Below are 144179 nucleotides of genomic sequence, written 5' to 3'. Positions count from 1 at the left end.
GCCAATCAGCAGTTCATTTTTGCCACCTCCAGACTAATGTGACGCAACGGGACTTTTGAGATGGCCATGCCCAAAATAGGTTGCCTTATTCGGATACATGCGTGTCACTGCCCGCCCCTGCCGGTTGTCTGAATTTTTGTTTTTAAATAGGCTCTGTCATGATTAATTGACCACATATATGAAGTTAAACAACTAAATTCTATCCAAACGATATCTTAAAAGTAAATTCTGTGCCTCAAAAAAGAAGTTTGAGAGCGTTTTAAAACCGAAAATAAAAAGTAGAAACTGCCCACAGAAACAATGGCTGCCGTTCGTGTTTTGTCGGCTGCACTCAGGCTGCACTCGGGTCCATTCGGGCTCACTCGAACTCGCCACCTGATTGGCCAACTTTCGCTGTCATTCACAGAACGATGAGCGACGACGCTGATAGGCTTGGTTTTTTGGTAATGCACTAGAAACGCCTATACAAGCCTTCATGCCAGACTCACTCCTGGAATCAAATGGAAATGAGATTTCCGGAGGGAGGGTTTACCAGGCTAGCAGTTAACCGCAGTTTGGGTGGATTTGGGTCAATCAAATATAATAATGAATTAATATTGGATAAACCGCGGGTGAAATAATGCGGGAATTAAATTAATTATATCAATCTATAGGCCTATTATAGCTTTTAAAAAGCACAACATCTCGCCGTGCGTGTGTTTGTAGTATCTTAATATTTCGTAATTTTACATCAGGCACAAATTAGCCGCCTACTGCACGTTGATTTGCCGGCAAGAGGTCTTTGCAGGCAGTGTTGCCAGATTTCGCGAGAGAAATAAGCAGTCAGGTCTATGAAAACAAGCCCAAAACAAGTGCCAAATTAGCCCAAAAGTCGCTTATAAACACGGACATGGCAACAAAGTCAAAGCGAAAGTAAAGTGAATGAAACTCTGTCTTGTTGTTACCATAGATATGGATTATATACAGTCACTACATCGTTACAGACAGTGGTGAGTAACATTGTTTATAAGAAAACTAACGTCAGGAAAATAATAATAATTTGATGCGGTTGGTGCAGATCTAGAAATAGGATGGTATAATTAACGCGGTTGGATAGCGGGTGGATAATGAACATGTATATGCGAATTTGGGTGACGATAAACCGTATCCGCGCATCTCTAACGTCCGTTATCACGTCCGTTTTCACGTCGTTATCACGTCTGAGTCACTGAGATTTTCCCCCCATTCTACACCCCATTCACTTCTTCCACATCACATCATATAAGAACTGTGTTCCAAAAATAAAATGAAAATGTCTGTGTTTGGAGAAAATGTAATTAATTCTGTGGCAGTACGCGGAAGTGGCGTTGGAAACTACAGTTGGAAATCACATGACTCATCCAAAACATTCCTGAGATTCCTTAGATTTCGTGACATTAGTTATCAGAGTGTGTTATTATTTAGTTTGTTTGACCAAACAACTGAGAGCTGACAACGCTGCTCTCCTACAGAAATAAATAATCCTTTATGGATGGCCATGCCAACTCTCCATGATGAATTAGGTCTGAACCATTTTGACAAATAATGTAATTGTCATTATTTCTTGAAAATAATGCAAAAAGGCGATTTAAACTGTGAGTCATATCATCTCAAGATTCTCTTGTCAGACATTTTTCAGAACTTTGTTCTTTGCTCAAAGAAAAGTGGTTTCATTAAAATAAATGTCAGTGCGGAAGATTTACCGAGTTTGAGTATGATGAAAGGTTTCACGAATATTGTACTTGATTCATTACCCAAAGCACTAGAATACATTGTCTATAATTTAATGTTGGAGCCCCATCTCTCTTATGCAATTAATTGCCGCCTCTGCGATTTGGAAATTGCAGCAGTTCATATTTAGATTCATTTAATTTTTCTTCCAGGCGTACCATGAACATTACTTTGGCAAGACAGAAGCCACTTGTGAGTAAATAGAAGATACTGAACGTATGCTTTTGGGAAAATCTGCTGCCATGTGCAAAACAACATAAATTTACAGAGGATTTAATCTTTAATGTGATTGCTCCCCCCCTCCCCCCTCAATTGGTTTTAAAGCCTGTTGCACTGGTATTATGCATTATGTAAAGCATATTCGAACTTCTCCACACACGCACGCATTTTGAATTCGTTTTATACAAATCCACCCCTAAGTAACTGCAGAAACAAAGCCAGTCCTTTGCACCCCTCCCCCTCCTTCCTCTGTCATCCTCATCTCTTCTCTCCACTCTATTTCCTCTTTCCTTCCTTCCTTCCTTCTCAATCTCAACCTCTGTCAGCACTCTAGCCTTTCTACCATTCCAACATGGTATCGTCTCTGCTCCCCTCCCCCCCCTCCCTCCCCCCCCTGTCCTCTCTCCCGTCACACACGACACCCATCCCCAAAAAATTCAATTACAATCAAGATGTTTGTCTGGCCTAGAGTGGGCAAGGGCGGGGCATTACTGGGCCTGTCACTGTCTCTATGCGAGGAGCGGGTTCCCCCCCCAAGGGACGCCCTCCCTCCTCCACCAGAAAGCCATTTACACAGCCGTCAGACAGATAAGCATAAATGAGAAGAACTAGTGGATGTTACACCCTCCACCCCCTCACCCCCAGCCACCCGTGCTTCATGACCCTCATTCCTTTTTGTCTCACTTAAGACAACCTGCCTGCCTTTTCCAGTGCACCAGTGAACGCTCATGTTTGCATACCGTGTACGCCACTATAGCCGCGCATTTTCACTTAGCTAAAATGCAGGCGATGTAGCGGGTATATTTGATGGCCATGTCATGTGAAAACGTGCACAGATTTTGTATGGTGGCATATTTGTTGTTGGCAAATTGAGGGGAAAGCTTCGTTTTTTGCAGCCATGTATTGGCGGCAATACATATTCCTCTGCAAACACAGAACATCACTGTACCGGTTAGCGTCATGATGTCGAGAAAGAGACAGAGAGAACGTCGAGCGGGAGAGGTTGAGCGAGCTTTGGTTTTACCAGGAGAGAGACCGTCACTTTGGAGCGAGCGAGCATGCTTTAATAGTGAGTGAGACTGTGTGACAGCAAGCTGCCTGCCCTGTACCTAAAACTATCCAATGACCGAAATGCTTCAGAGCAATGTTGACATAACTAGAGAAAGGTAAAACGTATATATATGTGCATGTCCAACTACGATGTAAGTTAAAGTAGGCCTGTTTACTACATTGTGATGTGTATAGGGAGAGGGTGGGCAAGAGAGAGAAAAGAGAGAAACACGGAGGCTTGCAGCACAGAGTGCAGCACGCACTGCCACGCAGCTGTCTGTAATATGATTTAATAATTGGCCGTTTAAAAAAGAACGAGCGATTAAGGTGACATTTCAAGATACGTCATCTTGGACATGAGGCGATTTTAGGGTATTTTAGAACTGCCAACCCGCCAGGCTGAAGGGAACCCCAAATGCCCAGTCACCTCTCACGCGAGTATTAAGTACTGTCCCGCAAATGGAATAAATGAAAATTGTCCCATACCTGCACTTTTACTGCCAAGGAGGGCATGTGAAAACGACTCTCCCACTGCCTATGCCAGCACGTTATGCTAATTATTTAGCTGGTAATACCAAAGTCTGAAGTCACTCCCCTTGACGTCCCTTACTTCTCATGCAGTTATTTTCCCCATTCTAAATCCCACACACTTTTTTAACATCACTTCATATAAGAACTGTGTTCCAAAAATAAAGAAATTGTTGTTTACTCATAATGGATATAAGCATCAACTGATGGTGAAGACCGCAAGGACTTTCATGAACGACCTGTTAAAAGGAATTATCCTTAAGAGGTACTAATTTATCCGAAGACACTTTTTTATTGCCGCCTACAAACTGACTTCAATTCTCAGGTTCAAAAATGACCTAAAGACAACATCTCACATCTCCTATTATCTAGCGTTCGGATCACGGCAGTACCATCACACATAATCAGCGCCACGTTGTGTTGTACTGGATTATTTCTTTCTTTGAAAATAATGACGTGTCATTGAAGGTCCTCATCTGCATTATTTGTTAAATCTTCTTGTTAAGTCTTCATAAACCAGCACACTAACAAACATACCTTCAGTGAAATCTTGCTTTCAGTTTCTCAAATTAGAATGAATAATGACTATGTTATATAGCGGTTTGAAGATATAAAGGTAACTGTCCCAGAAGGAGAGACAGTAGTTTGAGTCATAAATAAATATAGGCTTTTGTTTATGTAATATGTACATTCTGGGTTAAAAGGTTAATTTCATTATGAATAAATTGTAGTAAAAACAACAATAAACTGTACAAAAGCATTATTCAACCTGTCCTGTTGTATTGTTCCCAATGTTTTTTTTCACTATATTGTCCATGTCTAACAAAAACAAACTTTTCAGTAATACCCGTATTGCTTCCAAGATTATCGGACTTCCCACACCAACACTTTCCGATGAACAATAAGGCCTTCACACGCTTAGTACTTGCAATAACAAATGACACTGATCATCCCCTGTATTACTACTTCGAACTCATGCCATCTGGACGAAGATACAGAACCTTGAAGTGGGAAAAGGCTCGTTTTAGAAGGAGTTTTGTCCACTCAGCCATTGCGGCATTAAACAAACTGCCTCGCAGATAGGATGTTTTTTTGTTTATAGTGGGAACCTCATGTATTGTCTTGGTGTTGTGTTGTGCGCTATGTTGTTTGGTGCTATATGGTTATGTGTTTTTCTGTTGAACAGACGGTGAAGACGAATAGGGGATGGGGACAATAAAGACTATTATTAATAAATATATTAAAAAGGTCTATATTACAAGGTTATATTACACCTCTAAACATGTCCACTGTTGGAGCATCACCAACTGCATTCTGTTTAAAACCGCGGTGATGAATCGCTCATTGCTTAACAAAAAGATGACTGGGATCCACCTCAGTAGGCTACAAAAACAAAATGAGTCACCAAAAAAGTTCTATGTCTCCTAGCATTTGAGAGAGATTGAACTACTTTTAAATTATAGGCATTTTCAAGTGCAAGCCCCATTGTCTCATGATGTTGTGGAGGCCGTGGGCTTTTAGCTGCACATGTTTGAACATAATTTGTGTTGTTAACTTTGTTTACCGTTGTAAAAATGAGTTGTGAACTGATGGGGATTTTCCTGAAACTTGGTAGGCTGCCTCAAAGAGGTCAAGGTCACGGTCAAAATGTTCATTTTTAGACCTTTTACTGTTTTCAAGAAAAAGGATTATGAATCACAACTTATATTGCGTTCTTCTCTCTCTCTCTCTCTGTCATTCTCCACAGGTTTTATTTAGTGAGTGGTGGAGTCCCTCTCATTATCTGTGGAGTCACTGCAGCTGTCAATATAGACAACTATGGCAGTGGGGAGCAAGCGCCATAGTAAGTCCTTACTCTCCTGGTCAAACTACAAGAGCATTGTTGTCACCGCCAGGCCGAAGGCGTGGCCGAGACTACGTTTTCGCCCTGTCCGTCCGTCCGTCCGTCCGTGTGTGTGAGTGTGTGTCTGTGTGTGTCTGTGTGTGTGTGTGTGTGTGTGTGTGTGTGTGTGTGTGTGTGTGTGTGTGTGTGTGTGTGTGTGTGTGTGTGTGTGTGTGTGTGTGTGTGTGTGTGTGTGTGTTTGTGTTTGTGTTCGTCCGTCCGTCCGTCTGTGTACACTGTTCAGCTACTCTCCAGCACCGTTGGACCTACCGGTGTGAAACTGTGCACGCATACTCCCTGGAGGCCAGAGCAGAACCTCTGCCCCAAATCTTTCACATCGGCCTGTTATAGCGCCACCAGGAGGCCGATTTTTGCGAAACACTTTTTGATATTACTCCTACAGATTTTGTCCAAACATCACGCAAATCGATACACAGTATCGATATAGCTATGTGATCAAGAAGAATCTGTCACATTTCTCATATTCCATTCCGATTGGCTATGATTGGCTTCCAAAGTTTGTGGGGGTGGCCGATGTAGTTTTGCTACTACTCCTACAGATTTTGTCCAAAACTCACACAAATCGATATACATTAACTCCGGGGTCATGTGATCAAGATGTATACGTTAGATTTTTCTGATCCCATTCCACGTGGCTATGACCACAGTTTGACCGAGGAGCACACTTTTCTACTTTTACAGTATTATGTTGTTGGGGACTTTGTTAATGACATTCATGTATCTATAATTATATATGTGGATAATGATTGCCAAAAATAAACATTCTTTTTTTAATGAAGGACATTTTGATTGCCTGAGTCAGATTTTCACACACACACACCTCCACCCATTATGATTTTCAAAGGGGGATTAAGTGTTTGATGAACCCTATTGTTTGTTGTTCTGTGTTTACTAAATAGCTTATAGAGGTCATGTCGTAATGATGAAGCTAACATTTTGTGTGTGTGTGTGTGTGCGTGCGCGCGCGTGTGTGTGTGTATGTGCGTGCGTGTGTGCGTGCCTGTGTGTTGCAGCTGCTGGATGGCATGGGAGCCCAGCTTGGGAGCCTTCTTCGGCCCCGTGGCCTTCATCGTGCTGGTGACCTGCGTCTACTTCCTGTGCACCTTCATCCAGCTGCGCCGACACCCCGAGAAGAAGTATGAGCTGAAGCAGCTGAGCGAGGAGCAGCAGAGGCTGGCCGCCGCTGACGTGCCCACCCACTGCAACCAAGGGGCGGAGCCCGGGGCGCTGGTGGCGGCGCCTGGCGGTGGCCAGTGCCCGGCCGGCTGCCCGGGAGTGCCCATCAACCCCGCGCTGCTGGCCAACGAGCACTCCTTCAAGGCCCAGGTGCGCACGGCGGCCTTCACCCTCTTTCTGTTCCTGGCCACCTGGACCTTCGGGGCGCTGGCCGTGACACAGGGCCACTTCCTGGATATGATCTTCAGCTGCCTGTATGGTGCCTTCTCCGTCACACTGGGGCTGTTCGTCCTCATTCACCACTGCGCCAAACGCGACGACGTCTGGCACTGTTGGTGCTCCTGTTGCCCCGGACGGCGCGCCAACGGCGGCGCCCACGGGCCCGGCCCGGTCCGGCCCAAAATCAACGTGAACGGGGACACCCCGGGGCACGGGCACAGCCACTGCCACCACGACTCGCCGTGCCCGGGCAAAGCCCTGATGGGCTGCGGCCACAGCCACTGCAAACACGCTCCCCTGCCGTCGGCGCAGAACCACGTGACGTGCCTGGCCCCCGTGGCGCCGTGCTGCGCCGCCATGCACAGCCAGCAGCTAATGGACGAGGAGCCGGCGCCCACCCACGTGCTGCTCGCCGAGGCGGAGGGCTACCGGCCCGGGATCCACCTGCACCGCTGCCTCAAGGGCAGCACGAGGACTAAGGGCCGGCATTTTGGTCGCCACCGGGCCGGGGGCGGCGCCGGAGGAGGAGCGGGGAACGAGCGGGAGTACGCCTACCACATCCCGTCCAGCGTGGACGGCGGCAGCGTGCACAGCTCGCACACGGATAGCCCGCACAGCACGCACGAGCACCACGCCCACGTCTGCCCGCACCTGGCCCACGAAGGGCACCACGACGGGCATCACACGTGCCACGCTGCCTCGGTCAGCGCCCACGAGCTGGCGTGTCACAATCCCTGCCACAGGCACATCTGCTGCTCCAAGGCGGACCTTTTCCCCACGCTGTGCCAGGCAGAGGCGGGCGACACGGGGACCTTTTTGTGTGGCTGTGGCAAAATGGCGGAGGAGGACCTGGTGGCGCCGCAGCACCACCTGGAAATGCACGCGGCCCCGCGCAGACAATCCTACCCCCAGATCCCGCCCAATCAGAACGGGATCCTGAAGGGGGGCCTTCATGAAGGACTCCTGTACACGTCAGACAGCACGGGGAATATACGCACCGGGCCGTGGAGAAATGAAACTACCGTGTAGTCCACAGACTGGGACCATGGTAAAAAAAAATTACTTCTGCCTCGACCCCCCTTCCAAAAAATAAGCCCTCACCACCCTTTGTAGGATAACAAAAAAAAGAAGAAAAAAAATGGAATAACACATCACATGTCACAATCAGAGTGGGTTTTTATAATTATTGTTTTGTTTTATGTTCTCATATATTCACATGTATGTCCTGTTTCGATGTACAGAAATCTGACATCCATGTTTATGGTCTCCAGGGCATTCGACACAGGACAGAAATTCTTCCGTCAAGAAAGATTTGTAAAATGTGCTTTTATTTTACCACTTCATAATACTACACATGCACACTACAGATATGTGTATATATATGCTTATATATATGTATATGTATATATGCTTATATATATGCTTATATATATTACGTATATATATATATATATATATATATATATATATATATATATATATATATATATATATATATATATATATATATATATATACACGTACATAAATATATGTATATGAGAAAACGGATGGTTGTGTGTATGAAAATGTATTAGTGCTTAAATGCACTTCTACACTTTGAAACTGAATCCATCCAATTAGTCTCTGACGACATACCTCCTGTTCTTCAAGAAACTCTTGACATCCATGTTTTAGACAAACTTAAACCAGCAATTTTAGACTCCATTGGTATTTTTGCCAGTCAAACAAGCAACCTTACTATCAACTGTGAATATCTACTAGAGATTTTATAAATAATATACAAAGATATTGTCCGCTTGCCAGAGATAGCTGTGAAAAATTAAAAAGCAAACCGAAAAGAGCAGTGAAATCCACGTAGAGTATCCTCTTCCGGGTTGATATTGATCGTGCTGTGTGTAAGATGTCTTTACTGTTGTGTTTCTTTTTGGGGGTGGGACTGGGAGACCACACAAACTAGAACATTACCATTGTGAATAGAGAGTTGGCGCCACTATATACCATGAGAGTTCATGTCATTGTATATCATGAGGTTTAACACTGTGCCACATCAACTCCGCTCCCACAAGTGTGTGTTTCACACATAGCCTACCCCTAGACATTCTACAGTCAATATTTGATGAATCGATATTTCATACATTGTCGTGAAGAAGCTATATTTGTAAAAAATTAAGACACTTAACAGCTTTAGGAGAGAAGCGAGTGTTGTGAGCATGAGTGTGCAAGAGACTCAAGCTACTAAGGGCACACCTTGGGAAACCCGCCTTTGACCTGTATCAGTTTTCTGCCCCTTTATAAAATAATGGAAAATAACAATGTAGACCGTTTTAACATTATTGTTAATGACTCACTGAAATCAATGGGAAAAAAATGCAATTGTTCTTTTTTATGCCCCACAGTGTGCATAATTTGTTGTATGTAGCTACTATTTCCTTTTTTGTTAACATTATTATTATTATTATTATTACAGTGCAAGCCAATGCCAATTCCTTAACAATTGCCATTACACTGTCTCTTGTCTCCTGACCAGATTAGACTGCTGCAACATGCCATGTATTGTTTTTTATTTTATTTAATTCTTCCTGTTCTCGGTGCCATTTCACGGTCATGGATTAAGCCCATTTCTCAACTAATATGATTTTCCAATACAGATCTCCATTCCAAAAAGGGGAAAAAATAGCATTTAGTTTTGGACGAGGCCCTATCCGAGAAAACACCATAATATTTCGGTGGCTAGCTTAGCGGCCATCTGGCGTAGAGAGCGAGGCCAAGGCTGAAGTACTGTATGGATCAGTCCATTGTTACCATGAAGGTCACAATCACTTTGAAGCATTGCCACTCAGCCGAGTACATAAAAGAGGCTCTTTATTGATTTAGAACAGCCTTGTTTGTTTTATGAATGGTGATACTGAGAATGACGCTCACCAAGGGAACCACTTATTCACCAGTGACTGTGGCAGGAGGAGGAGGGGAAAAAAACAAACAAACAGATCCATACATTGTGAAGACTAGTATGACACAGCAAACCCTGCCCTTGCAAAACCACCTTGGCATGCACGCCATCTATTTACCCAACTCGTGTGCACTCTTGTCTATGTATATAGAATTGGTTTCTGATTAATTATTTTATAAGAGAAATAAGATATTTAAGAATAAAAGAAATCTATATGTAAAGAAAATTGTATGGTAAAAAAAAAGAAAAAAGACTGACCTCTCTATGTTATTAATACTCAGTATCTGAGTTTAGAAATGAACTTTGTTTTTAAATGCATTTTTTTGTTGCAATTTTGTTTAAATTTATTTCTGTCACATCTGAAATAGAAATGCACTACCCATGTTTGGCCTACCAGAGCTGGTCATGATGTTTGTCAAGGAAATATGTGTTCAGAGAGAGAGAGAAAAAAAGATTTCTACAGAGAGAAAACACAAACATTGATGTGGTATTTCTTCTTCTTTTTTTTCCTTTTTTCCCCAATCCTTTTTGTAATAGCTAAACCAGTGGTTCTCAACCTTTTCTGGATCGGGGCCCACTTCACAAAAGTGTTCGCGGCCCACCCATCTGACCACTTAAAGGGGTCAGATGGGTGGACTGCATTTTTCAGAGCACGTTTATTTGAATGATCAATCAATCGATCGTGTTCCACCTCGGATCAATGGCACTAATGTAGTATATTTTTAAGTTCTTATTTATTGGTATCACTTTTCTAATATTAATGTTATATTATCATTCGAATCCTAGCGTTTTGCCAATTATTTCGAGGCCCACTTGCAATACCCTCGTGGACCCATCAGTGGGCCCCGGCCCACAGGTTGAGAACCAGAGAGCTAAACGACTTCCTGGGAGACATCGATGATGAAGCATGAAGTTCCTAGCTTTGTACAGAGCCACCAGAGGTTATATCCAGGGTCTGGGGCAGAAAGTGATATTGTAGGCCCCCCACTTGTGACTCATAAACCCCATTCTTTTCTGTTTTCACTCTACATTAAATACCTTCACTGAAAATAGCCGATCTACAAGCTTGTAGATCGGCTATTTTAGGTTTTCCCCAGCATACAGATGCCGGGGAACCACATGAACCCCAGTGTCCTTATTCTGGGCATGTCATGTTAGGCAAACATTCATTTATAACTGGCAACCATTTAGTCAAAATAGCAGATCTACAAGCCCACAATGCGTCACGTTGTGAGCCTGTAGATCGGATACTTTCTGCAAAAGAGATTGGTGTATAGGGAAAAAAGGAAAAGTATAGACTCTTTGTTGGACCCTGGTCAACTGAATTATGAAGTGGTTAAGCTCTATATACTTTGTCGTATGACAAATAGTGAAAACAGCCAATCTACCAAAACAGCCAAACACATTGTGGGCGTCTAGAGCGGATATTTTCATTTTTTTTAAAAAGTGTGATGGTTGATGAACTGTCCTATAAAGTGATCACAGTGTATGAGGGCTCCTTTGAGCCATCTTGGACGCTGACAGACTGTGGCCCTGACTTTTAACGGGTGTTCTCAACCGGTTCTAACGCTGGCCGTACGGTTTCTGTGTCAACCTGAAGCCAGCCACGACCCTATATATATATTAAATCACACAATATTCTTCTAATAGAGTTGTTTGTTGTCTGTGAACCCCCCACACTGCGTTGAAATATCTCGCTTGGTTGAGAATCACTGGGAAGGGTCTTTGTGACAGTATCACAATTTCTGAAATCATTTGTGTCTTCAGCTAAAACAAACACAAAAAACTAAAAACGAACACTTCATGAAACAGAGAGATCTTTTATTTGTCAGTGTGAGGCAATGTAGACCTACTCAATAAAGACCTTATAGGTGTTAACCACTTAAACCCTCTAGTCTTAGTAAAACTGACCTGAGTTGCAACCGTACTTAGTACACCGTTTTCACTCTACACCAAATCTCCGGAAAAAAATTGCCGATCTACAAGCGCCACATCGCAACGCGTTGTCAGCTTGTAGATCTGCTATTTTTGGCTAATGTTCTCCCCAGAATGTGGATGCTGGGGTTCAAGTGGTTAATTTATCCATTTGTAACTTTTAGAGAATGTGCAATTGTAACCAAACTGACCCGTCTCGTCGATTTGGTTACATTCTATACACTCCAGGAGTTCAAATGAACACTTGGTGATTTGACTGTGTATTTTGGTACTGTAGGTCTCTCATCTCTGTTGCCATCTGTAGCAGACATTCTGTCCAAAAGGAGCTTGCCGAGTCAGCAATGGCTCACCCAGGCCACTGCTACAGTCCTCACCTGTGGTACTGTAACAAAAACCCAAAGTCACTTTTCACTTTTTTCTACATCAACACGAATTCCAATAAATGTATTTTTTCACCATGCAATGAAAAAAAAATGACATCTTTTGCTCTTGTTTCCGTGTGTATGTGTACAGTTTGTTTGCATGTGAGCGTGCGTGTGTGTGCGTGCGTGCCTAAGAGACCTAGATGTCGACCTAAGAGAATGACTATGAATGTTGGCGTTAGTGGGAGAATGAAAAAGAGATGGGGGAATGTATGAATGCCTGACTTGTGTGTCTCTCCTGCTACTGTATAAATCCCTTCTGACAGTGGTGATGGAGATTGAGATGTTCTCCTTGGGATAAATATTCACCCAAGGGAAGGTTCTGAAATGATAGCAGGCTCGACTTGACTGGCATGTCTGTGCGTGTGCGTGTGTGTGTGTGTGTGTGTGTGTGTGTGTGTGTGTGTGTGTGTGTGTGAGCGCGCGTGCGCACATTCATTGGTACACTGTGCGTTCGTGCTGAGCATGCATGTCCCTGGAAATGAGACAGTGTCATTGTGTGCATCACAAATCAGACCCAGGGCCTGACAGGCCGTGAAACGCATGAGCACATTTAATACTCAGCTGGATATAATATGTACATATTTATTTATTTATTTCATTTATTTTACAAGGTTACATCAGCACCCCCCCCCCCCCCCCCAAATGGTGCCAATGAGTTGTAATAGTGATTAGTGAATAGTGATAATGAGTGTGAAGGCTAATGTGTTTTGATTATGTGGGGTGTTTCCGAGGCAAGGAGGATGTCCCCTGTTGGTGAGAGTCATTTTAACTCGGGCACAAATGTAACCGAATGGACCCCTATGGGTCCATTTGGTTAAAGTTTTGCACTCTTTGAGTAATAAATTGGTAAATTAGCACTGAGACTTTTATTGTGCATGTTTAGAGGATGAAAGAAAGCCACAAAAGGTGGGCGCGACTGTCGCTGAAGAACATAAAAATTGCCCAGGATGGCATCTGTTTCATTAAAAATGGAACCGGGTTTAGCGACACAGCTGTGTGTTTATGATACAATTACCCACGTTTTAATTTCATGCAACTATAAATGCCTTGGTAAACGTGCACGAGTATATGCATGGGTGTATTTGTGTGGGCGCGTGGATAGTGTTTTATATGAGTGTGCCGTATGCACTTTGTTTGCGTTATAAGTTGCAGTATTATAAGTAGCTGCAATGCATTAAAAATGGTGCAATTTGAACCGGTTCTCCTTGAACATCGGTTTGGGGCAAGATTTTGAGTTTCTTTTGTCTAGTATATCCTGACACTTTTGACAATGTGTTTGTCCACCTACAGGAAGGAGACAGAAGGAGCCAGTGTTGCCAGATTCTGTGAGAGAAACAAGCAACCAGGTCGAGGAAAACCAGCCCAAAAGAAGCGACCATGGCCCACATGAGCACTTTAACACGTACATCAGCTATTTGAAAATAGCAGATCTGCAAGCTCACAACGCGTCGCAATGCGATGCGTTGTGAGCTTGTATATCGGCTATTTTCAAATAAAATCTCGCGGGGAAATTATGATAAGCAGATCTGGCACCCTTGCATATGGCATGCAAGGGGATTACATATGTGTTTAATTCAGCCACGTACAGTACATGTATGTTTGGTCTTATGTAATCATAAACTGTCCTGGGATCTACAGATGTTAAAGAACATAATTTCCCACCCCTTTATCTTCCTCTCTCTCTCTCTCTGTCTCTTTGTCTGTTGGTGTCTGTTTTTACTCTCCCCGGCCGTGTTCTTTCGTTCTCTCTCTCTCTCTCTTGTCTCTGATAACAGGGCCTGCTCCGCCAGCCTTGGCAGTGCACACACTGCTGATAGAAGGCTGTGATCGCCATGCTAATGTCGTCCTTGACTTAAATAAAACACCCAAGACTCAAGGGGAGATGGTAGAGAGAGAGAGAGAGGGAGAAAGAGCGAGACAGGGCTGGCAAAAGTAAGTAGAGAGAGATATGGAATACAGATGAAGAATAGTAGTAAGGGGTTGTGAGAGAAAAGAGAAAGAGAGAAAGCCATGTATCAAGATCAAAGAAGGAGAATTGGGAGACGACAGGAGGAGGAACGTAGACCTCCATATATCTAGTGAAGCAGAAAGAGGGAGAATGTTGTCCTCCTATAGACAATGTTCACTTGGCATGCCATAAAATACTCCATGTCTGTTCGTGTCTGGGGGCGTGTGTACATGGGAACATAATTTGTGCATGCATGCAGGCATGCTGGCAGGCAGGCGGGTGTGTGTGTGTGTGTGTGTGTGTGTGTGTGTGTGTGTGTGTGTGTGTGTGTGTGTGTGTGTGTGTGTGTGTGTGTGTGTGTGTGTGTGTGTGTGTGTGTGTGTGTGTGTGAGAGAGAGTCTCACTTGATTGGGTGCCTGCAACGCCAATTGCACGTACTGTACACCATTAGTGTACAGCTATCTAGTGCATACTATATGCTAACTACTGTATGGCTTTGGAGTTGCAGATAACGGCGAGAATGATTAGGTCACAGCGTAAGTGATAGTAATGGGTATGTGCATGAAGCATGTTGCTCTGTCATCCTACATTACACAGTGGTGGCTTCTCATTTGACTTGGGCGAATTGGGTCCTTTTTTTCCCTTGCGCTGAGTTGTTCTGTATAGTAGTTTGCCTGCAGGGCATAGAGGGGGGTGTATGCTAATGCGGCACACTGGGGCTCCAGACATGGGAAAATATGAACAGCTGTATTGGTTTATTTGGTTGTCATTGCTGTGTCTTTACTCCACTTTAGTGTGTGATACTCTCACTCCGCAGCTTGCCTTCGAGCCAAATAAGCCTCATATCTTTCTGCCCCTCCCAGAAAAGAGCAGATGCGTAGACTGCCTCTGTGTGCGTGGAGGTAATGAACAAAAACCCTTCAACTCCAGCCTGCTTCACTAAACTCAACCCTATTCCACCGGTTCTTAGATCTTGTGTACCATCAACCACTACCCACCCTTCTAACCACAAGTGAAGATATGTCTCTGACAGCATAACATGGGTGCTCAGAACACAAGTTTGATATCTCAGTGAGTGACACGGTAGAACGGATCATGCCCCCCCCCCCCCCTTCCTCCCGCTGCTGTTAAATTCCTTTAGCTACGCCCGTCAAATCCACTGTTCACACTGTCATGTGTGCCAAAGACTGAATCTTCGAGGGGAGCGAGAACATTGCTCTGCTCTGCATCTCCAAAGTCGTGACTGCCGAGTGCCATGTGAGCTAGGGTTCGGAGCCATGAGCCAATGGCTGCCAATCTGTTTGACAACCCCCCCTCCCCCTATTCCTCTTCTCCCCCCATCCTTTCTTCGTTATGTTTTTGTTATTTATAGCTCTGTCCGTGGTGATGCAATGCACAGTAGCTACAACTGCAAGGGAGCAGACAATGGTGTTGCTGCGTTTAATACGACAATCCAGTGGATTATGACGACCGTAAGAGGTTGCTGCTGCTGTTTGTAACAGCAGGGCCCCCGAGGGGGGACGGAGGAGCCAGACAGCTCTGAAGATGGGAGAACCCCAAACCCCCCCTGCCCCCCCCCCCCCCATCCCCTCCCATCTCTTCCCTTCAGCAGTGGCTGGACTTCCACCTCACACCTTCCCCATGGCTCCCTCTCTCCTCTCCTCTCCTCCCTGGCTATCCCTCCCACAATGCTTGCCTCACTGCAGAGAGCTGCAGGACAGCTGGGGACGACATGGCGGGCGAACGGCCAGGCGGGGCAAAGCAGGAGGGAGGGAGACAGGGGAGCAGCAGATGATGGAGGGAGCTGGGTGTTGGGGGATGGGGGGACGGGGGGTCAGCTTGGAGGTTATGCCAGTTTATCACTGTGGTCAGGCTCACACATAGCGGACACGAGGCGTTTGTCCGCAACTAGGCGTCTTACTATTTAACATTATCAGACTCTTTCTTTTTCTATTATATACTGTTTGTTTCTTGTGCTGTCCTTGAAACTGTCTCAGTTTCTGTCTGGCCATCTGTCTCTTATTCCCATTGACATTCACACAGACATATGTGCGAGCGCATGCACACACCCAGTCATCCACACGCACATGCACATGCACATGCACATGCACATGCACATGCACATGCACATGCACATGCACATGCACATGCACATGCACATGCACACGCACATGCACACGCACACGCACACGCATGTACGCACACACAAAGAGGTTTTACAGGTTAACTATTTCAACCTGGCTTCCCAATTTTGCCATGTTATTACAAATACATATTTTCATATATTTTCCACAATAGATATTACTAATAATACATAAATGCATTAAAAAAAAATGTAACTTTACATTTGAAAGATTTCAAAAATGTATTTGTTACATCAACCCTCTGATCCCTGTCTGTCAGTTTGTAGCGAAACATCTTTAAGATGTCCTTTTGTTATTTGAGATGGATTCTCATCCCGCCCTCCATTTCATATATGCACTAATAACTCATACAAAAATAAAATGGAAAAGTTGGCAGAACATTGAAGAACATTGTTCTATTTTTAAGTCTGGCTGTACTTTCTTTGTCAGAGACAGGAACATTAAAGCAGTTCCTTATTTAAACAGTCTACCAAAGCATTATTGGCAATCAATTGTTTTTAGACTGTGGAAATGACCACTATAAGGAATGTCATCTGTGGACAGAGGGCACTGAACCTCTGGATGCTGGATGACATCCCGGAACCTGTGCATTCATTTAAGATAAATGAAATTAACCATGACTCACAACCAGCTGATTAATCATATACTTTGGCTCAGGGGCCTAGTTGATGAGACCACAGATTAAAATCTTGGTGCAGTTTTCTGGGAAAAGACAGCTTTCACAAATACTACTACTGGAATGTTCAGGGCCATTGACTTGCCACATGTGAATGCTGAAAATAAAGTCAATTTCAGTTAAATAGAGCATATTAATAACTATACATGTATATACTACAAATACAAGTCACAAGGAATGCACTTGCTCCTTCTCAGACAGTATGGTAGATAAACAGACACTGACAATTAAACATGATGTAACAAAGCCTGCCGAGAGAAATCAAACCAATTTAACCACTTAAACCCCAGCAGCATTGGTATTGTACGTTGCGTCGCGTTGTGAGCTTGTCGATCGGCTATTCACAGCGAAAGCTTTCCCCACAATAACAGAAAACAGAAAGAAACACTAGTATTGAGCCCTGAGGGACTCCACTTACCCATATGGGGTTTAAGTGGTTAAACATTTTACATCAGGCCTGCCTGGTGACTAAAACGGCCTCCGTTCTGATTGCTATACAGTGCTGCCATCTGGTGGTTATAAAGAGTTACTCAGTGAGTTTGACAGACTGTTGGAATGTCATTGAAACCAGAGCATCTGTAGCTTTTCGGGCAGTGGTGGAAAAAGTAGGCTACTCACATTTTTTACTTGAGTAAAAGTATCAATACTGCAAAGTAGAAATACTCTGTTACAAGTAAAAGTCCGGAATTCAAAATCTACTTCAGTAAAAGTACAAAAGTATTGGTATAAACAACAGTAAAAGTATAATATTTGCCTCAGAAATGTAGTGGAGTAGAAGTAAAAGTACTGAAAATTGGTACAGTACTTGAGTAAATGTACTTACTTATATTTAGTTACTTTACACCACTGCTTTCGGGCGAGTCATTAATGGCAGTGTGTTTGGACTAAAGGCAATACATGGGCAGGGTTCCAGTTTGTGGTCAGGAAAAGATTCACTTGGACAGTCACAATAAAGCCTCAAGTACTGTGGCTGTGTTCAATCTTATCTGGGCCACAGTATACTCAAGACCGGAGTCCCTCATACTAGTGAGTCTTTGTTGTGAGCATGCAGATCTGCTATTTTCTGCTAGGGTTTTCCCCAGAATGCCGATGCTGGGGGTTTAAGTGGTTAAAACGTATTCATATTTAAGAACATGCACATTTAATAATGTGTACCATCTACAGTATACAGAGTGGTGGATGCAGCACTGTGCCAAGCATAGCTGAAACACTGCGGTCTTGCTCCAGGCTCTCTAAATTACCACCTGCTTGTGAGCAGACAGGTCTATTTAATAGATTTTTATTAAGTGAAAGATTAGCTGGCTGGAGTAATTAAGTGTTCGGAAGGAAGAGAAAGATGTTGGACCTGCTGAACTCCACACACCCAACCACCACATGCATAGACTCTCACTTTCTGTGTGTGTGTGTGTGTGTGTGTGTGTGTGTGTGCGTGCGTGCGTGCGTGCGTGCGTGTGTGTGTGTGTGCGTGCGTGCGTGCGTGCGTGTGTGTGTGTGTGTGTCGTATCCATTTGAAGCTACGAGAGTATATAGAAATGTAGCCAAATGGACCTGTAACATTTACACTGTACTATATATATTGTATACAGGCCTAATATTTTTGGCTCTTCAACATTACAGAGGTAAGCAAAGTGTGCATAAATATTTTACATTCTTTGAGGTCTATGAATTCCAGTACCACACAGAGTTATCGTGCTGTGAGAGTGTTTTCTCTACTGCTTTGGTAAATCCATAAACCAGCATGTTCTCTCCCTTGTAACAAGTCTTGCAGGCAGACATGCAGGCAGCCATAACTCTCTCTCTCTCTCTCTCTCTCTCTCTCTCTCTCTCTCTCTCTCTGACAAAACACACACACACACACACACACACACACACACACACACACACACACACACACACACACACACACACACACACACACACACCAGTGTGTGCCAGTTTGCTTAAAAAAACACTTAAACCCTCTAGACTCGAAAACTGGATCTGAGTTACTTTGACCTCTTTTTTTACATCTTCACCAAATCTTTTCGCCAAAAATAGCCGATCTTCAAGCTCACACCATGGCGCGTTGTGAGATTATATATCTGCTATTTTTGGTTAATGTTCCCCCCAGAATATGGATGCTGGTGGTCAACTGGTTAAAGACAGGTCAGTTTATAAGTTACACTACTTACAGATCAGAAATGAAAATTCTTCAACTCTATATGCAGACAATATTGGAAAATGACAATACTGGACACAATTGCAAAAGCTTTCAGTCATTCATTCATTCCATTTTAATCAATCCGCTTTCTCAGGCATTCAGGCAATAGTTTTCATGTGATGCAGCATATGTTAATTTCTGAATGTTTAATTTGTTTCTGACGTTTTTGATTATGCAACACCATCTACACACAGTAAGCTGAAATATACAGTAGGAAGCATTAGGCTTCAAGACACGTGTAGCCCATAACAGCCTGTGTGTGTGTGTGTGTGTGTGTGTGTGTGTGTGTGTGTGTGTGTGTGTGTGTGTGTGTGTGTGTGTGTGTGTGTGTGTGTGTGTGTGTGCGTGCGTGCGTGCGTGCGTGCGTGCGTGCGTGTGTGCGTGTCCCCTGTCTGCCTGTTGCAGCAACATGGTTTGTGTATTTCCTCCTCTGGCCAGAGGGACCCACTTCGTGTCTATTGAACTTTCTAACAAGGTGCTGGGAAAACAGATGTTGCGAGTGCTTTTTGTCAGGCATTGTTCATCTCTCTTTGCAGAGCTCTGCACCTCAGCACATATTTCCAAGGCGTGCAGATAATAACATGTCTCTCAGTGCTGTGTAAGGAGCCTGGTGTGGGGGAGGGGGTGCTAAAGCTCCTCCAAGCTCCAGACATTGCTCACCATCACAAATCCAGCCAATGCAGCTATTACATCCACCACTCCAGAGCAGCGGTGTGCTGAGGCACACTGCTGGTGTGCCGTGAGACAAGCGAAGTCCAGGTGTGCCTTGGGATTTTGTGACAACCACACATAATTTTTGCAATTGACACAATTGTTGCAATTAATATCAGTACCGGTATTTCATCATTTATGTGCACTCGTTTTAATTTTAACCACTTTCAACCTGGCGTCCCTATTTTGGGAATGTCATTATAGCCCAAAAAAATCTATTATTATTATTATTAGTTTTAACAAACTTTAACATACTGAAAATAGCAGATTTTCGAGCTTACAATACAATGCACTCCGTTGTGAACTTGTAGATCTGCTATTTTCGCTATGAATACAGCTGTGCCTTGATATTTTGAGTCGCCCATCATGTGCCTTATGCTTATGCACACAAAGTTTGAAAACCACTGCTCCTAGTGTCAGATTTTAAAACTAGACTACATCTTGTGTGAAGGAATATATGCACAAACTATTGACAGTGAATATGAGAATAAATGTATGTAGTTGTCAACAGGCCTTCAGCAGTATTTGATGCATACTGTAGTAGTAGTAGTAGTAGCACTAGTAGTAGTCCATGTACAAGTGTGCCTGAGTTAAAGCCGGAGTCAGTAATAAACCAAAAGAGCAGACAGTGCCAAAATCAAAGCAGGAGTCGGTAATCCACAGTGAACAGAACAGACGGTGTAGGTCTTAAGCTCTCATATGGCGTTCAGGCTTGGTTGTGGAGCCTGATGGCTGCTGGCGCAAAGGACTGTCCAACTCTCTTTGTGGTGTGCTGAGTTGGGATGAGTCTGTGTGGTGTGAATGTGCTCCTCGTCCCCGCTAGCATATAGGGGGGTGGAGAGGTTTATTAGGATGACGTCCAGCTTCCTTCCTTCATCCTTCCCTCTGCAACTACCTCCAGATTGTCCAATTTAACTCTGACTAAAGGGCAGCTTTCCTCACCAGCTTGCTCTCTTTGTTGCCATCCCGTGTGTTGGTATCCCCTCCACCCCCAATATATCATGGCAAAGTAGAGGACACTGGCTAGCACAGGCTCCATCTGCAGCAGACTGTTGCACATATTGAAGCAATTTTTTAAGCATCAAAACATTTTTCTTCTTTCTTCTTTTTCTTCAGGAAGAACAGCTTGCTCTGTCCCTTCCTCTGGGGCCTCAGTGTAGTCAGACCACGCAGCAAATCACTATTCCTGAGGGGGAATGAAAGAAGAATGTTTCAATGCTTAAAAAATTGCTTTGTCGATATCCAATATGATTTCCTTGCTGCCTGTTAAACCGACACAATCTGGACAGTTTTACAGCGTCATGCTTCAATCGTCCAGACTGCCAGCGGGAACCTTTGTCACCTATCTCTCCGCAGGGGCACATCACAGACCTTCCGGTGGCATCACATACTTATTGTGTAACAGATGACACAGGTCAACCAGGCTGGCACATACTGTACATGGAACCAGTTGTGGTGCACATTCTCTCTCTAGTGTGTGTGTGTGTGTGTGTGTGTGTGTGTGTGTGTGTGTGTGCTCAACACGCACACGCGCGCTCACACACACACGCGCGCGTGTGCGTGTTGAGCTTGAGTGCACCGCCATCTACACAGGAAAGTCCTAAGTGTGCATTTAACTCTTAAATTGTAAAAGAATGGACTCGGCTTCATTTTTACATTTTCACTCAGGACTTTGCTGTGTATGAGAAGCACTTTTAACAAGCTGCTAAACAAACTCCTGAGTCAATCTCCCAGCTTGAGTATCTGTTGGCTTCTAGATTTACCAAGTATTCTTTTTATTTGGTCGCCTTGGACAGGGTATGCACCCCTTTTTCAGCAATGACCCAGAATTAGCGATCCATACTTGTCACAACCCAAGCCAAGGTAGTATTTATTAATGTTAATGAATTGGCAATTATTTGACCGCTGACAACAACCATGTTTTTAATAGACAGAGGCTAAAGAAAAGGATGAAGTAATAATAAGAAGATGTGGTGTTCTTCAGGTAAACTGTTTTTTATGATATGTGTTTATGTGAAGGATAAACACAAGCACACATATCACTTAACAACAAATAATTATCAGCAGTTTAAAAACATAACAATTACTCAATGCAGTATGTTTCAAAGTGAACATTTAACCACCCAGGCGTCCATAGTGTAAACAGGAGGGCACTGCTATAGAGTACTGGGGGCTCCAGTCAACTAAGTTACTACTTGAAACCCAGCATCCATATTTAACTTGTAAATCTGCTACTATATGTTTGGCAAAGAGATTTGTTGTACATCAAAAAAGAACAGTACAGTGCAACTCAGGTCTCAGGTTTCACTATGTATAGAGGGTCTAAGTGGTTGACCCATTAAGACCTGAAGCCAAATGTCTTCTAAATCCCGGCAGTTTTCTAAAAAACTTAGGTTGCTATATCAGTGGTTCTCACACCTTTTCATAATTATCAAGGACCCCCGAAATGATATGTATTTGGCCGTGGACCCCCATCTCAAAATATTTTGTTCCAGGGACCCCCAGAAGCAAAGATTGTAGTTATTTTGTTTTGCTTTAAAACATGCTCATATTGTCGAGATTTTTCAAAAATAGAAGATCTACAAGCTCGTAGCACGGCACTCGGTGCCGTGCTATGAGCTTGTATATCTGCTATTTTTGAATAACCAAAGCGTAAAATAATGTTTTTCAGCTCAAATCTAAAGTGACACAGATGCGTTCCAGGTCTTAATGGGTTAAGACTAAAAGTCTTCTTTCATTTCTTGGCTCATTTATCTCCATTGCCATTCCAATGTTTCTATGCATGAATCTGTAATAAATATCTCCTGTGACAAGGTTTGTGCACGTCTGGCCTAGGACATACAGTATGCACAGGCTGCTAATACAGGGATTACAGCTGGTATGGGTGCACACAAAGAAGTCCAATTAGCTTTGCATGGTTTTGCTCTGTGTTGCCGCTATAAATGGAGAAGATGCTGTTACTCCTATCCTTTAAATAGTGGATTCATCTGCACTATATTTTTCCTCAAATCCGTCATGAAGCCATGACCAGGCTAACATTTATTGCCTTTTCTTTCGCGGCTCTTTATTAGATGCCTACATTATACTTACTATTGCATGTGGTAGAGCACCAGAAATAGCAGATGTACAAGGTCACAACACTGCCATATGTCGTCAGCGTGTAGATATGCTATTTCTGGAGCGTGACACGGCGCAACAACAAAGTATAAATCAGGCTTAAGCGAGCGGGAGAGAGAGAGAGAGAGAGTATTCTTCTCGTGACTCGAAATGCAAAAGGTCAGAAAATCACTTTCTCTGTACTTCTGTATCTGATGGCTCCATATGTCATGTCTTTGTAAAGCATGCTGAATACCATTTCTGACATAACTAGCTAATCCTCACGAAGACGGAATACAAATACTCCCTGAATGTGACTATTAGTTTGGTATGGGAGCAGTGCCAAGTAGGATCAAATGGTCTGCGTTGGTGTCATGAATTGACCTGTGCATAAGGCACAGGAAAGTTGTTTTGCTGTGTTTCCACTTACATGTTGTGAACGGTCAAGGAGGGTGGCCTCTGCACATTCCTATGCTGTGTGCCCTGCCGGGTGTCAGGTCAAGGAGGGAGATAGTATGATAGCAAATGTATAGTATAATTGAGATAGTATAGCCTTTAACCTTTGTTAAATGAATGTGCTTAGACTTATGGCGGGGTGACCAGTGCAGCTGATGGGCAGGTTACCTGTTGGTATTTATCTATATATACTGTATATCTATGTGATGTTTCGCCATGCATAGATATGTATATGTGCAGGGTACCGGCGGTTGGCCTGTTCATTAGCTGTATTGGTCACTCATCTATATATACTGTATATCTATGTGATGTTTCGCCATGCATAGATATGTATATATGCATAATAGTTGACCTCTCGATCAATCTGTCATTTTCAATGGTTGCTTTTGACACTTAAGTGTAAGGAAGGAGAGACAGTGACACGCACACACAGTCCATTGCATACACAGATCAAAGACTCACCACCAAACCCCCACCCATTTTTTTGATATCAAGGAGGGTGACTACACAATTAATTTGGCTAGTACCCATATCGCTCTCAGCCAGAATACACATGGCAATTGATAAGAGATCAGATACAGAGGAATCCCAATACACACCACATAAACATTATATTGCCACCTGGGCCCCCATGCTGAACTTGACGAAGAACACCCCTGCACGATATCTACGCCCCGACTTTTGACCTCAAGGAGGGTACGGATCTGACTGGCGCTTGGGGTTTGAGCCCCTGTGTATAATACGGGGGGGGCCTAGTTTTGGACTCTGTCGGAACCTCCTCCTCCGGGCTCGGAAAAGTGACCACCTCAACCGGAGGAATTGGAGAAGAAGAAACCAAAATGCACAATTTTTTTTTTTTTTAAAAATAAGCACTCCCACTGAGGGAACCTAAGTTTAGCTATACACTTGTTGGTATCAAATGATGTACTGTACTTGTCCCCAATAAGAGCTCATGTCCAGATGGTAGGTTTGGGACTGCCCCAGCCTAGTTCAGAGTTTCCCCTTCAAAGAAAAGGGTTTTCCTCGGCTCACATGACTCAAAAAAGAAAAAAAATGGGACCTGATTTTTTAAACATGCCATATGTTATGCTATAAAGTAAGTGCTATAAAATACTGTTCACATTTAGGTGTTGTGGGTACTAAATTCGTACCCAAGGAGGGGTTGATGGTCCATTGTGGAACCTTGGGCCGTCAACCTTTACTTTATAGAGTGTGGAGCACAGAAGCTGTACTCCAATTAGAAGGCTGAACGTGTCATCCACTGTTTTTGATATACTGAATGCTAAAGATAAGAACGGCAGAATTCTCCAGGCGCTCAACCGAGCGCCTGTTTTTGCATGCAGACCTTGATGTGGAGCGAATTACCTTCGTAATATATCAGGTCGTATATTGTTTTATATCATTACATCTGCTGTTCTTGTAATTCACATTTCATAAAGGGAATCTCCCTTGTTTATCAATAAAGATGCCTTGCGCATGTGAACGGTAATTTCTGTGTATGTCGTCTATAAACTGGACTTTAGGGTTTATTGAACCAAGAGTGACAGGTCAGTCACGGCACATCACATGTCAAAGTCATTGTGGGGATATGCAGGATATGTTTCATCCTATTAAAAGTCTGGCAGCTAATATAAATGTATTTCCCCATTATCTCAACATGCCAGAGCGCTGAGTGGTCAACAAATCTAATAGTCTTTCCGCCCCCGTCAGGACACTGAGTCGTCTATATCGCCGCTCAGCAGTCACAGGGCACTGCCAACATAATAGCTATCTCATTCCCTGCCACCCTGAGCTCATCTGGCACCCAGACAAGCTTTACATCATCGGCCAGGGCGAGGCCAGAGGGTATATATTCAGATAGAGTGCACAAATTAAGTGGTCTATCAGGATGTGTACAAAATGGTATTGATCTGGAGAGAATGCACACTCGTGTGACTGAATGAGTGATGTGAGACTGTCTGACGGGGTTAACTTGGGACTGGTGTAGAACTGGTGCTTTTTGTGCCCGGGAAAGGTTTGTTGAGTGCAAACATCAGGTACAGTCCTATACATAAACACAAACATCAAAAAGCAACACTATTGCAAATAAAGTGAACTGCAAGCAAAACTTATGAGTCCTCCGCTCTACAAACGTAACTATCTCTGTTTCAGTCCACAGGTCCTTTGAAAGCCTACACAAACAGAGGTGCAGGTCAGGAGTAATGGGATAATTACGCACAGCTGAGTCTCAAATAACTGCACTGTATGCACTCTCTGATACCTGCTGGTAAGGTACCAGGAGCCACATAGGAGGAACAGTAATCAACAGAAGAGTTTGCCAGTGAACTAGGTCGCCATGTTTGTACCAACGCCAAAGTGGTTGCCTGGCACAAGGCAATGCTGTCCAAGCCTCGACCCATATCTAGGCCTACAGTACTTGCAATGCTGTAAAAAGGGGCTCGCCATTGTTTGCTCTGTGTAAAGCAGGACTTTGTTTGAGGCAGACTCACTGACAGATGGACATAGGAGCTAAAAAGGCTAGAGGACATTATTAAAAAGACAACATTTGAACAGAATGACAAATAGCCTACTGTATTAGAATCACAATGGACACATTTGACTGAGTCACCATGGAACCATTTTAGTTAGTTTATCTTTTTTTTTTAGAAGAGAGAAAGAAAAGAGTTGACTTGCCTAGCAATACAGAAGCAAATTATTTAAAAGGTTGCCTCTGCCCTGCTGTAAATCATATCCTGTGATTTTATAGGCTGCTAAGGCATAATATATGGGCTTAGCAGTCTATGGTAGCCGAATCTATATTACAACCGGTTGCCAATGCATATGACATAACTAGGCTACATCAAAGCAAAGTTCTAGTAGAATGCAGGAGCACTTAATAAGAAAGTGGGCTGGAGGGAGGGAGGCTGCCCCTCCATGAGTCACTGGACGCTGTTCTGTTCCAGAACTGCACTGAGAACGGAGGCGGACGGCAAAAATCTGACAGCAGCCTTCAGCCACACAGTGCATTGCTTCGCAGGCTGTAGAAGGGAATAAGGGACGAGCTGATACAGTGCAAAACTGCAGTTTAATATCGTTACGTTTCTTTGCAAGCGTGTGATAGTCGTTGCCATGACAGCTACTTCCGTAGAAGTCCCTAGTTGTAGCGACTGACGACACGAACTAAAGGCGCGTCGCAGCCGCAGCTGTTTCACCTGTTCTTCGGCAATAATGGTTGTTCTGGACTGAGAGGTCTCTAGGTTTCTATATCTATGGTTCTGGACTGAGGTCTCCCGCAGTAACATGGACTCTTCCTGTGGGCTGTGGGTCTTGGAATGAATGCTGCATCATGTTCTTGTTTGGACAGAGAACAATGTCAAAAGTACTAGTCGACCTCGTCTAAAGCCTGGTTCTATCAGGCATGTATCGACTCGACAGACACGCCGTTGCCAGGACACGGTGAAAAGAAGAGGATCATATTTGACACTGTTTTGTTCGCCACCACAATTATTAGACGTTCAAAGTCGTGATTCGTAACTCGACACAATGGGGACACCCGGTACTGAGGCTGCAGTCACATACCTGCATGGCAGAGAGGATGAAACAGAGGAATGTTATGAACTGGAGCATCTGCCTCCACTGCTTGAAGATGAGGTAACAGTAGCCATGGTGGATCACACGGCGGTCGTCTGTCACGACCGCCATGGCGAAACTTCAACCTGGTGTTTGCACTTTGTCCATTTTTGGCGCGTAAATTTACATAAACCTTCCGATTTCAAATACAAAGTGTTTACCCCATGGCCACGGATGTTACAATTATGTATGGACCCTTAGAAGTACCCATATCTTCCGTATTGTTGAATAAAAAGCATTTTCATCCGATTGGTGGCCATTCCTTTCGTTTTTTCGCCATATGCTTTCAACTACCCCATCGCGTGGGAGGTGTATTGCACTCTAATTCATTATAACTATGAGAAAATGGCCACCGATCGGATTAAAATGCTTTTTTATTAAAGAATACGGAAGATACGGGTGCATATGAGGGCCCGTATATAATTGTAACATCCTTGGCCATGGGGTAAGCACTTTATATTTGAAATCTAAACGTTTATGTAGATGTACGGGCCAAAAAGGGAGAAAGTGCAAACACCAGGTTGAAGTTTCGTCATGACTGTCATGAAATATGACTATTAGTCCGGGAGTCAAAGGGTGATTTTTGGCTGAACGTGGTTTCGTCGGTAAAAGTTTTTTTCTCAACTGATTCTTGCTGCTGGGGGTCCCCTCTTAAGGATTCAAGAGGGTGCCCAGTGAAATCCCTTGAGCATTTTTTATTATTAACCCCTTAATGCCCAAAACACAAAAAATTCACCCAAAATAGACTTCTATGGTATTTCATGCAAAATACTTGATCTAAATGCTTAAATTTGGTTTCTACAGTGTGTATCCATGTAAGTGGATGTGTACAGTGCATTAGATTTAATATGTATGCATTTTTTATTATTAACCCCTTAATGCCCAAAACACTAAAAATTCACCCAAAATAGACTTCTATGGTATTTCATGCAAAATACTTGATCTAAATGCTTAAATTTGGTTTCTACAGTGTGTATCCATGTAAGTGGATGTGTACAGTGCATTAGATTTAATATGTATGCATTTTTTAATATTAACCCCTTCCTGCCCAGAACAACATCATCTTTAAACTGTGATATTGCACAGAAATCAAATCAAATCAAATGCATTAGATCTGCTTTCTACAATAGTGGAACTTGTTTCCTTTTGGATGAATGCACATTAACCCTTTCAAGCCTTCCATCTTGAGCATCCTGCACAAAAATATCTACAGAACATATTCCCCTGGGGGGGAAAAAGAAAAGAAAAAAACATTTAAAAAATATATATATATATATATATTCCCCCAGCCCTAAGCCACCACTGCCTCAACTTATCCGCCCCAATAACCGTGCGAGCCACCTTCCGGATAATGTCATTGGACAACCCGAGTCGGAAGACTCGGCGGGCCTGGGCTGCAGAGACAACCGAGCGGAGCTGCAAGAGGCCGATGCCGCCATCGGAATTGCTTGAGTAGAGGATCCCGTTGCTAGACGATTGATGCAAGCGGAACCACTCCCTCACTCTGACCCGGATAGCCTTGTCTACATCCCTCAAGGGTGTGGGGGCGGTGCCTAAGTGATCCGCGGCGTAAAGAACCCTCGGTAGGGCAAAGCGGTTCAACAGATCAAACTTCATTCGGGGATCGAGGGGGGCCCTGCCGATCCTGTCACTCCACGCGGAGATCGAGGCTTCGCAGGCCGGAGCCGAAAAACCGGCAAGCGGGCTCACTCTGAGGCCGAGATATTTCTCGTAACCAGCAGGATCGATCAGGTGCAACAGCTCACCGTCAAAGGCCCAATCGGTGTTAACATTGTAGGTGAGCCGGCCGCCCTTCTTTTCGATAAAGAACCCATGACACTTACCGGCGTTAACCCGCATGCCGGTAAGTTGGCAGAAAGCCCCCAGAATGTTCAAGTTTCTCCGCATGCCTTCCCTTGAGTCACTAAACAATGCTAGATCGTCAGCAAACACCATCGCCACCACGGAGACATCCCCGAAGGAGAATCCCCGCCCTTCGCGTTCGATAGTGGTGATTAATGGATCAACCGCTAGATTGAAAAGTAGGGGAGACAGGGAGTCACCCTGTTTCACACCCACCTTCATTTCAATGTCTGGTGTTGTCCCTCCCCCACACCTGACCCTCGTCGTACATCCATCGTAGCCCGCAAAGATTACGTCCGCCATGTGCCGGTCGAGACCCCGCCCCTCCAGCACCGCCCGGAGGTGTTGATGCGAGACTGTATCGAACGCTTTTTGGAAATCGATGAACACCACGCCCAAAGGTTTGCCCTGCCCCTAACTGTGCTTTAACGCTGACTCGAGTAACATCAAGTTCTCCGAGCAGCCAGACGAGGGAATGAACCCCCGCTGTCGAGGGTGTAAGGGGCAGACGGCTCTCATTCGCCCGTCGAGGATACGGGAAAAGAGACCGATAATCACCGAGGCGATGGTAATGGGCCTCCAGTTGCCAAGTAGGACTAGCTTGGCGGGGTCATCACTTTTATGGATAAGCGTCGTACGGCACCGCTTCAGGCACTGGGGGACATAGCCAGCGTCCAACCACGACGAGTAGATGTGCGCGAGTTGCGAGCCATCAGGGTCCCATAGAAGCAACTCGGAACGAGTGATACCGTCGGGACCGGCCGCTTTGCCATTCTGCATGCGCTGGAGACAAGAGTGAACCTCTTCACCCGAGATCAAATCGCCGAGGACAGTATTGTCAGCCCCACCGAAGGAACGGAAATGGCCCAGTCCAAGAAACGGTCGCTCTAGTCCCCAAGCATGTTGGTAGAAACGATGTATTCCATGCATGGGTATCGGACACCCGATAACATTGTCCCCGTCTAGGACAGTTTTGGCTAACCGCTTCCTATCAGAGTGGTACAGCCGCCTCAGAAACACCCGGCGGTGGAACCTTTGCAGGCGACTGCCCCTTCTGCCAGGCACTTCTCCACTTATCTCTCTCTGGCGACGCAACTGTTTCGGCGGAGACCCCAGGCTACTAATTAGCCAGTTAGCTTTGGCTTCAATGGATGGCACCGAACACTCTTCAATCTTCAAAAAGAGGTCGGAGTCTTCCCCCAGTCTGACCCCATCAATACCCGCGTCTTCTACAAGACGTCGAAGCGCCTGTTTCATCAACCCGGGCTGTAACGGAATTGTGTCAGGACATTTCAGCCCTTGGACAAGTGTTTCATCATCCAGCACGACTGGGGGACGACCGCCTCTCGCACGGTCAGCCTTTTCAAGGCTACAAGCCTTATCCCTCACCTGCTCCTCCGTCCTCCCCCGCCCCAGGTCTTTAGCCACGGACTTCCACGACCAGGTATCTCTGGGACGGTTCATAAGAACTCGTAGCTCGTTGACCTCCTCCACGGTCCAACGCCGGTGCTTACGCCCCCGAACCTGCTGTCTCCCACGTCCCGGGTTCTCGCTTGGCATGTTCAGTTCTTTGTGTCTGCTTAGCATGTGATTGGTCCGGCCGGCACGTGAGAGGGCCCTGAACGAACAGCCCACAGGAAAAGTTAACCAACGCCCGGCGCTGGTCCACGATAACCGGTTTGCACCGAGGAAAGTGGCACCGCACCGCACGCGGGTTAGAGCTCTCCCAGGTATCATTTACTGCATTTGTACCTTACCGTCAAATCATGGAGTGAAAGGACACCGACGATAGGTACGCCACAAAGAACACACGGCCTATCAAACGGGATAGGGATAGACAAGACACGGGGGAGTTGACCGGAGCCGGCCGCGGAATCTCGGAGGTATAGTCTCCCGGCGGCGTGCACTGCGACGGTCACCACTTCCTCCTTTGCCCCCTAGCCAGGTCGACGGCATGTTACGGGGGATCGACGCCCGTGGCCCGGTACGCAGCTGTTTGGTCGGTCGCCGGAGTACGCGACGCAAGCAGGGTTTGAGAAACGGAGTCTCCGGAGTGCGCCTTTGCGCCCCCGCCGCATACGGATCTCCTCGCCGAGCCCCGTGATGGGGCTCGAGGCGAGGCCGACAGCGGGGGCCGTCAGGCGGTCCGTGGCAGGGCAACTTGGTCAGACGGTGCGTCTCGGTCTCGCTAGGCCGGGGTCGGCCGCGGAGGAGTGCGGAGGACAGGCCATCGAGGCCTCTCCGCACGTGGTCCCTCCGCGCCTGGTTGGGCCCGCAGGCTGCAAGCAGCTTCCGTTGACGGGCATCTTCCACCAGCATGCGACCCAGTGAAATTTGGGAAAAAGACATAATTAACAGGTCACTGAGCCCAACCACTCTACCTGAAGGTTGCAAACCTGCCCCAGACTACATTTTGCAAATGATTAAATGTGGCTGCAAAACTGACAACCCATGCAATTCCAAAAAATGCAGCTGCAGAGTACATGGTTTGCCATGCACATTGTCCTGTCACTGTTATGTTGTAGGATGCTCAAGACAGTTTTAGATAGGATTCTTTCCTTTTTCTTTTATAAATTCCTTTAAACTTGGTTCTTGTCTCCGTCTCTGATTCTGGTGTCTCAGGAAAATGTGGTCAGTTGGTATCATTGGACCTTAACATGGGATATGCTGTATATGACCACTTCCACATAAACATTATTAATTTCTTATACAGCTAATTTGAAGCATTTGAATTGATTTACTGTGCATAACATGTCATAAATCAACATTTTTAATGGATTTTGGTGCTTCGGGTGTGAAGGAGTTAATATCTATGAAATGTTCTAATGTGAAATCAAAAAACGAAATTTTACACATCCACGTTCATTGATAAACACTGTAGAAATCAAATTTTATGCGCTAAATCAATATTTTTGCATAAAATGCCATAAAAAACGTTTTTTGTTTTGGGCATTTAAGGGTTAATGACTAAAAGATGGTTGGCCTCAAAGGGTTAATATGCATTCATCCAAAAGGAAACATGACCAGTTCCACTATTAGACTTAGTAGAAAGCAGATCTGATGCATTTGATTTGATTTCTGTACATGTTCTATTTCACAATATCACAGTTTAAAGATTAAGTTGTTCTGGGAATGAAGGGGTTAATATTTAAAAGTTTACAAGTATTAAATCTAATGCACTGTACACATCCACTTACATGGATACACACTGTAGAAAGCAAATTTTAAGCAATTAGATCAAGTATTTTGCATGAAATACCATAGAAGTCTATTTTGGGTGAATTTTTTGTGTTTTGGGCATTAAGGGGTTAATAATAAAAAATGCTCAAGGGATTTCACCGGGCACCCTCTTGAATCCTTAAGAGGGGACCCCCAGCAGCAAGAATCAGTTGAGAAAAAAACTTTTACCGACGAAACCACGTTAAGCCCCATGACTCCCGGACTATATATGACAGTCATGTTTCAGGGCTAAGGTAACAGATTTATGAAAGGCACTATTAAATATGTACACATTTTAACTTAGGCCTATTAACGAATTCCCCATAAAGTCGTAGTTTAAAATCATCATTCTCTGTTATTTCCTCCCACCTGTTTCTAATACAAACAAAGCAATTAACTAAGTTATGGTAAGGTTGTGGATTATTCTTTTAAATGAAGACAATGAATGAATTCAATCTAACATGGTCAGAGAACAACTTCATACTGTAGGATATCTTTCAATGCATTTTAATTAATGAACTTATTGTACTGCTAGGCTATAGACTATACCTCACAAAAGTGACTTTGAATATGATATAATTATTATGGATTTATCATGTAAAGATTTTAAGATAGTACCCAATAACTCTCTTGCTAGATGTCACCTTTTGTTTTTTATGGATAGTGTAAATTAAGATGCCAGAGTCAAGAAGAGATTTGCAGATATTATGTGTATTAGATAAGTTAGGAGGACAAGACATTTTGTTTTGATAAACACAAGGGCAAGTGATGGTAACCGGAAGGCTCACCCCAAAACACGCTCAATAAAATCCAACTTTGAAAGTATAGAAAATGACCCATAACTCTCAGGACTTTGCTGTGTGGAGCAGGTCTGTGGATGTTTCAACTTTGATTAAAATAATTAGATAAGTTTATTGACTGAGTTGTAAGACTATAATTTTGTTTTTGAATGTATTTACCGAGAGGCAGCCCTCAGCAAGCTAAACATTGTTATCAACAGTGATGTGTTTGGAGTTTGTGTCTAGACGAGTAAATTGTATCTAAAGTGATGTGTAACTGAAGAGTGAAATGAAGCTTGTTGAACAACTGTTCAGCAGAAGCACAAATGTAAACACACACTACCCACACACACACTGTCAGTAAACACCTCAGTCTGTTATCTCGAGCTGCTTACACACACACACACACACACACACACACACACACACACACACACACACACACACACACACACACACACACACACACACACACACACACACACACTGCAACCCTAAACTTATCTAGACATTACCCGGAGGGGGCTGTACGTGAGAGAACACAAATGTCTGAATCAGTTGGACTGGACAGGAGTACCAGAGCAACAGAATACCCTACCAACCCCTTAATCTCTGCTGCTCTCTCCCACTGTATGTATCCTTTTGAGTTTTTAACTGTTTGTGAGCCAGGGACCACCACCCTGACTAAGGATCAACCTGGGGAGTAAAGCGCTGTGTCAGGTGGCGATACGGGTTAAGATTATGATTCTTCTTAAGTTGCACAGAGTCTGTGTATTCTCGGCTATAGTGGTGGACAGAGTCTCATATCATTTTCTGGCTGCAACCTTGCCGTGTACTTATTCTTTAGGTGTGTCATTGTGGAAAACCCCACTCTCAAAATTATGTAGTTCAAGTTGCAAAAGGTAAAACAACAACAACACAAAAACAACATTTCATTGCTTTTACTGTAAGTTCTGGCAGCTCGTCCAGAACTTCGCAAGAGGCGCTTGACATGGTCTGTGGCTCTTAACCCAATAAGACCTCAGGCTGATTCTAAAAATGTAATCTAAATCCTAACAGTTGTCTGAAAAATGTATCTCTGCTGTCCGGCAGGAACCAGCTAACTCTAAAATGTAAATTTTGGTGGAGTTAGGAGGTTTTGTTCATCATTGATAAGAACAGCTGAATGGACCTCCAAGCTCACAATGAGGTTGGAGGTCAAAAGGGGGTGGAGCCTGGAGTCAGCAAAACCAGCTAACTCTGGATTTAGCTGGTTTAGCAGAACATTTGAGGATCCAATGGAGTTTTGTCAGAAGCGTGTTTTAATGCTTTTCATTGGTTCAATTTTTCTTTTACCAACACACAGACGTAAAGGGTGTTCAATGGCCCTGATTTATGGAAAAAAATGCAAAAGCGTCAAAATGGAGTTAGCTGGTTTCTGCCGGACAGCAACGTTATGTTAAAATATCAGTTGTTTTCACCTTTCAAACCTTTTCAGGTCAAGGATCCCCACAATTGATATGTAGGCCTATCTACTATAGGAATAAACAAAAGCACCCGGGAGGAAGTGGAATAAGTAAGGGGAGGAGCCATGAGCCGAGTTCCTGTTTTACACAAAAAAGGAGGCTGTGCTCCCAGAGGCAAAAACAAAGGGGGAAAAACGTTATTTTCTTTTTCTTTTACCGAATGGATTCCCAGATTGCTGAATGCATAGTCAGGGACCACGTGCAATACCTTCACAGACCACCAGTGGTCCACGGACCGCCAGTTGAAAACCCTGCTTTACAGGGAGAGAAGGGAGGGTTGTCCCAATGCTGAGTCGCATTAGAACCCTGTGGGCTGAGGGAAACTTATGTAGGACGGCATATTTAACTTGAGTAGAGATGGAGAGACTTCTAGGTTTGCACTGTTCTCAAGGGAAACTGTCTATTTATGGGGACGGTGCTGTTGGCTGCTTAAAGTGGCAGTTTTCTGCCCTGTAATTGTGCAGTACGTACCCCACAGGCTCGTGTAGATTTTGCTTTGTTCACTGCTGCAACCAAACGGCAACAGCAAGCGAACGATCTCTGAGCTCAGGGAAAACAGATTGGGGCATTTAAGTAATGCAGCTGCTCTATTCATTGCAGATCTACTTGGATTGGAGATGGAGTTCCTTTTTTTAGCAGAGCTGCCCCGGCTAGTGAACATAAAAGAGCATTGTGACAGTTGACCATAAGTTCACTCCATTCACTGCATGGGAGAGAATAACGCCACAAGAGCTTTTGTGCCCGTCTGAAGCGTATTTTATATTTAAAATATATTTATATAAAACAATAGCCAATCTCACGATGCATCATGTCTCAACCCATTGTGAGCTTGTAGATCTGGTATCTCTGAAAAAGTTTGTGAAAAATGATGAGTTTTGCCTATAATGACATGTCCCAAATAACCCCACCAGGGGTAATGTGGTTAAACCACACAGACACCAGGCCCTTAATGTGAGCGTGTCCTACTCCTTGCTGATCTTCTCATCACAAGACATCAAGCCTACCTCCTTTCATCCACTTTTCCTCAGTGAGCACTATGCTGTGTTAGCAATCATTGCACAGAACTAAAAACAGCCTCATGTAATGTAAAATACATGCAAAGCAAATGGAATCCCCGCTCTGCTCTGTACTGGATGTGTCTGTTCACAATTGCCACTTTGTGCCCCGCCCCACCCCCTGCATGCTCTAGCTTGTGCTAAAGCGGGCTTTTGTGCTCGCTCTCTCCGTCCTAACAGAAGGTCCTATCTTCCATCTGACAGCATTACAACGATTCCATGATGGAATGTTCTGAGATCACTCCTGTTTTTGTCTTGTTTTTGAACGTGTCCATATGGTCATGATGGGTCACTTATCTGGCTCTCGGTGTATGTGGGTGTAATGATTCACAACGTGATTCACAACGTGTGTGTGTGTGTGTGTGTGTGTGTGCGTGTATAGCCTCATGTGTGCACCAAATGTCCTCACAACAGTAGAATGATGGAGACTCTTCCCAAGCGAGTGCATTTTCCTGCTTGTACCAACTTATGACATGCTCCTCACGCTGTGCTCTACTTCATACTCGGGAGCAGCGAGTGGCGGTTCCTCAATTGGGAAAAGTAATAGCAAAATGGCTATTAACCCATTTAGACCCGAGGCCGATCCTGCAAATGTCCTCTAAAGCCTAACAGTTTTCTGAAAAACTATTGGTGCTATAATATCAGTGGTGCTCAAACGTTTTCATGTCAAGGACCCCCAAAATAATATGTATTTGACTGCCGACCCCCATCTCAAAATATTTTGTAACAGGGACCCCCCCAAGCAAAGATTTGAGTAAAAAATGTGCCGCGCTATGAGCTTGTACTATTTTTGAATAGCCCAAAGTATAAAATAATGGTTCAAGTGGTTACACGGATGCGTTCCCGGGTTTGAACGGGTTAAATTAATTATGGTCAGTGACACTAATGCTAATGCAAAACATCTGTGGGTCTGTGGTCATTTTGTCCACTAGGAGAACGTGTCCCTGGCGGACGTCCTCTCTCTGCGAGACACCTGTTTGACGGAGGAGGAGGTGTGGGCGGTGTTTGCCGAGTGCGTGCTGGCCGTCAAGAGCATCGGACCCTCCCACCTCTTCCACACCCTGTGCATAACACCTGACACCCTGGCCTTCAACGCCCACGGGAACGTGTGCTTCATGGAGCAGCTGAGTGGTGAGTGAGTCTTCTCCCCTGCACAGCCATAAAGCCTGATTTATACTTAGCTGTGCGCCGGTGTCGTGCTGCACCGAAAAATAGCCGATCTACAATTTCACAACGTGCCACGAGAAGGCTCTGTTCCATTCTGGTCAAACAGAGTCAGGGTGCTGATATTGTGCATGTTGGCTCACTGGAAACACTAGTGGGCCTTAAAGTGTGGTCCAGGGACCCTCGTGGTACCTTGAGGGGGTGTAACTCTTGAGAGTTATGGGGGTCCTTGAAATTAAAAAGTTTGAGAACCACTGTGCTACACTAAATGGAACAGAGCCTTCATTAGTGTCATTGGTAACATCTGTGAAGGAAGCAAGGGAGGGGCCCAATTTCTGTCCAATATGGCTGCTGTGCATAGAGCCTATAGCCTTTCTTACATGGTTCAGTTTTCGATCTACCCCATATGGGAGTTTGATAGAATGTGCTGCAAGTAGGCAAACGTGAAATTGTGAAAGTCAAGTAAATAGCTTGTTGCTGTTTCTCTTATCATGGGTTTTCACTTTTTTTCTTTTTTTTATATTACATGTTTAAATGTTGAATAATTCACCCCCCCCCCCCCAAAAAAAAATAGTAACTGGAGTGAGAGGTGAGATCTTCTTGATTTTCAGGTTTAATTACATTCACATATTCATATTATGTATATCTTCTTCAGCTATTTTCATATTTCAATATATGACACATCATTTAAAGGTAGGGTAAGTGATTTACTTTGGTTAAAATAAGTGTTAAATAGCTCTATATTCTGATAGTACTCATTGCTAGTACAGTATAGAGTGTTTGTTCAGTAAAGGATCATGTCTTACTAAATAAAGTACATCCATCAATCAATCAATCAAAAGGTGTCTCCCATGTCTCTCCAGCTCTTTATTAAACAGAAAATGCATTTTCAGTGCTCTCTCCTGATTGGCTTAAGTTGTGTCACCTACCTGATAATGTACTATAATCTGTTTACTAAAGAGCTGGAGAGACCCCTGTGACCGAACAAACGCTCTGTAGCAATGATTACTATCAGAATATAGTACTTTAACCTTTTTAACAAAAAAAAAAACAGTAATTACCAAAACATATCACTTACCCTACCTTTAAGCTTACAAGCTGCACTTTAATCATCTGTAAAAAAGAGGGGTGAAAAAACAGAAAAATGTCCACGCCTACTTGCAGCACATAACGTCAGACCTTGTTTATGGCATGCCCTCATCCATATACCCCTTTTTTGACAGGATGCAGTTTGTTCACAATTTGTTTTCCAGTTGGTGAACTATATCATCAACTAGCCCGTGAAGAGGCAGATATCTCAGTTAGGCTAGACTTCCAAGGCTGACTTTAGACAGCTGCAAAAGAATCACTGTGGTGGTGCAGATCTTTTCATGATAAAGCATGGAGAAACCAAGAGGAATCTCACTTCTATGTTTAGGCATCCAGGAGAAGAACAGACAGAGCTCCTCTCCTGTAAACTCTCCTGTCTGAGCCTCCTACAGTACGTAAGCAGCCTGATGTTTCAGGAGTTGAAACGAGAACCGATGTGCTATTTTTGAGAGCGATACCGATTTGAGGGGGAAACATGACTCATTATTATCATATGAAAATATACCTTTTTGAATGAAAATAGACCTATTCTATGTGGAGTGTGTGTGGATTTTGCATCGATATGACTTTGCAAAGGTAATTAGAAGGCTGCTAATATCTTAAACGGCCCATACCGGTCTTAACACATAACGTATCCAACTCACAGCTTCGGTCCACACTTCACAAGTTTTACGTTTTACACCCGGAGATTCAGGTTTTGTTTTTGCACGTACCACCGTATCATGGCTGTGAAATGGAAGTGTTGTAAATTGAGTTATGCAGAAGTACTACAGAATGTGCAACCCTCCCCCCGCTTCTGCTGCTGTGGTGGTCCTGAAGTAAGCCAATGGATAAAACAATGACATCGCAAACAATCAGGAAGGGGCCCCCCCTGTGTTGTCTCGGAAGCAACGGTGAAATCACAGACAAATCCTTGATGTCTAGCCTGGGAGTAACATTTGACTGAGGCAGCAGATGTTTTTCTTTGTTAGATTTAGTGCACTGACAGGCTAGCAAAAAGAGTGATAAAGTTGTTACTTTACTGCCAACGACCCCCTAGCCGAGAGAGAGATGAAGCAGGGACCCCCTCTATATTGTATAAAATTGTGTTTCAGATAAACTTTTGCTGCTCTTTTTTCCCTCTACACACCTATAACTCTTTGCCAAAAATAGCCGATCTACAAGCTCACAACGTGAGCTTGTAGATCTGCTATTTTTGGCTACAGTTCTCCACAGAAAAGGGATACTAGGGTTCAAGTGGTTAATGTAAAAACAAATAATCATATCACACAAAGATTTGGGGGACCCCCTGTAGTAACTCTGAGGACCCCCTAGGGGTCCCGGACCCCCTGTTGAAGACCCCTGATGTAAATTGTAAATATCTAGCATTCAAAACCAGGTACAGTATATTTGTAATGCTCTGGCACCCTTTCCACTGTTAAATGTGAATTTAAATGTATTTTGGTGTCCCTTGGTCCTTGAGTGAGTCCGCTGGGGTGAGCTATTCACATGTACTGTAGCGATTTCTTATTTTTTTACCGACTGGGTTCCCAGATTGGTGATGGCGTAAACAAGCAATCAATGGCAATGACGTATTTGAAGAGAAATGTACTTGGAAGGTGACATTGACTATGACCCAGCCCCCACACACACTGATTAGTCATTGTAACTAATGTTACCTTATTAAACAAGGTTTATGTCACTGACTGTTACAAACACATGCACACTCACGCACACACACATGTGTAGAATGTATTTCCCATGGCGACTGTTGTTGTTGTGGTAACACATGCCCTTGTAGTCAAGACACCCTGGGTTTACTGGACAGTACACGCACGCACGCACGCACGCACGCACGTACGCACGCACGCACGCACGCACGCACGCGCACGCGCACACGCGCGCGCGCATACAGTACGTGCAAACTCAGCTCAGCCTTGAAAATGTTCTGACTATTTCAACTAAAATCACTTAAAATGTCATGGCCTTTCACTTAATTTGTTATCCAGCTTTACTGGACTCGTATCCTTGGAGTATGATTCATTCTGTAGATAGAACACACAGTGTGTACTTTGTGCCCACTGAACTATGTCATTAATCATAACACTGCCCTCTCTCTGCCTGGCCTGTTTAGCCATTGATCGTGTTTAATTGAACTCTTTGTGAAATAGCGATGAGATTGCACACGTGCTGACGCTCACACAAGCACACGTCTATGAACACACACACACACACACACACACACACACACACACACACACACACACACACACACACACACACACACACACACACACACACACACACACACACACAGTAGGTTCCCCTTGTAAGAGTGTACAATTGAGCGACCTTGAAGGCTGTAATATTGATGCAGTCAGTGATATAACATGGAGACCAGCCTCTGTGGCAATGATGATGGGTATTGAGCACCCATGATGACGCAGGGTAATTCTCTCCAGACACTGTGCTAAGTGCACAGACATTTCCAAACAACATTAATTATGGCGGTTGCAGAGGTGCCCTGGGAGGTCACCTGGTAAACATACTATTCTTCAAGTGATGGAAGAGTTTTTTTTTTTACTTAAGTAAAAGTTTCAATATCACAATGTGGAAATACTCTGTTACAAGATTGCAAAATTTACTTGAGTAAAAGTACAAAAGTAGTATATTGGCATCAAAACATACTTAAAGTACCAAAATAAAGTACTCATTATTCAGAGTTCACAAGTTTTCAAAATGTTCATAAATATAAGCTCTACAACTACAAGTTCACAAAGTGTCACATTGCGACAGGTTTTGAGCTTGTAGACCTGCTATTTTCAAATAGCCAAAGTACATTTACTTAGTTACTTTCTTCCACTGCATTCTTCTTTCATGCTTTCATATAATAAGGAATGTGCATGACATCAAAAGTTCTTCTTTAAAGAGACTTGGAAATGTGAGGGAGCCAGAAGGATCCTTGGTTACCAAAAAGATTCAGCATAGCAACCAACTCCATCTGTGATGAAATTGGGCTTTGTGACATTTTGGAACATACAGTAAAATCCCTTTATGGGTGTGTTTTTACACTCCGATTCTTTGGATTAACCACTTAAGCCCTGTTTTCGAAAAGAGCAAAAATAGCCGATCTGCCTTGTAGATCGGCTATTTTCCCTATTTTGAAAATCTTTGGAAATTCTTGAAAAGTTTTAGAAATTCTTAATTAAAAAAAAAATGCTTTGCCTACATACACAACATAGGGCTGCCAGGTAATAAGTGGTTAAAATATATATCTGGTATGTATGGCTATACAGGCACATATGAGTCACCTACATTGTACTGTGTGCTGCAGTATCTCAGGGTTGCAGAATGCAGTCATTATCAGGGTCGTGGCTCATCATCTTGTTCGTGTTACATTCTCCCCCTCCCCTCCCTTATGATCCTCCCTTCTTATTTCTGTCTGACCTGGCAACCTCATTGCTGTGTTCAACTTTCTCTTTCTCTTCTCTCTGTGTGTGTGTGTGTGTGTGTGTGTGTGTGTGTTTGTATTACTATACTGTTGTGAGGACCAAACGTCCCCACAAGTATAGTAGAATATGAGAAATAGATGTAGTGAAGACCATTTTCTTGGTCCTCACAAGAGAAAAACAGTTATTTTATGGTTGAAAAAAGATTTTTAGAGATACGTTTACAATTAGAAAAAGATTCAGGTTGGGGTTTTAGGTTTAGGATTAGACGTTTAGAGGTTACGTTTAGGGGCATGGGGTTCGATTTCCCCCTATTTTATACTTAGTTTTGCGGCGATGTCAAACACCGGAAAATAGCCGATCTACAAGCTCACAACGTGTCGCGCTGCGACACGTTGTGAGCTTGTAGATCGGCTATTTTTCGGCTTTAGACTTGCGGTTAAAATGCCCCAAAAAAAATCATAAATCAATCATAAAATCGGCTTCCTAAAATGTTGATGTCCTCACAAGTATAGTAATACAAACGTGTGTGTGTGTGTGTGTGAGAGAGAGAGAGAGAGGAAGTTCTCTCTGACTAGTCCACGAGGAGAGAAGAAAGATGGGATGGGGGGAGAGAAGGAGAGGAGGAGAGGGGAGAGCCAGTGGCCTCACCACCACCACACCTATAGCAGAGAACATCATAACTCTAGTAGACAAACCCAAATCTGTACTGACCCACTTTTCTATCGCTCACCTCCTCTATCTCTCTATAACTGGGCTGAGAACAACACCCACCCACCCCTCTCTCTCTCTCTCTCGCTCTCTCTTGCTCTCTCTCAGCCTGAGCAGTTTTGAGGTGTGTGTGTGTGTGTGTGTGTGTGTGTGTGTGTGTGTGTGTGTGTGTGTGTGTGTGTGTGTGTGTGTGTGTGTGTGTGTGTGTGTGTGTGTGTGTGTGTGCGTGCGTGCGTGCGTGCGTGCGTGCGTGCGTGCGTGCGTGTGCGTCCGTGCACCCAGTAGAAACAGTGGCCTATTTAAGATCAAGGAGGATACACTAGTGATGTGGATCTCCCCCTCAGCCTGCAGATACCTTCCCTGCTTGTTTGTCAGGGATTATCTCTGACACGACATATGCAGATGATGGGGTGGGATGCTAGTGTGTTTTGGTATGCTTACAGTACATACGCATTTCCACGATTAGCATCTGATTATGGGGGGGGGGGTGCTTAGTGAGTTTAGTGCAGAAACCACAGCCATATATCAAAGTGTGAGGGGACAAATACGCTGCCTGTTTTACTTTGATGAGTGAATAATACGCATGAATAATACATGCGTGGTGTATGATCCTGATTGCTTAATCAGGGGTCAATGTTGGAGATCGGCACGAATTAATATGTTTACTTTTTTCTGCCTGATTGTCCCACAGATGATCCTGAGGGCTCCTTCGTGCCTCCTGAGTTTGACAGCACAGGAAGTACGTTTGAGGTGAGGCATCATTCTGCACCTTACAGATGAATTAGATCCATGCACCAGCGTAGTGTTTTTATCTAATGTGAAGGTCAGTGGTTTGCGTTGCTTTATTTGCAGGGATCTTGGTGTGCTGTGAGGGTGACCTTGAGAAAAGCATGTAACAAACATGTGACACTTGTACTTGTTGTACTGTCGAGTGTGAAAGTGTGTTTGTGTGCAGGGACAATGGATAAGAGCACTCTGAATGTCTAAATTGTACATTGTTATTCAAATGGGACTTCAAACGGCTCGCTTTACTGCATCAACGTAGCCAAATTTAATTTAGAAAATTGTGTGTTCTTGCTCATTTTTCGGTTTCAATACCGTTCATTGAGTTGATTTTTCATTTGGACTTAAATGGGGGGAAAAACATTGATACTTTAGGGATGCATTTTATTTTTGAACCTCTACATGCAGTACCCTAAGCCGGTATGAATTCACACATCCATCAAAACATCACTTAACATAAGTGCAGCTGGGGCTCCTTGTTGACTATCAGAACCATACTACTCACATCCTGCAGCCTTGTCTAACAAACGAAGAACTATCCTTCCCCTCTACCTGACATGATCTCACTAGCAGGAGCCCAAGGTTGCAAAATAGAACTACGGTGACAGGAGAATGGAAATCTCATCACTCTGTGAAAGATTATAGAAAAGAAAATGGGAAGCCAGGATACAACCACCCCAGTGGGCTATAATTGCCACCGCTTGCACACATATGACAGGGCTTTTGTTTTGCTTTGCTGCACTCACAGTACATATTATGGCGAACCTTCTGGTAAACTGTGGAGCTGAAACAGGTGTTTTTGAGTTCAGATGCTAGACATGACGATTGTTCCAAACAAGTGAAGTGGAACCGGGACCATACTTATGTGGTAAACACATGTGCGAGGCGGATCCCAATGTGGGAGACCAAAATAGCTAGGTAAATAGCTAAGCTGTGGGCTGCGCTTCATAAACTCTTATTTTGCCCAAGCTTTGTTGATGGTTATTTTTATTTATTTATCCTCTATCCTTTATTTAACCAGGGTAGGTCACATTCAGATTCTCGTTTTTCAAATGCGCCCTGGGTCATTTTTCAGCAAGATCCTGCTTCACACAATTACACACATTCACACCTGGGAGCTGCCCAGAACAACCACTAGTCCTGCTGGCAAGACAGTAGGATTATAATGTTTATACAGAAACATGGGGACATCAACCTGTTGCAAATTCCTTTGCTGACAAGGAGGATATATAATTTTATACAGAAGCAGATTTAATAGTTTTAAAATATAATATAGTCTAATGCAGGGGTCTTCAACGTTTTCAGGCCAAGGACCCCCTAGCTGAGAGAGGGATGAAGCAGGGACCCCCTCTATATTGTATAAAATTGTGTTTCAGATACACTTTTGCTGCTCTTTTTTTCCCTCTACACACCTATAACTTTGTCAACAATAGCCGATCTACAAGCTGTGAGCTTGTAGATCTGCTATTTTTGGCTAAAGCTCTCCTCAGAAAAGGGATGCTAGGGTTCAAGTGGTTAATGTAAAAACAAATAATCATATCACACAAAGATTTGGGGGACCCCCTGCAGTAACTCTGAGGACCCCCTAGGGGTCCCAGACCCCCTGTTGAAGACCCCAATGAACAAAACAGGAGAGGCAGCATTAATTAATTTGAACCTCTTTTTTTGGGCGGGGGGGCTTTTATGCCTTTATTGATAGGATGGTAGGCTGACAGGAAATGGGGAGAGAGCAGGGGGGTGACATGCAGCAAAGACCGTCGGGATCGGGAGTCGAACCCGCGACACGCTGTCAAGCTGGATTACGGCAACTGTCCAGGCCCTCTTTTTTTAAAGTGATGTTTTGATGGATGTGTGAATAATGCCCTTGATTTAATTCATACCAGCTTAGGGTGCTGCATGGATAGGCTCAAAAATAAAATGCATCCCTAAACGTGTTTTCCCCCATTTAAGTCCAAATGAAAAATCAACTCAATGAACGGTATATTGCTGAAAAATGAGTAAAAACATAAATAAACAATTTTCTAAATGGCAACGTTGATGGAGTAAAGCGAGCTGTTTGTAGTTGCATTTGAATAACAATGCACAATTTAGACATTCAGAGTGCTCTTATCCGTTGCCAGCTTACAACGTGCAATGAGTGAGTGCCATGATAAATGGTTTAGGAATTACACCGCGTACGTAATTACAAGTACGTGCAGTATGTGCTACCTTCCATCTATCTAAATATCCAACTCTGTAGCATCTATCTACAAGTAAACAGCATACCTAGAATCTATTTAAATAACATACTAACCATCTATCTAAATACTACACCTAACTTATATCTAAATAAGATACCTACCATCTATCTAAATAACATGCCTACCATCTACGTATCTAAATAACATGGTCAACAAGCAATGACCATTTAACTTCCTGTCTTCCTGAAAGATAACTGGGTGTGCTACATGGACTGTATGGCCACAGAATAGTTGCTGGTTATCTGGTTGTCTCCCCTCAAATCCATGTACAGTATGTATGTTATATTTTACATCAAAGAAGGATCTTAACCCACTCAATCAGGGAACGCATCTGTGTCATCTGTGTCATTTCAGATGTCAAAAATAGCAGATAGTTTTTTTTTTTGTTGAAAAATCGTGAAAATGTGTGCAAATCTGAATATATATATATTTATGTTTTTTTAAAGCGTAAAACTTTTTTTAAAGGAGGAGTTCACCCAAAAAATGACTTATTTTCTATCAATTGCACACCCTATGAAGCCTTGAGTCCATGGATTCTTTTTTGTTTTTGTCGCATTCCTAAGCTAATAATTTGATTCCCGTCTCCTACCGGCTAATGTATCCGGTAGGAGACACAAAGTAGATTATTTGTGTCTCCTACCGGAAATACACACGGTCATCAAATTATTGTTTTGGGAATGCTACAAAAACAAAAATAAATCCATGAAATCAAGGCTTCATGGGGTGTGTAATTGATAGAAAATAAGTAATTCTTTGGGTGAACTCCTCCTTTAACACATTGAGTGCCAAAAACGGTCCGGACCGTTTTTCATAATCCTAACATGGTGTGCCAAAAACGGTTATGGCCGTTTTTGGGGAAAAATATGAAAAAAAATAAAAACATTTTTTTTTTTTTTTTTCCTTCACAGCACCAGGAGATATCATTTTACGAAGATTTAGACTCCAATCCACCTCCTGGTTGAGTTATGACTTCAAAAGCCTGTATCTCGGCTCCTGTGTACTTTTTGTTTTTACGATGTATTTTCGACTATTTTCAACTGGCTGCAACTATGGAACGGATTACCGAATGTTTTTAATCTTTTTCCCCGGATTGTACGAGACCTCTATGTGTGTAATGAGGGTATCACCGTGAGTGATCACTGAAAATGTTTTGTGACTACTTGAAAAAGGTCCAAAAATGGTTAAAATTCCAGGCACTGGAGGTACCCTGTTTTGAAAAACCCCTGGCACTCAATGTGTTAACTCAAATTTTAGCTTCTGGGGATTCTACAAATGTCTTATAAATCCTAACAGTTTTTTTTTGTTTGTTTGTTTTTTACTTGTTGCTATAATATCAGTGGTTCTCAAACTTTTCTCCACACAAAATTCCCCCCATCTCAAAATATTTAGTTCCAGGGACCCTCACCAGAAGCTAAGATTTGAGTCAAAAATGTATAATATATATTCAAAGATTTTCACACATTTTCACGATTTCTTTTTTTCAAAAACGGCAGATCTACAAGCTCATACAGTAGCTATAAGCTTGTATATCTGCTATTTTTGAATAGCAAAAGAAATTAAAAAAAAATGACACGGATGCGTTCCCGGATTGAAAGGGTTAACTCGACACAATCAAACCCTGTTTGACAGCAGAGTCTAGATGATCTCCACCTTTCGATGCTCTGGGTTCTCCTGAGGTTGCTTATGCGTGTATCTTTCTCTCTCTCTCCGTCTCTCTCTCTCTCTCTCTCTCTGCGTCTCTCTGTCGTGCGCTGTGCTTCAGGGCCACATGTACTCTCTTGGCTGCACCCTTTCAGCCGCGTTAGACTTTGTCATCGAGCCAGAGCTGCAGGCGGAGCTGGGAGAGGAGGCCAGGAGGCTGCTGGAGCAGATGCAACAGGAGAAACCCGAGGACAGGCCTCTCCCACAGGTATACCCAAGCACTGCTGCACTGCAGCTTACACACTAAGGTCAGTGTTGCCATGTCCGCTTATTAGAAGCGACTTTGGGCTTGTAAATATTGTGTAGTTGCGGGTTGCGTATTTTTTTGGCTTGTTTCTAAAGTGTCGTTGTTTATTTGTTGTTTAAACCAGTGGGTCTCAAACATTTTCATTGTCAAGGACCCCCAAATTAATATGTATTTGTCCACGGACCCGCCATCTACAAGTACTTTGTGACCCCTGTACCAGATTTGCGTTGTTAAAATGTTTCCAAAAAATATTCAAAATGTTTCACTTTTTTCCCCGAAGATTCTTTTAGAAAATATCAGATCTACAAGCTCACAACGCGTCGCGCCGATCTCAGGCGATCGGCTATTTTCAAATATCCGATGCTGGCCTAGTCGCTTCTTTCGGGCTTGTTTTCATTGACCTGGTTGCTAGTTTCTCTCGCAAAAGCTGGCAACACTGACTCACTGTGTATTGTGCACAGTAGAGTCCTGAGTTTCTAACCACTTATGACCTATTTTATACTTTGTCATACAACAGTGACGTCTACAGCTTGTAGATCTGCTATTCTTGCTATCTTTGAACTTATTGTGAACATGTGTGAACTGTCTTTAACAATTTGTGAAAATGTTTTCAAATCTTTGCCTATAATGACATGATATTGTGAAGATATTAAGTAGGAAAGCTGAGAGGGAAAGCGCAGATGGAGCAAAATGTAACCCAGTTTCAAAAATTGCTTTAAAAGTCAAGTTTATTATTATTATTTCCATGGCCATCTCTGTACTTATGTCTAATTTCTGCCTCACTTTCTTCTTCTCTCTAAATTGAACTGATGGCTTATGAACCTTTCAAAACATTAAAGACAATCAGAGACAGCGAGAACAATTGTCATATTGACATCATCCACCAGTCATTATGATATCTAAGCTTAAACAACTCGAGCTCAGACAGATTTTTCCAGGCCCAGTCATTAGGCACATCCGCCACTGTTTGGTACCTGGTTTAATACGATTTGAATACCTGTCTGGCAGTGTCTTTATTAGAGTGTTAATGTCAAAGGACATTTCGGAAACCCAGCTCTTATCCTATTAAACTAAGTTAAAATCAGGTCATTCATTGGCATGGAAGTGGGGTCTGGGGACCCCCAGGGGTCCTTGAGTGGGTTCCAGGGGGTCCCCAGCAAAACTGCTTAATAGCATCAAAATCAGTGTAACCACTTTAAACCTATTTTATACATCACCAGCATACAATAATGGACAGCAGGCATCTTGTCTTGATGAGAGTGCCTGTTGTGAATATGAACAGTGTGGATAATCCAATATCTAGATGATGAGAGACTTGCAATTATATTGATTTCAGTAACGAGGTGTCCAATGATAGAAGAGTAAAAGAATAATAATAATTTTCATATTTTAAATGTATTGAAGTTACAGTGAAAGTTGTGATGAATAGGCTGCAAACTCAAAGTATTGTAAGTACTTGTACTTTGTTACTTTACACCTCTGGTGTTTCTGCATTCATTAAATACGTGTCCTATCAATTCTGAAGAAAACCTGTAGACTGGCAAGTCAGCCACTGTATACTGGCTCTAGTAAAGTATGTGTATAATGCGTTATACACATGGGATGCATAGCAAGTGCTACCACGTTTTTTTAATCAAAGATTTGCAGCGGACACGGACAAGTCTTGCCACGGACACGTGGCCATGGTATATCCACATAGCCATGGTATATCGCATAGCCATGGTATATCGCTACAGCTGCATGTGTGCTCAAAATTCAGGCACAAAGCATGGGACTGTGAGCACGCACGCCCTCGTATGTGACTCGTCTCATTCAAACACCAGCTGTCAGCTGTCAAGAGTTTCTCTGAATCAAAACTAAGCCGTATCTTTAACTTACCAAGCACTTTCTCCTGCTTTTCTTTAAGGCAATAAATGTGTAAAATCCAGCTGAATCAACTGGTGGTATTCTATAGGTTTCACTGTAGTTTTTACCATTGCTCATTCTCCAACTATTTCATGGGGCAATGGATATACAGGGAGGATAGATGGGCCATTTTATCAATTGAAAATGATGACGATGCGTGCGGTGAGTATCCTCCAGTAGGCTACTCGAACAGAAATGCAGAAATGGCAGGCTGTTGTGCCATTTCTTTCTAATTATTCTCGCTATTTATTATAACATATTGATCATTAGTTGAAGCAAAATGATATGGCTGTGTGCCCATTGCGCTGCTTCTTGCTACAGGCACGCAGTGTTTATTGTTTTAATTAACATTAAATAAGAAAGATATGATAAACCCAAATAGTCTAAATACAGATAACCTTGTGACCATGTCCTCCTAAGCACTCTGCGGCACAGTGGTTATCTTCATCATTTCTCAAATGATTTAAGCGTGCACATATTCATGTGTTTGTTTGTCGGTGCGGTGTGGAGAGAGGTGCATTCAGCAATGTTTTCACGCCTTTCAACCCACTGATAGTCTGTAGTAGTCTGGACAACAAAGTTAGGTGTGTTGAGACCTTTAGAGTTATATTTATATACGGTATACTATATATACATGCATGCATGCATGCATGCATGCATACATACATACATACATACATACATACATACATACATACATACATACATACATGCATGCATTCATGTATGTAGTCAGATATACATAAACAAACACACACACATTTCAATTTCTTTGAGTCCACATTTATAAAATACATTACAAGGGCACAAATATTTTTCAGTTGCTTTTGATGTCCCGCACACTCGAAAATGAATGTGTCTCAGTGCTTGAATCCAAGTTCAGAATATAAACAACAAATGCGCATGAACTTATTCACAGTTAACATTGGTCATACACTTCAGTCTGCCATATTACCAACACCGGAAAAGAATTATGGGTCAGACACACACACACACACACACACACACACACACACACACACACACACACACACACACACACACACACACACACACACACACACACACACACACACACACACACACTAATGTTGCAGCAATCCTTCAGGATAAGTAAATGATGGTTCCAGTAATGATATTTGGTGTAGTAATAAAATGGTATTGTTCCCTCCTGACCATTAGATAAAGCTAATTGGCTTTTTATTAAGTTACTGCTCAGCTGTTTCCCATGAAGTGCTCTGGGGCACCACCAAGTGGAGATGCAATGTCAGTGCAAGGCTATTGGTCAGGAGCAGTTGACCATAACTTTTGTTATCATTTGTTCCCTAGTTGTCTTGCTCAGTTGATGTCTATCCAACGCGCACACACACACACACACACACACACACACACACACACACACACACACACACACACACACAGACACAGACAGAGTTAATCTGAGAAACCCGAAGCTCTTGCAATAAAAAGCGAGAACTTCTAAGTATGACACTGTATCAAAGTTGGACCATTCTGCCTTGTAAAACACAATGATGGTCCATTGTTTTAACATTTTACTATCCCCACAGGACATCCTCTCTCTGGCAGAAGCAAGGCTGTCTCACACTTCCTCTGTAGCCGTGTGCCGCAAACTCTCCTCTCTCGGGCGGCGGGTACTCTCGCTCGAATCTGTCGCAGCCTTTCAAGGTCGGCTCATAATGTATACATCTCTGTCTGGTTAAAACACGGCACTGCTTAGCCTCTTGCTGTGATGTCTCGTGGCGCTAATTATCCTCTTTGTTTAAAGCACAGATGGAAAGGAAGGCTCATGGGAGGCGAGGTGGCAGCATCCCAAAACCAGATGCATCCCGCTAAACCGAACAAACTCCTCGGACAGCACCGGCGGCGACCCGGGCGCGGATAATAACGCCACCAACGCAAAAAACGGCCTCTCCTCCCGGCAGCACATATGTGGGGCCTGGGACTCCTCGCTCTGGGCCGAGGACGACATGGACGACGGCGGTGAAGGAGGAGACGCCACGATGGTCCTCGGAGACGAGTTTGAGGACTGCCGGTCGCAGACCAGCTCCCCGGTGAGGAGGCACGCCCAGCAGAGGCTGGCCAGGGGGGCGAGGGGCATCTTGAATCGCTCCTGTTCCGTCCCGGACTCCAACAACCCACCGTCCGTCTCTTCTCCCGCCCCGCACGGGGACATCAGCGTGCACGTGACCGACCTCACGGAGATCGGGGCGGACGAAAGCTCGGCTTGCAAGTCTTCTGCCGTGTGGGACGAAAGCCTTCGGAGGTTCACCCGGGGGGTGTCCTGTGACTCCTACGACGACAACGGTAGAACCCACCACGACTGCCTGAGCGTTCTGCTGGACACCGACGAATGGCGAGGGAAGGAGGAGGAGGATGCCGAGGAGTCGTCTGGATGTAGAGGAGAACCAGAAACTAGGATGTGTAGCGGCGAAAGTGAAGACCGATCTGCCTCGGACTCGGCATCGTCCCCCTGCGCTTCCTGTCGAGACCAGGAAGTGGAACACGACTGTGCCGATGGGAGCCAGGGTTCATTGAGCAACAGCCTCTGCAGCCTCAACAACCACATGACCAAAAGCATGCTGTGCCTCAATGAAGAGTCTCAGGACGAGGTTCAGTGCTTCACTGTTATTATTATTTCGTTTTTGTTTTCAATGCACCCTATGCACAGCAGCCATATTGTGAAGACATTCACAGGTGTTGCCAATGATACTAATGAAGGCTCTGTTCCATTCTGGTCAAACAGATCGAGTCAGGGTGCTGATATTGTGCATGTTGGCTCACTGGAAACACTCTGCTACACCAGTGGGTCTAAAGTTGGGGTCCAGGGACCCTCATGGGCTTCCAAATGGCCCCTTACGGGGTGTACAAATGGAAGCAAATGGACCCTTATGGGTCCATTTGGTTCCATTTGTACACTCTCAGTACCACTGTGCTACTCTAAATGGAACAGAGCCTTCATTAGTATCATTGGTAACACCTGTGAAGGAAGTGATAATATGGCTGCTGTGCATAGAGCCTATTGAAGCAGATGCACACAGAGTTATTTGAACCACTATATACTTAATCATACGATGAATAGCAAAAAATATGCCTATCTACAAGCTCACAGTGTGTGAGCTTATAGATCTGCTATTTTCAACATTTTTTAAAATTCCGAAAATAATGTCAAGTTATGAAGATGTTTTGATATTTTTTTAAATATTGAGCTATAATAACTAGCCTATAAATCCAAAATAGGGATGCTAGGGTTAAAGTGGTTAAGGTTGGGAGTGTTTGTTTCTGTGTTGAAAGCATGTTGTGAATGCAAGCTCCCAGAGTGCAACTGGACCAAACAAAGAATATAAACAAACGGGAAAAGTATTAAAACTTCATATAATCATTAGCAGAAGAAACCAGAAAAAAACAAAAACAGAATTAGAATTAATGATAAGAACCCTGACTTTATTACCGAGGGTTGGATTTGAATCATGTTCTTCGTCAAGTTTAATACAAAATGACAATGGAGCAATTTAGTGCACAGGTTTACCTCTCTTTGTGCTTATATTCCGTCTCGTCTATTTTCCATCCAGTGGATCTCTCTCAGAGAGCTGCTCGTGCTGTCTGGACGCAGGCTGACGGTGAACGAGCTGTGGGCTTTGTGTCACACTTGCCTCGCCACACTGCAGACCTATATCGACTTCCCAAGTGAGTACCAGTACCTCCTCCTGCTGAATGAAACCAACTGGATCATCATCTCCTATTCCAGAACCAAGACTAAATATATTAATATGTTTCACTATATTCCATTTTATTTTTATTTACCATATTACTCATGTATTTATCTATCTTTCTTTCTTACGGTGGAGAAAGGGAGTTCATGTTTGGTTTAACACCATCCTCTCTCTTTTCTAACAGCCTATCTTTGCCTCGACACGGTGTACGTTGGTTGCGAAGGAGAAGTGCTTTTCTTGAAACCCAAAAATATAGGTAGAGTCTTTCTTGCATACTCTTATGTACTTGTTTTATTTACCACCGTCTAAGCCGGCCTTCCTTTACAACCTTGAAGTACAACAATTGTGTTTTTCTTCAGTGCTCAGCTTATGTTTAAAATTATTTTCTTTATGACAGGCTAGAGTTCGGCAAAAGCAATCTTGTTATTGCAACAGAAGATTCAAAGTTGTTGGCTTCAATAATTTATTGTATTTATTGCAGGCTCCCGAGATGCATTTTATCTTGCTCCTGAATATCAAGAACATGGAATCCTAACAGAAAAGGTTTATCAAACTCAACTCCTGGCATTTATTCATAAAATGTCATTCCGATAATCAAGTGACAATTGGTATTGAGTGTGTTTTTTTTTTTTATGAGAGCTTGTTGTTTCTCTTCCTGTTTTTCTGTGTCGGTCCAGGCTTGTGTGTACGCAGTGGCTGCTATTCTTTGGGCCTCAGCCAAGTTCAGTTTATCACCTCATCAAAAGCTGGCCATGCCTCGTAAACTGAAGAGACTACTGCTCGAGATGGCGAAGAGAACACCCATCGAGAGACCTTCCATTGCTATGGCTAAGAAGGTAGCATCTGTTTGCCACTCTTCAGGTGTTCGTGTAATCCAACTTCACACTAGTCTTTACACTTCACAGGCGTGTGCATGCTCTCCTGTGCTGTTCTGCACAGTGATCTGGATAGCATAACTTGAACAGACGTTTTCCTTTCCAAAATGCAACATGAACATTTGTTATTCTATAATATGAGCAACCCCGTCTCATAAATAAACAATTAATTAGGATTGCTGGCTATATCTTAAGTATCCTAAATTATTACAAACTATGGCTCTCATTTTGGAACAAAATCCTTAATTGGGTACAAAATTAAACATGAAAGGAGAGGTGTCTATGTGTGTGATCATGTGTGAAGTGTACATTGTGTTTTGGTGTCTTTATGCTGTAGATCTGTCGTGATTACTTATCACGTCAAGGGACCAATGCTGATACCGTATGGTCCAAACTCATCAATAGAGTTCACCAGGTAAGCCTCCTGAAAATGTGCTACCTTCTGTTGCTACAACTATTAATACTGATATTGGTAATGATAATATTAAGGTATTAAGGTAATATTAAGGCAAGTTAATGAATGCAGTGGTGTAATGGCATCCTGGAGGGACTGTTGGGACAGACAGCTGATCTGCCTTTGCTTTTAGCCACTGTCCAGATGCACTGATGTAGATGAGGAGAATGGACTGGACACTGAGCAGAGGCCATTTGAGGAATCGGCACATATCAATGGTGGTAAGAAGAATCAACTCATAAAGACCCTCATGCAATACTCAAAGTAAAAAAAAAAAAAATAAAAAAAAATATGGTGACGTTTACAGCTAATCGGGTCAGGGTTCAAATAGCTGATCTCCAAACTCACAACATGGTGCATCGCAATGTGTTGTGAGATTGAAGAGCTGCTATTTCCTCTATTTTTGGGGGGAAAGAAAGAAAGAAAAAAGGTGAATATTTGCCCAAAATCAGGACACTAGGGTTAATGTGGTTAAAAAGGTACTTAAACCTTTTTCCCAGTCTTTAATCTACACCTCCCTTTGAAATTTACTGAAGTGGAATTAACCACTTAAGCTCCACTTAAAACACTTTATTTCAGTGAACTTTACCAGTGTACATTGCATGAGACAATATCATCGATATTGTAACTGCCATTGTTGTGACTGTGTGTGTATAGGCTTTATGCCGACGGCCACTGAGAGCCGTCTGGCTCCTATGCCTGGCCCTATTCCCCACAGCTATGCAGTCAGAAAGGGACTCGCTCTCCCAGAGGCCTTCACTTCCATCGCCACACACTTCACCCCCATCATCCTGACCAAGGACGAGGACTCGGGAGGAGAGGGGACCCCACTATCTGAGGCTGCCATTGAGGGGTATGTGGTATTCATTTAAAAGCTTGGCTGGTTAACAGTTTGTGCTTTAATTAACCTCTTGAACCTTTAGCATCCCTATTCTAGGAGCTATTTCCCCAAAATAGCTAGTAGCTTTTAGATCGGCTGTTTTCTAAACCCAACCCAACAGAAACGAGGAAGTGTCCTAGTATGGAGCCCTTGGGAATCCGGTCAACTGAGTATATAGGGTTTAAGTGGTTAATAATAATAATAATTGATCCTAATTAAAAGAGTGCTTTTCCTACACATACAGTCGAAAACAATAGGCAGAGAATGTAACCATAAGTCAAACTAAAGACTTCACTTATAGAGAACCGAAGTCTGACGTCACTGCTGCTAGAGGACGTTGTTCCGCTGGTTCGTGGCTTTATTTTTTGTGTTGAAATCCCCTTAGGGGAATCTTAGATCACATCATAGAAGAACTGTGTTCCAAACATAAACACACCACCCCGGCGATTCTGTCAGGGGGGTGGCTCTGCATCGTTTATGATATTCATTCATATTTGATACGGCCTGTTTCTGGCGAAAATGGAATGAATTCTCCCTTAAAAGTCTTAAGAAGTACACTTCCGGTTCTGAAATCACCGTCCCCTACAGCAGCCGTGTTCATGGGAAATGTAGTCTTTGGGGTCTTTTGACTCGTTTCTAGTGTTTATTTACACCTTCAGTCGATGCTTCATATCCATCTGAGTAAAATCGCCAGAGTGGTGCCTTTATTTTTGGAACACAGTTCTTATGAGGCGATCCAAGATTCCCCAATGGGTATTTCAACACAAAAAATGAAGCCACAAATCAAGGGAACAGCACCCTCTAGCTAGCGGCAGTGACGTCAGGACTTCAGTGCTCTATAGAGTACAACTAAAGACATGAGAAAAGAATAAGGCATGAATGAGGGCTGAAGAAAATGAATATTATTGAGTTTGTGTGTTCTTATTCTGCTGTGACACCCTGGATTTCCCCCTTGAGTTAAGTGTCAACAAATCACTTGTCTTATAGGGCTGTGTATGAATTAGCAAGAAGCAGCGGCAGCCAACACATGCAGGTAACGGGCCTGGATTTCACCGCACACTACGAGGACCCAACAACGCTCACACAAACTGACACAGATTTACGCGCCGTTCGGCCGAACGACCTCCCCTCCAATCACAGGGCTGCGAGCACCAGCACATCCACCACAGCCTCTAGCGACAGGACGCCGGTCAACTCTCCTCTCACAACATCCCCTGACGAAGCCAAGCAGGGCCCCGGCGTTTTGCACCATCATCCGCTGTCATCCTCCGCCCCTCTCAATGGCTGCAGTCTCGTCAACAATTACCTGCTACGTCAGGACCCCGCGACCGGACACCTCACCTTGGTGCCTGTCCAGATCACGACGCCGGAATCCATCCCCGGGCTAGAGCTGAATCTGCTCACAAGCTCTGTCCAGGGTTGTACCACAGCACACACAGGGGGAAACAACGGCCTGTCGGTTAACTGCGTGACTGTTTCTTTGAGTCCCACGCAGCAGCTTTTGCGATCACCTCCCTATTTTGCCCACGGTAGCTCTGTCACTTACAACGGAAACCCAGAGCATGATGGCGTGCACATCGCCCGCAGTGGGGGAGGTGATCCCAGAGAGGCAGGTAAGGACGCTTCCCCTTCAGAGCTCCCCTTCAGATCCAATGTCCATCCTGCCCTGCAAGAGGTGATTGACCTGCTCCGGGGAGAGTTTGCCTTTGATGGTTATTTGGAGGACGGAGCAGAGGACCTGGCTATGGGTATGTACCTTCACCAACAATGCAACACCCCCAGATTGACATGCATTAGTCCAATGAAACCCATTTGATTTAATGTTCATCCCTGTGACCCCAATCTACACGGTAAAATGTGTTCATTTAACTCTGAGAGTGTACACATTGTACATTTGGTTCCTAACTATCAATCATTTAGCTGGGGACCAGCTAGAACCCCCTCTGGGGGTCCCCGAACCTCAAGTTGAGAACCATTGCCTTAGAAAAACTAAATCCTTACAATATAACCGTCTTATATCATCATTCTGTTTGTTGATTTGATACACTGCAAAATCCCGACTGTTAATTTGATTATTGAGTGTAAAATAATCATATATGAACACATGCTCTGGGAACGCGTGCACGCGCAGATGTTTGAAGTGTCCTCTTTTTGGGAATTCAGAATATGGTCACCCTAAAGTACATTTACTCAAGTACTTCCACCTACTAGGTGGAAGCGACATTGTGCACCAACGTGGGTCTTTTTTTGGAGAAGGAGGGGCAGAGGAAAACTTTTTTCATCAAATACTGCCAAAGGGCGCCAAGGGAACTGAATGCAATGGATAGAAAATGTCCATCAGGTTAGGTGCAGTCCCCAACCTGACGGACAGGTTTGCGGGCTGTACGGTGGGGGCCAGAGGGAGCGGAGGGGGAGACAAAACGCCCACCTTTATGTCGGTAGGCGCTACTTACGTTAGACTTTGGATGTCACTTTAGGGTGATAAGTCACACACGGGTCACAGACAATCATTGAGAGACACTCCTACAGGAGAGTGTGATTGTCTCACACCTGTGAACACAGAAGGGGTGGAGTATCTATCTATATAAGATCATGATGGTATCATTTCTGTAAGGCACTCTTCAGGAAGGTCGAAAACGTTGGTGTGTGAATAAACTCGATGCTGCTGAGCAAGCGCAGTGTGTGGGGTTTTTCTTCATGAATATTTCTTCATGAATGGTCATTTGATACTATCCAACGCACCTGCATTTCAGCTAAATGGATGTGTGAATATTTCCTTTGCATACACTCTGAGCAATAAGTTGACATTTAATGCTGTGTACACATTTCATAGCGTACACTCCAGTAGTATATCCAGTCACAATTTAGTCCAGAAAATCCACATGTATGCAATGTGCGGTTAAATTGACCTTGTATTTAAAAAATAATTTAAAATTGTCTTTTGTTTTGGACAGTAGTGTTGTTCATACCTATTCAAAATGGACCTTTGTGTTTCTCTGTTCCGAGGGGAGTACATCTTCTCTTTGAAGGACCTGCAGTACCAGACGTTTGCCAGCGTTGTGAAGGAGAGGTTCAATGGTCTGTACTGGGAAGAGGACTTGCTGGGTGTGCTGCACTGCCTGGTCAACTACAGCCCATCCACCCTGTGAGTAGCTCTGCCTAGATCCCAGTGTCCTTTCATTTACAGCTGTAAACACAACACCGTCAAAACACTGATCTAGACAGAAATACATCTCACTTGTGTCAAAAAGTGGACCAGGTGGCTCAAGCAACACCGCATGATGTTGATATGTGGGTTCAAATTTGACTCATGACTGTTGCCTGTTGCCATTAGTCATTCATTTCCTTCCTTTCTTAATTGTGCTATGTAGCAAAACCCTTAAACATATAGTTGATATTTATTCATTCATTTCAATTGGTTTAGTTTTATTATCATGTATAGCTATGACGACAGAGCTAATATGTTGTGACCTTTTGAATCCGACTCCTTTCTTATCTTGCATATCTCTCCTCTCTCTCTGTCCTTGGTTTCCTGCATAAAAACACACACGCAAATACCAGTCTGCTTTTGTATAATGATATAAAGGAAGCTGAAATGACTCATATGTGGTCAATGTTTTGAAGCAAAATTGGACTGCTGCATTTACAAACTGCCAAATTCACAAAAACACCGTAGGTGGAAAGAGTGATTATGATATGAATAGAAATCTATTAATGAATAATAATTACCCTACTTCGATCAGACAATATCTTTATATCAAAATGGGAATGATGCTGGCTTGCCTTTGAGGAGGAAGTCACTCATTTTCAATAATTGACTCTTAGGGTGCTTCAATCACACTGGCAAATGACCTCTCCTTCCTGCACACACTTACATGCACCTCAAAATAGCGTTCACACCGCACGCACTTTGTGCAAACTTCACTCGCAAGCTAGACTGGTCCCTATGGCAACCGCCGGTGAAGTGTGCTTTCGTTAGAGCCGCCAAGCACCGCTGAAGAGACGTTCAAAGCCCCTTCTTCACTGTTACCCATATCGCCGCTGTCCGGGCGGAAACCGTGTATATCCAAAACCGTTACTTTGTAAGGAAATTGAAAAAGGAGCCAGTCTTCCAGTGGGTCCAATGTAGTTATTATTTAGTCACAAGCTCTTGTTCATTATTTTCATTGGTTCATTGTTTATAAAAACCCACAGACACATTATGTGACACGTTGAGATACATTATACTTCTGTGTGACGAAGTATAGGGCATTAATTACCAGAAAAAAACTAAGAAGTTGAAGGAGATACAAGGTTTCTGTCCGACAGCGAAGATATACTCCCAATTAGCCTTGAGGAGCCTTAAGCGTATGAATGAACATTTACCCATTGCACGTCATCCACATGGAAGGCAGGGAGTGGCTGAGGGGACAGTGACATGGTTCCCCCCCAGACATGGCTCTTCTTCTCCACGAGTCTCCTCATAAAGAAGAAGAGAACTCTAAATCTGCTGTGGCTGTATAGTGAGACGTCAGACAGAGGTTTGGAGAGACGGATATATATATACATTAGACTCGGCTCTTGAGGAGTTGTTGTTTTTTCTTCTTCACAGCTCCAGATGCTCTGAGGGATGAGGGAAGACATTGAGAGCTGAGGAAGGCGGGGGGTGGGGAGGTGGGGGGTAATCCCTTTAGTCAGAGTTGGACTAGTCTTGTACAACTGCTGTGCAGCAAAGGACTAACTCTCTGGTGGGGATACTCCAAAGCCAGTGATGAATTATTTAAGGATTGTTGTGTGTAGTTAGTGAGGGAGAGACGAGAGTTGTGTGACTCGATTTATTCTCATTGACTTGCAAGATGTCTGAAGTATGTCTTTGAAGTGTGTCTTTGGCGTGCAAGTTTGACTTTCATAATGATCCCCCCCGCCAGGCTGTTTGTTTCTGTTGGGTTTTCACATGGACCAGAGATGTAACTCAATTGTGTGTAATATGTTGTATCTCACTGGGTTGTCTCTTCGTGTTTGGTTGTTAACCACTTACAGTAAGCAAATGGACGATCTAAAAGCTCACAAAGTATTGCGATATGTTGCGAGCCTGTAGATCTGCTGTTAAAAAGAAAATCGTATAAAAGCAATTTTATACAATAAAAACTAAAAACATTTTCAACTTTTTAATGACATGTCCAAATAGAAACTCCAGGGTGAAAGGGCTTAAAGTTTGGGTCTGATGAAGGCTGTGTTTTTGTCTTTCGGTGGTCTGGTCTATTCCTGAAATAGGCCACATTTTAAATCTTGGACATCAAAACAATTGATCGGTGTCCCCCAATTTGATTTCATTGCAATTGCATTAGCTTAAGGGTTAAGGTTAAGCATGTATCTGTTGCAATCGGTTAAGTTATCATGTGGGGATATGGAATGAATGTAAGTCAATGCAATACCCCCAAAAGTCAGCAAAACGTGTGTGTGTGTGTGTGTGTGTGTGTGTGTGTGTGTGTGTCTGTGTGTGTGTCTGTGTGTCTTTGTATGCATGCAATCGTGCGTCTGTGTGATCTGCCCCATGCAGGGGCTCTAATGAGCAGCCTCCATCAAAGGATCTGCAAAGGGCAGCCACCACCACCACCGCGCCCTCGACGACGGCCACTATCTGGACGGGGAGCAACAAGGTGCACCTGCACGGCCGTCTGGACCTGAATGGAAACATTCATGTTGCTGAACGTGCACGGGAAAAGACAGAGGGCTGGCCTGGTCTGGGGAAATCTGAGCCTTTGTGCCGAAACAGTGAAGAGAGATCAGAGGAGAATCAGCACCATGTCTGCCCAGGTAAGAGACAGACTGTTGACTCTATATACCATCACCAGTGGTGGAAAGTAACTAAGTACATTTACTTAAGTACAATTTTGAGGGATTTGTACTTGAGTATTTCCAATTTCCAATACTTTTACTTCTACTCCACTACATCTCAGACGCAAATATTGTACTTTTACTCCACTACAATTATTTGAAAACTTCAGTTACTGTACGAGTTACTTTTCAGGTATAAATTGTTTTATTATGAAACATACTTTAACCACTTTAGGCCTATTTTATACATGGGCTATTTGAAAATAGCAGATCTACAAGCTCAGAACGCGTCGCATCGCTTTTACTCAAGTACATTTTGAATTCTATCTTTCACTTGTAACAGAGTATTTCTATTTTGCAGTATTGTTACTTTTACTTAAGTAAAAGAATGTAAGTACTTTTTACACCACTGACCATCACTGCTGTGTTGACGTGGATACTAATAACTATATAACTGTTGATGTTATGAGTGGCAGTATGCAGATTGCTTGGACGGTACACTGAAAACATGCAGCTGTGAGGTTTCAGCGTGTTCCACTTTGTCTGGCAGTGGGTTGGAGTTGGTATGGCCTTGACTGACTGTTGGATGCAGTTCTTAAGATCGCAGCACATTCAGGAAAGTCCAAGTCATGCTGTCGAGGCTGCAAAGATCCCCCTCATCAGACGGGTGTTGTTGTGGAAACGGGGATTAACTTCCTGTCCAGAAGCGCTCACACACACACACACACACACACACACACACACACACACACACACACACACACACACACACACACACACACACACACACACACACACACACACACACACACAGAGAGTGAGAAAGAAACACATGCAGAGAATGAGCTCTTCGTCACCATCCCAGACAGAGTAGAACACTCTGTGTTGGGTTTTGAGTCTCACTCAATTGATTGTGGGTTTAACATTGCAAATTACAACATGATGACTCATCATGTTGTAATTTGCAATGTTAAACCCAAAATCAATCCTCCAGTTCAAGGCAACACAGAAAGGGGGGAACTTTTTTCTTATTTCCACACAACTCCTTTATGCTATATTAATGACATAGTTAAATATTGAAAATGGGTGGATTTCCCCTTTAACCACTTAAACCCTATACTTCTATAAATAGCGACGCAATCTGCTGTTTTTGCCAAGTGTTTGCCTATTTGGGCCGATGCGGAGCGTTCCCCAATTATGATCCAAAATTAGGGACGCTAGGGTTCATCTTTTCAGGGTTTAAAAGATAGCAAGGTAACAAGTTTAGCAACTAATGCTAATAGACATATTATGACAAATATATATGACCAATTATCCAGCCTTCATAGAGTCCCAACTCTGCCTTCCCACTTTCTGCCTCCCTCTCTCTCTCTCCCTCCTCAGCAATATTTAGTTTTTCTTGTGCACCCACTAGTCTCTGTCCCTGTCTCTCTGTCGTCTCTCTCTCTCTCTCTCTCTCTCTCTCTCTCTCTCTCTCTCTCTCTCTCTCTCTCTCTCTCTCTCTCTCTCTCTCTCTCTCTCTCTCTCTCTCTCTCTCTCTCTCTCTCTCTCTCTCTCTCTCTCTCTCTCTCTCTCTCTCTCTCTCTCTCTCTCTCTCTCTCTACGGGTCTGTAACTCTGAGAGTGTGCAACTGGAGCCAAATTAATGCGTCCAAATGGACCTGCACGTATTTGTAACTCTGAGAGTACGGGTCCATTTGGTTCCATTTGCACACTCTCAGAGTTAAAATAGCACAGAGGATTTCACAATCTCACTCTCTCGCTCTCGCTCTCTCTCTGCTCTTCATTCTCTCTCTCTCTCCCTCTTACTGTCTCTCTCTCTCTGCTCTTCATTCATTCTCTCTCTCTCTCTCTCTCTCTCTCTCTGTTGTCTGTCTGTCTCTCTCTCTCGCTCTCGCTCTCTCTCTGCTCTTCATTCTCTCTCTCTCTCCCTCTTACTGTCTCTCTCTCTCTGCTCTTCATTCATTCTCTCTCTCTCTCTCTCTCTCTCTCTCTGTTGTCTGTCTGTCTCTCTCTCTCGCTCTCGCTCTCTCTCTGCTCTTCATTCTCTCTCTCTCTCCCTCTTACTGTCTCTCTCTCTCTGCTCTTCATTCATTCTCTCTCTCTCTCTCTCTCTCTCTCTCTGTTGTCTGTCTGTCTCTCTCTCTCTCTCTCTCTCTCTCTCTGCTCTTCATTCTCTCTCTCTCTCCCTCTTACTGTCTCTCTCTCTCTGCTCTTCATTCTCTCTCTCTCTCCCTCTTACTGTCTCTCTCTCTCTGCTCTTCATTCATTCTCTCTCTCTCTCTCTCTCTCTCTCTCTCTGTTGTCTGTCTGTCTCTCTCTCTCTCTCTCTCTCTCTCTCTCTCTGCTCTTCATTCTCTCTCTCTCTCCCTCTTACTGTCTCTCTCTCTCTGCTCTTCATTCATTCTCTCTCTCTCTCTCTCTCTCTCTCTCTGTTGTCTGTCTGTCTCTCTCTCTCTCTCTCTCTCTCTCTCTCTGCTCTTCATTCTCTCTCTCTCTCCCTCTTACTGTCTCTCTCTCTCTGCTCTTCATTCATTCTCTCTCTCTCTCTCTCTCTCTCTCTCTCTCTGTTGTCTGTCTGTCTCTCTCTCTCTAGCCTCGGAAACCCAGCCATTTTTTTTGTTACAAAAGAAAAAAGTCTGGGGGAACGATGCAGGAACGATGGTCTTTGAAGCTTGTTATCTCCTAACCATTCAGAGTGCAGAGGGGCGTCGCTCTAAATTTGGTGACGTCAGCCTGCTCCGTGCACAGACCGGGGGGGGGGGGAGGGGGGAGGGGGGGGGGGAGGCGGGGACATAGATTGGTGAAGCAATCGGAGGACGCGCCTGCTCCGGGCGCCTGGGTTTGGATCCGCCCTTCGAGACCATGGATTGCTCTCGTTCTCTCAGTCTACTCTCTCTCTCTCTCTCTCTCTCTCTGCTCTTCATTCTCTCTCTCTCTCTCTCTCTCTCTCTCTCTCTCTCTCTCTCTCTCTCTCGCTCTCTGTGCTCTTCATTCTCTCTCTCTCTCCCTCTCTCCCTCTTACTCTCTCTCTCTCTCTATCTCTCTCTCTCTCTCTCTCTCTCTCTCTCTCTCTCTCTCTCTCTCTCTCTCTCTCTCTCTCTCTGTGTTGTGGTGTGTAGGCGTGAGGGCTGTCAGTGGTGAAGTCTCGGGTACTAGTGGTGGGGTCATGGAGGGAGGCGATCGTCCAGCGGGGGGCGACGATGAAAGCCCCTCTGAAGCTGACTCGCTGATGATGGGAAGAGAGGGGGGCCCAGGGGGGGGCCCCCACAAGGGCCAGACAAGCCCTGAATGCTCGGAGCAGGACATGGAGGACAGCGACTCTCTGGTCTCAGAACGACTCCTATCCCCCGGAGGATCCCGATCGGAGGAATCTGGCTGTGGCTTCAGCCCGCGCTGGGCCCTGGCCTTCTATGGAGAAGACTGTTTCAGCCAGGAGGTGATTCAGTATGCTCTGAACCTGGGCCAGCACTCAGCAACGCCCTGCCTGGACCTGAAGATGCAGGTAGGTCAACCACAACCTCACCACAACCACAACCCCACAACCTCGAAATAGCAGCCAGTGAATCAGACCATCTGCTTTTTAGTAACGTTTTAGTTTTAGTTATAGTTATGTTTCTTTGTAGAGTGATCAAAAAGCATGTTGTAAAACATGTACGGTATGTTAACATTATACATGAATACCTAAATGAGAGTTGTGATTTTCGTGTCTGGATTTTGCAAGGATCATAGTGTAAAAAAAAGTCTGAGTGTTCAGCACTTATAAACTGTAATAGATACTTGACCTTGTAAGTAATCATAACATGCTTTATAAGGTGTTATGATTTTTGTTATAAAGCATTATGAATATTTATGAGTGATTTTAACAATTAGTGCTTATGATAATTGATTTAGTTGTATACCAGTAGCACTTTTCGAAACAAGATTACAAAGTGCTTTACAGAACTAGTTAAAAGAGCAGCGCATTTATAATGCATTATAGACATGGGCTTCATAGAAAGTGTTACCCATATATTATCACATAGTTTATATACTGGACCAAGTGTTATCATCATTAAGAAGTCTATCAATTTGTCAATCACTGCTTAGTTCACACTAGATAAAAGTCATTTGTAACTGATTGAAAAGCGATACACAAAAGTATTGTTTCTTCAGCTATTCAACGTAACTGATAATTGAAGCAACACTGAAGATTTGATCAGAATCCTGTTATTGTTCTCATTACATTTTGAAGTTACTTAAATTCCCCATGGCTGGTTGGAAATATGCTGTTGTTGTTGTTGGGGCGTTATCTTTATGATCACAGATTCATTCCCATTGTACTGTTATTTACTACTGGAGAAACAATTAGGTATTCAAATTAGTTTCACTTCTTAGTTTCTTTCTACCATTTACAGGAACGATATTCAAATCTGGTTCAAAGTAGGCCACGGTCAGGCTTTGGGGTAAATACGAACGAGAGATGTGGGGTGGGGGGGGTTAAGGTAATTTGCACATTATTTTCCCTCAACTTGATTTGAATGGTAATGTGTTGAACTTAGCCTGTGGCAGCAGAGGTTGTTATGATTTATAATAGAATATTAATGAAGTCTTTGTGTGTGTGCGCGCTGTGCACTTGGATAGGGCTGTTGTAAGTTGTTTATGAGCTCCATCACAGCCCATCACACTCTGGAGAGAGGGCCAGCAATGATGTCAACACTGACCCCTTTCTCAGTTCACTTCTGGAGCACTGATACTATACTGTACACTAGTGGTTCTCAACTTTTTCAGGCCGTGACCCCCCCCAAAATAATCATATTTGAACTGGGAACCCCCCAAAATAATCATATTTGAACTGGAGACCCCCCAAAATAATCATATTTATATTTGAAAACTCACCCTGACCTCTTTGAATTGTAGGAGTTGAGGCATTCAATTTAGTTTGACTCGGTTCCACAGATAAATATTGTGAAAATAGCAGATCTACAAGCTCACAACGCCTTGCTCACAACGCCTCGGTATTAAATAGGTCTTAAAAGTCCTTACCATATGGCTAATTTCGATGAAAACAAATATTGTGTCATTTTGGGGACGTTTGCTTGAGTTTGAATTCACCTCCTCTACACAGGAGCTGCAACAGCAACTGACGATTGAGACGAGGAATCTGAGGAAAACTAGAAATTTCTACCAGAAGCTGATCCAACAAGACAGAAAAAACAAAGGTGACTATTGTATGGCGCTACGTGGTAGCTTAAATGAAAATGAAACGTTAACATTTAGTTGCAGAATGGTAAAAATGTATTAAAAACTAAATATATTAATCCCAAAGGTTCAGAGAGCAAACTGATGTCATCCAAGCTCAAGACCCAACTTGAAGAGCTGATATCCAGAGTGGACTTCCTGGACTCTGTGAAGAAATACCTTGAGGTGCAACACAAACTAGTACATCCACCTGAATGGCTGCTTCACTTCATGCAGTTCCTAACAAAGTAACAATTGATCTGATTAGACTTGTGTGTTTGTCCAGATGTTGACTGTGGAACAGTGGGGTCTAGATGTGTCCCAGCTATCCTCCTTGGCAGCGTGTGGTCCTGGTTCTTTGGAGCTGCGGTCCTCTGAAGACCCCGCTGTGCTGAGCTTTGGGACCAACAAAGGGAAGAGTACGCTACAAGCCGGGTCTCCGCTGGGTCTCATGGCGTACCTCTATGCTAGGTATTACTCATATACACTTTGACTGGAAATGCATTGAAGGGTTTCAATTGTTTCAATTGTAACGGGTGAAACATAGCAAAGGCCGCCACTGATGATCAGTACACCTCCCAAAACAGTCCCAGATACCGCCTACCAATACACCATCATTGCTTAAATGTGTGTACCTACTGTACCAGAGAGAGAGAAATGAGACATGATAGATACATTATAAATGATTTAATAGATAAATTATAGATGGGAACAGTGTGTTCTAGAAAATATAAGCAGATTTGCATAGATTATAAACTCACTTCTAAATACAAAAATGATGCCTGTGAACTCCACTCCAGTTAAAAGCAAATAGCTTATTTTCAAACGTATGAGTGCAACATACATAAATCCTAGCGTCCTTATTCTGGTCATGTCATATTGGTGAACATTAGGCGAAAATAGCCGATCTACAAACTCGCAACATGACACGCTGTGAGCTTGTAGATCGGCTATTTTCAGCAAGATATTTGGTGTAGAGGGTAAAAAGAATAGGGCCAAGTACAAACCCCTGGGGGACCCCAGTCAATGAAGTACGCATATACTGTAGGGTTTAAGTGGTTAAGAGAGAGAAAGAGAGAGAGAGAAGGAGATAGAGAAAGGTGAGACTGAGACATGATAATTGAGTCAATCACAGTACCGGTAATTGCACGATCACGGCACCGATATCTTTCACCTAGAACAATTTAGAAAGGCACATGTGCCATGTGATCACATTATCTTCAGTCTAAAAAGCTGCTACATTACCGGTACTAAGAATTGTATAATAATATTGCTAAAAATAGCAGATCTACAAGCTCGTAGCGCGGCACTATGAGCTTGTATAACTGCTATTTTTGAATAGCCAAAGTGTAAAATAATGCTTTTTTAGCTCAAATCTAAAAATGACACAGATGCGTTCCAGGTCTTAATGGGTTAAATGAGACTTTGCATAGTCTGTTTGTGTTGATATTATAATGTTCATTCTCGTTCTAGAAATGCAGCTCTGGAAGGTTACGTCCAACACTTCCTGTACACTTATCGCCACTTCTGTACTCCAGAGGAGCTTCTTCAATTCCTAATGGACAGATTCATCAGTTCCTCAAGGTATGTACAGTATATACAGTATATCTCATGAATACACAAAGAAATAGCTACATAATTTGCTGTTCTGAAAATACCCCATTTTATTGAATGCCATAGTCTGAAGTTGTTGTTGTTTCTACCTCTGGCTGAGCACTCTACTTCTGGTGTGTGGTTTGTGTTTGCATGAATTGTGTATCTGTTTTGTAATGCCATCATCCACTATGCATTGTGAGCTTAGGTTGGCTATTTTTGATGTGCGGAAACAAAGTATGAATCGGGCTTAAAGGGGAATTTTGGACCAAGGTTTTCTTACCTTTTCTATGATGTTATGATATCTTATGATGAATGGTACAGTAGAAAAAATTCATAACTCCATCCCGGGTCAGCCACAGCTTAAAACGTGCGCCAATAGGCCTTGCGTTAGATCGCATATTTTAATAGCTTTTTTTTGTGTTTTTTTTTTGTGAGATCTGCCGTTCATATAGTGACAGAACACTATGCAAAAAAAAAAGAAGTCTCGCTAGACGAGATTGAAATCTCTGGATTTCAATCTCGTCTAGCGAGACTTCAGTTTTTTTCTTCTTTTTTTTCCCCGGTTGCATAGTGTCACTATAAACGTCAGATCTCACCAAATTTGTTTTTTAAAAAAGCTATTAAAATACGCAATACGCAGGCCTATTGGCGCATGTTTTAAGGTGTGGCGTACCCGGGATGGACTTATGAAATGTTTCTACTGTACCATTCATCCTAAAATATCAAAACATAGAAAAGGTAAGAAAACCGTGGCCCAAAATTCCCCCATAACTCTGCTATGACTTTTTTTTGTGCCAGAGCTGGTCCAGACTTGTCAGGAGACAATGCAAAGGTATTCCATCGCAGTGTGGCTCTGCTGGAGGCCTGGGTGATGGATTGTAGACTGGTGGACTTCACACAGCAGTCTGTCCTTCTGACTACGCTGGAGAACTTCCTCATCACTCAGGTAACCAGACATAGGAATCGTTTAGTTGACCAAAGTGGTCAATGCCCGCAGCCGGTCACATTAACCCTGACATTCCCTATTTTGGGCACGTCGATCATTATGGGCAAAAAATCTCAAAAACACTTACTGCACGCTGGTGTCGTGATGTGATGAAATTGTGAGCTTGTAGATCGGTGATTAGTGTCATACCATGGTGTCAGGAGTTTTAACCCATTAGGACCGGGAACGCATCTGTGTCATTTTAGATTTCGTTTGCCTATCCAAAAATAGCAGATATACAAGCTCATAGCGTGGCACCGAGTGCCGCGCTATGAGCTTGTATATCTGCTATTTTTTTAAAAGCATGACTTTTTTGGGGGCAAATCTTTGAATATATATATATTTTTTAAGCAAACATTTGTAACTAAAATCTTTGCTTCTAGGGGTCCTCGGAACAAAATATTTTGAGATATTTGATATATGTATTATTTTTTAGGATTTAGAAAACATTGTTAGACTCTGCCTCAGGTCTTAATGGGTAAACAACTCAAATCAGTATCTGAATCAATACACTAGCTAAATTGAATCAACCATGAGTCAACTTTGTAAACTTGCTTGTTGGGCCATTTGCCAAAATCTCATTCACTCACCAGATAAGAGGAACATTGTTGGAATGACAAAAAGACAGCTGATGCACTGTTTACAACCAAATCCATTTGTTTACCCATTCTGCTTCCTCTACAGGTGGCTCCACTAGACAGCCGAGGAGAGGTCCTTCTCACCAGCCTCCACAGCTCTCCAAGTAAGACGCGGGGCCATGGAAGTCAAAGCCTGATCAACAAAGACGAGGGCGACGACTCCCTGTCTGTCCAGCTGCTATGCGGCAAATCATCCATCGAGGACCCAGGAAGAAAAGTCAGTGTAATATAATGGTCCGTAACATAGATTGATGTGGTCAAAACTAGAGCCTGACCAATATATCAGTTTGGCCGATATATATATATTTTATCTATTAAAAAGTTATTTGTGTTTATTTTAATTTATTTGGTTGTTTTTAGGTGAAATGTGCTCAAATTCAAACGTTTATTATTTATTTATTTATTTTCTTTTTTTTTCTTTTTACAAGATACAGTGAAAGCGTTGGTAATCAGTGGTCTAGGTCGAGGACACAAAAATCTGGCATCAGGCGGGCTCTATTCAAAACACCTAACCCCTTCAACTGACCCTGGATGCCCCCCCAAAACATGTAAAAGCGGTAGCACAAATAATGAAGATAAATCTTTTGACGCAGAACACATATCCTTGGTGAAGACCATGGGGAAATGGGCCTGAATGAGTAGCTTTCAGTCTTTCATATTAAACAGCCAATAGAGGGATTTGAAATTTGGTTTGGCTTGCGTTGGATTCCTTTTCCTTATTGCAGCTGAGGACCCTTTTGGAAGACCTTGTGTGCCTATTATGCAAGGGATAATTGACGGGTAGCCGAACATTATTGATTAATAAATCCTGACAGGGTGATTAGGCACCGACGTGTACATTTTCAACTTTTTAAAATTATTATTATGCAGCCTTTTAAAATCAGAAATGATGTTGCGAGGCCTTCTCTCCCATATCAGACTTGACTTAAGGGCTGTATATTCAGACATTTCATTAACCAAACACGTTGGCCTTCACACTTTGTCATCTTTTTTAGACGTTTCAGTGGAGGATCTCTAGGGTGGTGGAGCCCACGGTGGCCTTGTCCAATAAAGAGAAGGCCTTCTCTGTCGCTGCGGCCCTGCCCGTGACGTACTACGGCTCCCTGATGGACGACCTGTCCAGCGGATGCCTCCGTGGCGACGAGCGCCTCCCCTTCAGCCAGAGTGAATACGGCGCACAGCAGACGGCACAGCAGCTCACACTGCTGCAGCAGGTTAATCCAACAGCTAATCGAACTAATCACTTTAATCGATAATAAAAAATGAGTGAAAATGTCACAGAATTAGAGAAGATATTGAAAATAGCTGATCTACAAGCTCACAACTTGAATTGATGCATGACACCGTTGCTTAAAACAAAGCATGCAATGTTTAAGTGGTTAAACGGTTATTTCGGTTCTCGATTATTTCATTAATTGAAAAAGAAAATAATATTTGCTCCCCTACTTGTATTTGCACAAACATAGGCCATCCCAGGATGTTATTATGTTACAATTACAGCTAAACCGATAATCCAGTGTATTACACAATGGTCACAGTTAATCCTGATCCACATGTTCATTTCCATATTTCCTACTACTGCAAGTATTGTAGATTCAATCAAATGGTTCAGCGCCACTATTGTGTCATTATTAATTGTGGAAACTGAAATAATTATTTACAATTCATTGCAGAGCCATAATAAACATGCTCATATACAGGCCATATAAAGAACCACATGCTCTCATGCTTACACATACAATATGGATATATTCACACAAAATCCCTTTTCTCATACTCACATTTAAAGTGCTGTTGCTTGTGTTCCACACTAGAGGGAGACGTACCTCTATGAATTCTAATTTAGTGAGTCACCATTAACTGGCATGTTGCTCTCCTGTGCACTTGAATGACATGAGGTGACGTTACTATTAAAATATGTCTAACAGGACATTTTCCATGGCTGTCACCCAGTTCACTTCCTCAACTCGAGAATTCAAGGAGTCAAAGAAAAGGGTTCGAGTCCAAACAAGTGAGTACAGACAACTTGCTTCACACACACACACACACACACACACACACACACACACACACACACACACACACACACACACACACACACACACACACACACACACACACACACACACACACACGTATTTAGTATTCATGATTGTGAATATTTAAGTAATACATTTACTAATCTACCATCCACAATGTATTTCCCCTTGTCCCTAGTTTAAGCAATGTGGGAGATTATGTCAAGCGTGTCTGTCACGGACCTGCATATTATTGTATTTGGTTATTAAATCGATTCTGATTATGTGTCAAAAGTAACTCACATTTATGACCTGGGTGAACCCTTCACGATGAAAAAAAATGATGAACTATTGACTTAAACTAGTGGTTCTCAAAGTGGGGTCAAGGGACCCCCAGGGTTCCCTGAGAGGGTTCCAGGGGGTCCCAAATAAAATGTGTTAAAACAGCATCAAAATCAGTTTAACCACTTGAGGACATAGTGGACATAGATATTAAATCCCCTAAAATGAGAGGTCTTACACTGCCGCGGATTTTCTTTTTTTCCCTCTGTTAGTATATGTATTTGTAATTGTTGATGACATGTATTATTGTTGATGAATTGAATACATACGACCACAATTGAAACAAATCCTGCTGTTTACATTTTTGACTAATAAAGTATTCAATCAATCGATATACATACAGTACATCCGATATTTTAAAATAGCCGAATGAATAACCAAATGCGTACATTTGGTCGTTAATTTGGGGTCTTTTTGACATGAAAAGGTTTGAGAACCACTGAACGGCTAGCATCCCTATTCTCGGGGGAAACGTTTGTCTCGAATCTTTTCGTCAAAAATGTTTGGTGTAGAGGGAAAAAGATCAGACCAAGTACAGAGCCTATGGTCAAGTATTGAGGGTTTAAGTGGCTAAACTATATTGAATCCATGGCTTTCCCACCATCAGGGATGTGTCTCAGCACCACGTCCCGCCACCAGAGGGCAACAATCTGTTTGTATGTGAGGGGACACGCAGCCACCTCCAGCGGCTGCTCACATATGCAGACAGTGTCACCACCTGGATCTCTGCAGAGATAGTCATCTGTGACACTGTCAAGGTGAGATCGAATCTGCCAAATGAGAGCTGGTTCCACCGGCAATGCTTTGTCTGGTTGGTAATGGTCAAACACACAATACAATCTTCAGTTTAAATTAATATTCTGAGATTGTACAAATGTAACGAAAAACACCCTTTCGGGTCTGTTTGGGTACATTTGTGCAATCGCAGAGATACAAATGGTATAATTTAACCCTTTAAGACCTGGAACGCATCTTGTCATTTTTTGATTTGAGCTAAAAAGCATTATTTTACACTTACAAACATTTGTAACTCAAGTCTTTGCTTCTGGGGGTCCCTGAAAAAAATATATTTTGAGATGAGGGGCCGCGGCCAAATACATAAAATTTTGGGGGTCCTTGACATGAAAAAGTTTGAGAACCACTGACAGCAACATATGTTTTTTGTTTTTTTAAACTGATTTGGAAGGCATTTTGTGCCTCAGGCCTTAATGGGTTAACACAGTTGATTTTATATTGTGTATAACAGATTCTCGTGCTCTCCGAATAAAAACATATTATGTTTTTTTTCCTCTTATGTATGGGAGAAATACACAGAAGTCATAGGGTATTTTTGCCACCCTATATGCCTGATCTCTTCACCTCTTCAGAACAATGGGATTTAGGTTGAAACCCCCTTTAAATCAACACTGGGGATTTCACTGTGCACAGTATAGGCACAATTTGTGTTCCTATATCTCAGTGGTTCTATGCTGTCTTTGGTCATGTGTCCTTTTGTTTTGTTTACAGACACAAGTGGCTTTGCTGAGCAAGTTTCTGCTGATTGGCAAACACTGCTATGAGTCGAGGAACTTCGCCACGGCCATGCAGATCCTCGGAGGCCTGGAGAATGTGATTGTCAGGCAGTTACCAGTAAGGCTTGCAGATAATAAATTGCTTCTCACAAAACAATCCGGAATGACTGCAATAAATCATGGATTCGGTGCCCTCGAGCTACGAGTTGAATTTGCCTGTGATGAGACCATATTTAATGTCCTCCTCAAATGAGATCCATATTAACATTAATAGCAAGCACTGATGCAACACGGGGGTCCACAGGCTGGACAGCCTTGCCCTCAGCCCAGGTCCAGTCCAGTGAATCAGCTTCTTCTGATTTCGGGAAAAAGAAGAAAAATTATTCACGAGCATTTAATAACCCGTTCAATCCGGGAACGCATCTGTGTCACTTTAGATTCCTCTGTCTATTCAAAAATAGCATATCTATATACAAGCTCGTAGAGCTTGTAGATCTGCTATGTTTGGGGAAAAAATCGTGAAAATGTGTGCAAATCTTTGCTTCTGGGGGTCCCTGGAACAAAATATTTGTAGAATCCCCAGAAGCAAAGATTTTAGTTAAAAATGTTTGCTTTAAAAAACATACATTCAAAGATTTGCACACATTTTCACGATTTTTCAGATAAAATAGCAGATCTACAAGCCACGCTATGAGCTTGTAGATCTGCTATTAGTATGCCGGGTTGAATGGGTTAAGTATCTGTATGGCAGTTGCTCTCTTGACACTCTCTTGCCGCCATCTCTCCGCTACCAATGTCCACTGTGCTTGTTGTGTCTCCCAGTCAACCCTCAGTCTGTGCAGGGCCTTGACGAGGTACTCAATGTCAATGTCAACGTGCAAGGCCTCAAGAAACGTGTTATGGGATACTATGACAAGATTCGTGCCTTTCAATCTATCATGATATAAATTAAAAACAAATAGAAGATGATAGAGCTGTGAGTGCTATAGTGGTCTGTTTGGTTACTTGTCAAAAACATTATAAATATGATATATAAATATAAAAATGAAGTGCTATTGTGTAGCCTACACTTGACAATTGTTTTGTTAGTTCTACATTTGTTCTATTTGTCTCTGATATATAGTTGATACCGATCAAAAAGGTTTTCTAGAAATGTTTCCCATAAGAACCTAAATTGTGAAGTGAAATATTTTGAAGCAGAGAGACATGCAAACAGGTTTTTTTTTTGGATAACATGCATATGCATTTTACCAAAAAATGTAAAATGTTAGCAGATCTACAAGCTCACAACGCGTCGCGATGCGACGCCTTGTGAGCTTGTAGACCGGCTAACATTTTACACAGTCCAGCCCGTGACCTAAAATGATTTAGACACTCCTGATGTAGCACACGGGCACAGAGCTTACAGTAGGTTTGTGTCCTGTAAAGAAGGGTCCTCAAATATCCTATGAAAAGACACCCATCTGAACCGAATAAGGGACATTTCCATATTTCTATCCGAAGGCTGCTTATATTCATAGACTTTAGTGTTGTATCGGAGCTGTATAATTAGTTTCCATTTTGTGGCAAAATGAAATTACTAAATTAAACTTCCTCCTGTCTCCCTTGCAGGCTTGGAAACATCTGCCTAGCAAAGTGTGTGAGATCCTAGAGGAGCTGCGAGCTGTACAGGTGTGTGTGTGTGTGTGTGTGTGTGTGTGTGTGTGTGTGTGTGTGTGTGTGTGTGTGTGTGTGTGTGTGTGTGTGTGTGTGTGTGTGTGTGTGTGTGTGTGTGTGTGTGTGTGTGTGTGTGTGTGTGTGTGTGTGTGCGCGCGCACACACACGTGCATGTGTGTGTGCACACTGGCTTGTGTTTTTCTCTAGATAGGCTGGACTTGGCACGTAATGTTCTGCTGAGCTGGAGGGCAGACAACCAAATAAAAACAGCTTGGAGTGTTCTCACTGTCTGCTATACAGACCCACAGCTAAACCAGTCCCTGAAAGCAACGTCTCCTTGAATATCACACCATACCAAAATGATTTCCTTAGTTTGGCGTAAATGTGACAAACACGATAGGTGCAGTGGTTGGATTGATTTAACCGGTTGGGCTTTGTGAAAACACTCTCTCTTGCCTCTATCTCTCCCTACCAATGCCTGAGATTTCAAATTATTCATGTTTCTCTTTCTCAGCCGGCAAAGGATTTGTAGTTTGTCAGAGAGTTCTAAATTCCCCTTCTTCACCATCGCTGAGATGAGACACAAGCGTTTTCTATTCGACATGCCGAACCTGCGGAAATGTGAAATATTTCTTCTGTCCCTTGGCGTCTCTTTCTGAACTCAAAAAGGTAGTCCTAAACATAGTACACCTGAACCATTGATATGCTGAAAGAAACATTCCTATGCTAACATGCATTGTGCGCTCCTCCCCTCATATGATTCCATAGGGTTCACATTCAAATCAGCCAGGCTGAGTGTGAATGGCCGTCGGACAGTGTGAACGGCTGTTATTGTATGAGTTTTCTAATGCTCCGCGACCAACTCAATAGCCCATCAAGATCGACTTGTCATTCGAAAAGACATGATTGCCCCATCATCACATTTGAGCTAGAACATCAACATTCAGGGCATTCCTTCTCTGTCCATTTGTTTTACTCTCTTGCCCGAATATCCTATAAGCAGAAATAGCCAAAAACAAGTTTTTTTAATTATATTTTCAATCTTTACTGTGTCACACAGTGAAATTGCATTTGGACATTCAGAGTTACACTCAAGATTTTACAGTGCAGGAATAATAGTAGTGTGTACAAATAATCCCATCCTTACACAATAAATCCAAACACCCCTCTTCTATTTCTACCCTCCCCAAGCTGTCACAAAGTTAATGTTGTAATCACGGTAATCACCTTTATATTAATTTGTCTGCAATGCTAAGCATGTCCATAATAACTACAAACAAACACTGTTCAAAATGTAAACTGTGTCTATGCTGCAGCTCCCAGTCCCAAAGCGTGCACAAAACATGCAAATACAAACTTCAAGATATGAATCTCAGGCAGAGCATTGTATAAGCCATATGGTACATTTACCCAAAGCGCTTTATATAAAACCATTCAGTACTATGTTGACAAACCCGACATAAGCCTTACTATGTTATCTACAAATGTAAAGATGAACAGCTCTTGGATGCACAACCCGTGGACATGGAGCTACTGTGACTAAGACACCCTGCATGTATTCCCAAATAGCTTTATCTCTATCCTGGGAAAATCTCTTTTCCAGGGATTGAACACACTGAGCTACTGAGTGCTGGACAACCTCTTCTTGTTCTAATTTTTCTCTGGAAATTGCCTCTCAAAACTGACATTTGTTTATGAGCCAAGTGTTGAACACACACAAACAGAACAGGCAGACTGACCAACTGGCCGCGCTCACACTGGCCGGTTAAAAAAACGATACTCTCGACTTCAAGTTGTTACTTTTATTTGATGCTGCTTAGCTACATGTTTAAACATGGTGTTTGCTTGGTTGAGATTGCTTTGTTGAGAGGAACTTGATGCAAATATTGCATTTCACTGTCAGTTTGTTGATTTTACCACACTTGCACCCCACATTTCCATTTAGTGCAGCTATTTGCCATGAACCAACACACAGTTGAATAAACAAACATATTACACCATCACATGCTGACGGGAGTTGTAGAAGAGAGAGTGAAGAAAAGAGACTGAGCTTAACCAATCCAGGTATTTTACAAACTTCACTTAAACTTAAAATCCTCAGAGTTCATTTATCCTTTTGTAACTCAAGCGTGTACAAATGACTTGTTAAAGATCCAAATCATGCTCTGTGCACACAGTAAAATCCTCAGTGTTAATTTATCCAATTGTAACTGTTCAATCTGTTCAATTAGCACTCATTTTATAGTCGGATCCAAAACGGAGCCGGCTAACAGAACCAACACAACCCTGCTCTCTTTACTGTAGGTGTTTCTAAAGAGTGATGACCTGTGTCTGATGGGAGGAGAGCAGGCGAGGAGAAGACCCACTCTGCCCTCAGCGCACATCTTGGCCATGCACATCCAGCAGTTAGAGATAGGAGCCTTCACCCTCACCACTGGAGCATACAAGTGGACCAAGCTCAGGTATGGGGAAATCCACGGCTTTTTTGACATCTGCAGTGTGTGCGTCATGCATCGGAATAGCATCAATTACCATTTTTGTCTCCTCTCTGCATATAATTACTATCATTGCAGTGTCTTACATTCCTGTGTTTAAAGCTGAATTTAAAGTTGAGGCCCACGAGAATGCGATCAACTTACTTCAAACAACAACACCTACCTGGCTGCTTTGCATAATCATAGATGACCTGTGTTCAACCACAATCAGAGTAGTTGATGAGGGGATCATCATGAGGGGATCATCGTTCATTCCTCTGTGGAATAAATTACATGAACAATAGAAAGGTAAACGACCCTTTGTCCTCTGATTGGGGAGAGATAATCCTTCATTCCTGGTCAGCTCTTTTTGCACAGTATCTGCTGTTTGTAATTGGAATCATTTTGAGTCACTCACTTTGGTTAGATTCAGCCCTCTGTATGATACGCTAAATGAGTCTTTATAAAAACGCCAGTTTAAAAGGTGCAGAGGATAAACTTATCAAACGTAGCTTTTTTCAAATACAATTGTTCGAGTAAACACAAAGTTGTCTGATTATTTTAAGTCTAATTATGTGTGTTGAAGTGTGACTGTGTCAGGGCTGTATTCTTTTAGTGAATAAAATGTCATTTTGTCCGATCTGTATGGTAGAGTATGTTAAAAAATACAATACAACTAATACAATTGGGGGGGTTGAATTTGGTGTCCCTGCTCTTCTATTGAGACATTTTGCATCTGTGTCTAGGTTGGACACAACCTTTGACATGATCCTATTTCTGAAGGTCAAAATTAAATTGTGAATCAATTGTGACTTCTCAAAATGAATCCAAACACAAACAGCAGACACTGTGCAAAAAGAACGGGCCAGGAATGAAGGATTATCCCTCCCCAATCAGAGGACAAAGGGCAGTCGTTTACCTTCCTATTGTTCATGTAATTAATTCCACAGAGGAGGCATGAACGATGATCCCCTCATCAACTATTGTGACTGCAGTTGAACACATGCAGGTCATCTATGTTTATGTAAAGCAGCCAGGAGGATCTTTGACATGATCCTATTTCTGAAGGTCCAAATTCAATTTCTCCCCACAGCAAGCAGGCAGGCTCTATTAGCTCAGTGGTAAAAATGTCAGTACTTGTACAGGAGACCCGGGTTCAAATCTGGGGTAGGACAGGAAAGTTACATAGTGCGGCTTTAACTAAGAATAATACTAAAAGGGAAGAAATAATTTCATGAACTTCTGAAAAATTAAAGTTAAATAAAAACTCAAATTAACAATGCAAAACTAACTAAAAATAAATATAATTACACATAAAACCTCACATCTGTTGGAATACAGTATTTCAAAACAGTAATAATGAAGTGCACATGCGCATGATGTCATAAAAAAAAGCACCCCTCAGCTAAAAAATCCCACCATTCTCTATTTAGACTTTAATTCACTGCACCGATAGAGGGTGCTGCAGCTTCTGAGTTTTTTTGTGTGTCAACATGACATGGCCTTGTACTCTTATTGTGTTATTAGTGTATTCCATTCAGCCTCCATTTAATGTTAGGACTCTCTATCTATCTATCTGTCTGTCTGTCTGTAATATGCAATACATTACATTTATAAAGTAACTTCCCCAATACTGGTGGAATCATCACTCCTCTTATGTCTGTTGAAAACTGCTGTTCTATGCACTCTCCCCAGTTTAAACTGCATAAAGGATAGTCACATTAGTTCCTGTGTGCTGATAAACATGCTCTGTGTCCTAGTACTGACACAAAATGTCACTCCAGTAATAACTCAAGATGACATAAACTGAAGATTAACTTTCTCCACACACACACACACACACACACACACACACACACACACACACACACACACACACACACACACACACACACACACACACACACACACACACACACACACACACACACACATACACACACACACACACACACACATGTCCGACTGAAACAAAGTCAGGGCCAAGTGGCCGTGAGGACATGTTCCCCGTATGTCCTTCTCGCTCGCTCCAATATGCCTGACCAGATGCTGAGGGTCGTGGCACGTGGCGGTAGTGTGGTAATGGGATAGTGGCATCCTAGCGCTGCTCCAGATGGTGCCCGTGATGATGGGGTGAGATTGGTAAAGAGATTGCAAGGCCCAGATGCCGCGAGGCGTCGTTTTCCTCCAGATGTCCAGGGTCAGGAGACATAGCTGCTATAGGGGGCAGAGAGAGACACAGCTGGTTATTGCTAAAGCCGGGTTTCCGTTGGCACTCTCCAATGTGTGTGTGTGGGGGTGACACCGAAGTGATATCAGACTGGAGTTTTGCTTCATCCCTTGTTCTGTGTTTTATCATGGCTTCTCCTTCTGACACAGTATTAATTTACTCTTTCTCTGAATGTGAACTTGAACGTAATTGACCTTTAAGGGTCCTTCCTAGTGGTCAAGGTAGCTAGTGATGCTCTTGGCATGGACACATGTGGGTCCGTTTTGGCTCCATTTGCAGATTTTGCACACTCTCAGAGTTATAAATTGAACACTGAAGATTAAAGAGTTTATTTGTTACATAATAAGGAGTCAAATTCATTCCGGCTTCTCGACATTAAAATAGCAATTCTCATTTGTTTCTCTCTTCTCTCTCTCGTTTGATCTGTGCCCACGCTCCCTTCGTTATCTCTCGTGTCATTCATCCTGTGTTCAAGGAGCATAGCGAAGGTGGTGAGTCAAGTGCACGCGTTCCAGGACGCCGCGTACCCCTACAGCCCCGACCGTGAGCTACAGGCCTACCTACGGCACCGCGTCTCCAACCTCAGCACCTGCGACATTCACCTCTTGGCGGCGGACAACGACGCCAACTTCCGGCAGTCCACCGAACGGCACACCCGGAGGATTCAGGACACGCTGAGGAGGGTCAAGGCTACCTTCCAGTGAGCCATGAACCCCCCCTCCTCCCCCCACCCCCCAGCCAGTCGCTTGGATGCTCCAATGCCAGGCAAAGATCCGCTATACAGCAGACCCAGTTCCACTCTGATAGCTGATATTTGCAGCCAAACATCTTTTGGTCGTTTAATAATTTTGTATTATTTTTCAGACAGCCCCCAGCTTTGGCGAATAGTGTTGGGTTTAAAGTTAAACACACGGGTAAACCTGCAGAAAGTTGACCTCACATGATCTCATCCATGACCCACATCTCTTAGCGTATATAAAAGTATTTTTTACAGTAAGTAAAGTTTTTGTTCTTCTTTTTTACATGAACCACTTTAAACCTGGCTTCCCTATCATTATAGGAAAAACATTTAATTATTTTTTTAAAATAGCAGATATAGAAGCTCACAATGTGTCACGGTGTGACACATTGTGAGCTTGTTGAAGAGTTAAGAACATTTTCACCTATAATAACATGCCCAAAATAGGGATGCCAGGTTGAAAGTGGCTACGAATGTCTTTGCCTGTAATGACCTATTTAAAATCGCAGATCAAGCTCTCATGTCGCAATGCAACGCTTTGTGAGCTTGTAAATCGACTATTTCTAGAAAGCTTTTGAATAGGGGCTTAAGTGGTTAAAACATTTCATTAATTCAAGTGGAAAAGGTACTGCTTGTGGGGTTATTTGAGATCATTCATCATACCTAGATGATTGTCATTCTGACAATGTTATAATTATTTGTGGCCTGACCCAGTGATTTCTTTATATACGTGGATCAAATCCTAAATAGATGATAAGATCTTTATATAGTGATACCTGGGCTTAACCTGTCTGCATTCTTAAACACATAGAGCTTTAACTTTTAAAACCTTTGCAAACGTCTTATTGGATGTTGCTTCGATGTCTGACTGAAACATGGAAATTCAAACGCAGGACTTTATTCACTAGATAGCTTGTGCTTCACCTTGCCTCATCATAGCCCACCACAACTCTTAGTTTTCCCAATTAGTTAACAATTACATCCATACGAAGAAACTCCTAAAGGAGACATCATCACATTCTGTTTTAACCCATTAAGACCTGGAACACATCTGTATCACTTTTTCATTTGAGCTAAAAAGCATTATTTTACACTTTGGCTATTTTTGAAAAAATGTGAAAATGTGAGCAAATCTTTGAAAATATATAATTTTAAAGCGAACATTTTTAACTCAAATGTTTGCTTCTGGGGGTCCGTGGAACAAAATATTTTGAGATGGGGGTCCGCGGCAAAATTTATATCATTTTGGGGGTCCTTGACATGAAAAAGTTTGAGAACCACTGATATAGAAACATAGGTTTTTCAGAAAACTGTTGGGATTTAGAAGACATTTGTAGAATCGGCTTCAGGTCTTAAAGGGTTTAAACACAGCTAACAGATATGTGTATTTATTGTGTGGATAGTGTGACACAAAGGGCAAACGCTTGACAAGCTTATCTATTGTGTAAATACTACTAGCCTTTCAGAGGTTTTGATTTAACATGAGGTATCAGTGTGTGCATAATGTTATTTGATCAAGTACAGTATGTTAAGTCTATTTTTCTATTTCTGGTCTATTTTTCTTCTATAGCCTATATTCTCTCCTCCCATGAAACATGGCATGTGATACCTATGCTATGAAAGTGTTCTGGATTTAGCCAAATAAATTACATTTCATATACAAGCAGCATTTATGTGTTCATTTTGTTTCAATGGTGGACTGTGTGTGTGTGTGTGTGTGTGTGTGTGTGTGTGTGTGTGTGTGTGTGTGTGTGTGTGTGTGTGTGTGTGTGTGTGTGTGTGTGTGTGTGTGTGTGTGTGTGTGTGTGTGTGTGTGTGTGTGTGTGTGTGTGTGTGTGTGTGTGTGTGTGTGTGCATACAAATGTGACTTCACATTTTTAGCATTGGATGTCTGATTTAAAATCATCTGAGTTGAATATGTTCTGAGCTTCTGGTAACATAAGAGCAAAAACAGCAAAAACACTTTCTAAAACTCACTGGTATATAGGCCAATAGTACAAAAACATCTTATCTACAATCCATAAAAAAATACTTTAAAATATATATATATAGATATATATATATATCTTGACAAGTAACTCAAGTAACTATTGTGTATTTGTTTAATTTGACTGGACTGTTGGATTTGTCTTGTTTTTATTGTATTGTTTTTTGTACTTTAATTTGTATTTTTAATTGACCATTTGTATTGTATTTTCTTTGTTTAGGACCCCCAGGAAGACTAGAGGCTCATTCATGTGTCTCTAATGGGAATCCTTTAATAAACAGTTGGAGTTTGCAGTGCAGTCTCTACACAGGTATTTCATTTAAAATGGATTTACAAATCCATCAGTGAACGAGACTATATGACAGGAGTGACTCAGTCAGCCACCTCTTTAACTGGTGCCATCTAATGACTTTAACGTGAGACAATATACACATTTGGCAGACTTGCGGGCGCCGTGTCTCGGAGTCTTTCAAGTAAGTGCGAAAAGTTCAATTTAGAGACAATAGGAGCTCAATGGATCTGAATGATCTAGCAGTTACCTTCTGCTTTGAAGTCCCTTTGAAGATGCAAATCTCTAAAGAGCAGAACGTAATCACGGCTTGGAGCCACGCCACCGGTCGTCAACTTGTAGCCTGTCCAGAGGCTGCTCAGACGACTCATTCACTTATAAACCCATGTAATGCTACACGAATGGATATTCCAGCCAAACCAGTATAAGCACAGCAGGCCGACTCTTTAAAGGTATCGTCTGTTTATGCATGTTATGCTGAAGGTTTTGGTCTATGGACCATGACCACACAGCTGGTCTGTGATCCACCGTTGTTGACAAATGTGACAAAATGTGAAACAATACGATCACAGTATTGTGCCAATAGCACTATGGCTGGAACCTTCACCATTTGTTTCTTTGCGACTCACACTAGCCGAAAAACTGGTGGTAAAACACTGTCTATCATTATATAGCTGTATAAAACACTTGTATTTGTCACATTGTTTAGGTTTATTGGTAACAACAGTATTTAAGTGTCTTTAGTAGCCTACCAACAGCAACTTATCTACCATTGAACTTCCTTCGACACATTGCTGTTCATTTTGGAAGTTTTTAAGAAGACTTATTATATTTTATATATATATATTTTTTTTTTTAAATAATCTATTAGGCTACTTCACGAATCTAATGTTGAATAGTTTTCAGCTACCATGCTTGTTCTAGTCGATGTCCTCTGCAGAAACTTGCAACGAATTGGTAGAATTTAAACAATTTTATTTGTTTCATAACATAAACCATAATAAAACATTTCTCTGTATAATTATCTATTTACATCTTTTAACATATAATACAGATTGAATAAAATTTAGAGTGCTTCACAAAATAAAATCTTAAAACCCTCTGCACAGAGAGGAAAAAGAAAAAAAACATCTAGATTCTAGATAGGAAATCCATCCACAGTTAATTAAACATCAGTTCCGCATGAGAAACATAGGATTTTGAATAGAAAAACTATAGGCTTCAGTAGTAGTGGGGATGCATCATCATTGGAGTGAGATGTTGCTGAACTGTGAGCTGCTGCGTGGGGAACGGTAGGCGCTGGACCGGGGGTGGGGGTCCGTAGGAGTAGGCGGGGAGCTGTCCGCTCAGAGCGTGGTGCTGAAACGACGGCGCGGCCGCGAACAGGAAAGGCGGCAGCAGACTCGACTGTGCGTGGAAGAACTCGGGGCGCAGGTCTTGGACCTCTCGCTTCAGTTTCATCCTTCGGTTCTGGAACCAGGTTTTGATCTAAAAAATAGAAGAAGAGGGGAAATTAGTCATCCGTTGTTGTCACTTGTCAAATACAAATACAATGAAAAGATAACTATTGTTACTGATTCAAGGAAGGATACAGAACTACAGCAGTGGTTCTCTAACTTTTACATTTCACGGTCTTTCCTTAACTCTGACAGTGTGCGAATGGAACCAAATGGACCCGCATTTGTACACTGTCAGAGTTACAGACTTGTAAGGGTGAATTTAGACCCCTAAAGTAACCCAGAAATCTGACTTTCTCACTTTGAGAAACTACAGTATGTCACTATATTTACCTGAGTTTCAGAAAGGTTGAGTTTCTCGGAGATTTTCCTCCTCTGCGTGGCGCCGAGGTACTTGTGCTTGCAGAACGTGTTCTCTAGCTTGCTGATCTGCTCGGTGGTGAACTTGGTCCTCATCCTGCGGTGCTGGGCCGCTTCTCCCTCGCTGTCTTCTCCAATCTCACTCTCTGACCCCGAGGTGTACCCACAGCTATCTGATGGAGGGGAGAGAAAGCTTCGGTTAAAATCCAACCAATTGGTAAAACAGGGCGTTCATGCTCTGCACACAAGACATGCACAAACAAACTCATATTATATCAAAGTGAACTTACTGTTTGGTGAGGTCGGAGTAAATTGGTTTCTTGATTCCTTTGCAAGCTCCTCAATCTGAGTTTGTAGAAACATTTCACTGTGGACTTTAGGCTGGAGTGAAGCGGTCTTGCATTGCGAGGTTCGGATCATAACATCCTCACAGTCTTGCGTGGTGTAACAACTTTTGGAAAGCCATTCTACGGAGAAGTTGTGTGCCATTATTTGTGTTGGTATTCCGACGGCTGTAGTCTATGGTTATGACTGAGGCTCAAGGTGTGCTTTGACCACTGACCTGGTCGTGGCCACTATATATAGGAGGGGCACACGTCTCTATTTGCATATGCAAAGGGATCTCAACGGAACGATAAAAACCTGATGGCCGTTGTAATTGAGGTTAATAGATACCGCGATTGTGTTCCTTTTCTCACGTTCAAGATTGGAGGGTTGTCCAGGCGCCTCCAAGTCTGAGTATCATGTAGATGGCAGGGGGAGTGAATTAAATGTCAATACTATAGGGGAGACTATATGTCTGAATGATTCGACGCCATATCCACGATTAATGAAATAATACAAAACAAATCATGAATGTCATTTCTATGCTAGTTATTATAGTAATATTTCAAACATTTTACCTATCCTCTCTTGCACTGGTTAATGGGAGACCGAGGTTGGTTGTCACACTCTTGATGGCCTGAATTCCTCCTCACCGACTTTACAATAGCCATTCCTAAAAGGAAGCTTCTAAAGGCATTTCCCTCATTATTTTAACTTATTTTAACAGCAAGTAATTATCCAACTATCCAATTATCAAGGGACAGGCCTGATCTCGTGTGTGTGTGTGTGTGTGTGTGTGTGTGTGTGTGTGTGCGTGTGCGTGCGTACATGCGTGCGTGCGTGCAGGCATGTGCGTGTTTACAGAGTTGTTTACACTGCTGACTATGTGTTCAAAGGAGCGTATACACTTAATATAGAAGTCTACAATGAACACATTCACATTGTTGTCATGTGTCAGAACAGTTCTGGAAAAATATACTGCTTTTGCCAGGGGTGCACTCTTTTTATGGGGCTATAGTTTTGACTGAACACAGACCAAGCAGAAACACTTGGCTCTGACCTCAGTCTCTTGCCTCATCATCTTGACCTTCTGTTTCTGCATACAAGTGTCATACATGTACAGTAGCCCCTGTATACATCCTCATATGTTTATGTGGCCTTACACATATACAGTTGATGGATACCGGTATGTGATAATAAGCAGAACGGACAGGAGAGCGTTTATTTGCGCCTATTGAGTATAGGTATAGTAAATACCTCATAATTTAGCCTATACTATTTATCCAGAGTCTATTGTTTTTAAATAAGTGTTTTATTATCAATGTCACAGGAATGCACGACATAATTTCATCCACTCCTGGTGTGAACTTGTGGAGTTGGATTTGAGTTTGCATTCCCACAATCAATTATTAATCTTCTGTTCTCTTGTTAGAGTCTGTGGGAAATTAAAACGTGCAAGTTGACATTGTATTTAAATGAATTGTGACTTATTGGCCGTCGAGGCTGGTGCATTTGGGCCGCAGACAGAACAGAAGCGCCTGGCTGTCTGCTGCGCTGTCAACAGCCTGTTGATGAGCTCTTTGTAAGCGTCTGAGTGGGAGGGTGTGACGCCATCACAGCGTATCAACAGAAAGTGAGAAATGCCGTTTGATCTTCGTTAACATGCTAATGTAAAATGACATTTGCTGCTGTTGGACCTCTATCCTTGTAAACTCCATTGCAACTGCTATGCTGGTGCTCTCAGTGGCACTGGTTCCCAACCTGTGGGTCGGGATCCCCAGGGGGGTCCCCACAGGTTTTTTTTTTTTTTTTTGGGGGGGGGGGGGGTCCCCAGATGACAGTGACCTCAACAAAAAAAAGGAAAATAAATGACTGCATCAAAAGTAATTAACAAAACTATTAAAAACTGATCAAACATTGGGCAAATTGTGAAATAATATAAGAAAGAGGCAAATATTGTGAAAATATCTGATCTACAAGCTCACACTTGTAGATCAGCTATTTTTACAATATGTATCTGTGGAACAGTCAAACCAAATGTAATACCTCAACTCCTACAATTCCAAGTGCTTATCAGGGTGGGGGACCCCCAGTTCAAATATGATTATTTTGGGGGGTTGTGGCTTGAAAAGGTTGAGAACAACTGCTCTACAATTGAAATTAAATTGACAGCATTGTATATTACGTCTTATTATGTCTTATAATGGCAATTATAATCAGAAAGTTTAAGTGTATTCTCACATTTGGCAGAAAATAAAATTGTGAGTAAATATGCACAACATACATTTGAAGGTAATTCATCAACAACCTGGGCTAGCGACATCATTTCTCCTTCAGCAGTTATTGATGTTCCGTTAATTCATTTACAGTTGTTGTGTATAGACAAAGGTGTGCTATCAAGATACTTCAAATGGTAGGGCTACAACAGTCACATCACAACAGTGAGTCTATACCTCAGGCCCGACTTCAAACCAGGGATCAGACTCAAAGGCACACAGAACCCCAGACTCTCTGGAGCCAGGCCGGAGGGCTCCAGCAGTAAGTGTAAACTCATCAATGACCCGCTTAATCTGAGCTAATTGTTGACCATGATCTCCCCGTTAGCATGGCGTTTGAAGTGCAGCGGTGAGGACAAACACGAGTAGTTGACTTTCATTTGAAAGCGCAGCATGGGGTCCCTTCACTGTCTCTGTTGACAGGTGGGACAGACTGGGACGAGAAGAGAACCCACTCCACCCTCGGAGTCGTCCATAAAATAAATAAATATGGTTCATTTTGTCGTTGCCCCCTATCTTTGAGCACGAAATGCTCACTGCAGGCCAATGATTTAATTGTATGTATTGTTTAATTGGTCTAAGCGTCAGAGTGACTGTCATGGGGGGATCAAATCAAGGAAGGCATACAATGGACTGTGATAAGAACTTCTGCTAATGGCCTGATCCCCTTCCATGTCTTTGATAGAGCACTGAGATAACATACCCATCTGTTGTCTGATGTGCTTGAATAAGATTTAAATGGTCTATTCATGTTCAGCTAATCCTCTAATGATAAGAATAGATACTTTTGTCAACAATCTCAGTAGAATAGAATAGTTCCCTTTGAAGCAACCCTCCTAGACCTTCACCCAGCCTGAATATAATAGCCCTGATATAATAACATTAATAATGACAATCTAGCCTAAAGAAACCAGCACAGAAACGAGTATTGCAATAAAATATATTTTTTATTCAATGATAAATAGACATTTGTATTTCTGTACAGCTTTACATAAAAAATATATATTGGTAAACACAACACCTCGTAAAAAAAACAAGTAGGGATTGCACTTTAACTTTGAATTCTAAGTGTTTTGAGTCGCTAAAATGTACATTGGGCCATGTCTTCAGTAGAATAGGGGGTTATGCATCATAACATGCGTGGGCTGGTGTGAAAAGTGTTGTTGCATGGGGAATTGGGGGGCAATGGCGGGGTAAAACGCCTGGCCGTATTGCAGTCGCTGTCCGCCGAAGCCGGGGTACTGAATCTGGGGCACGGCCTGGAACATGGCGGGGGCGAGGAATTCAGCCCGTATATCCTGTACATCCCGTTTGAGCTTCATCCTTCTGTTCTGAAACCACGTTCTGACCTGAGAGACAAAAAAGGGAAAACATCATTAATATCATTGCATAGAGAACTGGAAATGAACCAAAGCGAACGTTGTGCATTCATATTATTTTTGTCTTCATTGTCGCCAATCTTACCTGTGTCTCAGACAGCTTCAGCTTCTCTGCAGTCTTAATTCTTTCCCCGGCGTCCAGGTATTTGTGCTTGTTGAAGATTCTCTCCAGCCTGTTGATCTGCTCCGCAGAGAACTTAGTGCGCACACGGCGTTGGGCCGCATCTCTGTCCATGTCGGTGACCTGTTCCATCTCGGTGACGACCTCTTCCACAGAGGGACACTCCGAGGACGAAGACGCAGCTTCGCTCTCGTAACCAGACGAGTAACCACTGATTCCTGAAAACGAAGCGGGTGACGAACAGTTCGTTGGACGGAAAGGTGAGCTCATCACGTCAGATGATCCCAGATGACTGCTGCTCTCACAGTGTTGAGATGTTGTTTTCGGCTTCAGCTGCAGGTAACCCTTTTCATAAGAAGTGGGTGGACGAGGCTGCACCATGCATGGAACATGGGGTCTTTGCGTTTGGTTGTTATCAATAATTGCTCCTTGATCCTCTGTCGGTGTGCTGTTAGAGTGGCTCTGCGCCATCCAGTCAACAGAGAATATTTTCACCATGTTTGCGGCTGTGTAATGTATCAGTGCTGGTGGTCAGTGACCTCTGTATCCAGTGAGAGTCAGAGAGTGATGTGAGTCAACCTCTGTCCCCAGGGCCGTTTATATAGGCCTGCCCCCCCTCTGAAATTTGCAATTGTAAAGAGGTGTTAACGTCTGATCGATTCCACTGATTAGGGGGGCTAATGGCTCGTTATTGCAGGCTTTACATATCCTGTGAGTGTGTGAAGACCTCGGCGCCACTCGGTCTGTGAGAATCTCTGGAGCTCATACATGTGTCTGTCTGACTGTCTGCCTGAAACTGTGGCCCCGCCGACTGTATCACGACCCTGACTTTCATGTCAGTGCATAGGCCTAGACCAGTGATTCTCAAACGTTTTCATGTCTAGGACCCCCAAAATGATATGCATTTGGCTGCGGACCCCCATCTCAAAATGTTTCAGAAGCACAGATTTGAGTAACAAATCTTCGCTCTAAAAATATTTTATCAAAAGATTTGCGCAAATGCACGATGACAAAAATAATAGCAGATCTTCAAGCTCATAGCAGGGGCACTTGCTATGAACTTGTAGGCTATATCTGCTATTTTTGATTGGCCCAAAGTATAAAAGGTTAAAATAATTGTGATGCTATATTAAACACATTTAGCTGGGGACGTCCCCGGACCCCACTTTGAGAACCAATGCGGTAGATTAGACAGTCCACCCCCGAAGAAAATCACAAACAGTCTGATTTTAAGAGTCTCAATTTGTGTCCAATTCTAATGCGCATTAAATGTCAGGTAACCTTTTTCTTTTTAAAGAATGGAGGTCTAAATAATCAAGTTGTTTGGGTTGTTGGGTTTGGCCCTCAACACCGACTGCATGGACAGACCAATTCATGTAAAAGGTCCATTAGGTTACAACTAGATCAGAATTGTAGAAATGTAAAGTTTGCAATAATGATAGAGGCTTATCAACATTAGACCTACTTTGTACAGACAGTCTGCAGCAGACTTTATCCCTATTTAGCTTGAGGAAATCGTTAAATGAGTGCATGTGTTCATGTTGCTTTCAGTGTAGGTGAGTGTTCAATGCACCGACCTCACCGAGGTAATACCTGGTCATAAAAATAATACATGTATTTGGATTCTAATCAACCCCAGTTTAACCTGAAACGCTGAATGTTACAAGTTGTCCTCAGAATGCGAGGAAAAGGACTCATTTATGCTTCTGTCATAAAGTATGAATCAGGTTTAACTGTCTCTTCCTAAACCAACACATTCTGTTTCCCAACAGAGAATAAAGTAGTTTAGGCACAATACAGTTCCTGTTGTAGCATTGACACGTCTCCAATACCCCGGTGGGCACACTGGCGCCAGTTACCCAACAGCCAGCGTTTGGATCAGTGAAGATCAAAGGTATTACAGTAGCAACAACATTAGGCTTGATTGTCGGCCAGTTCAAATGTAAATATGCAAAGACAATGATAATTCGAGAACCCCGTATGTATGCGCACAATGGCGCATACGGGGTCGCAGTTTTACGCACAGCTTCATAAAGTAGGCTACTATTCACATCATAAAAATGTTCCCTGGCCGCCCTCTTTAAGAAATGAAAGCCACAATCACTGAGAGTGTGACACCAAGCAAACTACAAGCAGTGTTGCCAGATTTTGCGAGATAAATAAGCAAATAGCTCTATGAAAACAAGCAACTATTATTAACATAGGCCATATGAGCATCGGATATTTTAAAACAGCCGATTTACAGGCTCACAACGCATGGCGATACGATGCGTTGTGAGCTTGTAGATCTGCTATTTAGAAAAATATTGATGAAACATTTTGAATATGTTTTGAATATTTTAACACCGATCTGGTAGGCTACAGGGGTCACACAATACTTTTAGATGGGGGTCCGTGGACAAATACATGTGAATTTGGGGGTCCCCATGACAATGTTTGAGAACCACTGATTTAAACAACATTAGGAAACAAGCCCAAAAAAACGCAACCCGCAACTAACCAATATTTACACGCAACTTTACAGAAAAAAACAAGCCCAAAGTCGCTTCTACTAAGCGGACATGGCAACACAGACTACAAGGGTTCGAGAGCCTTTAGTAGCTCTGCGCCCCGCAGCCAGGGAACAATGGGAGCACTAAACTGATGCTTAGCTATGACAATGATGGCGATAAGGATATACGTTGAATGTCTGCCTTTATCGCGGTGATCTGTTGTTGTAAGAGAGTCCCTTGGTCTTTAGCGGCCTTTATCTGGGATGCTTTGAAGATGCAGCAGGGCCCTGATCCCCCAAGATAATAACATAATCTACCCGCTCTGACGAGGACTCTAGGGAAGTGTCGCCTCCACACAGCGACCATTTCCTCACCTCTCTGTGCCTGCCTTGGTTTCTGTCTGCTGAAACCCTGCAGGCAGACTGGAGCTACTCAGCCATGCAGACATATTTTCTGCATATTTGTTTCCTACCAAGTGGCCTATATCAGTGGTTTTCAAACCTTTTCATTCCAAGGACCCCTAAATTGATATACATTTGGCAGCAGACCCCCATCTGAAAATGTTTTGTGCCAGGGACCCCCAGAAGCAAAGATTTGAGTTAAAAATGATCGCTTTAAAAATATATATATATTCAAAGGCATGCACACATTTTCAAAAATAGCAGATCTACAAGCCTATATAATCATCAAAAGGTAAGTATTTAATTCACAAAGAACCACACAATTACAAAAAACAATATTTATAGGCTTATTGGATCACAGTAAATAAAACAGTAAAATTGTCACACTTCCCTGAGAGCCTATAATTGCACATCATGTGTAATTCATGACCTTTAACTGCAGGCCTGCTTGTAATGGTCACATCAACATGGATAAGCCTTTGCAAATGTAAGGGCGGAGACCTGTTGCATTTCATTGATACTTGAAGCATTGCATTCAGATCAGAGTGGTTATCACTCAGGTAAGTACCTTAAGAAGCTATGTGATGGCTGTAGACCGGCTGGAGCCAGTAGAGGGAAAGCGTTTTTAGGCATTACCCTATAACAACAGTAACCCTTTGATTAAATTATGTCTTGACAAATGTCAAATTCTGTGCAAATATATATATATGGACAATAAAAGCCCTCTGTGGCTCTCCTACACCAGTGATTTTAAACACTTTTCATATTAAGGTGCATTATTTATTTGGCATTTGAGCCACAGACCACCGTTTGATGAGATTTAGCTTCTCAGACCAAGACGTAGAACATTCTGTTATAGTTGGCTAAGATTTTGTCCACAATTCCATGCTGTATTGATATTGGTACCATAGGACAGAGAGATGACAGGCAAGCGTTGATCAAAATAACAATTCTTTAATTAAGTAATGCAGATGTTTAACAATAATTTAACTCTTGAGAGCGTAAAATGAAACCAAATGGACCCGTTTTACACTCTCAAGAGTTAAAGATCTATATAAGGGTCCATTTGGTTACCAACTCTCCATCATTTAGCTGGGGACCACCTGAAACCCCCTCAAGGACCACTGGTGGTCCCCGGACCACTGGTTGAGAACCACTGCTACAACCCTCTGATATACACTATGTCTTGAAGTGAGAAACTAAGTCAAATTATGTACAAATATATATATTGACCATAAAAACTCTCCTACACCATCGCCATCTGCGTGTGACACCTCTGTGTTATATGAACATTTCCAGGCAGGTTAAATGTTAACTTAATAATTAACCTCTGTCAGAAATACTGCACACATGTAGTTTTACTGTACTTTTTGTTGCAAGACTATTTTGCGCAAAAGTGTGCATTTTAAAACCCATCTACTCCAAGGTAGTACAACCACACTATTATCTAACTGCAAAGAATGCCCTTATGATGATACACAGTGCCTTTTTAGGCAATTAGATATACAGCACTGCCATTACCACATTGAGAAAGTAGGCTATACACAGTAAATGCCCCTGTGTTAATTTAACTCTGAGAGTGTATCTTTTGTTCAAACATAAAAAAAACAATTAAAGCTCACTCTCAAAAGTAAAATTTACACTAAATACTTTACTGTGTACGGTACAGATAATAAAAAAAGATATGGGTATGAGATTAAAGCAGCAATACTGAGGCAATTTCTTGGGCACTGTTGCTCATCAGAGATGCCCAAAAATATTGCCTAGTGTATCACCACCCTAAATTGTTTTTAGCAGTAATAGATAACATTATTAAATACAGTAATTCACAATTGGTAGTAAAAAAGATAACTTGTTGATGTTGAAAATGTCTTTATTTCATAAAATAGCCTCTTTAAAAACCTGGTCATCCAAACAGAGGGATTTGTCAAATGTGAACATTTGGTAAAATATCTATACATGTTGTAGGCCTATTTATGAAAGAACAACAGCAGGTGATTTACTCACAAAGCAATAATGGTTTTACATCATTGTAACTGACAGCATTAAATGATACAAATACTGTTTTGCAGATTGCAGGTTTCGTCACATCTCCATACTGTGGCCCACAGGGTGCTGCTGGGGAGTTTGGGGTCAGCTTGTCGGGAGGGTCAGCTATCCGGGACGGTCAGCTGTCGGGAGGGTCGGCAGCAGAAGACGATAAACGGCCAACTTTCTGGTGAAATACCTCTGCAGCCCCATTTTCCCATGCCGTATGCCTCTTTAACATTACATTTCAAAGAGGTATATGCATAGGAAAAAGGAACAGCGAGTGAACAGAGTCCTGGAAGCCAGCAGCTGCTCTGCAGTGTTGGGACCTAGGAAAAAAGAGACACAGAATCAGTGGCTATGCACTAACAGACCAAAATATGTCACAGTCAGTATGAGCCAAGTTACAAGCAATTTGCTATATTGCTCTCAGGATAGATACAAGGCATTATGCAGATTTAGATATTCCCATCCACTGAACATTTGAGCTAATTTTCTATAAGATAATATAACAATTAAAAGAAAAAACATGTCTATATCACAAGTAACAACAATAAAGAAAGGTTGAATAGTAATGTCTATAGAATCTAGTCTGCAATAAAAGCAATTAGGTATAGACCCAAGCGCCCCATAAAGCCAATGAGGCAGGAAGCGGACTTACCCCAGTAAAGCTCCGGAGCTCTCTCCCTCTGGAAACCAACTCCAGTTGGCCATTTATCCCTCCACGGGGACCTTGAAGATGTTTGAGAAAGACAGAGTAGCTGTTTTCCGTGCTCAGTCAGCACGTAGCCCCCCTCCTTGGTTTTGGGCCATTGGAGCAGCACCTGTGGGGGCCCTAGCCATCAGACAGACAGACACATTTTTAATTATCCAGAGATATGTAGAGTCTTTGTCTGTGTAGGGTTCATTGGCTGCTATGTCTAAATCATTGTGGCCAGCGGTGAACTCGCTACAAGTGATTATCTCCTATCTATCCCATAGACGTCAACAGCGGAGCGAGGAAGGAGGGAGAGACGTGGGACGCCTCGTTCTAGCTGCCGGGGCTGAAAAGTTTCTTATCTGCTCAGGGTCTTTCGCCTCCTCTCCCACAAGAGAGGCCCTGTACTTTGTAGCACTCAAGGTCTCCAGACAAGGACTCTCGGGTTGCGCAGAAGTGAGACACACACACACACACACACACACACACACACACACACACGTGCATATACGCACAGGCACAGAAACGCACACACGCACACACACATTCTGCACTGTGTAACCAAGGGAGTGAGTGGGTATGTCAAGGCCAGTGCAACCAGCCAAAGATGAAACTGTGCTCGATTCTCGGAACCTCTGAGTTTGCACCGCTAAGGGCAGCAGTCATATATCATAAGGCCCGGTAAAGAAAGACCTGTCAGGGATGAACATGTTGTCCTAGATGAGGTCATCTCACACACCATTGCAATGGAACCCTGCATTGCCTATGCTTTGGGAGTTTGCTACAGAGCCAAACGATAAAAGCAAAACTCCAATAGTGGTGGCTGATACCATTACCCAGGTTGTGTGTGTGTGTGTGTGTGTGTGTGTGTGTGTGTGTGTGTGTGTGTGTGTGTGTACACACACACACACACACCTGCCTCAAATGTGCAACGTAAGTTTGAGGTACTTAATAACACAGTAGGCCTACAACAGTATGTGTTGCACTTACAGTATCATGTTAATTCACTACATTATTCCTGACAAAACAAAAGTTATTATCATTTGTTGTGAAAAGGAACTGAATGTAAAAAAACTTGTCTGTCCTGTCCTTCAAAAATGGCACTGGTCCCCAAAATGACCACTTGGTGGCAGCAGTTTCAAGCACAGGCTAGGAATAGCCCTGAGTGAGTGAGTTGTATTTTACTTATACATGTAGTGTTTGCTTTAACCCACTTGCTGTACTAATTGGATTGGGGGGGGGGGGTCGGTCATCATATAAGATAAAGTAATGTTGTTGACTATTGCTTCTTTTAATTCAAATGTTCTGAGACTGAAAACTTGTCCTGAATTACCCCGAGGCAGCAAACCACACCCCTCTGGGACTGCAGGCAAGCAGAGCCGAGTCAATAAATATCTAAAAATAATTCGACCAATCTCTGATGAGCAATAATATCATCATGGTCGTGCACTGTAAGCACGTCAGCATTACAATACCATTTCATATAGATATGGTGCCAGTTATATTATCGGTAGTGTCATGTCACTGGTATTGTACAGGGGTCTTCAACAGGGGGTCCGGGACCCCTAGAGGAGCCCTCAGAGTTACTAGAGGAGGGCTGCCAAATCTTTGTGTTATATTATTTAATATGGTTTTACATGAACCACTTACCCTAGCATCCCTTTTCTGAGGAGAACTTTTGCCAAAAATAGCAGATCTACAAGCTCACAAGGCCTCGCGTTGCGAGGCCTTGTGGGCTTGTAGATAGGCTATTTTTGGCAAAGAGGTATAGGTGTAGGGGGAAAAAAGTTTAATCTGAAACACAATTTTATACAATAAAGAGGGGGTCCCTGCTTCATCTCTCTCTCAGCTAGGGGGTCCTTGGCCTGAAAAACGTTGAAGACCCCTGGTATAGCATACTGTATGAATATACTCTCTGTCGCTCTCCCTCCGAGTTCCCCCCCCACCCCAAATACAGCCCCCACTTCAAGTAGAGTTGCAGCTGCACCTGCAAACTGATTGAGGATGTTGTCTATTGCGGCATTCTCTCTCCTGACTAATTTTTACCTCCATCCCACAAGAGACACGCTTTTAATTGGGTACACTTTTAAAACGCAGCTTCTTACATGCCCTCTTGTTTGTTTTAGTTTTTTTTGCAGAGTTTTACATTTGAACTGAGCTGAATTTGCAGAGTTAAGCAGAAATGTCTCCCCTCCTCAGAACTATGGGCAACAAAAGCTGCTTGTTCATCTAAACAGAACTGCCACGGAGCACGAGCCAGCCCTCGTAAGGCACTGATTCACTGGCAAAAGGCTTTTTTTTAAGAGGCCACCAGTTTGACAGAACAAGGATGTGACATTTCCTGAATTGCAAGACAACAGAAACATGGCATAACTTTCATCAAGTCAAAATTCAGAGTTTGAGAGATGTAATTGTTCTCATTAGCAATGATCAGAGACACTTTGACTCAAATAATCAACAATTTAGCCCTACAACTTAACCACTACTTAGTTGACTGGAGACCCCCTCCTTTTGTCCATCTACACCAAATCTCTCCATAAGATAGGCAATCTACAACGCGTGGTAACACACATTGTGAGCTTGTTGATCTGCTAATTTAACTGAATATTCACCCCAGAATGGGGACGCTAGCTAGGGTTCATGTGGTTATATAAACGTATTTTCTGCAAGCAGAATTTGGCCTTACAGCATTCATTATAGTGGATGTCTGACAGATAGATAGAGCAATTCAAAACAAGGTCAGGTGTGCACACACAATTTATTCAGATGTAATGGCTAAGCCTTTTGTTAGATTTTGCTATTCTTTAAGCATTCTTTTTAATCTGAGAATGTTCCCTTGTAATAAATAGCGTGTGTGTGTGTGTGTGTGTGTGTGTGTGTGTGTGTGTGTGTGTGTGTGTGTGTGTGTGTGTGTGTGTGTGTGTGTGTGTGTGTGTGCGTGTGCGTGTGCGTGTGCATGTGTGTGTGAGAGAGAGAGAGAAAATATCTAGTTTTCTACTCTTCCTCCACCAGCAAATTTAGTGCCTTTTTAACTTCCCCTCCTTCTGCTGTTTTATGCCATGTCATGCTGCGATGCAGTGAGACGTGCTTCGACAGATGGGGACGGGGCCCTCCCCGGGACCCCTCACGTAGGGCCTCATCTGCTTCAGGACAGAATAAGGCCACGGGGCGGGGTGAGACACACACTTCAGCTGGGGTCCCTTCTGAGGAGCTGAGCCACCAAGCTGTCACCTGGTTCCCACCAGGAGGTCTCTGAGTCCACCTGCAGCACGCCAGAGGTTAAAGGTTCTCCTCTCCTCTGCAGTGAGCCTGCTTCCATTCATCTGTTCATCTACAGAGGCGTGTGCGTGTGTGGGCGGGTGCGTGCATGTGTGTGTGTGAGTGTGATTGTCTGTGTGAGTGAGTCTGTACAAGCGGCAGCTGTATGACTTTATGTTCTAGAGTTCAAGGTTTCTTTATTGTTACATCTTGTGTACAAGTATATAAGAGGCATCATTGGTCATACATAGTAGCAGACATAAAAAAAGAAGGAAAAAATATGTCTGTGTGTCCGTGCCTGTCTGCATGCAGATGCGGGTGTGCACTTGCGTGCGTGTGTGTGGGCGTGCGTGCGTGAGAATTTGAGTACGTGAGAGAGACGTTAGAGAGAGCGTTAAGATCACAGGAGCAAGAGCGAGAGGAGAATGAAAAGCAGAAAAACAGTTGAATGAAGCCGTTATTATGGCAGGTCAGATGACTCTCTGACCCCTCGCCTCAAGTTCTCTTTCTGCGTAACAGCTACACAAAATGGAGCCCAGTGTGAAGTGATTGCTGCATGGCAATGTGTTACATTACCACTTTCTTGTAGCCGGGGCTCTCTGAGTGAACCATGCGTAACCTCATTTTACATTCAAATGAATGTCGCAGACTTAATTCCGCTGCTCGAATGTGGATAAATGCTCCTCATCTGCACTTTGCCCTGTGGTGTGTTCTATTTGTAGCTCAAAGCAGGTTGAAGTGGAAAGCAAGCACTGTTTATGAACCGTAGCTATCTCACAACCTATTCCAGGTGCTCTCTTATCACCACTCAATGTTCAGAATGTCTCTTTGATGCACATTATTGTAGTTTAGACATACACTACATGCATGCAACCATCTCTTTTATTTCTATAGCATTTTACACTGAGTAACAACAATGGCAGTAGAGTATGCTTTGTTATTATATAGCCAATATATTACAAGCAACGTCTCACCAACATTTCCCCCTTTGTCAATCTTTTATTGATGAGTATTTTTGGTTCTGTGGACGTCACTGCTCAAGGTTGTTGAATGCAGTACAAGGCATGAAATATTCATACCATCCAAAGACATAGCCTAGGGCTCCCATCCACGAGGAGACCTTCGCTGATTGTGCCTCAGGTCATCACAATGTGACCTTGTGATTTAACCCATTAAGACCTGAGGCGACAGTTTTTGGAAAGAAATTAAAAAAAAATGTTTTCAAGATTTTTCAAAAATAGCAGATCTATAAGCTGCCGCGCTATGAGCTTGTATATCTGCTATTTTTGAAAAGCCAAAGTAATCGTAAAATGACACACAGATGCGTTCCTGGCCTTAATGGGTTAAGGTCGTAACAGGATTAGGCCAGTGAACTTGTTGTTTGCAGCAGCAATGATTCCATTTCCACTGAAGTCAGTTTGGTGGCAGATAAAACACGTTTAGCCTGTTTCCCCCTCACTCTTCTCTCACTCTTCCTCCTTGTCTCAACCACTCTGTCTCCATCCGTCTTGTTGAGCAGACAGCCCCTCTCTAAACTGGAGCCTTACCTCTGTGTCTGTCTGTCTGTCTGTCCTTCTTTACCCCCGTCTCATTCTCTGTCTCTAGCACACACACACACACACACACACACACACACACACACACACACACACACAAATCATCCGTATGTGGCCCACAGGCCACCAGTTTGACACCCCTGGTTACCTCCCCATTTAACGGTTTCTCTCTCCAATTGCCCCTTTGGTCTCCTCTCTCTCTCCCTCTCTTAATTTATTGGCATGGGAAACGCACGTTTACTTTGCCAAAGCAAACCTACTTACTTACTTTTCCGAAGCAAGTGAGAAATAAAATAAAAAAAAACTAATGTATGTGCATTTCAGTCAGGTAACTCACAAACAGATTGAAACCAACATTATATTTATGAAATGTGAGTACAAGTGTGAATATTGTATTTTATCTTGGCGTTCAGGCTTTTATCCTGCTCAGCACATTATAAGAGACAACCATCATTAACCATTAACCCATTAAGAACTGGAACACATCTGTGTCACTTTTTGATTTGAGCTAAAAAGCATTATTTTACACCTTGACTATTCAAAAATAGCAGATAGACAAGCTCATAGCGTGGCACCGAGTGCCGCGCTACGAGCTTGTATATCTGCTATTTTTGAAAAATCGTGAAAATGTGTGCAAATCTTTTAATATATATATTCTTTTAAAGCAAACATTAACTAAAATCTTTGCTTCTGGGGGTCCCTTGAACAAAATATTTTGAGATGGGGGTCCGCGGCCAAATTCATATCATTATGGGGGTCCTTGACCCCCCCTTGAAGTTTGAAAACCACTGATATAGAAACATACGTTTTTCAGAAAACCGTTTAGGATTTAGAAGACATTTTGCAGAATCGGAACTTCAGGCCTCAATCCCCATGGGGAACAGAGAGCAGAGCCCACTGCTGGTGCTGGGGTGGCGCTGGTATAGCAAGCAGGCGCATAACAGTCCAGGGAAACTGACACTCGTGTATACACCAGACCTGCCACCAACCCTTCTGTTCTCACCGCCGAGAATCCTGTTATTTGACCCCATCTCCTGGACGTCTCCTGTTCTTCCATTTCTCCTGTTCTTATCCTGTTTTGGGGGATTCCCCCCTATTTGTGTGGCCCCTCGCTGATATGCAGCCACAACCATTCATGTTAATTTGATATGCAAATCACAATGGCAGTATTTGAATGTTCTTTTTGTTGGAAGGTGTGAGTGGGCTCTCTCTCTCTCACTCTTTGATTTAGTCCATGAGCCAGAGCCCCAAAATTGAGCAATGATTATCGAAAGAGTGGGCAAAACCAAACCTATATTAAATTGTTCATAGGGTCAATACGAGTAAATAAATATATGATAACCTTTCCACAGGAGTAGCTTTTTCATGGTTATCACACATTTTGTTATTTTCCCCATACGTACATGACAGGTGAAAAAATTACAAAATTTAAAAAAGAGTTATCATAATGAAACTTCCTGAGTTGATTACTTACACGAAGACAATGATTTATCGTATTACAAGTTTTCTGAAATCGTATATTTAAATATGCAAATTAGGCATTAGGAAAATATGCCCAAATTTGCATACCTTTCCTGAATCAACATTGGAACATTGGACAAAGCCAGAGTCAACATACTTATTTCATTTTGTTAAGATGTTGGAGTCAAAGGTTTTTAACGATGGAATATTCAATATCTGGCTCAATTTTGGGGCTCAGGCTCATGGACTAAATGCCTAATTTGCATATTTAAATATACAATTTCAGAAAACTTGTAATACGATAAATCATTGTCTTCATGTAAGTAATCAACTCAGGAAGTTTCATTATGATAACTCTTTTTTAAATTTTGTCATTTTTTCACCTGTCATGTACGTATGGGGAAAATAACAAAATGTGTGATAACCATGGAAAAGCTACTCCTGTGGAGAGGTTATCATATATTTATTTACTCGTATTGAACCTATGAACAATTTAATATAGGTTCAGGCTCACAGCCAGCCTCCTTGTTTATTTTGTTTAGTTTTAATGCTTATTGTCTCCGCCAGGCCGAAAGGCATGGCGAGAGAGTATGTTTTCCACCCCGTCCGTCCGTCCGTCCGTGTGTCCGTCCGTGTGTGTGTCCGTGTGTGTGTGTGTCCGTGTGTCCGTCCGTCTGTGACCAGCTAATCTCCGGCACCGTTGTCTTGATCGTAGCGAAACTGTGCACACACACTCCCTGGATGCCAATTCAGAACCTTTGCCCCAAATTCTTCTCATGGGCCTTTCATAGCGCCACCAGGAGGCCGATTTGTGCAAAATATATTTTTTGACAGCACTCCTACAGATTTTGTCCAAAAATCACGCAAATCGGTATACAGTATCTCTGTAGTCATTCAACGAAACGGGTCTTTCAGATTTCTCATATTCCATCCTGATTGGCTAAAAATGTCTTCCAAAGTTTGCAGGAGTACTCCGTTTTGAACAAAATGCCTCAAATCATAAACACAGCATGCAATATCCGTGAAAATTTGCACACACATTCCCATTAGGCCGAGGAAGAACTACCATTTGAAAATTTTCAAATCAGCCTCATGGTGGCGCTATAACAGGCCGGTTCGTGTTTTTACCTATAATTGCACCGATCTGTGTAAAACTTTGTATGCACACTCCCTAGAGGTCAAGGAAAAACCTTTGCCCTGCATTTTTCACATCTTCCTTTTATAGCGCCACCAGCAGGCCGACTTATGTAAAACACATTATTTTATACTACTCCTTCCAATGTTATCCAAATTTCACGCAAATCGGTACACATGATCTCTATAGTCATGTGATCACGACGGATGTGTTTGATTTTTCATATGCCATACTGATTGGCTAAGATTAGCATCTAAAGTTTGCATTATTGGCTTGTTTTGAACAAAATTCCGCAAATCATGAACGCACCGTCCAATTGCGCTCAAACTTTGCACGCACATTCACACTATGTTGAGGAACAAATGCCACCCTTTTAACATTGGCCTGTTATAGCGCCACCAACAGGTCTAATTTAGCGAAACATGTTTTTAACAAAATGCCTCAAATCATGAATGCAGTCAGTGTCCGATCATCGTGCAAGGCCTAAGAAGAAATGGCAACCTTTTCACGTTGGCCTATTATAGCGCCACCAGGAGGCCACAATAGTCTACCTGACCTGGCGGAGACCTGTGCTCCGAGGAGCACTTTTTCTAGTTTTGTTTTTGTGTTAATTTGTTGCTTATTTTAGTGTTTATTTCGTTTGGTTTAGTGATACCATATGCCTACAGACGGCATTCTATTATAATAGATAACATATTTAACTTTTATTGGTTCGACACTGCCTAAAACCTTTCTCTCTGTCTTGCAGGCCTGTGGCTGGGGACCCTCTTGGTGTGAGGGAGCAGGTGACGGCTGCCCAGTTGGGTTGTGGTAATTCCCCACCCCCTTTGCTGTGCTTTGGTGTGATTATCATTCTAGTTCTGTTTTGTTGTGCCATATTGGGGTGCCCCTCCTCTGGGTCAGCCGGCCTGATCATCCTCCCCCTTAACCCCCAGCACTGGCCCTATAGGCAAATAGGTTTTATTATTAAGTGCATCATCATATTGTTTTAGCTAATGAATGCCATGTTCTTTTATTATTGATGTTATAATACAATAAAGCTTTTTGTACTTTGTATAAACACTGTTTCTACCTTTAAATTAATTGTACAAACAAACTTGTGTGAGGAGCAATATATGTTCAGGCGGTTTATATTATACATATTTCCTGGTTTATATTATACCTATTTCCTGGGGTGCAACTCCCCAGGTGGCGTAGTTGGCTATATAGATATATTAATTCATACCGCCCTGCTACACTAGCATGGCTCAAATGTTAACTCAAGGGTTTCAAATCCGAGGGTTCTGGGTTCAAAGCTCCCAAAAAGCATTTTTCACTTTCCATCTAAATTGTGAAAGGTGAGTTAACTATTACATTCCCAATTGCATCTTCTATGCCAGTGTGGCTCAATAGATGAATCAGCGGTTTATAAACCAAAGGTTCAGGGTTCAAAGCTCACCTAATACAAAAGACCACTCCAACAACTAATACAAAATATCTCAAACAACAATCAATACAAAACTTCAAAGTGCCTCAATTAAAAAAAACACAAAACAGTGGTCAAACAAATAAGTCAGCTGTAATACTAATAATGTCAATGACATACAACACAAATTGCTTTGCTTATTATGTAAATGTATTAAGCTCCTCCCACTGGAGGTGGGCTTTACCCATGCTCCTCCCCCTCCTACCGGAGCTAAAAGAGGGCGTGAGGAGGGAGGCGGGCTGATTCCATGCTCCTCGCCTTAAAAAGAGCAAAGATAGAGATTTACCAGGACCAAGATTCAAACCCCCAACCTTCCACCTGCAAGGCCTCTCCTTTACTCTTGCGCCACCAGGCTTTTCACACTAACTAGAAACTCGAGGTAATATTTGAAGTTTAAGGGAGAGATGGCAAGTCAAAAGTTGAAAGTCTACAGCAAACACCTCTCCCCCTGACAGAATGACTGAATCTACTAGATTCACTGATGATCAGGGTTCATTATGACACAACTTTTTTGAGTTTTAGGTTGTTAAAAAACATCTGTTGGAAAAAAAACATACAAAAGATGGTTGGAGAGCAAACAGAGGGATGTTTAATGTTATCAAAACACATATTCGTTATTGTCATATCTTAAAGTCATTTATCAATTTCAGAAGACCAAAACTAGCAGTTTTAATGTGTGAACCTGGCTCAGAGTTCAAACAAAATAAGAGCAATACACTTAAACACAGAATTGATTATGAATATAAAGACAAAGGCTAATTAACTAATTGTTTATGAGTGAGTTAGTCTGCAGAATCTGTAGTGGATGTGTGTAAAGCAGTGGTTTTCAAAGTGGGGTCCAGGGGACCCTCATGGTTTCTTGAGGGGGTTCTAAATGTCCCCTTACATTTCTGTAACTCCCAAGAGTGTACAAAATGGAACCAAATGGACCCCTAATGGTCCATTTGTACACGCTCAGAGATATGGGGGTCATTGAAATGAAAATGTCTTAGAAGTAAGGAGTTGGATGATGGATGCAAACCAAAAGACAAACAAGGCAAAATGTGAGAGGGGAGAATGAGAGACTCCAAAAGTAATGAAGACTGCTGTCACTATGCGAGTCAGTAGGGAGTGCAGGACAGAAAGACCAAGGCAGACTAGTTCAGATACATGGAGTTTTCTTGTTTTTATTATGACAAAAACCAGGGAACACAAGGAGCACGAGAAGGACTAGGAGGGCACTTGCAAGTTTCACTTGTAAAAGCACAAGAAGAAAGCCTACATACACCGATTCAAGGAGACTAGATCAAACACTAAGATACTGACAGACAACTACAGTATATACAACAAACAGACTGGCAGTAAAGGGCAATCAGGAACACATTGGAGACACAGGCGCTTATCTATGGACAATCAACACACGATTGGCTAGGGCTAAACAAGACACAGGTGAACAACATTTGCAAATGACATGGTGAGACAAGACAGGTAGCAGCAAACAGGAAACACTCAGACATCACTACAAAACAAAATGTACACAAGTGTACATTAAAACTAGAACTAAGAAGATATATTTCTAAAATATGTAAAGAAACACAACTGTATTGTAAAACACCAAGTATAACTAAGAAACAAGGAACACAACAGTTATTGTTAAAAAACATCTGTTGGAACATTTTTCTCTGCACCCAGACTCTTTCATTGACAGCAAACAGAGGGATGTTTAATGTCATCAAAATACAAATCCGTTATTGTCATATCTTATAGTCATTAAATAGAGCTGCATCTTCCATATCAGTGTGGCTCAGGAGATATACCAGGGTCCGAAACGAAAGTTAAATCCGAAAAAATCACCATTGTGTCACTACCGAAACGAAGTTAAATCCGAAAAAATCACTAAGTGTGGAGGCCAAAATTGTTCCCCCAAAAACCTGTTAGGAGTACGTTTCAGGCAATTTAAAGTTGATTGGTAGTACTTTGTAGTGACTTTTTTTTTGGTCCCTAACGTTCATCGAGCTCTGGACTTCATCATTTTTTTTTGGTTTCGGTAGTGACACCATTGTGTCACTACCGAAACAAAGTTAAATCCGAAAAAATCACTAAGTGTGGAGGCCAAAATTGTTCCCCCAAAAACCTGTTAGGAGTACGTTTCAGGCAATTTAAAGTTGATTGGTAGTACTTTGTAGTGACCTTTTTTTTGGTCCCTAACATTCATCAAGCTCTGGACTTACACTTCATTATCATCATCAATGTATGATTATTTGTCTAAGTGTTTGTTTTTAATGTCACCTTTTCTTCAATAAAGCCCTGCCAACTACACCATATGGCCTGTTCCTTGGAGGAGTTGTCAGGGTGACTGGTGTGGTTGTCATGGTTACTAACCATGTGTCATGTGTGTCAGAATGATTGGAGGGCGGAGTGTGTCATCAGTGGAGATCTGGCCCACCTGGATTGCCCTCTATAAAAGAGGTGGCTGGACTTCACTCTTGTTCCCTCTCTCACCGTGAAGCTCACTGGGAGCACTCCAGCCTTTTGGATTTTGCTTGTTAAAGAACAAGATCACTGTGGTAGAGGTTTGGGTTGTGTAGTTACCTTGTCATGATGTAACTCCAAAGGTGAACAAGAAATCTAAAATAATTGCTGTATAATAATTGAATAGAAATTGATCATTCAAAATATGCTCCTCATTGACATTGTACGGTGAAACAGCTCTCAAAGTCACTCTTTTAGCACGTAAACGAACACAAACAAAGCTGATTCAGTCAATATAGAACATCACCAAACCCAGTACTTTTTTTTTTTAAATAAAAATGTCAACTTCCTGTTGATTTTACTATTTGAAGATCCAGATCCGTGGATCCAGTCAGAGTTCTTTTTAATAAAATAGCAAAATCAACAGGATGTTAGCATTTTTATTTAAAAAACAAACGGTACTGGGTTTGGTGATGTTCTATATAGTCTGAATCAACTTTATTTGCGTTTGTTTGTGCTAAAAGAGTGACTTTGAGAGCTGTTTCAGCCTACAATGTAATTCAATGAGGAGCATATTTTTTTTATTATCAATGGAGCAATTATTTTAGATTTCTTGCCCACCTTTGGAGATGCATCATGGCAAGGTAACTACACAACCCAAACCTCTACCAAAGTGGTCTTGCCCTTTAAGCACTGTTAACCACCCCAGTATCCGTATTGTGGGTATAGCTTTAGCAGAAAATAGCCGAACGACAAGCTCACTGCGACACGTTGTGAGCTTGTCGATCGGCTATTTTCAGTCAAAACTTTCCTCATAATAACACAAAACAGAAAATACACTAGTATTGAGCCCTGAGGCTCACCGGTTACCCATATGGGGTTAAGTTAGTTTTAATAAAATAATTTAAACGTTCTTTGTTTGTGTGAGTTTCCTCATTTTGTTACAAACTCAGCTGTTTGCAACACTCTTGGTTGGTTGTTGCAATAAATACATTACATTTAAGTGGTTGAATTTATGTAATTTGTTATCCCTGAGTCACTAGAATACCTCAAAACGAAGTATGGAGCTCGGCCTATAATTGATCATTGTTTTGATTGATATGCTGCATGCCATGAGTGCGAAGTGGTATTTTCTTAAACTTAATTCAGTTAATCATAGAGGATCTGTGGTCATAATACAGCACTGTTTGAGGAACTATAGTTGAAAACTTAAGACATATTTTTTAATGTCCAGTCCAAAGTGAGAACAATGTAGCCTACTTGATTTAACAGCAAAACTGCTATAGTTTTGATCATCTGAAACTAAGGAATTTATAAACGACAAAAAGGGTATGAATTTTTATGACATTACGAAACATCTCTCTGTTTCCTTTCAATGAAAGTGTAAATCTGGGTTCAGACTCAGCCAGAGTAAACGTTTTCTAACAGATGGTTTTAAACAACCTAAATCTCAGTCGTGTCATAATGAACCCTTTCCCTGATCATCAGAGGGTGTATCTAGTAGATCCAGTCATTCTGTCAGGGGTAGAGGTGTTTGCTGTGGATTTTCATCTTTTGACCTGTCACCTCTCGCTTTGACTTTAAATATAACCTCGAAATCCTAATTAATGTGAAAGGCCTGGTGGTGCAAGAGTAAAGCATAGGCTTCACAAGCGGATGGTTGTGGGTTTGAATCTTGGTCAGGGAAGATCTCAATTTTCGGTCTTTTTAAGGCGAGAACCATGGATGAAGCCCGCCTCCCTCCTCACGCCCTCTTTTAGCTCCGGTAGGAGAGGGAGGAGCATGGAGGGAGCTCACCTCCAGGGGGAGGAGCTTAATACATTTACATATCAATTAAAGATTTTTATTTTAGTATTTTTTGTGATTTTATGGCCACTGTTTTTTTTCACATGAATTTGTTTGAGACATTTTTTTATTGTTTTTTTTCATCACCAGTTTGTATTGACCACAGCTCCATTGTTTTTTTGTTGTATTACCCTTTTAGTTTTTATTTAGTAGTTGTTTTGAGTGAGCTTTGAACCTCGAACCTTTAGTTTGTGAACCTTTGATTTATCTTTTAAGCCACGCTGGCATGGAAGGTACAATTGGGAACGTCATCCTTAACCCGCCTTTTAGAATTTAGATGGACAGTGTGAAAATGTTCTTCAGGAGCCTTGAACCCCAAATCTTCTACTTTCAGACCCTGTGTTTAACTCTTGAGCCACGCTGGCATGGAAAGTATGATTGGGAACGTCATCCTTAACCCGCCTTTTAGAATTTAGATGGACAGTGTGAAAATGTTCTTCAGGAGCCTTGAACCCCAAATCTTCTACTTTCAGACCCTGTGTTTAACTCTTGAGCCACGCTGGCATGGAAAGTATGATTGGGAACGTCATCCTTAACCCGCCTTTTAGAATTTAGATGGACAGTGTGAAAATGTTCTTCAGGAGCCTTGAACCCCAAATCTTCTACTTTCAGACCCTGTGTTTAACTCTTGAGCCACGCTGGCATGGAAAGTATGATTGGGAACGTCATCCTTAACCCGCCTTTTAGAATTTAGATGGACAGTGTGAAAATGTTCTTCAGGAGCCTTGAACCCCAAATCTTCTACTTTCAGACCCTGTGTTTAACTCTTGAGCCACGCTGGCATGGAAAGTATGATTGGGAACGTCATCCTTAACCCGCCTTTTAGAATTTAGATGGACAGTGTGAAAATGTTCTTCAGGAGCCTTGAACCCCAAACCTTCTACTTTCAGACCCTGTGTTTAATTCTTGAGCCACGCTGGAATGGAAAGTACAATTGGGCACGTCATCCTTAACCTGCCTTTTAGAATTTAGATGGACAGTGAAAATGTTCTTCAGGAGCCTCGAACCCCAAACCTTCTGCTTTCAGACCCTGTTTTGATCTCTTGAGCCACGCTGGCATGGAAGTTACAATTGGGAACGTCATCCTTCACCCGCCTTTTAGAATTTAGATGGCCAGTGAAAATGTTCTTCAGGAGCTTTGAACCCCAAACCTTCTGCTTTCAGACCCTGTGTTTATCTCTTGAGCCACACAGGTATGGGTAATACAAAAGAGAACGTAATACTTAAACCACCTTTTAGAAGTTAGATGGACAGTGAAAATGTGCTCCAGGAGTTTTGAACCTTAAACCTTCGGTTTATAAACCCCAGAGTTTTCTCTTGAGCCATGGTATCGAAACGAAGTTAAATCCGAAAAAATCACTAAGTGTGGAGGCCAAAATTGTTCCCCCAAAAACCTGTTAGGAGTACGTTTCAGGCAATTTAAAGTTGATTGGTAGTACTTTGTAGTGACTGTTTTTTTGGTCCCTAACATTCATCGAGCTCTGGACTTAGTCATTTTTTTTTCGTTTCGGTAGTGACACCATTGTGTCACTACCGAAACAAAGTTTTTAAATATAACCTCGAAATCCTAATTAATGTGAAAGGCCTGGTGGTGCAAGAGTAAAGCATAGGCTTCACAAGCGGATGGTTGTAGGTTTGAATCTTGGTCAGGGAAGATCTCAATTTTCGGTCTTTTTAAGGCGAGAACCATGGATGAAGCCCGCCTCCCTCCTCACGCCCTCTTTTAGCTCCGGTAGGAGAGGGAGGAGCATGGAGGGAGCACACCTCCAGGGGGAGGAGCTTAATACATTTACATATCAATTAAAGATTTTTATTTTAGTATTTTTTGTGATTTTATGGCCACTGTTTTTTTTCACATGAATTTGTTTGAGACATTTTTTTATTGTTTTTTTTCATCACCAGTTTGTATTGACCACAGCTCCATTGTTTTTTTGTTGTATTACCCTTTTAGTTTTTATTTAGTAGTTGTTTTGAGTGAGCTTTGAACCTCGAACCTTTAGTTTGTGAACCTTTGATTTATCTTTTAAGCCACGCTGGCATGGAAGGTACAATTGGGAACGTCATCCTTAACCCGCCTTTTAGAATTTAGATGGACAGTGTGAAAATGTTCTTCAGGAGCCTTGAACCCCAAATCTTCTACTTTCAGACCCTGTGTTTAACTCTTGAGCCACGCTGGCATGGAAAGTATGATTGGGAACGTCATCCTTAACCCGCCTTTTAGAATTTAGATGGACAGTGTGAAAATGTTCTTCAGGAGCCTTGAACCCCAAATCTTCTACTTTCAGACCCTGTGTTTAACTCTTGAGCCACGCTGGCATGGAAAGTACAATTGGGAACGTCATCCTTAACCCGCCTTTTAGAATTTAGATGGACAGTGAAAATGTTCTTCAAGAGCCTTGAACCCCAAACCTTCTACTTTCAGACCCTGTGTTTAATTCTTGAGCCACGCTGGAATGGAAAGTACAATTGGGAACGTCATCCTTAACCCGCCTTTTAGAATTTAGATGGACAGTGAAAATGTTCTTCAGGAGCCTTGAACCCCAAACCTTCTACTTTCAGACCCTGTGTTTAATTCTTGAGCCACGCTGGAATGGAAAATACAATTGGGCACGTCATCCTTAACCTGCCTTTTAGAATTTAGATGGACAGTGAAAATGTTCTTCAGGAGCCTCGAACCCCAAACCTTCTGCTTTCAGACCCTGTTTTGATCTCTTGAGCCACGCTGGCATGGAAGTTACAATTGGGAACGTCATCCTTCACCCGCCTTTTAGAATTTAGATGGCCAGTGAAAATGTTCTTCAGGAGCTTTGAACCCCAAACCTTCTGCTTTCAGACCCTGTGTTTATCTCTTGAGCCACACAGGTATGGGTAATACAAAAGAGAACGTAATACTTAAACCACCTTTTAGAAGTTAGATGGACAGTGAAAATGTGCTCCAGGAGTTTTGAACCTTAAACCTTCGGTTTATAAACCCCAGAGTTTTCTCTTGAGCCATGGTATCGAAACGAAGTTAAATCCGAAAAAATCACTAAGTGTGGAGGCCAAAATTGTTCCCCCAAAAACCTGTTAGGAGTACGTTTCAGGCAATTTAAAGTTGATTGGTAGTACTTTGTAGTGACTGTTTTTTTGGTCCCTAACATTCATCGAGCTCTGGACTTAGTCATTTTTTTTTCGTTTCGGTAGTGACACCATTAATTGTGTCACTACCGAAACGAAGTTAAATCCGAAAAGTGTGGAGGCCAAAATCGTCCCCCCAAAAACCTCTTAGGAGTACGTTTCAGGCAATTTAGAGTTGATTGGTAGTACTTTGTAGTGACACTTTTTTGGTCCCTAACATTCATCGAGCTCTGGACTTAGTAAATTTTCTTTTTTCACCATTGGGTCACTACCGAAACGAAAGTTTGGTACTACCGAAACGAAAGTTAAATCCGAAAAAATCACTAAGTGTGGAGGCCAAAATCGTCCCCCCAAAAACCTCTTAGGAGTACGTTTCAGGCAATTTAGAGTTGATTGGTAGTACTTTGTAGTGACACTTTTTTGGTCCCTAACATTCATCGAGCTCTGGGCTTAGTACATTTTCTTTTTTCACCATTGGGTCACTACCGAAACGAAAGTGTGGCACTACCGAAAGGGATTTATAAGCTGAAGGTTTAGAGTTTGAAACTCCTTAATATAATGTTTCACTCTCAATCTAAAATTGAAGAGGTTGGTTAAGTATTGCATTCTTACGTGAGTTCTAATATAAGTTGTGAAAGGTGAGTTAACAATTAGATTCCCAATTGCTTCTCCCATGCTAGCGTGGCTCAAATGATAACTCAGGGGTTTCAAATCCGAGGATTCTGGGTTCAAAGCTCCCAAAGAGCATTTTTCACTTTCCATCTAAATTGTGAAAGGTGAGTTAACTATTACATTCCCGATTGCATCTCCTATGTTAATGGTCAAATAATAACTCAGGGGTTTCACGTCCGAGCGTTCTGGGTTCAAAGCTCCCAAAGAGCATTTTTCACTTTCCATCTAAATTGTGAAAGGTGAGTTAAGTATTACATTCCCAATTACTTCTTCCATGCTAGCATGGCTCAAATGATAACCCAGGGGTTTCAAATCAAAGGGTTCTGGGTTCAAAGCTCCCAAAGAGCATTTTTCACTTTCCATCTAAATTGTGAAAGGTGAGTTAACTATTACATTCCCAATTGAATCTTCTATGCCAGCGTGGTTCAATAGATGAATCAGCGGTTTATAAACCAAAGGTTCAGGGTTCAAAGCTCACCTAATACAAAAGACCACTCCAACAACTAATACAAAATATCTCAAACAACCAAAACAACAATCAATACAAAACTTCAAAGTGCCTCAATAAAAAAAACATAAAACAGTGGTCAAAAAAATAACAAATAAGTCAGCTGTAATACTAATAATGTCAATGACATACAACACAAATTGCTTTGCTTATTATGTAAATGTATTAAGCTCCTCCCACTGGAGGTGGGCTTTACCCATGCTCCTCCCCCTCCTACCGGAGCTAAAAGAGGGCGTGAGGAGGGAGGCGGGCTGATTCCATGCTCCTCGCCTTAAAAAGAGCAAAGATAGAGATTTACCAGGACCAAGATTCAAACCCCCAACCTTCCACCTGCGAGGCCTCTCCTTTACTCTTGCGCCACCAGGCTTTTCACACTAACTAGAAACTCGAGGTAATATTTGAAGTTTAAGGGAGAGGTGGCAGGTCAAAAGTTGAAAGTCTACAGCAAACACCTCTCCCCCTGATAGAATGACTGAATCTACTAGATTCACTAGGAGGCGGTCCACACTTGGTGAACTGACCAAGACGGGGACTTCCTGGCAAGAAGTAAAGAACATTGCGCAGAGGAGAGTGAGGTGGAGATCCATGGTGGACGCCCTATGCTCCCAAGGGGGCCAAGAGGATTAAGTCAAGTCACTAGATTCACTGATGATCAGGGTTCATTATGACACAACTTTTTTGAGTTTTAGGTTATTGTTAAAAAACATCTGTTGGAAAAAAAACATGCAACAGATGGTTGGAGAGCAAACAGAGGGATGTTTAATGTTATCAAAACACATATTCGTTATTGTCATATCTTAAAGTCATTTATCAATTTCAGAAGACCAAAACTAGCAGTTTTAATGTGTGAACCTGGCTCAGAGTTCAAACAAAATAAGAGCAATACACTTAAACACAGAATTGATTATGAATATAAAGACAAAGGCTAATTAACTACTTGTTTATGAGTGAGTTAGTCTGCAGAATCTGTAGTGGATGTGTGTAAAGCAGTGGTTTTCAAAGTGGGGTCCAGGGGACCCTCATGGTTTCTTGAGGGGGTTCTAAATGTCCCCTTACATTTCTGTAACTCCCAAGAGTGTACAAAATGGAACCAAATGGACCCCTAATGGTCCATTTGTACACGCTCAGAGATATGGGGGTCATTGAAATGAAAATGTCTTAGAAGTAAGGAGTTGGAAGATGGATGCAAACCAAAAGACAAACAAGCCAAAATGTGAGAGGGGAGAATGAGAGACTCCAAAAGTAATGAAAACTGCTGTCACTATGCGAGTCAGGAGGGAGTGCAGGACAGAAAGACCAAGGCAGACTAGTTCAGATACATGGAGTTTTTTTTTATCCTACCACTCAAACAGAGAGCTTCTCCTTTCAAACCCCAATGGTTCTATTGAGCCCCCCGCCCACAGGAGTAGCCCAATTCTCTCACAACTTGCTACAAAAATCGCACATGAAAAACTATATAATCTCCTACATTTAATTTTCCACCTTCACATGTGTCTCCTTCTCTAATAATCAAAAAGTGCTATATATTTCATCTCGCAATGTACTTCCGGATGGTTCGTTTTGCACCTTTTTTGGCCACATCGGTCACGGGAAAGAAATAAGCACTGCCGTGGTCTATGGAAACGAGCCCAAAAGTGCACCCAAATAAGCCCAAAATCGCTTCTACAAACAGTCAGATCTGGCAACGCAGCCTACGCCAATCATGCGTGAGAGAACTACAAGCTATGGGGCAGAGACGCCACCGTATCTTAGCAACAACTACAGCGCTCACTGGTAGCCCACGGATGTTTCCTCTGGGGATTTACAATCTGCCCCTTTATGCCACATATCATCCGCACTACAGGGTCTTCACTGACCGAGCCACGGCCCCACTGGCCCTCATGACGCTACGCCACTTATATGAGCTGCCAAGTGGCCGCGGGCGCTACGTGGGCGTGGCCGCGGGCTAGACGCGTTCTAGTTATGACAAAAACCAGGGAACACAAGGAGCACGAGAAGGACTAGGAGGGCACTTGCAAGTTTCACTTGTAAAAGCACAAGAAGAAAGCCTACATACACCGATTCAAGGAGACTAGATCAAACACTAAGATACTCACAGACAACTACAGTACATACAACAAACAGACTGGCAGTGAAGGGCAAACAGGAACACATTGGAGACACAGGTGCTTATCTATGGACAATCAACACACGATTGGCTAGGGCTAAACAAGACACAGGTGAAAAACATTTGCAAATGACATGGTGAGACAAGACAGGTAGCAGCAAACAGGAAACACTCAGACATCACTACAAAACAAAAGGTACACAAGAGTAAATTAGAACTAAGAAGATATATTTCTAAAATATGTAAAGAAACACAACTGTATTGTAAAACACCAAGTATAACTAAGAAACAAGGAACACAACAAGAAAACACAACAGTTATTGTTAAAAAACAGATCTGTTGGAACATTTTTCTCTGCACCCAGATTTACTCTTTCATTGAGAGCAAACAGAGTTGTCATCAAAATACAAATCCGTTATTTTCATATCTTATAGTCATTAAATAGAGTTGCATCTTCCATATCAGTGTGGCTCAGGAGATATACCAGGGATTTATAAGCTGAAGGTTTAGGCTTTGAAACGCCTTAATATGATTTTTCACTCTCAATCTAAAATCGAAGAGGTTGGTTAAGTATTGCATTCTTACGTGACTTTCCATGTTAGTGTGGCTCGAGGTATTATTCAGGGTTTTATAAATAAAAGGTTCAGGGATCAAACCTCATAAAGAACATTATCATCACTCTATCTAAATTCTAAAAGGTGGGTTAAATATTACATTAACGGTTGCGTCTTTAATGCCAGTGTGGCTCAAACGTTAAATCAGTGGTTTATAAACAGAACGTTTAAGGGTCAAAACTCCAGAAGAAAAAGAATCACTCTCCGTCTAAAATCTCAAAGGTGGGTGAAGTAATACATTCTCTATTGCATCTTCCATGCCAGCTAGCATGTGAGATAAATCAGTGATTTATAAACCGTTGGTTAAAGGTTCAAAACTCCTAAAGAACTTTTTCACTCTCCATCTAAATTGTGAAAGGTGAGTTAACTATTACATTCCCAGTTAAATCTCCTATGTCTGCGTGGCTCAATAGGTGAATCAGGGGTTTATAATCCAAAGGTTCTGGGTTCAAAGCGGCGCGCTTGGGGGCATGGTCAATATGACCCCCACCTCCCTAGAAAAAAAATCTCCTGTTTTCTGACGGTCTGAGGTTGGCAGGTATGGTATACACACCCACATAGTATGAAACCATGCATGAAACCTCTCCAGTGCCTTAACTAGCTCGCAGGCTACGCATCATTTCAAATGTTATAAAGAAATGAGTAAACAGAGCTTGCAGCATTGCAATCAAATATACTAAGTAGATAACTTCACCCCCCTACATTTTCATATTTAAAAATATGTAAGGATAACCTAATAAAAACGTAAAAAAGAAAAAAATCTCTCTCTGCCACTCCCCCCCCCCCCCCCCAAAACACACACACACACACACACACACGCCCACGTCTCTTTCTGCTCCACCTTTACTGTGTGTCTCTTTTGGTCTCCCTCTCTTCCTCTCACTCCCCCCCCCTCCAACGTCCTGAGGGTGGCTCAATCAGATGACAACAGCGGCTGTCTGTCGTTGTCAAAGACATTTCAATTTGGCTGCCCTCCCTGGTGCTCGGGCAAATTACCACTTCAAAGGCTGTGGGTCCCCAGGTTTTTCCCAGAGGGACTAGGGACACTAGTGTGTGCCCCCCCCCCCCCCCCCCCCCCTCGCCACCATCCCGCACTGTTCAGCAATGCTGATGAGGCCCTGGGTACCCTTGAGCATGCTTGTCCCTCCATACTAAACAACAGCACACTTCATTATTCTGCATGAATAGCGTAACGTCTTAATTTGTGCCGGGTGGAATTATGCTCATAGCCTTTTACCATAGGAAATGCAGGAATGGGAAAGAACTGCTAGGATAGCTTCTTAGAAGTTGACAGAACGCTGATGGTTACTGTGAGGTTTATTTGGTTTGCAACACAAATGTTTTGCGCAGTCAGTGTGACTTTTCTTGTACAAAATCGCCACAAAGCATGTACTTAAAGTACTGATTGTTGCTGTAGTGCAGTGGTTCTGGGGTCCAGGGACCATCAGGGTTCATTGTGGGGCTTCTAAATGGACCCTGTAACTCTGAGAATGGAACCAAATGGATCCAACGCTCTCAGAAGTATGGGGTCCTTGAAATGAAAAAGTGTGAGAACCACTGTTGTAGTTCAAGAGCATCTATTGAATGCCCGCAGAGAGGCCTATGGTGTCTTACAGTAGATGTGTTAGGGGTCATGGGTTCAACATCAGCAGTCTGACAGATACATACATACATACATACTGTATCATACGTTGTACTGTCTATCCTGTTGTGTTGTTCTTGAGCAAGGCACCGAGAGGCCCTACATGCTCTTCAGCTGACACAACATGAAATGTATCTTATTTGAAGTCGTGACAGCGCTGTAGGCTGTCCTTATGTAGCGAGAAGTTTGGTGTCACAGAAATGAATAACTGTGCTGTTGCTCCATTCAGTGCATTTTGTTTCGTTGGCTGAAAAGAATGATAACTATCTCTCTCACAATCGAGCTCCCTCAAACGATACTTTGAGGGAGTATTGTAATAAGCCGTGCAGCTACCAGAGCAGACAGCGTAGCGTGAAGAGGCAGGCTGAAGACGGGCTTTTGTTGGAGATGAGAGTGACAGTCCCTGAGATGCCTGCACATGCATTGATGTTTGAATGGGACGGGCCGGTTTGATCTTGGCTAATGGTGCTGTAATACGCCAATTAAAGATCAAACCGTGTTTAATGAAATATTCAGCATTCGCACATCACACAATTTCATCTCTGTGCTTCTGAATACCACGACTGAGCTGTGCTGTATTTGTAGTGTGTATAGGTTTGTAGGTCTCATAATTTCTTTTTCTTTATCTTTTTTCGCGCACGCACGCACGCACGCACGCACGCACGCACGCACACACACATAGTCAGAAAAGCACCCACTTGAAAACTTGCAATGCTACATTCTTAATAGAATTATAACTTGAATAACTGAGTGGAGAATCAACTAATGCATCTGCTGCCATACAGGTGGACTATACACAATTAACATCTGTGCCTTGTGTAAAACATGTGGAGCAGGTACAGTTGACCGTGATTATTGATCCATAGTGACTATGAAAGAGGGTTCATTATTGGGGCACGGATGGCACGGGCATTCACAAAGACTGCTCCAATGTCTCCTATGTCAATAGGAAAAAGAAAAGAAAACCTCAACCAAGTGATGTGCGTATCCTATTAGTTTTCCTATGTCAATAGGAACAGTAACTAAAGTGCCATTTGCATTACGATCTATGGGAATGACAGTGACTAGCGTTGGAAACTGTGGTCAAAAGCTCACTTTCAATGATCATGATGATACTCATTCACGTGATATGTAAGGAAAAACAGAAGAGCAATTCTGCCTCATGTGACTTTCAATGTCAATACAGGATGTGATCAGACTGTGACATTACAAAGACAATTTGAATGTTCAGTGGTGAAAAAAAACATAGGCACTGGTCTACAAAGATGTGGGGGAAAAAAATATAATTATGGTCATATGAGTCATCCTTCACCATATTCCCCACAAGTGGGCAAGCGCACGTGTGGCGTACAAGAGAACAGAACAGTATTGCTTCACCCAAACAGTGACAGGGTCCAGTTATGGTATGGGGGCATTTCCCTCAAATGGTTTGGATCCACTTGTTCCCTGAGAACAAGTGGATCCAAACTATTCTGATGGGAGTAATCTCCCATCAGTAATCTCCCATTATTCTGATGGGATGACAATGCCCCTATCGACAGGGCATGAGGGGTCACAGAATGGTTTGATCAGTTTTACAAATATCTGAATCATGGGCTATATGGACTTCACAGTCACCAGATCTCAACCCAATTGAACAAAATGATGGAATACATTTTGTTAGAATGGTGTTCCATCCCTCCAGTAGAGTTCCAGAGAGCATTGAAGCTGTTCTGACGCCTTGTGGTGGCCTAACACCTTACTAAGACACTTTGTGTTGGGCCTTTCCTTTCATTTATCACTGCTTTGTATATGGTATCATATACACGAGATTCAGTCCCCACTGTGCCGGGGCTGGGGTATAATTGAGCTGTTTCTTGTCTCCGTCTTACTTTCCTTTTTGACATTTATCTAGTCATTACCTTTCTCTTCTCGTATACCTTTCTTTGATTCCCTCACCCGGAGCGAGGTGAGATCCCTGTGCTGCTCCGGCAGACACATCATCAAGACCTGGACATGGGAAACCGCTAGGATGAAGGGGAAGGTGGGGGGGTTCCCCTTCATCCCCCCCCCCCCCCCCCCTCCCAGCCGCTACACTCCCCTTCCATCCCGGTGATAAGAAGCATATGAAAGACCTTCCTTTTTCTCCTGGTGGTGGGAACCTCGAAGGGAGGACAGAGATAAGGTGGGCGGCTGCCGGACCTTCTCCAGGGAACAGGGAGTTCTCCATCTCCACTGATACTGTGTTGCTCGGAGGATGAAGGTCAGAGGATGGCGTCTCTCTGTGTGTGTGTGTGCGTGTGTGTGTGTGCGTGCGTGTGTGTGCGTGTGTGTGTGCGTGTGCGTGTGCGTGTGCGTGCGTGTGCGTGCACGACTGCTCGTGCGCGTGTGTGTGGAAGAGGCATATGCATATGAGTTTGTGTGCTGTGGTTGTGCGTGAGTGTGGAAGACGCATATTCTTTGTGTTTTGTGACTGTGTGGACATGGGGGGAGGTGTTTCTAAGTCTCTGAACATTCACCCGTGAAATAATAATGTGTGTGTGTGTGTGTGTGTGTGTGTGTGTGTGTGTGTGTGTGTGTGTGTGTGTGTGTGTGTGTGTGTGTCCGCCCATATGAATGGGAGCATGTACACACACGCAAAGGTATGCATCACTCGTCAAAAATAGATCTGTCTAAAAAGAAATCCCTTTATTAAATATGCTCTACCAAAAATACATTAACATGCCCGTCCAACCGGAAACTGCCCGTAAGGAGATTGTGCTAATGGAATACGTGCAATAAACTGATGAAGGTCAACTCCAAAACATAGGTCAGGACGACCCTGCTCAAAAGCAGACCGCCGAGGAAGGCCATGACTCAGCACCACGGCTCCCTGCTGGGCGCCTGGAGAGAGCACTGCAACGTTTCCTTCAGAAATGCAGTTTCTTAAAAGGGAAATATTTACAAAATCAAAGTTGTTTATAAGAACTTAATTAACATTTTATGAATGTTTGATAGATTATGAATTACTTATTTGGGTCATCATCAGCCTACAGTTTGATGATGCTTCCTATTAGGTCAAACCGACGAAAGTATAGAAAGAGTTACGGGGAGGAGGGGGAATGGTACAGTGCAAACCGCTGTGTAAAAAGCAGGGGCTTTGACAAGTGCTGCAGGACAAACTCTAAAAGTCTTCAAGAGGAGCAGTAACTAGAGTTTCTGCAACTAGTTGTTCTGCACCTCTCGCCCCTGCAGCAGCCCACGTGTGTGGTGGCGTGAATATGCCACCTCGAAGGCATACATCCTATGTTTCTCAGAGGATGTAGGTCAGAGGATGGCGTCTCTGTGTGTGTGCGTGTGTGTGCGTGCGTGCGCGCGTGTGCACACTCGATTCCTCGCGCAGTCTCTCTCCTCCACTTTCCAAGGTTGTTGTCTGTGTTAAGGCGAGGGTAATGAGCTGTCAATCAAATGACCAGCGTTTGATTTCCGTCTAGCTTCCAGAGAGGACAGAATTATTTCTCCGCTCAAAGCTGAGCTGGAATGACAGCTGAGGGTGGCAGAGAAAAAAACAAAGAGGCACATTTGCATGAGTCTGTTTTTTATTTATTTTTACCTGCCATCTACCATACACTTTGACAGGAAATATGATTATCTCTCTCTCTCTCGCTCTCTCTCACTTTCCACTGTGTAGTTTATGGCAGCCAACGAAGGAAGATGGGATGTGAGCCACGGTGGATTTATGTGTAGTTTGTTAGCGGCCCCAGGTATAAGCTTGATTTGTGCCTCGCTGTCGCGTGCCAAAAATAGCAGATGCACAAGCTCACGACCCGTCGCATCGTGACGAGTCGTGAGCTTGTAGATTGTCTATTTTTGGTGCACAGCAGTGTCGTACGGTGGAGTATAAATTAAGCCGGAGTCCATGGTGATGCTCAATACCCCCCTCCGTTGGACGCCCCCTGTGTGTCCCTGACACCGTCTCTCATTATTAGATACAGCAGTTCCTGCTGGGTGGCCAGGTGTTACTGGGGCTGTCACAAGGAACATTCACAACAAAGATGCCACGCACGCACACGCACACACACACACACACACACACACACACACACACACACACACACACACACACACACACACACACACACACACACACACACACACACACACACACACACACACACACACACACACACACACGCGCGCGCTTGGAAGCCTGCCAATGCATGCAAACACACACAACCATGCATGCGTTCGAAAACATAGGCGATGGCGTGAGGTTCTGGGAGGAGGGACATGTTTATCAGCCCATCATCACTGAGGTGTAAGATTTCAGTTGGCAAAACTACTGTTCAATTCTCAATCTCACACCTGAGCAAAACTCCAGGTTCCATTTTCCAGGCAGTAGCTGTTGAAGTCTCTGTGACATCATGTGCAAGGAGCCGTAAAGCATCTCTCTAGAGATCATTAATTCCAACATTTAAACCCTAATAGTTTTTGGCTACTTTATAAATATCTTGACAAATGTTATCTTATGGGGGTCCTTGGCACAAAGTATTTGTGGGGGTCCTTGGCACAAAGTATTTTCAAATGGATGTTTGAGATCCACTGATCTAGACTCCTCTTCAAAAGCCTAAATGACGAGATTCGAATACCAATGTTTTACCCACGGTTCGCAAACCGTGGACTGATTAGGGGCCAATAGGCTCTATGCACAGCAGCCATATTGGGAATGAATTGGGCCCCTTCCTTGCTTCCTACCAATACTAATTAAGGCTCTGTTCCATTGTGGCATAGTGGTTGTCTTATTTTCAAGGACCCCCATAACTCTGAGAGTGTACCCATAAGGGTCCATTTGGTTCCATTTGTACACTCTCAGAGTTACACACCCACCACCATAAGGGGCCATTTGGGAACCAAAATGGAGTGTTTCTAGTGAGCCAACATGCACGATATCAGCACCCTGATCAGAATGTAACAGAGCCTTAATTAGTATCATTGGTAAGACCTGTGAAGGAAGTAAGAAGAGGCCCAATTTCTTTCCAATATGGCTGCTGTGCATAGAACCCATTTCTTGTGAATGCTGCCAGTAGGAAGTAAAACCCTGAATAATTTTCACTTAATACGAATATTGTTTTGCGTCAAATTGCGTGTGAATATTTTTCACATAAATGCATGGAATCTCTGCGTATCTGTCTGTCTTCCGCATATCTTGAGACTATCACTATGCCCAGAATTGTGATGCCAGGGTTAAAGTGGTTAAGAATGCTTACAGAAGCCACTTTTCTAATGACTTTCACTGTCAGTTACTTTCAAAAAGCTTCTTCTTTTGCCAAAATAGTTTTTCTTTTTTTTAATAATGAATATCTTGACTTCCTGGCCAATCGCAGTAAACTGACCGCAGGCCTGACATCCACAGTAGGGGTATTTTGGCATGCAAAATTAACAGCACTCAGCGGTCTTGTGAAGCTGGCTCAGCATTAGATCGGCAGCCTCTTAACTGTCCAGTCTCATCAAAGCAGCAAAACAGAGTAGCTCAGAGGCTAACAGTGCTGATATAGGGCATGGATCAGTGGTGTGATAAACAAAATGGTTTCCCCAGTCCCCTCTGCGCCCATATAGAGGCACGTAATCCACCTCCCTATCCTGGCAACATCCACAGCCCAGCAATTATAGCCCATCCAGGCCGTTGATGGCAGCTGTCCCCTGGCTCTATCAGGATGTCAGAGCCGAGGTCACAAAGAACAGGCCAAAGACATTTGGAAGGTTTAAATGCAGCAGAGAACTTGAATAAAAGTATAAAAAGTCTAATACTACTTTTACTTTTGGCATCTAAACTTGCTAAACTTTTCCACTCTAATTCATTGTCAATTGATTTAATTGTTTGTGGGGATTCGAAAATAAGCGCAAAATTATAAATAATTCATCGATTGACAACTGGATATGATGTTCAGTTTAACATGAAAGGTTGGAGGTTTCTTTTTTCATTTAACAGCCTGCTTTCGCCTGCTAATAATGCTGATGTGCATTTTACTGAGGCTATTATCTGTCTAAAGAAACAGCTGTGGGAAGAAACTATCGTTTCCCTCTGTTCTTTTGTTTCTTTTTAATTGAGTTTTTACAAGGTCATGCTCAGGTTGACCACACAACTCCCCCACACTCCCTCTCAGCAATACAGATATCCATGCATCAATGAGCTCTCTCTCTCACTCTCAAAGTTACAAATGGATAAATTAGCACTGACGGTTTACGCACACACACACGCACACGCACACGCACACGCACGTGGACACACGCACGCACGCACGCACACACACACACACACACACACACACACGCACGCACACACAGTTCATCCTCCCTAGGTTGACAAAGGACATGCATTAGAACTGTTAATAAGTGTCACATGTACAAAGAAATAAATCTAACATTTCTGAATCAGCGAACTCAGAACAAAAGGATACATATATGTATGGTGATACTATACTTGTATGACAACAGAGGGACATATTGTGGCTATATTTAAACAGATTTACAAAGATTAGGGATGTCCGATATTATCGGCCTCCCGATATTATCGGCCGATATTAGCATAAGAATTGATATCGGGAAAATATCGGTATCGGTTTTTGAAAAAAAAAAAAACTCCTCTTCAAAAGCCTAAATGACGAGATTCGAATACCAATGTTTTACCCACGGTTCGCAAACCGTGGACTGATTAGGGGCCAATAGGCTCTATGCACAGCAGCCATATTGGGAATGAATTGGGCCCCTTCCTTGCTTCCTACCAATACTAATTAAGGCTCTGTTCCATTGTGGCATAGTGGTTGTCTTATTTTCAAGGACCCCCATAACTCTGAGAGTGTACCCATAAGGGTCCATTTGGTTCCATTTGTACACTCTCAGAGTTACACACCCACCACCATAAGGGGCCATTTGGGAACCAAAATGGAGTGTTTCTAGTGAGCCAACATGCACGATATCAGCACCCTGATCAGAATGTAACAGAGCCTTAATTAGTATCATTGGTAAGACCTGTGAAGGAAGTAAGAAGAGGCCCAATTTCTTTCCAATATGGCTGCTGTGCATAGAACCCATTTCTTGTGAATGCTGCCAGTAGGAAGTAAAACCCTGAATAATTTTCACTTAATACGAATATTGTTTTGCGTCAAATTGCGTGTGAATATTTTTCACATAAATGCATGGAATCTCTGCGTATCTGTCTGTCTTCCGCATATCTTGAGACTATCACTATGCCCAGAATTGTGATGCCAGGGTTAAAGTGGTTAAGAATGCTTACAGAAGCCACTTTTCTAATGACTTTCACTGTCAGTTACTTTCAAAAAGCTTCTTCTTTTGCCAAAATAGTTTTTCTTTTTTTTAATAATGAATATCTTGACTTCCTGGCCAATCGCAGTAAACTGACCGCAGGCCTGACATCCACAGTAGGGGTATTTTGGCATGCAAAATTAACAGCACTCAGCGGTCTTGTGAAGCTGGCTCAGCATTAGATCGGCAGCCTCTTAACTGTCCAGTCTCATCAAAGCAGCAAAACAGAGTAGCTCAGAGGCTAACAGTGCTGATATAGGGCATGGATCAGTGGTGTGATAAACAAAATGGTTTCCCCAGTCCCCTCTGCGCCCATATAGAGGCACGTAATCCACCTCCCTATCCTGGCAACATCCACAGCCCAGCAATTATAGCCCATCCAGGCCGTTGATGGCAGCTGTCCCCTGGCTCTATCAGGATGTCAGAGCCGAGGTCACAAAGAACAGGCCAAAGACATTTGGAAGGTTTAAATGCAGCAGAGAACTTGAATAAAAGTATAAAAAGTCTAATACTACTTTTACTTTTGGCATCTAAACTTGCTAAACTTTTCCACTCTAATTCATTGTCAATTGATTTAATTGTTTGTGGGGATTCGAAAATAAGCGCAAAATTATAAATAATTCATCGATTGACAACTGGATATGATGTTCAGTTTAACATGAAAGGTTGGAGGTTTCTTTTTTCATTTAACAGCCTGCTTTCGCCTGCTAATAATGCTGATGTGCATTTTACTGAGGCTATTATCTGTCTAAAGAAACAGCTGTGGGAAGAAACTATCGTTTCCCTCTGTTCTTTTGTTTCTTTTTAATTGAGTTTTTACAAGGTCATGCTCAGGTTGACCACACAACTCCCCCACACTCCCTCTCAGCAATACAGATATCCATGCATCAATGAGCTCTCTCTCTCACTCTCAAAGTTACAAATGGATAAATTAGCACTGACGGTTTACGCACACACACACGCACACGCACACGCACACGCACGTGGACACACGCACGCACGCACGCACACACACACACACACACACACACACACGCACGCACACACAGTTCATCCTCCCTAGGTTGACAAAGGACATGCATTAGAACTGTTAATAAGTGTCACATGTACAAAGAAATAAATCTAACATTTCTGAATCAGCGAACTCAGAACAAAAGGATACATATATGTATGGTGATACTATACTTGTATGACAACAGAGGGACATATTGTGGCTATATTTAAACAGATTTACAAAGATTAGGGATGTCCGATATTATCGGCCTCCCGATATTATCGGCCGATATTAGCATAAGAATTGATATCGGGAAAATATCGGTATCGGTTTTTGAAAAAAAAAAAAAAAAATTTTTTTTTTTTTTTTTTTTTTTGCTTTATAAATAAGTTACAGGAGTTCTTACTGTATATGGTGTGTGTGATATGAAATTTGAGCTTACCCTAATCACAATAATCCCCGCATATATCGGTATCGGTTGATATCGGTATCGGTAATTAAGAGTTGGACAATATCGGTATATCGGTTATCGGTAAAAAAGCCAATATCGGACAACCCTAACAAAGATGTTAGTATAGCTTGCTTCAAGAGCACAATTAGACAGTTTTTATTTGTATCAAATTCAGCAAGTAAAGTTACAATGGTAGCCAAACATTGATAGAGAGGTCATGTTGAGTTAAACTGCCCAGAGATTAATTAAACAACAGAAATAGTAAAATATTTAATGTACATTCCAGAGCGTTGGGATTCTTTAGATAGCACGCCAAATGGGATGTTTTATGACCATGATTCCTTCTTCCCATGAAAGTTATAATGCAATTTATGATCTTTGCTTGCAGAATGTCTCTCCATGATCTACGGTACGTGGTTAATGTCATCATTGACCTTGGCTTGGGTATGTCTGCACATTTATGGCTCACTTGCATTCATTTGTGTACATCATCAAGTGGCTACGGTTGAGATGTTTATGCCAGAGATAGTGCAGAGCAACATAATTCAAACCGTACACCAGTGCGTGTGTACTTACAATCATAATGCTTTTCTTCTGCATGACTGACTAATTTAACCATCACGCCACTACTCAGTTTATCATTACGTCCTGAATAGTATTTTCTGTCACCAGTGGCGTAAAGTAACTAAGTACATTTTCTCAAGTACTGTACTTAAGTACTTTTGAGGTACTTTTACTTTACTAGAGTATTGCCAATTTTCAATACTTTTACTTTTACGCCACTCCACCTCAGAGGCAAATATTGTACTTTTGCTCCACTACAATGATTTGAAAACTTTAGTTACTAGATACTTTGCAGATATAAATGATTACATTATAAAACATACATTAACCACTTTAGCCCTATTTTATACCTAGGCTATTTGAAAATAGCCGATCCACAAGCTCACAACGCGTCGCATCGTGTGAGCTTGTAGATCTGCTATTTTCCCAAAAACTATTACTTTTGGTACTTTAAGTACATTTTGAATACTTTTGTACTTTTACTCAAGTACATTTTTAATTCCAGACTTTTACTTGCAACAGAGTAGGCCGACTTCTACATTGCAGTATTGGTACTTTTTCCACAACTGCCTGTCACTATGCTGTCTGAAAAATCAGTGTAGGGCCTACTGAAAACTAAACCAGCTGGTAGTGCTACATGAGCAGATATACTATACTCGTAAAGTAGAATAATATCCTCCACAGTGGATACGCATTTGTTTGACTCATTACATGTAAGCAGGCCCAGCAGATCTGTATCCAGCCCAGAAGGGGCGAACAGTTCAGTCCACAGAGGGCCTGGGGGGGCTGATGGTATCACAATCTCTGAAGTCTCTGCTATTCCTTTGAACTCCCTTTATCTTCATATCTCTCCACTCCTCTGGAATTGGAACAACACGCTGGAGCTCCTTTGTAGCAAATTAGCCAGAGCAAGGTGTCTGACTCACTGCTGGAGCATGCTTAATTAGTGCAACAAAAATTGCATTATGGAAAGAAATTATAAATAAAAAAGGACATATCTGCATTCATCCCGGCGCCACAAAGCGCTTGAAAAAGCGAGACGATGATCAGGCATGACATCGACAAATGATTAGAGTCAAAATGGCTACTTCCCCCTGTAGCGCCTCAGCAAAGCAACCATGATAAGGAAAAAAAGTGCAGAAAAGGGAAACAGGAGATGATAAATGAACAAGACCGATCCTAACAAGCTCAGAGCTAGCTGAGCTCCTAGTCAATTGGGAGAGGCGAACAAAAGACAAGACAGACAGGCTTCAGGAGAGCCGAGTGAGAGGGACCCTTCTCTTTCTTTAGTCTGCTCCCCCCCCCAAGCCCAATTCTGCCACGGTTGGAAATAGCAACGTGTGATACTTTCTCTCCTGTGGGCCCTGGCTGCTATAGCTACGTTCGCAGTGACATGCAAGGATTTCTGCCATGCATTCCGAGTGTTGTTGTTGTTTGGCAGGGGAGGAATCAGAGAGCAGGGACTCAGGGCTCTACTGTATACGCCCAGAGGAGAATAGATTTCATATTCTGGAGTGAAATGCCTCCCGGCGCTGTTCCGCCAACTTGTGATTTAAATAGACAAGCGCTGCTGGCTAGGATTGTGGGATGAAAGTGGGAAGGGAGAGAGAAGTGACTGGAACTTGAAGAATAATAAGCATAACGTCTATCTACCCTCAGATAGTGTGAAGTGGCATGGCCTAGTGCCTCGTGAGGTCAAACCCGAACACTCAGATGGGTTCGTAGAGATTGTGTTTATGGTTTTATGCCTGGGGTGTGTGACAGCAAGTAGTCAATAACGTGCATTATTGACTTGTATACAGTTGCATTCAATGTTGTGCTTGTGTGTCTTAAGTTGTGTGTGAAGCTTTTAACGTATCGTATATATTAAAATAAATAAGCTTGCGGGTTGTTAGGAAGAGAAAACTGGTTGTAAATGGTTTAGCTGAGAGTGCGCTCTGGAACAGTGCCCAACGCTGTTGTTTTTTTTCCTTCTATTGACATTCTGTCTCCTCCAGCACAAGCTGTAAGAGGTCAACAATCAGCAGCGCTCATGAGGGAGCCGACACCATGTGAAAGTTGTACACCTCGGTCTGGCACAGCACAAACGTAAAACACACTCCCACACATTTTGGCCATCTGTCAAGTTCCCTCACTCCCTGTTACATCACGTCGCCCGCCCGCACACGCACAGCAGGCCAGAATCTTTTTGGTTGTTTTTTTTGTATTGTTTGTTTTTTCTACGTTCATGTGAGACACACATACGGCAGACTCCCGATACAACCGTACTTGCTGTTCTCCTCATCCCTTCACTGACTATTGGGTTAATCAGGCCTTCTATTGCAAGCTTAAATGGAGCAGAGCCAAGTCTCTTTCCCCTCCTTTTGACCTGCAAACAGCAGCAGCATTTCCTCCCCCTCTTTGTAAAGACCACCATGGGAACACATCAAACACATGCCCTCTGCACCCAAAGGCAATTAAATATAAATCAACAAACAAATGAATAAATAATCATGCAGGCAGCACGCAAGAGCTATGGGCTGCTTAAAATATGTACCAACGTCTCCCACCAACATGCTAATCATTATCGTTCCAATATTCCGGAGCCTTTTGTTGTCTGCCACTATACAAGGTGTATTTTGGGAGCCGTGTAGGTTGTGGGTCCCTGATCTCATTACAATGATACCCATTGTTCATTTGTCGACCAGGCAGCGTGTTAAGAAGGCCTGCGTGAGGCTGTTTTTTTACGTTAGGCATTGTTGCCTGCACACCGCACGCACATCACTCCCTGTAGGCTCCTTGCATTTTGAACCTAAACATTCAACAAATAACTCCACATCGCCTCCGGCTATGTCATTGTTGTAAAGCATGAAGCGAACTGATTCATCTAGCTAGCAGAGAGAGAAGGCGTCTTCTTGAATCAGCGTGCATATTGATTTAATCTCCAGGGACCATAAAGCCTAATTTATACTTCTTTGTGTGACCGACCGTGTCACTCACTGAAAACAAGCAACAGAAAAACGCGATGCATAACATTTTTCTGTTGACATGCATGCACCATATGCAAGTGTAAATGATCCATTAGTGCATATGGTCACACCTGTGTGCGCAGCTGTATGGAATACGGACAAAGGATTTCATGAAATCATAGGTCACATTTTACTTGAACAAGCACCACACAAAATATAAGTCATAAAGATTCAACCCCCCAACCATCAGATTGTCAAGCATCTCACTTTATCTTGTGCCACCTGGCTTTTCACATCATTGAGAGCATAAGGTTGAAAGGAGAGGTGGCACGTCAATAGATGAAAATCTACAGCACACACTCACAACACTCTCCCTGACAGAATGACTGAATCTGTACATCGTCCATGGTCAGGGTTCACTAATAGGAATGTTTTCACTCTCCATCTAAATTCTAAAAGGTTTATGTCAAAACAATCAGCAGGACACTACAGGGAATCGAACTCCTAGAAAACCAGGAGTACCATACTCTGTGCTGGAGGCTGGCGGGAACCGGTTCTCCAGAGAGAAATACGCTGCGACGGAGAGATGAGTGAATGACATGGTGGAAGGAGTCTCAGATCTACTAAAGCAGTTAAACTATGCAGCTACAGATAACAACCGCCACGTGATCACACACACCTTCTTTTATCCCCATTTATATGACCTTTATTCCCTTTATTTATATTATCCATCGATGGCTAATATAGTGAAACAAGCACAGTTAAAAATAAATCGTCATTACACAATTGTCTTATTATGTGTATGGGGTGTGTAGGTGTGAGTGACTCACTATGAGAGCCAGGCTCCACAGCAGTGATGAGGTTGGACACAGCTCTGCAGGCTTACGGGATGCAGCGTGTGCTTGCTGTGAACAGGTCACCACCCTCTGTTTTTACCACGTGAACCCCATCACTATCAAACATGAATACAACAAAGGTTAAATGCAATAACAGAACGGTATTTATTCCACAACCATGTGAATCCTTCCTATATTTGTCATGCTGGATGGACCAAATCCCATAAAACAAACCTAGGGTTTTAAACTATTGGTACTATTGCACACATTTTGTTGGCATGCTTGTTGGAGCTCATTCGAAATCCTCAATGAAAGTATTGTATGTACCCACAGTTTCAAGCTGCTGCAACCAGTTTCCCAACAAGATGAGATGAGTGGAGTGCTGGAGAACCCTGTCTGTGTGATGGAGAACCCTGTCTGTGTGATGGAGAACCCAGGCAGTACCTGTCTGTCTGTGTGCACCTGGATCCTCTGGTATGCAGAGACAAGTCCTGAGCACATCTACCGCAACACCTTTGGTAGCAGCCTAGCAGGGGCCTGCCCTGAAGCACACTATCCAAAACACCACAACACTATTAAATATCCTTCCATGCTATCCTTCAACTATAATTGACCGTGACGTTACAGTTCTAAGATAGTGTGTCCTTACTCACTCAGAAACTTGTTGAAATGTCTCACATACTCTCTTCGCCTCCAGGCTAGTGTGTTTGTTGACCATCTGTCAACTGGTTATGGTAGAAATACTGAGTGAAAAACCCAGCTCCAAACAGAATATCCTTCTTGTTTTTAACAGTGTTACACACTGATATCTTCACTGATGCCTGGCTCTTAATTTGATGACAACATTTACAAGATTATTGAACTTGATCCAACACTTAAACATCACTGTTTTCACCAGTTTCTCTCACTTCCTCCTCTTTTAGTCCCACCCCCTCTCAGAACCTGGTAGGTTGATTGCAGTTGATTGACACCTGGCTCCCCAATGACAATGTGTCCATGAGCTTGGTATAAGTGTGACATGGTATAAAAACCAATCTAGATACTACAGTAGAGGGCCTTGCCGTTTAGCCACCTCGTTAGTGCTACTGCCTGTGATATCAGATACCCTGGGTTCAAATCCCCATCTTCATGCTTGTCTTTATTATTTGATGCTCTCGAAGTTAAAGGAGTAGTTCACCCAAAAAAATACTTATTTTCTATCAATTTCACACCCCATGAAGCCTTGAATTCATGGAGATTTTTTAGTTTTTGTCGCAATCCTAAGCCAATAATCTGGTCATGGCCCAGATTTTGCTACTACTCCTACAGATTTTGTCCAAAACTCACACAAATCAGTATACGTTATCTCTGGGGTCATTTGATCAAGATGTGTCACTCAGATTTTCCAGATTTCATTCCAATTGGCTACGACTGGCTTCCAAAGTTTGTGGGACCTGGGTAGGCAACCCGGCCTGGCGGAGACCTGCACTCCAAGGAGCGCACTTTTCTAGTTCATCATGAATTTATCATGAACTCATCATTAATGTCTCACCATTAACTAATGAAGTCACTAGACCCAGGATGAGTGCTCATAGGCGGGTATAGGAGTAGAGAGGGGGGTTGGTCTCTGAACCTCCACCAGATAATGTATCATAACCAATGATATATTACACTGTTAAGTCCACCATTAATTAATGGTGAGATTAATTAATGCATGATTTCATTAATTAAGCTTTAATTACATGTATGGATTTACATGCTCAAGTAAAGTGGGTGACCAAATCATGTAAAAACACTCCAAGAGTGACCCTCATTACCGGTGAACATTGTAGGTCCTACATTACAGTATCTCTCCCTTCATTAGTAGTATCACAGTAGCCAGACGATTAGAGGGGCACCACTATGGTTAAGATCTGCACCTATGACAAAGAAAATGTGACAGATAATGTGAACAGACCAGCTGCATACCTCCTTAGACCAACCACAGCCCAACCACTGACTTCCTATACAGCCTGCATCCAATGAGAGCTTACATGACCTTTTCTCTGGAAAACCCCGGACATGCTGACTTGTAAGTCAGACCCTGGAGGGCTGGTTAAAGCAAAAGTCAACAAGTGGCCAACTGTGGTACTGCAAACTTGGGCTCACATCCAGGTGGCTCGACCAATAGGCTCAACACACAAGCTCGCTCCTGCACACTCACAGGAGGTAGTAGTTCATGCACATGCTCTGTTGTCATCAAGTTGATGAACTTCATTGAAATGAGTGGGCAGGGGATTTTCTGTGCCTCCTCCAGTTATAATCAGTGTTGCCATCACGTCTGCTTATTATAAGCGACTTTGGGCTTGTTTTTCTGTAAAGTTGTTTGTAAAAATTGGTACTGTAGTTGTGGGTTGCGTTTTTTGGGGCGTGTTTCTAAAGTCTTGCTTATTTGGGCTTGCTTATTTATGTCTTATTGATATCTGTCTTCTATGTCAAGGACACCCAAATAAATTTTGTCCGCGGACCCCCATCTGAAAATATTTTATGCCAGGGAGTAGGGACACCCTGGGCCTGTTGCCCCCGCGACCCGACTCCGGATAAGTGGTTGAATGGACTCCCATACAAGAATGTTTCAAAAATATTCAAAATAAAATCAAAATATTTTTTGAAAATAGCATCGCAGCGTGACGTGTTGTAAGCTTGTAGATCTGCTATTTATTTTCAAATAGCCGAAGTATATAGGGTTCAAGTTCTCATGTGGACTAGTCGCTTCTTCTGGACTTGTTTTCATAGACCTGGTTGCTCGTTTCTCTCGCAAAATGCAACACTGGTTATAATACAGCTCAATGGTTAGAGCCTGTGTCGCTGGAATGGATCACGTAAGATGGTGTGTCTGACCTTGTGAGGCTAAAACTCAATTTATACCCCATTGCGCGACGGAGCAAAAATGAGGCACAGCCAATTCAATCAAACGCAGATAATTTGAACAAAGAAAAAGTGACTCTTGGGTTCCACTGGGTCATACTGCCCACCCCTCCTCCCCCCCATGTGCCTATTGAGGCGTGTCAGCTGATTGTTTATTTGCATTAGTATATCACTCCTAATATTGACATGGAGGTCATTAATCCACATCAAGGACATCACCATAATAGACTTGTATCACACAATTACAGCAGCTGTTGGTTTGCAAACAGCTTAGCAAGCAAGCAGCGAACATTGCTTGGGGTTTTGATTCTGTGCTAAGTGCTTCATCAATCACAATCCAAAGAGAGATCATTAGAAGCTTCTAGAATGACAAGACAAGGCAAAAGGTCCAGAGAAGATTGCTTCACACCACCCCTCAGACCTGTAATTACAGTTGAGGTTGGCAATTATCGCAGACATATCCAATGATATGCAACTCATTCAATAGTGGCCATTAGTTAAAGTAACTTGCTGGAGTTGAAGGTTACAAATGGCAGTCTTAAAATAAAAAAAAATTAAGTGACAGCTTACAGTATGCACTTTTATATAGGCTATCACAGATAATGAGCATACTGTATGTGTAGTGATGTTTTGACATTTTAACCACTTTGAACCTGGCGTCCCTATTTTGCGAATGTCATCATTAGATCATTTTCACTTTCCAAAGAATTCAAAAGATGAAAAAAAAGATGTCACGATATTTCCATAAATGTCTGCGTATGATCTTAGTATAACCTCACTACGCGTCACATCGCGACAGGCGGATTAAGAGAACAGTGGTTAAGAGAACAATGTTGGTCTCAACTCAAGCGATTCAATAGCAAGTATGTTCCTGCAATGTTTGGGCTTGTTTTTGTCGCAAGCACTGAAGATGGTCTGTTGACCAAACATATTTGCACTAGCTCTATTTCTCTTTCACAAATAAGTCTCATTGTCCTTTTTTAAAGAAGAAATGCATTTCAGATTCCTCATCACATCACCACTAAAATCAATCAATGTTTAGCAACAGCCTTCACACTGCTAGCAAAGCATGTCCTCTTTGTCCTTCCTGCCCGTCTACTTTGTGGAATCACTATGCTCCTGGAGTGTAACACATTGGCAGTGATTGGGAAAAAGAGAGTGTGTGCGTGACTGCGTGTATGTGTGCCTGTGTGTGTGTGTGTGAGCGTGCACAACATGGTACTAAACAGTCTCCCTGAGAGGCAGGCTGGACAGTGTGTTCTTTTCCAGGTGAGTGGCTGGGTGACAGACACGAGAGCAGACAGGCTCTGGTCAGGGTCACAAGGTAACTGTCCCAGTCTCTTCACCTGTGTGCACACTGACAAGAGGGGATTCTGGGAATGAGCACGTCTGGACACATTAACTCACACTGCCCCCTCCTGTTATCCCCCGGGGTCCATGTGCCCCCTGGTGAGGAAAAAGTGTAAGGGTACAGAGCAGATGTGTTTATTCATAATGGGATTCAACAACAGAACACATTTGGGTCACGAATACAAGGATTTGCCTCAATAAATACTGACATGTTCCGCTTGCTTTTGTCTGGCTTTTTGTGTTTTGAAGGTCAGTGGTCAGGCAATGCATTTATTTAACACATATATACTAGGGCTGGCCAATTAATCGAGTCATCGAGATTTTAAAGAGTATGTAAATATTTATACATTTTATATCAACAAACCGACACAATTATAATCGACTAAATGGATTAGTCTGATCAGCCACTTTACCCTGTATTATACTTCGTAGAGTTTTACCATGTCGGCGTACAAAAATAGCTAAAGTAACCGATCTACAAGCTTGCGTGCAGTGTGCACGTTGTGAGCTTGTAGAGCTACAATCTTCACTATTTTATTTGTCATGTTTATAATTGTTCATTAATCGAGGCACAAGTTTGAAATAATCGTGGCATAGATTTGAAGTCATATCCCAGAGCCCTAATATATACTGCCTATTTCTGTAACAGCAATACAAGGCTGCCAGGAGATCAACTGAATTATTTGCTTTCCAGCATAAGAAGCATAGCTTACAATTAGCTCTTGTCACGTTTCACCCCAAATAAGATAGAAATGGCACTATTGATGATCACTTCTTGTGCACAGCGAGACACCCTGTTATTTTTGCCTCGAAATAGATCCAACGGGGCATTGATGACTGTTCCTCTCTGGGGAGTACTAGTGCCTATTCAGGCCGTGCCAACGCCCGCAGACAGAGAGGGGAGATCACATGAACATCAGTGATCCCTCTGGGGTGGTAGCTTTGGCTGCAGCTTAAAGGGTAATCAATGAAGGAAACATGAACCATGTCTATCCGTTATGAGCAGGGCACAACAAGATGCTTCTGGGAAAAGCGTGCGATAAACACACCTCCGAGAAGAGATAACTAATAAAAGGCTAATCTATACTTCATCGAATGCCCTCACGCCATACGACAAAAAACGGCATACCGGGAAAAAAAAGTCAGCAAGACGCAATTTTAGCATGCCAACTCTTAAGAAAAGCAAGAAACGGCCGATATAACATTGTGATGTAATTGCCTTTTCGTAGAAGTCTCGAGAGACCTGTTAAGCATAATAATTTAATGGCTATGTCAAACACCTGAGCAAATTGTTGAGCGGGGCAGCAGTGAAATGCAAGAGGAGCTCCCCAGACCTGAGCGTGCTGACTATGGAGATTCATCTGATTTAGCTGCGGGCACAGGCTACCTTCAATGTCCAAAGCTATTAGTGATTCCTGTACTACTAAAGCACAGCTCCAGGGCAACCATTTTCTTGCATTAATGTCCTCCCTCTACCACAGCGATTCAAAAGGCTTATTCTATGCCTCTGCCTACCTTAGCATGCTCCCTAAATAACTCAAGTCGGGGGCTTGAGGGAAGGGAGAGAAAAAGAGAGAAACATGCCACCTTGCTGGGTATGTTTCAAAGCAGAACGGTTTATTAAGAACAAGAATATCAAACAAGGAGGAGAAAAAATGCTCAGCTTCACAAAATTGTATTCGTCTCAATATGCAATCACTTAAAACTGGTTTCGGCAGCTTAGGAATCCCCCCCCCCCCCCCCACTTTATCTTATGCCCGTAGTTACAATTTCATGTTTTGTTTCGTTTCGTCGTCCCTCTCATTATGTAAATACAGATCTGCCCTGCTGCAACCACAGTCGACAGCAGAGTTATATTAAGAGGCTATTCAAAGGGGGCGTTTAAATGTCAAGTTCGTAAAGTGCTTCTGATCCCCTTTATTTGTCCTCATCACAGGTAAAATAACGTCTTCTTTAAGTCCTTTTTTTATGCGATCGGGGTCCCTTATTGCCAGTCAAAGGAACGCTTCACCAGCCTGTAGAAGGTGCGGTTGTGCTCTCGGAGGTAGGAGCGGAGCTGCTGCAACACGGTGCTGTTGACGGCCGGGTGAGGGCGGCCCTTGGACTCGTGCAGGCAGCGCTCTCTCCCGTCGCTCCGGATGCAGTAGAACCCCTTGGTCTGGTTGAAGTAGAAGTTGGACGACACTATCCTCGGGGGCAGGTTGAGGAAGCTCTCCACCTTCTGGAGCTCGGGCAGGGGGTCGCGGATCAACGTGTCCCCGTCCACGATGTGGATCTGCTCCAGGGGGAAGTGGCGCAGCCAGTTGCGCATGTGGACGTCGTACAGGCTCCTCTGGATGGCCTTGTAGCGCGTGTTGAGGGCGCCGTTGCGCACCAGCAGGTTCTCGATGGCCTGCACCGGCTTGTGGTTCTCCAGCCGGTTGAAGTACACCTGGGTGTAGTCGGAGATGACGCGCTCCGCCGGGTCGCGCAGGATCAGCAGGAGTTTAATGGAGGAGTTCATGGCACAGATGCGCTCCGGCGCCAGGGGAGACGTGAAGTAGCCTGGGGTTTTCTCCACCGTGATCTGGTCCGGGTAAGAGTAGGGCATCAGATCGCGGTACCAGTCGAAGCCCTTGGCGTAATTCTCATCCCAGTCGAAGAAGTGCACCTCGGTGGCGGCGGCGGCGACCTCTGGGTGGATGTCCAGCATCTCCAACAGGGCTCTCGTCCCCCCTTTACGCACCCCGATAATGATGCTGTGAGGGGCTCGCTTGCTTGTCCCCGGCGGTGGAGGCGAAGGTACTTCTCCAGAGGCGTTGGCTGATACCCCGGCACCGGGGTCCGCGCCAACGCTAGCCTGGACAAACTCGGGCGGGGCGGCGTACGTCTGGAGAACCAGGAGCAGGGCAGATACCAGGAAACAAGTCATGATGCACAGAGTGGAGAAGTGGGGAGACCAGAAGATGCCCGGGGTGGGGTGGTGTTTTTGCGACAGAGACGGAGAGAGAGAAGCAGAGAACTGAGAGCTTTTCTCTGTGGTTCAACTGTGGAGCAGATCTGTCTCTTTGTCAGGCACAGAGCTGGGAAGCACAGTCTTTGTTTGCCATTGAACCGGAGAACAGGGACGGGGAGACGGATTCAGCGCAGGTCCACAGCACATCTGTAGAAAACACAAACAAAAACAAAAGAAAAGACTTTCAGATTTCAAGAAATGCAGAGCACAGCGGAGAAGCGTCTACGCGTAACCCTGCCACAGCGCCTGACACAGCAATCCAGCCGTTATTGCAATGTACAGTACAGTATGTGTCAAGTTTTAAACGGATCATCTTCAATTTCAATTCATCTCTCTTACACAGTCTCCTTTTCTATCCCTTCTCTCTCTCTTACCCCAATCTGCTTTCTCCTCTCCTTTTCGATAATGTCACTTCACTTCCAATTGATAATGAAATTCCTCTGGTCTGAAAAACATTCAGCCAGACAGCTCATTAGAACGTGTGGCTGGAATATTCAAGTGTGGCGGAAAGCCAGGGGACGAGGCCTGAGCACTTCATCTTCCCTTACCAGGTCATAATCCTCACTTGAATCAATACACTTAACATCCGCCCTGGAACACTGAAATGAAGGCGTAAGGAGAGGCGTAAGGGCGAATTTGTTTGCAGGAAATCAGATGAGTTCCCACTTCTGGGTGACTTTGATTTCCTATACATGCCAAGAAAGATCGATATAGGGGTCATGCAATTCAGCAGATACAAGGAGCGGGATTAAGGGTATTAGATGAGACTTCTAGCATTGCCCAACTTCCCCCTCAAAATCGTGGGAAACATTATAATTCAACGGTACATTGTCTCGACCTTAAAAGGGAGTCATATTTTAAAGTTTAGATTAAGCTTTGCTTCTTTCTTTCACAGGGGCAGGCCCAGAGAGACTTCAGTTTCAGTATCACCATATACAACCCCCCTCCCCCTCCCAAGTGGAGTGAAAAGTATACATTTGAATAAATTTAAGTCCTTGGAAACTTTTGCTTTAAGGAGCAAACCAAGCTGAGAGGAGTGCTGCTTACATGGGGGTAGTCAAAACAACTGGGCTGGGATATGCAAACATGCAGCCAAACAGCAAAAACAAAGGTCATGGTTAGGTAATGTAAACAAACCAAGATGCTCCCTGTCAGAGAACTGACACGCACGTGTGCGAAAACACACACACACACACACACACACACACACACACACACACACACACACACACACACACACACACACACACACACACACACACACACACACACACACACACACACACACACACACACACACACACACACACACACACACACACACACACACACACACACACACACACACACACACACACACTTTGTGGAGTTTAGTTCAGGAGCTGGCTGAGCTTTAATTAGATCTAAATAAAAGAAAAAGATAACCATCTCCTTCTAATGCCTTTCTTCTCCCCTTCCCCTCTTAGTTATTTATTTCATATTTTACAATGATTTAATTAAATAGCTATTTGGCATGTTGATCTTTTAATGCAGTGAAATAGCGAGTGCATGATGTTGTGAACATTTCCCACTGCTATTTACCTCGTATGCACCTTCTGTGTATATTTCACACTCCCCGTGTTGATATGTGACCCATTTTTCTCTTTCTTTCTTTCTCTATGTCCTACCACCTTTCTTGAAACTGCAATGAAGACGCATACAATAGATAGGTATTCCTTGACACCATAGCTCTGCCAACACAATTCACTGTTGTTAGGCAATAGTTTCTGTTGTGTGACCTCAGACCAGAGTTGACCAGCGCAAGCGAGCGAGAGAGCGAGAGAGCGAGAGAGAGAGAAAGAGAGAAAGAGAGAAAGAGAGAAAGAGAGAAAGAGAGAAGAGAGAGAGAGAGAGAGAGAGAGAGAGAGAGAGAGAGAGAGAGAGAGAGAGAGATTACATATATTACATATATGGGTCAGTGGCAAAATTGGGTTGGCAATATGACAAATAAATAATATATCTTATTTAAATCTTATTTTAAAGGCATGTATCAGATTTCGTACATTTTGTAGTCAAGTTGGTTTCATGTCATTTGAAAAGACATTTGCACCATTTGTACAATGAAAGTGAGAGAGAGCACCTAAAATGAGTGACCCCGAATCTTATCATTACACATCCCTCAAAAGCCAAAAGATCAATATAAACTATAGTCCCCTCAGTCAACTGGTCCTGATGCTCAACAGTCTAGCATTAGACCCTCCTAAAACTACTAATAATCAGGATATTTCTTGACAAATCCAACCCAACCAAATTATCTATCAACAAAAAAGAAATCATGAAACCCATTTGATCAAAACAACAAAAGCCCATGGTAAACCTGAATGCTCCCTGGCTCTAAATAGACAGTACACCGTGGCTGAATATTTGACCATGGTGACTAATAAACTGAGAAACATCTTAACAATGCACAGACACAGAGTGCACATCGAGAAAGGCAGGCAAACCTGTCTGCCCAGAGAGGACAGGCTCTGCTCTCACTGCAGTCAAGCAGCGGTGGAGACAGAGCTTCACTTCTTGACCATGATGATACCCAGGTAATCCCTTACTTGTTGGGTGAGAAGGCTGAATGTTCAAGGTCAATAACAATGATCAACACTCGTCAAAAAGGTCTCAAATACTAACCAGTAAATGGTTAACTAGTATATGCCAAGCAAGGGTGGGTGAATTAGCGGAGTCCTGAATTGCCTCTGAGAGGCTGTTTACAAATGGCTGGACTACAGTACGCCCCGGCAAGCTTGTCTGAGCTGGGGATACCAGAGCCATAAGCCTCCATGGCCATCAGCCTGATTTATACTTCATTGTACGAAGGTGTCACATTTGACACACACACACACACACACACACACACACACACACACACACACACACACACACACACACACACACACACACACACACACACACACACACACACACACACACACACACACACACACACACACACACACACACACACACACACACACACACACACACACGTATATATTTCTATAAGTACAACTAAAGTAGCCTATAGGACTGTTGTGTATGCTGCTGCTATTGTTAGGCTGTTGTATATACAGTATTGACTTTATTGTATTCCCTTATTAGCCTACTGTCTTTTTTATGTGTTGTTTTGGTTTAGTGTTTTAATTATGCTGCTGCAATGTGTAAAGTCAGCAGTGTCAGTCAGTGGACACATCCACTGTCACAGCTAAATGCCCTGTGCATGTTTTTATCATCAGCCAGTATTTCAGTTCTACTGGTTGCTATGGAATCAGAGAGTGGGTGCATGAGGGGTGCATGATTTTACCTGTCAATTCCGCTTTTTGTTTGACATCAGTTCAAATGTGGTCACTGCCTCTTCACCAGAGCTACATGCCTCTTGGCATATTAGGATGAATGCATATTGTTCATTCCATTCCTCTTGCCATTTTCATTCAAATCTAAGCTACTGTTGCTAAAAACTGCTGGCAAAAAAACTAAAAGTACTGGTTGTAGCCTAGCTCTGGTCCATAGCGTTAGAAGGCGTTCTCCTCAACGCTATGGTACTTTCGATTCTTTCCCCTCCCACCACGGTAGTGCAGCCTCTCGTCTGTAGTAAAAATACAAAATACACTTTTTCTACCCAACAAAACAAAGACGGTTTTATGGAGTTGAAAGCCTACTCTACTTAGTGGGAACACTCTGAGCCCCCACCTCACGTCTAAAATACACTTGTTGGCCAGAAAAGAAAATATTTCACCGGAATGAAGAATCTGGTCAATAGGAAAATTCCATTGACCAGATCTGTAGAGGGCACTGTGGAGTAACCAAAAACATTTTTTCCTTCCGGTGAAATATTTTCTCAGATCAATCTCAGGATCTTGGCTCACAGGCTTTGCCTGTGTGAAAAAATGTCACTGACATGATACTGACCATAGAATAGACCCCAATCCTTTGGGGTGTTTTTTTTGTCACATTATATGTATATATGTATATATATGCACATAGGTGAAATTCATTACCCATCCTACAACAACTAGGAGCGGTGAACAGCCATTTGCTCAGAGAGTCAGTGCCCGGGGAGCAATTAGGGGTTAAGAGTCTTGCTCAGGGACAAACATCGACACATTGCTGGCCTGGCCTTGAATCGTACCTGGGACAACCAGGGGCTCTGGCTCCCCAGGCGTGCTCACTAACCACTCAGCTATGGCTGCCCCATAACCACAATTATGATACTGACCATGATACTGACAATGATACTATACTGACATGATACTGCCCATCATACTGACATGATACTGACATGATACTGACAATGATACTATACTGACATGATGTTGATCTCGAACTTAATAAACACGACGTTTATTCCTTATAGCTCAGTTTATTGAATAGTACAGGCAGTGGGACAAACAACAACCACACGTTCCCTCCATGTACATAATGTGAACCGCAGCGCTCACTGCGCATGCGTATATCCCCGTGTGGGTCATACCATAAAGTGTATAGTAGAGGGGCAACCTAAGTTAACAATCTCCCTCTTCTTTCTTTAAAAGAAAAAGAAATACATTCAGATATCCCATAAAACAAGTGCATTACAGAAAAGTGCATTTCAAAAGTAATTCAACAAAACAAATTACAATGCAATAAAATCTGTATGTCCCCCCTTTTTTTTTTTTTTTTTTTTTTTTTTTCAAAACAAAATATTTAAGCAGGATTCCAAAGTCCTTCACTGAATGCTTTCAAGAGCACTAGAGGTGATGCTCCTTTTTTTGTCAGACAGTCAGCGAGTTGGGCTTTTGTCACAGACCAGAGCACCTTTTTGATTTTCTTGTTCTGAATGAGCTCCTTGATTCCACTTATGTCCAAACGAAGTCTCTTCTCTGTGACCTGTTTTGTTGACTTAAGAGCATCGTACAGGGAGTGATTGTCAGTCACACAGACCAATGCGGGAGCATTTATTTCCACAGAACCAGTAGTGAGCTCAGAAAAGAGAGTGGCAAGGAATATTGCATTGTCTATTCCATCCGACATGGCAAGAGTCTCTCCCGCAAGGGTGCTCCGCACCACTCGTCTGATCCTCTTGGATTGCCAGCAAAGAGGAGAAAACATCCCCCTCTCCCCCATAAGGGTGATCAATGTCCCTCCTTGTGTACCCCCATCAGGCAAGTTTCCCAGTGAAGCATCGCTGAAAACAGTCAAGGTCAAAGCATCATTATCACCCAAATGTTGAAACTTCAGAGTAACTTTTTCAGCTTTAAGTTTACGGATTACCTTATTTGTATCATGGATGGACTGAACAGTAGCATTCTTTAGAACGGAAGCCAAAATACAAGCATCAAACATCACATCAGGTCTGGTCTGCTTTGCAACCCAAAGTATCTGTCCTATTTTTGATCTAAGCTGCTCCTTTTCTGTTTCACCAAGAGGTGAATCCCTTTGCATAGCACGTGCTGGTTGCATGTGGATGGGTTGCAAATTCTCAATATAGCTGTGCTGATGCATCTCTATTACACCCTTAACAGTGACAATATCCATTCCCACATAGCAGAAATTATCATGTTCCTCACGTCCCACATGGAACGCAGACCTCAGTTGAGAAATTACATTAGTTACAAAATGTTGTGAGCCAGCCCACAGAAAATCATCTACATGACATGCAAGTACACCTGTAATTTTGCACTGTTCATCTAGCCAATAAAACACTGCAGGATCCACTTGTGAAACTTTACCACCCGTGCTTAGCATGATTTCTTTCACTCTGTTATACCAATACAGTGATGCATCAGCTAGACCATATACACATTTCTTCAGTTTCCATAAAACTCCTTTACTGTCTGCTTCTGGGGGTGGGCGAACATGAATGTCCCTTGACAATTCCATGCCCTGCAAAAATGCAGATTTAATGTCCATAGAATGGACTTTCCACTGATTTTGACAAATCACAGCTAGCAATAACCGTAGTGATTCAGAAGCACAGGTTGGTGAATCTTTCTGTAGCTGTTGTATATTAAACTCTTCAAACCCCCTGGCTACAAGTCTGGCTTTGGGCACAATACCATTTTCCGTTTCTTTTAGACTGCAGACCCATCGAGTGGAAACACACTTTTGGCCTGCATCCTCAACTTCTTCAAAAACATTATTGTTGTTCCAGTTTTTTATCTCTTCCTGTTTAGCTGCATCAAAAGATATGTCTTTCGTTATTAGCACATCAGCATCTCTGGCTTCTGATTCAACGCTGAGACTATTGACACGAGACAGATCAACTGCCTCCTGTTGACCATGACTCCCATCAGTCTCAAGAAGCTGCAGATTATACCAGTTTTTGTACACTCCTGTGGCTTTTCCTGCTCTGCTTAGAACTACAGCTTTACATGGAACACTGTCATCGTCTTTCATAAAGGTTACAGTCTGTCCTGTTTTTAACTTTACATTTGCAGGAAGAACAGAGTCATCATCACAGACATTGTGCTCCAATCCAGGTCGTGTCACATCATTTTGAGTCCCTAGAGGACGTACCCCTGCTCCTGCACTTGACTCACTGTCACTCTCCTGTTCGTTGTCTGTGGCTTGTCCACTATATGAGCTACCTGTGGCTCTATTTACAACACCTGTGTTTTGATCTTGTTCAGTATCTGCTGCACGGTTCTGAACAACTTTTTCACTATTTGTGTCATTGAGAACCTCACCCTGTCCAGTAGTCTGAACATGTGTGTGTACCTTATTAAGTCTTAAGTGATGCACTCTAACAAGGATTCCACCATGTCTTACAAATACAACAGCTCCATCCTGACCGATAACTACACCCGGCCCCTTCCATTCTGCACTGTCAGCTCGTTTGTAATAGACTTTGTCTCCTGTCTCATATTTTTCATCTGTGGGTCTGAGCTGCTTACGTAGGGCTCTTCTTATCCTCTCTGAACACTCAGCTTCAGTGAAAGCCTTCCTAGATGCATGCAACGCTGATATGTGTTGCCCTACCCTTGCACTTACTGTAGTACCTTCTAGGGCAGGCAGCTTATCAATTAATACAGAGGGAAGGTTAGGATTTTGACCAAAAACAAGTTGATGTGGACTATACCCATGGACACTGTGCATACTGTTTTTGGCCATAAGGGCCCAATCTAGGGCAGTGTGCCAATCACATCCATTTTCCCGTCTCACCTTCAAGAGAATGTCAGTGAGAGTCTGATTGTGTCTTTCCAACAGCCCATTGCTCCAAGGACTGTATCCTGCTGTTGTCCTCGTCTCGATGTTGAAGTTCTCCGCCATATCTCTGAACTCTGCATTATTGAACTCGCCTCCATTGTCGCTGTACAGAATACGGGGGGGCCCATGAACACTAATCCACGTGTGGATAAGAGAGTTGACAATTTCAGAGGCCTTTTTGGTTTTCACAATACTTCCTGCACTGAAGCGTGTGAATTGGTCAATCACATGTAGATACCATACTCCTGGCTCCAACTCGTGCAGGTCCACTGCTACGGTTTCATTGTATTCCGACGCTAGAGGCAGACCAACAGCTGGCTTTGGCTTTGTTCTGCTGTATCTCTGACATATGTCGCAGTCATATACTATTTGTTGCAAAATGGTGAGGCAGTCCTTGTCTTTATTTCCAGAGCTTTGGATTAACCTCTGCAGCCTGTCTGCTGATGCGTGGCCAAACTGTTTGTGAAGCTTGAGAAGGACCTTGCGCTTTTCACCTGGGGACATGTTTTCTGTCACGGTCAGGGCTTCATCTTCAGCTGTAGCTGCAAGTATCACGTCATCTTTCATTTTCCTCTTTGTGTTGTCTTCATCTCTTATGTCTACACAGTAGTGTCCTGAGCTAGTGAACTCAAGAGGTATCTGTTGCTTAAACATCACTGCTCTGTCATTTTCCATGTCTAAAACAGTTCCTGCCCTCTTCAGTGATGATTTACTTAGCAGAAGTGGGATATCAACTTCGACCACTTCTGTCTCTATGTAACATTTTGTTTGTCCTATCTTGGCAGGTAGTTTCACTTTCCTGGTAGAATATACTAAGTTCCCATCTCCAAAACGAAATGGTCTGCAACTGTGATGTTCTGTCTTCATCAGCTTGTTTGCCTGCTCTTGACTGAGACCATTAACAAAGCTGACAAGCCATTTCTCCCCACACACTGTACGAGTGCATGCTGTGTCTATGATGGCTGATCCCAGGGATTCAGTCATGAAAATCTCAGAGTCAGACATGCGGTCATTTGTCAACAACGTGATATTGACTTCATCTACATTTTCGTCTTCAGTGAATCTTACATGTTCGTTCCTCTTGTGGGGGCAGTCCTTGGCCCAATGGAATGTGCTTTGACACACCGCACATTTTGATCGCTTACCGAACTTATCCAATGGATTAGTAC

The 144179-nt window shown here is 42.8% G+C and overlaps 4 protein-coding genes across 4 annotated transcripts in view; 2 read left to right on the top strand and 2 right to left on the bottom strand.

Annotated features, from left to right (window-relative positions):
• Positions 1–8118, top strand: part of adgra1b (adhesion G protein-coupled receptor A1b) — a gene marked incomplete at its 5' end in the record, with an annotated part of 227687 nt that extends 219569 nt beyond the window's left edge. Inside the window, 2 exons of the mRNA XM_084075590.1 lie at positions 5294–5389; positions 6463–8118. Of these exons, the coding sequence (XP_083931716.1) occupies positions 5294–5389; positions 6463–7873 (1507 nt within the window). The 3' untranslated portion in view covers positions 7874–8118. The remainder of the gene's footprint in view (positions 1–5293; positions 5390–6462) is intronic.
• Positions 8119–26410: 18292 nt separating this feature from the next.
• On the top strand, positions 26411–81514 carry kndc1 (kinase non-catalytic C-lobe domain containing 1). Its single transcript, XM_084076431.1, is given in 31 exon segments — positions 26411–27018; positions 36351–36549; positions 42502–42560; positions 46596–46742; positions 50255–50372; positions 50478–51316; positions 52277–52391; positions 52602–52673; positions 52899–53001; positions 53003–53018; positions 53020–53253; positions 53630–53707; positions 53880–53967; positions 54404–54599; positions 55614–56374; positions 57633–57771; positions 60166–60422; positions 63565–63947; positions 65550–65643; positions 65751–65848; positions 65949–66133; positions 67136–67246; positions 68057–68204; positions 68928–69098; positions 69877–70095; positions 70810–70892; positions 71849–71999; positions 72748–72870; positions 74364–74423; positions 76713–76870; positions 79588–81514. Coding segments are annotated over 31 exon segments (5742 nt in total). The 5' UTR covers positions 26411–26910; the 3' UTR covers positions 79817–81514.
• A 1834-nt stretch (positions 81515–83348) lies between these two features.
• vox (ventral homeobox) lies at positions 83349–88542 on the bottom strand (the record flags this gene model as incomplete). The annotated part of the gene is made up of 2 exons (XM_084076050.1): positions 83349–83615; positions 88009–88542. 2 exons carry the CDS (start codon positions 88540–88542, stop codon positions 83349–83351), a joined length of 801 nt encoding a protein of 266 aa, XP_083932176.1.
• Positions 88543–134671: 46129 nt separating this feature from the next.
• Positions 134672–144179, bottom strand: part of hs3st1l1 (heparan sulfate (glucosamine) 3-O-sulfotransferase 1-like1) — a 40931-nt gene continuing 31423 nt past the window's right edge. Inside the window, exon 2 of the mRNA XM_084076560.1 lies at positions 134672–135945. Within this exon, the coding sequence (XP_083932686.1) occupies positions 134788–135714 (927 nt within the window). The 5' untranslated portion in view covers positions 135715–135945 and the 3' untranslated portion in view covers positions 134672–134787. The remainder of the gene's footprint in view (positions 135946–144179) is intronic.

This window comes from Gymnoscopelus microlampas, assembly GCF_963454915.1.
Source record: "Gymnoscopelus microlampas genome assembly, chromosome: 13".
Lineage (NCBI taxonomy): Eukaryota > Metazoa > Chordata > Actinopteri > Myctophiformes > Myctophidae > Gymnoscopelus > Gymnoscopelus microlampas.
Note: the sequence above shows the minus strand (reverse complement) of the source record. Positions and strands in the feature narration are given on the sequence as shown.